A 120,371-nucleotide genomic window follows, 5' to 3' on the forward strand; every position below is an offset into this window, starting at 1 on the left:
CCTCCAGCTCTAATAAGCATCTTGTGTGCACAGACTCAATGTTCATATGGAGATCAAACATATCTGTAACATTCTTGGAGTGTGTGTGTGTGTGTGTGTGTGTGTGTGGGTGTGTGTGTGTGTGTGGGTGTGTGTGTGTGTGTGGGTGTGTGTGTGTGTGTGGGTGTGTGTGTGTGTGTGTGTGTGTGTGCCAACATGAAATTACAACCTGACAAAAAACAAAAGAAGAAAATAATCAACACCCTGCTGCTTATGAGGAACATTTTGCACAATAAGACTTTTTGCTTTGACATGTAGGCCAAAAACATTTAAGATGATTCTCCCAGATAGCTAAAATGCCTTTTGAGGAACACCAAGAAGAGATAATTTGGATAGTTTGAAGCCTTTGTCTTGTTCTACGGGCATATCTCATCTCAGAGAAAACGATCCCTTGAGCCTTATTGTGTGTGTGGATTCATGCAGGGATAACAGCATGTCAGTGAAGGGCCATGCAACAATAGGTCAAGATGAGAGAGGTGTAAAGGTGCGACAGAGGGGCTTACAACACAAGGTTTTGCTTTGGCTATGCCGTGTCTATCTAACAAAGCATCAACACAACACTCCAGTGGTCTCTCTGTGTGGCCTTGGTTTCTTCAAACATCTTTCAAAAGGTACTCTGCTTATTGCAGTGGCCTCGTAGTGGAAAATTGCCTTGAAAAGTACTTTATCACTAAAATAGATAAGAGCTTTGGGGAAAAATGTGTGTTTGCGGGGTTATTTAATGCTGTCATGGAGACAAACTGGGTGAGTGAATTGCTCAGGAAAAAAGTAAACGGACAAATTAAAGTTGAGCAAAGCCAAAATAAGACATTTATTGGAATAGCTCTAAGTGGGAAGTAAAATACTAAACTGCCGTAGCATAAGACACATGCCACTGTTAATCTTTTTATTCAGTCTTAAAAGTAGCAGTAATAGGAATAACAGCAATAAAACAGAAACAATGGGTACAAAGTACAAGCCAAAGTGTATTTTTAGCTGTCTGAGGAGTGAGGAGAATCAAGAAACATAAATAGAATATTAATAAATTGTACCACTGAAGGGCTATTATATACTATATCACAGTTAGTGATTTTCAGAAAGACACAGTACAAATCTCACTTACAAATCAGTATGCAGGGGTTAATACTGATGCATGACTGTCTAATTAGAGTACATCTAATCATGTGTCTAACAAGTCTTCTGGGCCAATTAATCAGAGTCAGATCTTCAAGTCCTTATGGCAACTGACAGACAGTCTGGTCAAAGTGGCCACTGATGCTGCCAATAAATGTGTCACAAGCAGCTGGGTGGTGTGCGTCGTTGAGCTGGCGTACCATATGGGGTGCTAAAATGGAATCAGAAATCCTACTGCCAGCGTGGCATGTGAAAAGCTCATGGTTTTTTTTTACATGGCGCATTATATTTCGTCCAACACTGGGTAATTCATGTGCAAAATAGGAACAGTGGGTGGAAGGCATAAGGCTTAAGAATTTGAAGGTCTTTTGAAAACAATGCAGGCATGCATCAGTAGCCAAGTAGCCTCATGCCAGTCAGTAAGTAAAATAAAGAATCCATGCTGATAACACTGGACATATCAGAGCAGCCACCAGTTTGTTTTATTTCTTATTTACAAAGCAAACAATTTCTTCTTTTTCTTAAAAGAAAGATCCAGTACCTCCCCCAGTTAGCAGAGGACATTAGCTGTTTGAAGCACCAACTGTAATCGTCTCAAAATAAAGTCCTTACACTCGAGAACAGCCAGAAGCTTCATACAACAGTCGATTCTGGGCCTTGATCCATGCATTTCATTTTATTTAAGCTATAACAAACCTTTACATATCCAGACATGAATTTAATCACTTGTAGAACACATCCCTAGTTGAAATTATGGGTTTGGAGGCTTAATTTCTTTTTCATGTCTTGACAGGAAAAACTTGGATCAATTTAGGTGTTGCTTTTCCCCCACTTGTCTCAAACTGTTTCAAATACATAAATTCATCCATCACACAGTTATGTATCTAATTATCCTTTGCAATGTCATGTAGGGGGTGGAAACCTATCCTGGCACACATTAGGTGAGAGGCGGAGTACATCCTGGACAGGTTGCCGATATATTACATGGGTATCACATACTGTACATGGACTGATAACCAGTTGCACTCACTCCTATGGGAGTCCCAAAATCACCTCTCCTGCACGTCTCTGGACTGTGTGAAGAAATCCACACAGAGTCAGTGAGCACATGCAAAATGTATGTAAAATACATGGGTCTCCTGTTCCCTCAAATCCTCTCTTCATAGCTCAAAGTTACAGGCACTGAGTGGGCAAAGATTTACTTTCAAATTAAGAGAAGTACATTTGAATGTAAGTTTATTATCAAGATGGCAAATAGGGACTAGAGAGCTCTGTTAGAGACTATAACGCGGTAAAAGCCTGTCATTGGCTATTGTACTGGCCTACTGAAGTGGCTTTGTGTTTGAGTAGCACTACTACAGACTGGGATGAGTGCCCCTCTTGCCACGCTAATGTGCTAATAGACTATTGGTGTGTGTGTGAGTGAGTAAGACTGAGAGAGAGAGGGGTTGTGGGCATAGTTGTAGAGTGAAGCGCACACACACACACACACAGAATCAAACAGTTTCTCACACAAAGGCATACCCAGACACGCACGCACACGCACACGCACACGCACACGCACACGCACACGCACACACATCACAACACAACACACACACACACACACACACACACACACACACACACACACACACACTCACTGTCTGTAGTCCAGACAGAAAGACATGCTCAACACAAGACAGTGGCTCTTAGACTGGCTCTTAATTAGAGCAGGTAGACAGAGGGGTGGAGATGTTTTTTTTGTTTTTTTGGGGGTGGGGTGGGGGGGGGCATTGTTGGGGTTTGAGGGCCTTTTGAATGATGAATAGCTGGACGATAGTGGGGCTTTCTTGTGGGTTTAATATGATCACAGCTTCATACAAAGAAACAATGATTGATAATCACAACAGAGGTTACGTTCAAAGAGTCCCGCTGATGGAGTGTGCAACCAAATATTTAAGTGTCTTGGAATTTCCCATTTTTTCTTGTCCAGAGATTGTATCTTCCATTGACAGAGAAGGGCCAGTCTACATGTCTCTCGGGTACAAGAAACCAGAACCTATTATTTAGTCAAGCACAGAGGAAAAAGTGGCTTATGAGGGTAGAGGACCTTCAGAGAAGTGATTGATGTGAGTTAACCCTGTCGAATGCAGGGTTATGGATCAGTGCAAAATGGGACATAAATCACTTCCAAATGGTTTTACCTACCACTGTGAGATCACACTGATACACTCTTTGCTCTCTCTGCTATCTCTGTGCACGTCCAGAGTGTCACTCTATTCAAACATTTTGGATATTTTTTTATAATAGCAGTAAAATTACAGGAGTTAGTTCAGTTTACACTTGTTGAGTGCCCCTATTAACTCATATGAAGCAAAGGCAATATGTCCATTTTTCTCTGTGAAAATCCTCCAATCACATCATCTGGGACCAAAAATCCTAATTTGAAGTGTTTACCCTTCTTCCACAAACTAGGCTTGCACATTTGATGACAAAATGTAGAAATTACCATTAACTATTGATATGATTAATAAGGAAACGTTGCATGTTTTATATGATACATACAAGTCCTACATAGTGATGTTACTTCTGTAACAGACCCGAGAGAGGTGTAACCCCCTGTCAGACGTCTTATAAATAAACTGTTAATACACTCCAATAAGGGAATCTGAATAGACTTCTGTTGGATTTAGGAGGGTTAGTACTGTCAACACCAATGACTGATATATAGCATATAAAAATCCACTGTATTTAACCATGTTTTTTTGGGGGTTTTTTTGTCAGCTGTAGCCTTTGATACACCAAACAAAATAAATGCGTCACTTTCTGTGGCAGACTTATGAAACATGTCAACAGTTCAAAATTGTTTTTATAAGCAAATCTCTCTCTAAAAAATTTGACGAAGTTATTAAGTATCAAGGCAATAAAGCAAAGTTAAGTATTGGTTCTGAGCTGTAAAAGACAGCCTGGCGTGTCCAGACCCCTAACAAAATATTAGGGTTTAGGTTTTTTTAAGAGGTGACTTCTCTGTCTTTGGCTGTCTGCATCCCCTCTAGTCTGAAAAAAAAATCTAGTTCTTTTCAGCAGGAAAACAATTGAGTATATGGAAACATGGACATAATCTATTCCAAGCTACCTTGACAAGAATTCCCTCATGACCAGCTAACGTCTTTTTCATAAGCTTTGCAATTTTTTCCACTGACCACATACAACATGTCGCTTCTTGAAACCCCCAAAATGCTGAGGCCACAAGAAAGAAAATGTTGTGCTTTTTTTTTTTTTCAGATTTCAGTTGCTTGTATGCTCTATTGTCTGTGTCATCACATGACAAGGTGCGTGTGTGACTGGCTTGGCTCTACTGTATATACCTCACAGGCCTCTTGTTATTGTGAAATGCAGGAGAACAAAGGGGACATTCTGTTAAGAGGTTTAATGTACCCAGGTGACGTGAGCCACAACAGTGTGTAAAAATCTCCAGAAAGCTCATTTGATTGGAGTGTTAAGCTGTTAAAAATAATAAGCTCCCCCTCCCTCTCCTGTTATCGAGAGTCCTGCTAGTTTCACACACGAAATACCGGCCACAGCTTGCAGCTATAGCCGTGTCTGGCCTTTGCCTCATTCATTCTAACCATGCTGACATGGGGCAACATTTTCCAGGCTGCTTAACAGCCTACAGTTTTACAATGGGAAAGTATTTTCTGCAATGAAAACACTGCCACTGGTCATAATGTGTGTATTTCCTAAATGACTGTCAACAGACTTTTATGACTATTTTCACTTTGAGAACCAAAGCTGTAGCTTTGGTTGTATAACAAGTAGAGTACTTTGAGGCTCAACAATAGCAACAAAATGTGACTCACCAAACAATACCGTGCTGTATTGCATGGAGCCTTAAGAAAGATCCATGAGCAGTTATGAAAATCCTCCAGTGAGTGTGTTCTGTTCTCTGCTCCCCTTAATGTGTGATTCACACCAGAGTCTCACGTTCACAGATCAAACAATGTGAGCCCATTTTTCACCACACAACATGTGCATATAGGCTATTGGCACATACTTGCGGACCCCAGGGGTCCAACACCAACCCCTCACCCCCTTCATACCTCCTCCAGTTGGACCATGCCCATCTCTGACAGCATACCACCCAGCCATATGCAGTGAATAGGTGGTCAGCTTTGGACCTAGGCAGGCTGCAGTCCCCCACACATCGCATGCAGCTGTTACAAAATGGACACTCTAGACATGTAACACAATACCTAAAAATGACCTCATTCAGTCTCAGCCAGTTAAAGTCAAAGCTGACACTGTTTCCTTCAAAAACGCTGGCAGCCAGGCTGACAGTACAGTCTATAATGCCTGTGAGGCAAAGTGCCAACAGCTTCTCTACCCCAAAACTACTGATAGCCCAGTTGGCAGTGGAGATAACTGTGTAATCGTGTGTGGTTTTCATGGATTTTGAAGCAGACATGGTGCATCAAAAGATGAAACTGATACTGTTCAAGCCCAACTGTTCCACTATAGGATATAATGTCTGTGTGAGTGAGGGGTGGGAAGGAGTTATGCGAGCATGTGTGAGGTATACAAGGATTTGATCTCGCTTAAACAACCTCCCCCTGCTGCAACGACTTCCAGTGTGAAAAATCATTTCAAGGACAGCTGAGCTAGGAAACTGGGTGTTCGTGTTCACTGCTGTTTATACAGTAGTCCATTCCCTACACAAAACACGGTGATGCATGGAACATCTTGCAGTACATGGAAAAAAAACAAAACCTCACAAAAACCACAAAATCCATGAATATATGACACATAGTGCACAATATAGACAATATAGAATACATTTGTAGGAAGTACTGATGAAAAATCCTGATAATTAAAAAATCTATGTCTTTGCTCCTTTGCTCACAGTTAAACTTGCATGAGTCTTTATAAACAATATCATGACAGTAGGCAGGGGTTTTCTAATGTTTTACTACCATCTACTGGTCAGAAAAAAAGGTGCAGTATAAGTTTTACATTTGTTATGTTTCCTCACTAGATCAATTCCATTGAAATTAAGTGTTAAATTGGAAAGTATGTATCTTTTTTTTTTTTAAATCACTTCTAGGGCATTTCAACTCAACTCATATTTTAACTCAAAAGTCATTATTCTTCTTCATGCAAACCATTGCTCTCTTTGATAAAAACTCACCCTGTACGCCTTTTCACAGAGGACTCACTGTCACACTGTCATGACTCACATGAGGCACATGAAGCCATCGTTAATGTTATAAGGAACACCTGTGTTATTCTGTCTGCTGTGGAAAAGACTGCAAGGGACAGACACTATACAATACACATGAAAACCACGGTGCCAGTAAACACACGACAAACAGACACTGTTGTCACTCCAACTAGCAAGGATGAAATGCAGCAAATACAGTGGTTTACAGAGGAAAGAGATGGTAATATGTTTGCTGTTTCTTTCAGCTGTTACTGCTCAGTATTCTCTGCAGTAGTTAACACAGAGAAAGCCCAGATTTTAGAGGCGGGCAGGACAAACAGTCTGGTGCTTTTATTATGCTGATGCTGGATATTTTCAACGGTGAGCTGTTGCTGCTACATCTTATCACCACATTTAGATGCAGTTTTGTGCTGACAGCCACTATACTCTCTGTCCAAAGGCTCCAGTTGTCAGCCAGCGAAGAAGATGTTGAGGCTCTTACACTGTACAGTAGTATCTGTCTGCACATACCGTCTCAGAATAAGGTATCTGTCATTATTTACCTTTGCATGTCACCTTACTCTATGTCATTATACTCTATGTTATTTGGACATTTCCCATTGTCTTACAGTTTGTCTTTGCTGTGCCTTTTCGATATATTCATGAATATTTTTTACCATCTGTTTGTTTGGCATTTTAAATAAAAGTTTTATTTAAAGGTATTATTGGCTGAGTATATCAGCGTATCACAATACATTTACACATATCCAACTAGTGCTTGATGCTGCAGCAGCTTCCCACAGAGATCATTACAAACTAATGTAACACAACACCTAGCCTACCCTTACCCTATATACAGTAACATAACATATCATCAAGATCCAAGGACATATCTATTCATAAAGGCTCATGTAGTTGCTTCATGACTACAGTATCTATCAGTAAGGACAGTAGATGTAGAGTCTTGTTTGATCCACTAGGAGTCACTGTTTGCTCATTTTAGGACATGGTGTTTCTTTGGGTCACTAGGTGGATGCTGCTGGCCTTTGAGTGCTTAATTAACCAGAAATACAATGTGTATTTAAAAATATGCTAAATGTTAATCAGTTGATCTTTTATAAATGTATTTTAGAAGCAATATGGCTGCAGTCATATTGCAATGGTTAAATACCAGATACCTATGGCTGTAGATTCTATTGCATAAGTATAATATTGGATTGTGTGAGTATAACTGATTCCATTCAATTCAATTTAATTAAAAAAAACGTATTAAATGTGGTCATTCCATAATATGTAAGCTTGAAGTAAAGATTGCAAATGTACCAAATGTTGAAGAGCCATGGTGGGTTCTGGATAAGTGCTCTTCAGAGCAGGTTGCAGCCGCAGATTGCACTGGAATGTCTGTGCTGTTACCTCAAAGCGCTTCATGGTAAACATCAATCATTAGTGTCTTTTATGAGGATTCTCAGTGCATGTTTGTGTTTTTCAGTTCAGTCATTAAAGACGTCTGGTTTATGCTCACAGCAAGCAGGCCAGGGAAGATTTTCCCTAACTTGTCCACATAGCCTGGAGAGCCTGGAAGGACCTCAGCACAGCTTGATTTCACTGGAAAACTGCTTGTGAGGGGAGTTGTTGTCGTGCTTCAGGACTCTTCCAAATCCTGAGATTAGATTTTAGGGACCAAGGCAGGCTTCTGGCAAGGAATCAAAGCGGCTCTTGAGGGACCACAGTATCTGTTTTCATTTAATGTACAAAGCTATCTCTGTGCAATGAGCCCTGGAAAAGTGGCTTGTACATAAACAGTTTGCCTTTTGCTGAAGTACCTGCACCTTTTATTACAGTCATTCTGGTGAAATAATTCCTCAAAAATGGTACTTTCAAGCTCTTGGTGAACTTTTCAAAGCTCACTTGGAACTTACCTCATTCGTCGATTTGACAGAACAATTTGATGAGTCATCAGGCAGTGGACAGCTTTGGTTGTTTCCAGAACTCAAGAATAAGTGTAGTGCAGTGAGAAATGGATATAAGGGTACTAGCTCTGTTTATGTGTCTCTTGAGTGGAACTGAACTCCAGAAATTCATGTTGTGGAAATGCAACCTGCACCACTAAATGAATCCACATGGAGCCACAATCTGGCAATCACAAGCACCCACCCAGCACTGACCTGCTGCCTTTCTTTATTAACTAAATGGCCTCTCTGTGGCGAAGTTTGTAATGGTGGTAACAAAGACTTCAGTTTTTATCCACAGCATTTTGTTGAAACCCTTTTTATCCCTTTTTATCATCTTTGTATAATATTTAAAGCCCCCCTCCATTCAAAAATGTGTGTTCCTTATTGTTCAGCCAAGGTCCAAGAAACCTGGGTGTCATGTTTGATGACTAGCAATCCTTCTCTAATCATGCTGCATCTGTCTCCCGGTCGTGCTGCTTAGCACTATGCAACATCATAAGAATCGGGCCTATCCTGGCTCTTGGTCCAGGCCACGGTTATCTCTCGCCTCCACTGCTGCAATGCTCTTCTGGGGGCGGGGGGGCTCCCTTCACGCACAGTGAAACCCTTACAGATGGTCCAGAATGCGGCAGCCTGTCTGGTTTTTGCCCAAAAGGGCACGTCAGTCCACTACTCATCGACCTGCACTGGCTACCCATGGCTGCCCGAATCCAATTCAAGTCACTAAGGATTGCTTTCAGAGTAACTTCTGGGTCTGCACATATCTACTTGAATTCAATCATACAGCTTTATTCTCCTTCTTGGCCGCTGCTCCAAGAAATGCTGTTTGGCATTGCCATCCCTGCACACAAGACAATCACAGTCCAGACTGTTCACATCTGTGGTTCAAGCTACTGAATACTATCACAGCAGGGGCGTCCCTCGCCATCTTCAAGAATCTCTCGAAGACTCATCTGTTTCTGAGTGCACCTCCTCTCCTGACACCTTTAACACCCTAATATGCCTAACTACTACTTACCATGCATTTTCAGTGCACATCTTTATTTGATCTCCCTCAAGGACACCAAGGTCTCCTACTGCACTGAAGCTTTAGTCCCTCACTTGTAAGTCGCTTTGCATAAAAGCATCTACCAAATGAGTAAATGTAAATGTAAATTTACTTCATGTATATGATTGACCTTTACTGGGCAGAATGAGACAGAATATGACACTCATCTGCTGAAGGGGGAAATTTTCTCCTTCATTTAATGACATCACTACCAGTTAGGGAGCCAATCATGGTCTAATATGCAACTTATACAAGTGAGATATGGAAACTTGAAACCTCCAATGCACATTCACTGAGAGGAGACATGTGTCTAGTATTAAACTTTTCAAATTACCAATACTTAAATTATTCATTATTATTCTGGCTATTTCAATGAGAGAGAAATATTAGATATAATATTATAGTTTTTTTGTGGAAACATCACACACAAATTATAATTCCAGGTAGAATATTTTAAATATCTTAAACATGTTTAGAGGGGAAGTAAAAATATATATTTAAATGCAGGATGAGCAGTTATTTTGAGAAATGTTTATTATAAATAAAAGAAATATAAATCAAGCTGTGAGTCAGCTGAAAAGCATGTTTTATTAATACTTACTTTTTTGACAGCGTTAGTATAGTAGCATGACATACAGTATTGGTACGATTAGTAACCATAGCACCAGAATCAATCATTCATTTCTTTTATACAGGCTACATACATACTGTAGGTACATATGATTCTTAAAAACATCTTTGGATAAAGCATGGCAAACAAGCACACTGTTTCTCTATTCAGTACCAATGCCCATTCAATATTTAGCACACTGTTTACAATTCAAGTATGAATATTAAAAATACACATATATCATAAGTTACAAATCTTAATGGTTATTATAAAAAAAACAAAACAAAAAAAAACCAAACAGGATTACATTTCTACAAAATTTATGGCACATAGTGCATCAAGTATTCTTTAAATTTCTGATACAGACCTCATAGAACAATTGACCATCATAACAATGAATGATAGCCAAAGGTTTTCTAGCTGCTCATTGACTTATTTTTTCATTTATTTTTCAGCCATTCTTTAAATCAAAAGAAGCTGCATTGTCTGAGAAGAAAAAAAAATACCTGCATCTATCTTCTAACTTTGGTTAAAGCTCAACATCAGAGTACCAGCATGTTAGGTTGCTTGTAGTAGTGGTCATGGTGAAAGTCATATATGATGAGTTAAGTACGACTCCAGGCCAGATTTCCTCATGCAGTCTGATATAATCTGGCAACCTTGCAGCTAGTTTTTCAGCTACATTAATAAGAGGACCATGCCATGCATTTATAGGCAGATGCTACGTCTGCTGAAGAGACGTCAAAGGCAAACTGTCAGAATGAACTGAAGCTCTGCCAAAGCAAAGTATTATTCCCAAAGCCAGTGTTTTCCTTCTCAAGATCAGAGGTAATTCCAGTAGTTCAAAAGCACCGTTCAAAAGATCCTCATTTAAGGTTAGTGGTTATACACTACAAATAGCAGGCTAATATCTTTTTTTTTCTTTTTTTTTTTTAGCAAAGCAGATGTACGACAAAAACATCAGACAATGGCTTCCCTGTTGGTAGTAGTCATTGTACCTTAAAACACAGAATGTATCTACAAGTCAATACAGAATAAATATGGTCAGACATAAATATATTACAACACATATCTCAGTAGAGTATGGGTGTTTGTGAGAGGTAGGGGTTGCAGGTACCTACAGCAGGCCCGATGGAGGGTGTGACATGAGACATCACACCTGATACTGTGTCACGGCGTAACAGATGAGAACTTGTCTGTGTGACGTAATTAAAATAACACTAATAAATTTCTAAAAAAATACAACAATCCTCATGGTTTAAAAAAAGCCATGGAAAACTTTTAAACTGTACTTAAACACTAGGAAATATTGAAAAATTTCAGTTATTTCCTCACAGCACTGGTGTTTACGTTGCCTCTATGTCAGTCAGTGGACTGTCTACACAGGTTTCAGTAGTTTGGTGAAATGACTGACAGGAGAATGACAGCAGACAGGCTACAAACACACAAAAAATGAATACTAAAATTATCTGCTCTTGCTGTAATGGCTCCTAACGTTCTGAGTTCACGTTAACATTAATGTTAACGTTCTCCTAAAGTTTGACCTCTGACATAAGGCAGGTCTGGGAGGACATCAGTAGTTACTAAATTTGCCACATTACTCTTTCTATAAGTCTTGCTCACTAAAGGAATAGTTAGACAGTTTGGGAAATACACTTAAGACTGTTGCCAGTCTTTGTGCTAAGCTAACTAGCTGCTGGCAGTAGCTTCATATTTAGCGAACAGACATGAGAGTGGTATTCAAATTCCCATCTAACCAGAAAGTAAACAAACATAAATGTCAAAATGTTGAACTATTCCTTTAAGGCCAAGATGATCTCAGTAGTCGCAAAAAAAAAAAACTATTAGTTTTTGTATTATATATTTTTATATCAGCCTAAAAGCTGTCATACTGTAAAACAATAACAAAGCCATACCTCACATTCTACTCTGATGCCTGTCTGTAGCACCTCTTCATTACTAGAGGACTGCAGTGATTATTACATACATACAGTATGTTGATTTTTTATACTGTCTCATTGATTGCAAGTCAGTTAGATAAGTGTCAGCTAAACGCTTACAAGAGCTTTAGATAGAAATATCTATTTACCATGGAAGGTCACATATAACAAGTTTAGTTCCAGGTATTTCATGATGGAATTCTTGAATTTTTCTTTTTTTTTTACAAAGTACACTTCATTTCCACAAGTACCACGAGAGAATGCTGTTTTTTTTAAATGAGGATTTGCTTCTTGAAGAGAGAGGATGTGTCTATTAGGGTTTTTCTACCGTTTGTGTGGTTGCTCTCCCAATGTTTTGAGAAACTGTATCCCTTTGCATGATGCGAAAAAACAGTGTCAGAACAAAAAGCATTTTAGGTTTCAAAGCGAAGGTGTGTTCGATAGCCACTGCAACACTGATGGCACGCAAATACACTGTAGCCGGCTCCTCTTCAGAGTTAGCAGTTTGGATGAAGGACCTGACAGCGGCCCTGGAGTACTGCACGGTGGTTAGTGTCATGTATGTTTTAGCTGCCATTTGGGAACTGGGGATGTTACTATAGAATGATTACTGTTAAATGCTCCACCACCACATTCACAGATGACTACAGGCTCAAACAAATCACTGTTATTGCATGTTCCTGGGCTACTGTCTTCAGGGTAGATTTAGGGGTTTGGTCTCTGCATGGCCCTCAGTGGACTTCAAGGAGCAGGCCGTTGTGAGCCTGGGGAATGCACTTCCCACAGAAACCACCGCAGCGACCGTAGATTCTTGTTCCGTCCTACAGACAGAAACAGATGAGGGAGGAGAGCGTGGGCAAAGGGCAGCTTTTCACGCAGAGAATAAGAACTTCATAAATGTCAGCGGGGATTCCTCTTCAGTGAATCAGACAGAAATACAACATGGCAATTCAGATGACATTTCACGGCTACTGCAAGATCCAACATGAAGCGTAATTATCCCAGTAAACATTCATTGGAAAATCCATTATGAAAGAGCCACATAGTGTCATACAAAAGAGCAACATTTTTATAAATCTTTTTTTCAACTTCTTACCTCAGATCTGTGGACTTTGACGGAAACATAGTTGCCCTGAGATGTCCACTTGGTGGTCTCAGCCACTTTGAGGCCAGTGCCAATCATATTGATGCTGAATTGTCCCTGTGAACATAGATACAGTTATGTCAGAGCGACTATTTAACCAGGAAGGTCAAATGTATTCATATTTGCTGAGATGTTCTATGGATATAACTGCATAAGGATGGGCTCACACGCATACTACAGATACACTGTGCTGAGGAGCACTTTAAGCTACTCCAACAGAGTAGCTGGAAGTTATTACCTTGCTCAAGTGCTGGGAAAGCAGGTCCAGCAGGGAATTATAGCAACAAATGTTGAGTAAAAATCTCTCTTCTTTGACTGTCAGGCCACTGACAAACATGGCGCAAAAAAAATAAAATAAAATAACACATTGCTATGAAGCCACAGTGTACAGTAATTCACTAACCTGTGGACATTTGGCTGCACTATAACAATCTCCTGCTGTAGCAAAGGGCACAGGTCGACCAAGAAGAGTCTGGGAAAACTGGAGGTCTGTGACTGGTAAACAGAAAAAAAGATACAGATCTAGAGTCATATAGTGCAACAGCAGAGGTAAACACAGAGTGAAGACAGCTGCTCAGAGGTAAATAACCACACAGATAGCCGCAGAAGATCAGCAACTACAGTTTATGCAATTAAACTTCATTGCAGGATTGATGTCACTTTACTGTCACGTTGCCAGATGTTTTTTTATTCTTTCTATAAAAAAAAAAAAAAAATTAAAACAGCTTTTCGGCTAAAAGGTTGTTAGAGTTTGAATCTTAAAGCAGTAACTAATCCACTTATCAGATCTAAATGATATTAAATCCTTTGTCAAGTTTACTGTTCAATGTTTTTAAGTCACGAAAAGCATCAGTATGTACCTTCAAAGAAGTCAAATTCAAAGTTGCTATGCTATGCTAACTGTTTATTTAATGACTACCTGAATGTTTTGTGCACTGAGGATAAAAGATGTGATAAGAGGTTTATTAAACCCATGGATCCAAGTATTTTACAAACAGGTAAACAGATCCAAACTGAAATTGGCCATCATAGCTCAGCCAGACTTACAACAGCCAAACTATATCCTATCTATGAATGAACTGGTTATGTAAATCAAACCTGCTTTTATCTTCCATGTACCCTGCATTGTCACACATGATAGCCAAGACGAGTACCTCATCCTGCCCTCCCTTCATAGCCCCTGTATAAGATGATGATAAAGTTCATGAGATGCGCAAGGCACACTGAAGTCTCTTCATAATCTTCCCTTCATCTTGAACTCATTACCCCCCCCCCCCCCCCCCCCCCCCCCCCCCCACTCAGCTCTCTTCAAGCCGCCCGAAAGCCAAATGAGTACCATGCAGAGGGAGGGTGGGAACATGTGCTGTCAGGACCTGGACTGGATGAGGAGGATGGGAGGATGACTGTGTAAGTTATAATCCAACTTCCCCTCTAAGCACACACACACACACACACACACACACACACACACACACACACACCCACACACATACACACACACACACACACACACACTGTACACTAATCCACATACTCTAATCAAAGGCATACTTTGACACAACAGGGAAGGTGGAGCTGACTGTTATAATGGGCAAAGGAATATGGCCTGAAGACGTGTGTGTGTGTGTGTGTGTGTGTGTGTGTGTGTCTGAGAAAGTGTGATTGTTCCTCACATGCTAGTATGATTAAGTGTTTGATATTGATGCGACTGCACGCATGGGTGTGTGTGCTTCTTGTGTCTTCATGTCTTTTTCGCGTGCGCTCGTCGAAGAAAAAGATGTGTGGGGAGGCGCAGCGTCGCATATTGTCCGTCTGCGCTCGAGAGCAGGCACGCATGTCTATATGTGCACGCACGCATTCCTTTATTCTCTCGCTCACGTGTTTGTGCCGGGAGGCCCGGTTTCAAGTCCCCGACTTGTGATGTGAACGTGGAGCGATGAAAGGTCATTATTTTGATTTCAGAGGAGAGAGTGTAGGGAAAAGCAACACATACATGCATTTGGACAGGCCAAGACTTTTTTTTTTTTTTTTTTTTTTTTTTTTAAAAAGGAGGCCATATTAGCATTACAGGATGAGTCACATGAGGGTTAAAACAACACTCATGTGTGGTCTCATTACAGTAGACAATGTAAGGCAATCACACAGTAATTACGCACTCATTATCCTCAGAGAGCTCAGGTCCAGACGAACTTTGTGGAAGAGTGTGTATCCCGCTGCTGAGTAGTCATTCCTACAGTCGCAGTCTTGTCTTCGGCTGCCGTTATACGGGCATTCAAAAGGGTTCAGCAACCTTTGTATTAAGGACAATGAGTGTTAGGATTTATTTCAGAGTCCTATAAACGCTACATTTCATTCTAGAGCGGCACAATAATTCATATTCACACATTACACGATCCTGTACAAAGCTACTCTGAGTCACATCAGTCATCACTGCATTATTCTCACCGGTGTCCATACACCTCTGAGAAGTTGTCCGTCTGACCGCTGCGCAAGGTCACGTACTCCTTGGGGAAATCAGTCTGCATCTCGGCACAGTAAATCTGAGGGGCACACACATTTAGAGACAACATATGAGAGCCTGTGGGGAAGCTGCGGGTTGAGTCATGATGTGTGCGAGAGCAGCTCTGACAGAACAGACACACCTGCAGGATCCGGGACTTGACTTTGAGATAGTATTCACCATCGATCCTCACACCCTGTCTCATCTGGACCTCTCGGCAGGAGGCGAACAATTGGCCTGGGAGGAGAAATATGTAGTGGAGAGGGAGGGTGAGGGGGCAGGAAACCTTGACATTGAAGACTGCCACAGCTTTTAAGCCACTTTACTTCTGCGGGCTACTCGAGCTATAAATCTTTTGTCAAGAAATGACAAAAAGATTGCAAAAGCTACTAAACTAAACACTACTATTAAAAAGGATTGTAAGCTTGTTTTCTTAAATGAGAGCTCTTGTAAACGTCTCATTCTTTGTGTGGCCTCCTCTGTTGTCCCAGAGTGCTTTCGAGCTCCTATCATGCTGATTAGCTGATTAGCATTAATACTTTACCGCAGAACTGGCTGTCACTCGAGCATATCATTTTAATTTTGCTAGTGCCTGACTTGGCAGAAGCCAAGTAGAGAATGAACAGTCCAGCGCGCCAGTACTGAAACATCTGAAATGTGGGGGAGAGAACCTGCAAACATTGGCCCGCTGCCGGGCTTCACAGTGCCTGCGATTCCACAATGAAGGCCGCCTCGGCCCCCCAACACTCAGCCCTGAGGCGTTCTGACAGACCGTCCGTATCACGCTTTGTAGAAAACTGCTGACTGTCTATTTATTGTTCCACTAAGTAATCACTCCAACAGGCTTTAACCTGGGGGTCGCTGTTCTGCCTAATGTGTTAAAACCAAGCGAAAAGTTGAGTTTCTATAAACACAATCAGATATGGGGCTGGTTGCCATATACAGCACAGTCAATTTAATACCATTACTCTACACATTCTATGTTTGTTGGCAGCAAACACCGCATGGATCAGAGAGGTTGGACGAGATGGTACAATGATTGAGTTAACGGCTAAACCTAGAAGAGAAAAGAAGAGAAGAGAAGAAAAGAAAAGAGAAGAAGAGAAAAGAAGAGAAGACTCACATTCTCTGTCTTGACATGCAGCTTGAGACTCGGGTCTTTCTGATGGACGGCAGTGTTTGGACGGTTGGCCTTTGGAGGTCACACACTCCACTCTGCGCTCCATCACTCCTGCGCCACAAGTCTGTGAGCACTGGTAACACACGCGCACACACACACACATACACACACACAGACACACACACACACCAGGACACCACACAAACACAACACAACACACAAAAAAATACCCACACACACACACACACACACACACACACACACACACACACACACACACACACACACACACACAAAATAATTCCCACACACAGCAACAAAACAATTAACAAACAAGCTCCAACCAAGTCCAAATCCACAAATGAGCTTTATCAGCAGGAGTGTAAAATGCGCAGGTCATCAAAATGTTTTGTGAAAAAGGCAATTAGCTGGAGAGGATTTCTCGCTGCCTAACAAGTGCTTTCTGTTTCACCTTGCTCCACGGGCCAACTTTCCAGTAGGTTGTGTGCGGGCAGTCCCTGAGAAGGCACGGCTGGGTGCCAGGAGGGTGAGGCTCTGGGCAGTGGGTGCTGGCAGAGGAGGACTGGGCAGCAGTGTATGGGTGCGCAGCCTGGGAGGAGGGAACCACGGAGCAGGAGACGATACGCTGCTGGTAGCCAACACCACAGCTGGCAGAGCACTGAGCCGCCACACAAAGACACACATAGACACACACAGACACACACAGACACACACAGACACACACAGACACACACAGATACACACACACACACACACACACACACACACACACACACACACACACACACACACAGACAATTACTAATAGTGACATGAGTGAATGCTTGCACAGAGCAGTAACATCAAATACAGAAGCGGATTTCTTCATCTGGGCCTCTGTGGCGCTAATGTACAACTAATAAAAACCTACCTATTAGCTGATTAGGTGAATTGTAGTTTGTTATTATATCTATATATATATATATAGCTATATATATACATATATATATATAGTAGATATAAATAGTAATACATTTATTAATGAAAATTTCAGCCAAAAATGCCAAACCTTCATCACTGTCCTGTGAAAACCACGTATCTCCAAAATGCTGTCTTTTCAGAAGAGCCTTTTTAATCTTTGTGACAATGCATGTTTTAGCTGATCCAGTAGGTTTTTAAATAGGCTAAAAAGTAATAGCTATTTCTTCCATTTATCAGAAAAATTCAAATGGATCAAAGGTTGAAGATACACTTATACAAGGGGGGAGGAGTTGTAGCTTCTGAAATGTGAGGACTTGCTACTTTTTTTTGTTTCATATCATTTTAAGTTGAACACTTTTGGGGGTTTGAAGTGTTGGTTGAATAAAACATACAATGTCAAGACGTCACCTTACGCTCGGAAGAATTGGGTGATGATGATTTTGAAGTGGGATCTTCTTCCTACCTGTGACCATTCCCCTGTGATCCATATGTAGTGGCAGGGAGCTGCCTTGCAGTGCTGGTGTGACAGAGGCTGGTTCGATGGCTCACAGTAATCATCCTGGACGGGTGTCATCCCTGGGCCCATACACCCAACCTTCCTGCTCCTCATGCCTTCTCCACAGGTTGCATTACACTACAAGAAAAAATTCATATGTGGGATGAAGTCAGTAAGAGTGGAGAGGAGCTGGCAGAGGGGGGGCAGTGTTGTTCTTTCAGCAACAGCATCACTGACTTCTCAAGACTCCAGCTTGCCTGTTTAGCTACCCAGATGGCCACAAGTGCACACTCCTTATTATATAAAGGTTTGCACAAGTAGATAAAACTGACTATCATGTGACAATGGTAACACAACTACAAACATGTGCTCTGGTTGACAATGTTACCATTAAAGATAAAAGTTAAGATGGTTTCCCTCAGGCCTAGTGATAGTTTATAGGAGTATTTAAAAGTAATGACATGGACCAGCATCTTAAAATGTATTCATGTGAAAAGTCTGCTGTGTGTGGATTTTAATGACATTTCATCTGTATCGCATGAGAACAGAAAAGATTTCAGGGCCCGACTGTGACAGGAAGGAGTCTGTAAGTTCTCGAGGCAACACGGACAGGAATCTGAACACTGCAAACATTCCTGCAGCAGGAGGACACAGTGCTATGTCCCTACATGGTGCCCCTCTTTTTATGCCTCACTTTTGAGGACAAAGCACGGGACATTAAAGGGAGATCCAAGAAAAAAAAAACAGTCTAGCTAGCATGACACAGAACAGTAATATCCAGCAGGACCAAAGGGATGATGGCCGTCACGACTTTGAGGTTTGATACCGTATGATATACCGACTGATGGTTATCACTAAAGCTCTCACGACTGACGCAAGAGAGCAAGGGTACCTGCAGGTCGTCCATTTAATGGTGCAGAGAGAGAGAGGGAGGGAGAGAGAGAAAGCGGAGATCTCAGCCAATAAAAGCCTTAATAAGATGGTTTAACATCTGTAAATCTGTCTCACACTGGGAGTGAGGAAGAGCGCGAGTTATACACAGGAAGAGGAAGAAAGAATAAGAGTCTCTACTTACTTCTTCCCATTCGCCAGCGACCCAAGAGTAATGTGTGCATTCTGCAGTTTGGCATGGTCGGGCGGCAGCGGGCCGCTGGCGAGCATCACAGAGATCTTCCCGGACTAATCCGGTGCCCTTTAGCCTGCAGTAAACATCTCGCTCCTGAACTCCGACTCCACAGGTGACAGAGCACTGGGGAAACAGACACAGAAAAAGACACTAAATGGAAAAGTTGATGTATGACATGTTCTTTTGTGTTTTTCATACAAGAAGGAGGAGCACAACTCAGCTTGTAAAAAAAAGTATGTATAACATCTTCTGTGTTTCTGAAAGAGGCTTTCCAAAGTTTGATAAAATAACCCTAATGACATAGTTCTGGAGATGTGGAGAATTATAATAAAAGGTCTGCAGTATAAACTGAAGGGTGGGGTTTAAAGTAGGTTTAAATGCATTTAGGGGACTCAACTGAGAGTGACTGGAATTCATGGAGGTATTATTTGCTTTAAATTTGTCCCAGTGGCCAACCGTGGTATTGCAACTAAAATATCTTGTGCACCGCAGAATACAATTTTTTCTCATAGACCACCATTAGAAAAGACATTTTATGTCTGTAAAGCTGTTGTCAGGGCACCTCAAACTACAAACAAGATCAAATAGTATTATAAGTCCTTAAACCATAATGGCGTACTTTCTCCCAGAGGCTACAAAAGCTATTTTCAGATGCATGATGTCATCTCAATGTAAAGTCAGGGTCTTAAAGGGCTTGGGGAAAGAGACATGAATCTGTGACAAAGCAAACCAAGAAAGAAAACCTTTTTGGCGTATTCGCCTGGTGAGCAACTTCATGGGCAACATCTTAATACACTTGGTATTTGCTTGACACATTTATGATGGAAAAGAGGCGCAGGCAGAAGACAACAAACAAATCCTCTGGTGAGATACAGTGTGTTTACTTCTTGTTTTACTTTTGTAATAAAATCTCACAAGGGAAGAGCCAGTGAACTGACTCAAGTAATCAATAAAGAAATATCTATCTAAACGTTGCTAACACTAGCTAACTGGTCACCATAAGCTAATGTTCATACCTAATGACTGTAAATAAAGAAGGCCGACATGACAGCTCCACAAAAGTGAAGCCAAAATATCTTGATTGCCCCCTAGTGGCTGGTTGCAGTATAGGTCATAAACCCCACCCCCTCCATGTTAGCAGATGGGACATGGGCCACACTATAAAAAAAGTGAACGTCAAATACATTTTTCCTAAAGATGTTTTCTGTCATTTTAGGTAGTTCTTGCAGCTGATGTATGTTAAAATGTTGTTTCTCATAAGTTTGGTTTTAATTAGTTATTTGATGCTATAAAACAAGGGTGTGACATCATTATTGACAGCTGTGACTGACTCGTGATTGGGTTGGGCGGGTGTATGGGCGGGACCTTGATACTGCGGCGCCACCGGCTAATCACTACTCCGCAGACACTGGCTCCAAATGACATTACCAGCTCAAGCTTACAGCAGAATTTTGGCTTCATTTTTGTTCAGCGGGAGGACGTGGACAGGCGTCATCCATCTTTATATACAGTCACTACGGACCCAGTAAGGCTGTAGCAATAAAACCCCCTGAGTGTATTAAACTGAGCAAGGGTTCATTTTATTGCTTTTGACCTGAAGTGTATGACTTTAAGTTGTCATTTCCCTAAGGAAGACTGTGTTATTTCTTCTTTCAAAAGTCTCACAGACTCACTTTAATGTGACAATATTTTAGGATGTTTGTTTGGTCTGCAGTGTGCAGAGCAGCTGCTTTGATGCTCCTGTACAATGGTACTTAATTAATCCAAAGCCAGTTTGTCACTTCTTTGTAAGCTGTATATATCTGGGGTCACACAAAGGTCTATCTCAAACATCTCTTTGATGTTGCTTTGAGAAGCATACCTGCATACTGAGGCATACTGAGGAAGCACTCTGTCAGGCTTGAGCTGATCAGGCTGATTTCTCCGTAGCCCCCCTCCCATCACCCCCGCCTCTAGACCTCAAAGAACAGATCCAGGCTCCAGCAATTTCACACAGTCAGAAAATCTGCGCATTATACAGCGAGTATCAAATTTCCCGAAAACTTCCAGATGTATTGGTGTTGTTCCGTTTCTCACTGCAATTGCGTGTTATCATTGCAGAGAGTGTGGTTAAATGTGAAGGGTCAAGTCCCTGAGTCTGGAAAGAGAACAAAAAAAGCACCGTAGGAAATCTGACCTTCAAATCAAAGAACGGCTTTCTAAAAAATCTTCCAAAGCATGAAAATAGAACCTGCTGTCAAGGTGATTCTAGTCACTGTTAACTGCTACAGCTACAGAAACCTGAGTCTGTGCTGCTGCGAAAGAGATGGTGGGGACGTCATGAAACCACAGATGAAAAATGAGGAGACTGTTTCATGATTTCATGATAGCGCTGAGTGAGCAGCTCCAGACTTAAAAGGGCCATTTCACCCAAATTACAAAACATATTTTCTCCCTTATCTCTAGGGGTGAAACCATGCAGATAATTTTAGTTTTTGCCCGTGCTGTGAGATATCCACATCTGAGATTTCTACCGTCACCCTAATACAATGGAAGTTAATGGATTTTTATTTATCTGAGAAAAGATAAAAACCAAAACTCAAAGCTATAGAAAAAAAAAATTGAAAATATATTTTATTGTAATTTGTCTGAACCAACTCTTTAACTGCAACTTAGACTGAAAATGTGCATAGCATCACTAATAACAAGTAAAAAGAGGAGAACGATTCTTGTGTCCTTGGAAACGGGTAAAAGGCCTCAAAGGGCAGCTCGTACCCCCCCAGCTCCACTAACATGCTGCCCATTACACCCCCAGTCAGAGGTGACTGAGAGGGCTGGGTAAGCTGTGGAATAACTCAAACAGTGGGCGCTGAGGTTTCAAAGTTGTCACATGCATGGATATTAAGATATAAAACATGTCTTTATGCTCTAGTTGAGGATTTCATGGTTGCTGGTGGTATGTGGAGGAAGATGATTGCTTCCAGACAGGGAGAGAGTGAGAGGGGAGGAGGACACCCTCAAAGAGTGGGGAGTGGCAGGAGTCTTGTGGAGGGAGGCAGACGTGGGTCCTCGTGGACCTTTTGTGATTTTGCACTTAACGTGGAAAGGAGGGAGAAGTTAGAGGAGGAAAGATTTTTAACAATATTTTAGAATATCAGACACATATCCTGTAGCATCCAAAGAGTGTCAGAAAAGATTTGGTAGACGCATATAAACAGCTGACAAATGCCTCAGGAAGAAACAAATGCGATATTTCTGCATGTATTGTGCGTTTCTGAACACACAGCATGCTTGTTCCTCAGGGTAATCTGACCAAGCATGACAAAGAGCACGACAGAGCATTCCTTCTCTCAGTCTGGCCTATGACTTGTGATAAATTTGGGTTTGAGCATTTTCCTCCCGTCTGGAGCTCAGAATGACTTTGAGCCAATACTGTGTCGCGGCGGCTGCTCTTGGTAGCAGATACCACGGCTGTGTGGTCGGCTCCATGATAACTGTGACCTCAACCCCCCACCCCCCCGGTACAGAAACCTGCAGTGCTTCAGAACGTGTGTCAGTTTAAACACGGTGCTTTCATCTGTATGGGAGGCCGAGCTTGGCTGCATCAGCTGCACCTCTGGGTATCCGTGTTTACTGTTTCAGTAAGATAGCTCATTATGCATTTGAGCCACAAACAAATCCTTAATATGATTTAGTGTATGGAATGGGATTTGCATGAACAAGCTTTAGTGTGACATGCAACACTGGTGCAGAAATCGTTTCTGGTCAGTGTGTGGTCTGATGAAGAGCTTCCAAAGAAGAACTCGCTCTGCATAAAGCTGTAGATTACACTACACAACTATTTCAATACTGTGTTTGAATATTTTAACATGACATATAAATGTCCACTGCACTGCGTAAACAGTTTTGCGTATCCAGCCTGTAAGTGTTTAGTCCACACTTACGGGAAATGACACATTACGTTTGAAGAAGAACAAACAGAGTGGTGATTGGACAGGTGCTCTGTGTGTACATGTCCTACATCTGCAACCTCTGGGAAGCCCTCAGCTGTGTTTGTGCTTGTGCCTCAGCTGTTAGCAGCAGTTACTGTTATCATGCTCCCTGAGAGCCTATTTTGTGAGTCAGAGGAGACAGCGAGAAGATCAAACATACCTCCCTCCACCTGTTGGCTTTCCAACTGGGGCATCCCCGCGCCCGGCAGGCCTTCTGTGTTCGCGGCCGAGGCAGATGACTGCAGTGCTCCTCCTCTATCTTGGTTTGGTTCTGAAGAACGCAGGCTATCTCCCGCTTCTTGGTCCCCCGACCACAAGTCACTGAACACTGCAGAGGGAAGGGGTGGAGGTGGGGGTGGAGAACAAGAGAAAAGAAGGGCATATTAGATAAAGTTCATCGTTCTACATCTATACTAACATTGCTCGTGCTCATGGTTACAAAAGTATAAACACTGAAATATTAGACACTGTTAAGTTGTGTTTAATGCTGGATTGAATTTCGAATTTCCATTGTATTAAGTGAACTGAAGAAAAAGGTATTTGGTACAGTATAAAGTAGTGCCACTAACAGGTGTTTGAGCCGGGACACTTTTTTTTTTTTAGTTTTTTTGTATTTTGAGTGAACTAAGAAACACAACACTGACACAGAACCATGGATGTAAACGTTGGCATACAACAAAATGTTCTTCTCAGCGCTGCATACACAGGATTTAGACCTCAACACACAGTGCCCGACAGCTTCCTTGTAGCATTTCATGGCCAACTGAACGCACTGCAAACAAATTTCAGCTCAACAACCCAAATGGATTTCACCGAAGACCTTTTGTCAAACACTCACACACTGATGGAATGCAGCCAGCTATTTAACCTGTAAACAGAGGGATTACTTTTAGAGCTGCTGTGAACGGCAGAGGCCGGGGCAAGAGGAAGACAAGATGCAGAGAGAAACATGGATGCAATGCGCACGGCGAGACTATCATCTGGTACCAATAAGGAACCTGGAAATTCTTCAGGAGAGCTATAGAGACGACATCGAAGAAGTTGGAGGAAAAAAAAAACAAAAAATATAATGAATAAAAACCAGACACCCCGGTGAAAGCCCTGGAAAAGGCCTGAGATAGTAGATGAAAATATTCTACAGTCTTCAGTCCCCATGAGGCCAGACAGCAATTAGGGTGCCCGCTATTTCTGCTTGACGAGTGAGCGCCCCTATACAAAGCCACTCCAAAAATGGGGTGCTGGAATCAAATACACAAGACGAGGAGAGTTACATTTTGTCTTAGCGTATTTTCCAGTCCAGATAATAAACATAATATTGCATTGTCCTCTAATTATGATCTCAGAATGTTGCATAACACAAAATGCATGATTTTTTTTTTGCCTGTGTCCCTCACGGTACTGATCATACTACAGATGATGCACCGTGGAAAGAAGAGACTATATTCATGTGCTGACATGTCTTGAGGATTTTGTCTTTTCTTTCTCCAGTTTCTAGAAGCTGAAAGACTTTTATTTCCTCTATTAGAAATCCAACTGATCAGGATTCGAGTATCCATCTGAACCCTTCAAACAAAGCCACCCCCTGCCTTTTTCTTCCTGAGTGTGGTGCGGGCAGTGGCTGACACTGCACACACATGCATCGTACGCATTGTAATTACCGAGGCATTTTAAACACAGGGCAGGCTCAGCTGACAGAGAACATCAAAGCCAAGGCCGGAGCTGAGTGACTAGTCCTGAGCATGGCAGATCCACATACCCTGCTGCACGCTCACTCAAAAATGATAACAGAACTCCCTCTACCTCAGACAAGAGCAGAGACAGGCAAACATGTTGGAGGGAGGGAAGGGTGAGGGGAGGTGGTGGTGGTGGTGGTGGGGATGGTGGTGGTGGGGGGGCTGGCCCCTCCTTACTGCTGTCAAAGCAGGAGGAGAAAAAAAAAAAAAAAGAGAAGGGAAAGAAAAAAAAAGAGAGGAAGAAAGGAAATCGCAGCCATACGGGCTACGCTCCCCCAGCTGAACTGTATCTGCATTTTAACGGTGAGAGAAAAAGACGCTATACGGCGACGTGCTCCTCCCTCCACCCTGCCAACCTCATCTGTCAGCCATTAGTTAATCAGGGCTGGTAACACAGAGCACAGAGAGCTGGCACAACGCGTGGGACCAGAGGACAGCTTCACCTCTGAGAGCAAGAAGAGGGCAAGGACTCAGGGACCTCGGTCTCACTGATCTACAGCTGGGCTGCCTCACTCACCAGCACCCACTCAGGTAAGACTATTCCACTTATCACTATGTTTCAGCTGCTACAAGTGTGACATGTTACTATCTGGCTGCTGCGCTCTCTTTTACATCAAACAATAGTGGTGCCTACACTTGGAAAAGAATCAGATTTGAATATAGAAGTTTGCTTTTCCTCGGTGCATTAAGATAGTATTAATGTAAGATTAATATTACGTGTACTTTTTTTGCTTTTATGTATGTTATGTTGGATTTAAATAGGTTGGTGCATTGGTGTTATCCTAACGTCTGTCTGAGGTGTATGAGTGCTGTGAATGTAATATAGTTAGAATCTTCCAGGTCTCTTTACCATAAAGGAGAAAAAGAAAAGCTTGAGAAAAACATAAATCAATGGGTCACATGGTAAATGAAACACTCTTGAGACAGACTTGCCCTCCCACGTTGTCCCAGCAATTAATTTCACATGATTAGGTGGGTTAAATCTAGTATAATCCAGTGAGGTTCATCTGGGCATAATGTGGATTACTACAGAATGGAATGAGTCAATCGCTTTATATTTGGCACAAAGCTGAAAACCAGCCAAGTAAAACAGCTTTTGTGAAAAAGAAAAAAAAAAAAGAAGCAGAACAGAACTTCTGTGGAGAAAGACATAATTGATATTTAAAACAATATGTGATGAACAGGCAGCTCTTCATTATTCTAGTTAGCGAGTCACAGCTCTGGAACAAACCACATAATTGAGCGCTAAACCAAAAAACAAATTCATGCCTTTTTGGCAGAGTAAGAAACCATAAAACAGCCAGAGGAGTTTTGAACATAGATGTCTGAGTTTGATTGAATTTACAAATTATGATTTCTTACAGATACATTTCTTACAAATGACTTCTAACAGGATAACCGGGCTGATATTAGATACCCCTTTCTCGGCACCTATGTCTTTGTCTAGGACTGGCAGGCAGCAACCTCGAGATGACCCCACCCACTGCTTTACTGTGAACAGGTAAGCCAAGAGGACACATGGAAACTGTTAGGCATCTGAGAGAAACTCAACCAGAGTTTAAATATCTGTCACTCAGCCAATATGGCAATCACAGCAGCTAATACTGCGCAGTACCTCACAGAGAGAAGGTGAATTCCACAAAACCAACTAACCCCTTTGACTCGGATCAAAACTGCTTTGTGTGTGAATGTGATCAAACACACTGATCACTTAGGCCTCATGCACTATAATTACACTATAAAGGCTTTTTTGTTGGGTGATAAAAGCAGGCTTCAGTGTTTTGAAAACATGTATTTATGTTGGGGCTTAAAAATAAAAAAAAAAGTCCCTCTCGATCATCCTAATGTGAGTTTTGCCAAATGCAAGATCAGATAAAGATAACCTAACTTTATTGTTTTAAATACTGGTTTCAGCTTGTTTTTTTAGCCACGATAATGATGTATTACAATATAATGACTAATATTTGCTCACACGACTACAGGCAAGTTATGAATATACCTTCAAAGTGTACAAGAGTTACAAGTAATGTATTATTGAGTTTGAAGGAAAAACTGCTTGAAGGCAGAAGTTTATTTTCTTGTTATATGTTTAGTGGTTCCAAACAAGACCATATCTTTATATGTATGAGCCAAGGTCGAATTCCAATCACATTGCAGCACACTCGCAATGCAAGAGAATGGTAATACCAAGCATATGGTAAATGTAGTTACATAGACTCTTCAAAGGAGCTCAATGCTGACCTGGAGCAAGAACAAACTTGCAAGTGTAGACTGCGTGAAGGGAGTGTAGAATTATACCCTAGGCTACATGTTGTCAAGGTTGTGAGATACAGTATCGTCAAACAAAGCTGTCTGCTCTGTATGGTCAACTGTGCTTGAGCAGAATTACAAAGCTAACTATCATCTGCACGGCAAATCAAGCAAAGAGCAAGTGATAGTTGGGAACTGAATGTACTTCAAGATAATCATGCCGTGTCTTTTGTTACAGTTTTATCAGTATCACTGTGTTCTCTGGTGCGGAGATTAAACTGCAGATCAGAGAAAGAGGGAGGAAGACAGAGAGTCACGGAACATTCAGGCTGCTTTTCTGTTCATGGTCTTGTTTTGCAGGGAGGTTTCAAAGACAGAAGTCAAAACAACACATGTTGTCAACATGGGAACAGCTGGTAAGAGCGGCGTCATGGGGCAAAGGAATGTCAAAAGTCATAGATCTTTTATCCACCAGGCCAAAATAGCCACCCAGACTTGTTTGAAACTGGGCACAGATGCAGTGTGAAATCCTAGCATTTATGTATGCGACTCATCTCGTGCAATTATTGCCTATAACCAATCCAACAGATGTTTTGACCTATAGAAATCACAGGATGAATTCCAAAAAAACAAGAATATGCAAATACATCTAAATGCAAAATACAGGCGTATTTTGTTTCAGAGTAAAGTTACAACATCTAGTGATGGATTTCAGCTGGGACAAGTTGATTTTGCCATATTATTCATTCCAAGATGCAGTTGATTATATGATGTGGAAATAATTTCCTTCCTGTCTCTGCAGCTCCTGACAGACTGTCAGCTGCAGGAGCTGCAGGGAACGTCTGATTGGCCAAAACTAAACAGCGTATTCTGCACTTCATGCCAAAGTATGACTTTGCCATCTCCAAAGATTTAAATAAACACCCGGTTGAGTAGGCATATACAGTTTCTTCAACACAGTTTCCTTTTTAAGTCAACACCACTCAGAAAAGATACACCATGCAACCATAAGTCAAAACGAAATGACAAAACAGGCGAGTTTTTCCGTTTGTCTAAACATTCCACTGAGAGCTTTTTCCATTGCCGTGTTATACTGAAACATCCAGTAGTGCTCAGATGAACACCACGCTGCTGATGGACAAAAAATGATAAATGACCTTATAGAAAAAAAAAACACAAAAAGCAGAGCAGCCGTAAAGTTATAAAGCAGTGACCTTTGACACAGGACATCCAAGTCTAACTCCCTCTTCCTGCTAAATGTTAAGCAGCTGCTTTTCTAATCTGTCATAGCAACCAGTTTGCCAACAGCTTGCACACGGGGAAGTATGGAAAAGCTCAGGGAAGTGGAGGATCCTGACCTTGCATTTACATTTAAAAAAAAAAAAAGAAAAAAGAAAAAAGAAAGAAAATGCAAAGTAAGTGAACCAAAAAAAACACTATATCAAAGAGAAAATAAATAAACAAGTGTCTACAACATCAATAATAAACATCAGGTTTAGGTTTACCATTTTGTGTAAATGGTGAACACAGGAGAGAGAAAACCGTGGCAAATAACAGGAGACAGATATTGGTAATTGGTAATATTCCACGCTAGGATTTTACCTTCAGTAGACCCAATGCAGAGGTCAGCTGTGCCTCCTTGTCATTTTAACAGCTAAAACAATAAAAAGTAGTTGAACACCATAACCTCTCCAAAGTTAAGGTGCTGAAACGTTGATATGAAGCTAAATTAATATAGGCTACATGAGCCTCTGAGAAACTGGAATGGATATTTTTTTTTTTGGCTATTAGACCAAACGATCAATCAATTAATCGAGAAAATAAATTAGATTGCAGATTAATTAATTATAAAAAATGAAACACACAGTACAGTAGAGTACTACTCAAGGTCGGATTTTTTCCTTTGAATGTTGTTTTTCTAACCCTGACCCTGGAGAAGGCACTGAAAAAATCATTTTGATGACGAGTGCATCAGGCTCTGATGTACACACTGGAATTTCCTCACATCTGTGGACCAGTGGCCCTGCTAGCAGAGACAATGAGCAAGTAGAAACAGACCAGTACAGCCGAATCTCTAACCCTCTACAGTGTAGCTACAACATCACAGTCATGTATGTCGGAGTTTAAATTGAGAACCGCTACCTCCCTGTTACTTCACGTGAGCTACAACACTCAATCTATCACTCTCTCTCTCTCATAAGAGGGAAAAAGCTCGTTGAAGGAGATGTCGAGCGCCACAAACTCCATTTCACTCCATCGACCCGATAGTCCCCCAAACAGGACCAGGCCCTGTCAGGTCTGAGATGGTAGCCTCATGTGAGAAGAATATGTATCAGTAGAGTCGAAGAAGTGTCTCCCTAGCAGCTTAAAACTACTTCATAATTCTTGACAAACACAGTTGAGGGAAAGCAGACGCTCTCTACCTGTGTCAAAGCGAGGCCATGTTCCCTATCATTCGACGGGCTCGGGGAAGACCAGGCTAAATGCTTCCAGACTTTCACGCCCCGTCTCCTCTCATTTCATCTCACTGCATCTCTCCCAGCTCAGATCACCCACAAAATAACATCTGCCCTTCCTAGATGGGCTCCTCTCTTAATGTTTCCCAATGTCCTGAACAAACTCATTGCAGTTCAGAGTCAGCTCTCGTTTTCTTCAGATGGGACTTTGCTCCTGCAGGGACGTCGTCATCTGCCCGCTCTCTGAGCTACAATGAACCACGAGGATGTTTATGCGAGAGCTGGTAAAGAAAATCTATATTACATTGTGCAATATGTTCAACTTTTTCTCCATGTTATCAAACTGCAAAAGCCATGCTGCCATCCAAATATTTCGAATGTTCACATAACATCTCACAGCATCTGGTTTTCTGCCTCCAAAGTCTTAATGGTTTGCTGTAATCTGTAGGCCGCAGCGCTTGACTTTTAACCAGCAAATCATCAATTGAACTATTTTGCTTTCTCTCAAAAGGCTGAAATGAAACATTATCTCCCAACTCAGATTTAGCCACCGCTTCAATTGCTCACCCTCGGCCGACACATGGGCAGGATCAGGAAACGCAAGCTCAATGATGTCATGACCGACTGACCCCAGGGTGACAGGTTTGGAGAATGTTCTTGCCCAGTGCCCTCAGGCCAAAGTCAAGTATGTCAATGTTGCGCATGTGGATTTCATCTGAAGCAGCATGATTAGTTCACAGACGCTCGACCCGCAATCCCCCTCCATGGGAAACCCTCTCTCGACAGGAAACGGTATGTTTTTGTTAGCAACAAACAGGCATAAATTACTAAAAATGGTGCCTTGGTCGCCAATTCATCAGACACAGCCCTATTGTTGTTCCTCGCACACAGTTGACATAGACATTGCTTTTAAGGTAATTACCATTAGTTAATGATATTTACATTCTTGATAGTTTATGTTAAACTATGTGTCTGCTATTCTAACTCTGTACAATAAATGTGATAATTGTTTTGTGTCGTTTCTTTTTTATATATATATATATATATATATATTATATATATATTATATTATATATATATGACAAATGTATTCTGATGACCTGTTTTTAAAAATGAACATATCTTTGATAATCATTTATCTAGAGTTTCAGAAGCTGTAACAGCAACATTAGAAATGGTCAAAAGTTCAGCATGAAAAAACAGGACAATTATTTGGCAGAGATATTGTCAAGAATCTGAAGCAAAGATTGAACTAGTAAATTTGTAAAACTGTCTAAATGTAAGTGAATGCAAAAATAAAAGATTACTCTTCTTGATCACGTTTTTCAGAAAGCTGAGCACATTTATGAATTTTGTCAAGATGGTAGTATACCATCATTAAAAGGCCATTTCCATATTAAAAAGTATTTAGCCTTACATTATTTTATTCATGAACAATGAAATATCTAAAAATTGGCTTGACTGAAATGCCTTTACAGTAACTGTAGTAATGGTTCCTAATAATATATTGGATATGTTTTAAATTTTCATGACATTTATGAGCTACTTCTGGAAATTGATGTGATTGATATTGCTGGTGCAAAGCATAGAAAAACATTGGGGGGGGGGGTACTACCAACAGAAGAGGCCATTACATGAGGTAAGACGCCCTTGGAAGCCATGAGAAATATTTTGACAATGTTGCGTAATAGAAGAACACCCCAGCAGCCTACCACCCAGATCATCTTATTCCATTCTGGCCTCTAAAAGAGCAACAGCTCCTACAAAAATCTGCCATTTTAGCAGGATGATATTTATATTTTTGGTTCTCTGTCATCATTTATGACAGAAGTTATATTCATGAAGGTCATTTTACAATTTATGTTGGCCTCTGATTCATGTTTAACACTGGATGCTCCAGGTAGGCTACAGTAATGCTTTTTAATGAGTACTGAGCTGATATTACTTTAACACAGGTGCTTTTAAGAAGAAATTGCAACGTGTGTTTTCCATCAAAGAGTAACCTCTTCTAAAGAAAGCAGGACAATATTATAATGCAATATTATAATACATAATTCAATCAGCAGTATTCTGTAAATTCTGATTTTTTCAGGGCATGCTTTTGGATCTCCTCAACGAAACAACCCTTGCCAGCGTGAATTAATACAAATTATTGTTGTAGTAAAAGTAATATTCAGTCCGTCTCCTGCCAAATGCATTACAGAGAGCTCCATTAATACAATGGTAAACAGATGTGCCACCCAGTGCCAGAATTTGATTTGGCCTGTGTATGTTTTCTCCAGGGAGATTTCAAAATAAAACATTAAAACACAAAAAAAGGAAAGGGCCTGCAGTGTTTTTTTACACTACATTATACCAAGGTATGTGAAGTACTACAGATACACAATAGAAACAGGTTTTAAGTATGTCCCCAAAGGCTGAATTATTATAAGGATTATTTAGAAAGACTGCTGAACAGAAAGGAGTCAATTGAGGGTCAAACCAAAATACCACATAATGACCTACAAGTCAAGTCTTTTCGATGAACTGTTTACAGCATCTCACCTGCACACTATACACTCCAGTAATATACTGTACATGTATTGCATGCATATGCTTTATCCGAGCACATTAAAGCTAAGATGACTGCTGTATCTCAACAAAAACTGCTTCAATAAACTGTATATTTCAAGTACTACCATGTTGCAGTGTACTCTTTCTGTGTATTTTGTCTTCCCATCCCAATGCTGTTCCCTAGTGAGACAGTTGTAGTAGTTATGTTTTCATCAACATACACTAAATTATGCTTTTTTTCTTGGTACCTAGCAATTACTAAAGTCCAGTCCTGTATTCTGCTTTTCAGTAAAATGTTGCATTGAGAAACAACACAAATTTCACAGTTATGTTTCTTTAATATTCTTTACAGTGGGAAAAAGCTAATTCAACATATTATGTAATTTTGCATGAGAATGAAATAAATAGCAAAAAGAACAATAACAAAACAAAATATGCTAAATAATGTAGAGTTGCCCCCTCCCTTGAGTTCGGCAACTTTGCACCACAGGTTTAAAAAAAAAAAAAAAAAAAAAGTGAAACTGCCACTGCTGAGGAGTCTTGGTTGTGGAAGTCTTGGTTGCGAATGACACAGTGAGAGAAGCAAAGAAACAAAAAGCGGGAGTGCAGACATCCTCACTGAAGAGGATACCGATATAAATACAGACCCATGTGCAATACTTCACCTGAAGTATGTGTCATGATCATTTCAAGTTGCCTTAACCAAGATGTTATTCACATTACCGCTTACATGTCACATTTTAAAGCTGGCCACAAATTGTTTGCAGGAGCCTGAATCTGCGAAGCTGCACAACCACAAGACAGTGTCTAAGTGCCTGACTCAAAAGTCCAACACAGACTCAGACTGAAAAATGGCACAAGTACCGTGGCTCCTGCATCGAGTGAGTTGTCACACAGCTCTAAAAACTTACACACCTTAGAGAGTAACGTCTTCTTTCACAGCCCTCTCTGGTTAAAAGCTTCAAGTCTGTTGCACATCTCCGGGATGGGTGTGGTCAGAAGTGAGCCTAGTTGCACCTGTAGCCCCACCCAACACACTACTGACACACCCTGGAGTACACCTCTACATCTTGGCAACAAGGTGAAGCGTTACTACTGAACTGACGATCGACAAAACCAAGATTTGCAGCTGGCGTTCAGTTGCTCTTTAAGGCCGTAACAAGGCAACATGCTGTTAAGCTCTTCACACTCAACACTGGCTGATGAGCCGAAGAGATGCACATTTATATGATGAAGTGATGCTGTAAACTAGCAAGAAATAATAGTTTTTACCTGATAGCATCCCAAACAAAGCTGGAAATAAATGACTCATTTAGAAATTTCTGTCGATAATGTCTACTGAGTTAAATTCCCCCTAAGTCGCCCTCAGAGCTACAGTGTGGATCCTGCATCACTGGTAAGGTCACATGACTGCATAGAGCCAGAATTGTTCAGGTGACATGTGTGTATCATGACAAATAATTCAAGTAAAGTGTTACATAACTCTAAACTGGAACAAAACATTAAAGCTGCAACAACTAATAATCTATTGTTAACAAATAAATAAGTTTCATTTGAAAAAAAACAAAAAAAAATCCTTCAGAAATACAAAAACTGGCCAAAGGAATAGAGACACAGCAACAAATGACTATAACTTTATAAAGAGGAGGTATCTGCGTTCGTTTTATAGACACTGATGAAAGCTGAAGAAGAACGGCTCAACGTCAGCCTCGATTTACTGCACCGACACTTTTATGTTCAACAAGCCGCACTGTTGCTGCCGGTGATAGATTCACACTAAGCCTGAAGATATGATAAAACTCTATCTTCACGATACCACCAATGCACCAGTATATGATGTAAGATGTAATAGTGCCTTATCATAATGACAGCCTGACTTCCTTTCACAGATAGGACGTTAAGATTGAGTCCAAAGTGCCAACCGTTTCAATCAACACAAGGATGATTCATTTAAACTCACTGTATTTAAAGTAAAAATCTGATGTGTGAATGGTTATTACAGTGTAGTTTATCAGCATTTATGCCTGTTTTCTTATGTGATATAGACAATATTATATAACCCACAATAAACTTTATTCAAACTTAAAATAACAATTAATATTCTATGAAAAATTATTTCCTATAATCTTTATTTTTCAGTCATTCTGCATTTCAAGGCACTTACTTTTTTTTTTTATTTAGTTATTAGATATTATTTTTTAAGATGAATTTGTATCTTTTGTTTCATAGTTTTCTTGGCTGTTGTGACAGTGTAGAGGATTTCAAATATTTTAACCTAACAGAGATGAAGCCATTCTAAATTGCATTTCAACTGTAAGTAAAAAAACAAAAAAAAAACAAACAAAAAAAAAAACACATTATCAAAAATACGAATGAAACATGATTTTTGAAAATATTTTCCTCTGTACAAACTGAATTTACTCATAGAGAGATACGAGAGGTCTGACCAAGAGCACCAGCAAAAATATTAAATATAATATTCAGTAACGAAAACTAGATACTTGAAAAACAAAATCATACTGTACAAAGATACATATACAAAATACACTGACAGTCATCTGTTGCTGTTCAATAAAGGTCATAATATTAACTCTTATACACAAATATACACTTGTGTACTTCAGATACAGGGTGAAGACAGCAATAACAACAAAGAACATTTACTTCACGCCTCATTTATGAAATAAATATTTTCTAGAGTTACGCCTCTACAAATATATGGCAATGTTGGACAACACTGTCCTGATTTATAGGTTTTAATTTGGAGCCTTGGCTCAAAATGGGATCCATGTGTTTTTCATGATCCCCTAAGTGGAGCAGCATTGTGTTTTTGTGTATTTTTCCTTTTTTTTTTTTTTTTTTTTTTTTTTTTTTTGTCTTGATTCTAATCAGCACCATGCCACTGCAGGGCACATCTGGGTGGGCTGGAGCGGGCTAGCCAACAGTAGCGCTCGATACCCAGCACTCACTTCAGAATCTCCTACAGTTTTAGGCAAAATAGTACAGTACATTTTAGCACACACAACGTCTACTCACGGTGACGCGCCGTCAGTGAGGAAGGTAAGTGCTGGACAGAGACAAGTTAGTGCGATCATACCGGCTTCCATGGTCGGCGGTGCCAGGAGGCAGAGCCTGGGCAGGGCTGCTGGTTACACTGCTCCATGTCGAGCGGTTTCTCCAGGATGTCACAGTTGTAGTCGTTGAGCCTCTGACCGTTGGGCCTTTGACACACCACCAGGCGAGTCCTCCTTCCTCCACCGCAGGTCTGGGTGCACTGAGGTTAGCAGACAAAATGATGTTTAATAATCTTTATATAATTATATTACATAGTAATTATATAATAATGAGTCATATTTGTCTTCAGCTGGACATTTCTCAGCACTGACTTCAAACCAATGACCTTTGACATAAGTGACACAACTAATAGTCTTTTCGCACTGAGGCAAATGAGCCAGTGCCTGTTTGTGTACAATAAGTGCTCAGAGAGAGACACAACAGAGACAGAGAAGACATAACAGACGATAAGGATTAAACACAAATGGTGTGTGGGAAATGTAACAGTGTTTACAATGAGTAAGTGGAAGAGTATGACAGAGACTGCAGTTGAACCTCACCTCTCCCCAGACACCGTAGTTCCACAGAGGGCAGGGCCCTGAGTCACAGCTCTTGGACTCGGCAGGTTTGACTCTCTCATCACAGTAGCTGTTGCTGCGTCCGTCAGCGTCCTGACAGACCACCACTCGTCTCTGGAAGCCTCCTGCACAGGTACTGGAACACTGCAGAGCACACGTGGTTTTGTCACTGAGGACATTGAGGACACATGCACACACACATACTGTATACCTAAAAGGCAGAAATTCACTGGAAAACAATCTGCCGCTAATACACAGTATGACCACTCGTTATCACGTGACTAAAGCTCCATGCAGGGCCACGGGATACAGATGAAAGCTCCAGAAAGCACCACTAGATAAGTTTGTAAGATCCTACATACACAATACACAACCTGCGATGCTGAATTTACACTAGTCTAACCAAGACCAACCCCAGCTGCACTCTTCAAACCTGTCTTCCTAAGGTGGAAAACATCAGCCTACGAAGGACGGCCTCAAACACTGAATAACACAGCCTTGAACTGTGCAGCAGGTACACTCTGCATCCAATTAAAATGACACATCTCCACACTGTCAATAGGAGTGAGCACATTCAGAGCTCCCTATGTGTGAGGGAGGACAGCACAGAGTGAGCCTGAACAGCAGTGCTTCCACTCTGGTTCATTATGCGAGAATGAACAGTGTCCTGGGATGAATACCTCTGCTGGGGGCGGGATTTAAAAAAAAAAAATACAGGAGAATGTTCTTCTCATGGCTTTCAGAAAAAGAAGAGAACAACCAGATCTTTTGGACACTTTTGAGCAGCCATCTTGTTAACTGATTTGGGCTCATTAGATGAAAAATGAATAACTGTTGAAAATCTTGGCATTTTATCCAAAACTTTTGTGGGTTATCCTCAAGCAGGGATCAGATTCTCTCTTCTAAACAACACATTGGTGCTCCGTTTTCACGCAGCTGGGCATACACGGAAGTGAAAGCACAAATACTAACTGAACATAAGGACCCTCATGCATCCTGCAAGTGGTCACGAATGACATTACACATAAGAATCTACCATTACTCTAACTCATGTGCCATCTATGAATTGCTACTCAGGTCTGTTTTGCACCTTCACCATGTAACAAAAAAAAAAAAAAATTGTTCTTGCGTTGTGAAAAGGTCAGCCTTGGTACACAAGGGCGATTTCATGGCAAAACTGATTCCACAATAAAACAGCGCAAACAAAACTACATTGCGGACACAACCCCAACTGCACCAATCTTAAACACACAAAAGTCTGCACAGCTCTGATCCATTTGGGTTTGTTCGTGCCCAATCGATTTCAGCCTGAGAATTGAAGCTTTACCTAGAGGGATTGTGTAATATCTGTTGGTTACGTGGCTACAGTATAGAATATACTGGCTACAGTATAGAATACTGATGTCTATATTTACACTGACACACCATTTATGTACGGTATATACACTGTGCAGTCATCAGTATGCATTGCGATCTGTCCCCTTGGTGCTGGTTGTAGAGTCCTTTACCATGTATGGCCCTCCGCCCTGGGAAATGAAAACATCTGCTACCTCACCCTCAAAGTTAATGTGTTCGAAAGGACGTGTTTACAGACAGACAAACGCAGGTCTTCATGGCAGAATGCTATACATACCATGCACCATACAGGCCATACATAAAATCATTTGATTCATGATTGGCTTTTTTAAATTTTTTTATAAAAGTTAAGTTTTGTGTGAGTAAAGAATATTAATCAGGCTCCAAGAGAAGATCTTAATTGTACATGGCAAGAGAATGATGCAAATTCTTACTGGAATTTTTTTAAATCATTCTCAACAGAGCTATTTCTCCAAAGATCACATGCTGAACAAACATACTGCGCCCCAGGGTCCAGTCCTCCACTGGTTGTCTGCTGAGGGCACGTTCCAGCTGCTGTGCCCAGGATGGCGCCCTGGGTCCTGGGGATAGCCGTAGGGCTGGTCGTTGATGCGCTGGCGGTGGTAGATGGAGGAACAAGGTGCAGCGGTACACTCCTGTTCTGTTACGGGTTTTTCATCCGGGTCACAGAAAGACTGGTCCACCGGCTGGTGGTAGTTAGAGCAGACCACCTGTCTGGTGGTTCTTCCCGCGCCACATGTGACTGAACACTGCGGCAGGGGAGAGAGAAGCAAAGTGTTATCCACGGAGGTGAGGGAGGGCGACTGCAAATGTCACAAGCAACCGATAATTCACACAGTTAAACAGTCATTTAAACTTGAAAAAAAATGTAATTCGACTCAATCGACTCAACTACACTGTCTGCGCTGCTGTGAGAATCATGTACTGAACTGACATGATGCCTTAAAGCACAAAATGCATTGATTCTGTACTTTTTAAATGTCATAAAATCTTAACATTTAATAGTTTTTTCCCATATTTCACTTTGTATTCCTGACTGACCTTGCCTGCCCTGTTCCACTGTGACTCCTTTCCAAAGACTTCTTCCATTTGTTTCTCTAATTAGATTTAGCTTTTTTTTTTTCTAAATCAGCCTTGAGAGCTTGGGGAGTGTTGTTTTCATTGATTGGTCCCATGCATTGCTTCATCAAGTGAAGCCCCATGAGTCTGTGGCTGTGAATACAACGGGAGTAGAAATCATGAATTTAATGAACTTAAGACTTTGTCCTCAGAGAAATTTCATGTGGGCTTTTATATTTAAAAGGATTTTCATTTCACATGAACACATGATTAAAAGATCAGTAGAGAATCACTGTAAATCGTCCCTGGCTCCTTCACTGCCAGTGAAACAATCCCACCTCTGGTCTTTTAGTGACATCATCGAGAGTTTTGGCTCTCTCGCACCACGCTGACATTCACAAATCAAGACTTAACTGTCCCAGATCCCAGCTGTACCCCAGGGTGACAAAACTATTGCTGCAATTTACCGCAGTGGAAAACATCTGTATAGACTGGACGCAATGTTGGTGGACTTTCTACTCACGGGAGACCACTCCCCGGCACGCCATTGGCCGCAAGGGCTGAAGCAGGCGGAGGACTCTGGCGGGCGCGACAGGTGGGCGCAGTATGACTCGTCAGCCACCCCTCCCTGGGCATCTCTGCAGCTGACGTAACGCTCTCGCTTCCCCTTGCCACAGGACACAGAGCACTGGAGGACATACAGATAAATATTTGTCTCATGTGGAATTTGAAAAATGTTCAAAAAGTCTATTGTGGTTTTTAAAATGATGCTGTCAGCTGCATTATATTTTTTCTGACTGAAAAGTATCATGAGGTACTGTGCTGTTTAGAGGATGCGCCACAAAATTGACTGGTTTTAATCGATATGTAAGCTGTGCTATACGAGTTATACAAACTGTCAGCACTACTGTATACTGTCTGTATACAGTAGATTTCATGTGGCTCTAGGTCTATAGGTATAATTACCCAGGTTTTATATGGTATAAAGTGACACTGGGAGGCTGCAATTATGTTCAATTTGAATTTGAATCCACTAAATAACCCATTGTTTCTATATAAGGATTTCAAAAAGGATGTAAAAAATTCTGGATTCCCAATGATTTGATTAATTTAATCACAGTCCCTGTGATTTTCAATCACTTCCTGTGTGTTGAAAATATTTCCCACCACAACGCAAAAACACAAATCAAGACAGTTGTAATATTTTGTTTTAGAGTGATTACATCTCATTAATTAATCAGCATTTTCATTAGATTATTAAACTTGTTTCAAAGTAAATGGTCTTTATCTTTCTTGTCTTTTTCTAGTATAGTCTGATAAGTGCATGACACCTGGGTTCAGGTTTGTTTCTTTCATACTGCTGGATTTCTTGTTTGTGTTTTTTACAGTGCAGTATCATGTGCTTATGTGCTCATACAAAACCAGCCCATCTAAACACATTTCTTAGACTTACATTTCTTACACCGTCATAGAACTGGCAGCATTTTTTTCATTTAAATGATCTACAGTGGATTCTTCACCTGGTGCCTTAAGGATTTTCTCTGCTGTCGCTGGTGTCCTTACATGACTCCCTGATCTGCTCTCACCTGCTTGTAGTCTATAGCTACAGCCATGTCATCTCAACAGGACATCATAGTAAACATTTCTGAGGAGGATGAATACCTAATGCAATCAATTGACTCCAGCTCAAATAGGCATGTTAATATCCCTCTCATATCAATGACACTAGAGAGGATGGCAGTTCCGCTGCACAGGGGAATGTGTGCATGTGTATCTATATGTGCATGTGGTTGTGTGTATTATGTTTGTGTGTCCGTTAGACCACACTGGTGCTGGCCTCTTTGACATGTGAGCTCGCAACGACTTTCAGATTGACAGACGGGGTTCAATCTTCGAAACCGTAGACTTGTGTTTAGATGAAATCTGGTTTTCATTTGCAACGAGTAACAATGCAAAGTATCAGAGAGACAGAGGGGCCTCTCAGCCCAGACAGTGGAGCCTGTGTGTGTGTGTGTGTCTCTCTCTATATATGTGTGTGTGTGTGTGTGTGTGTGTGTAGATGCAGCAGGGGGTAAAATAGACAATGCCAGAGAGGATCATGGTCCTGTACAGTATGTACTATCTGAAGGAATGTTTGGATATACAATAAAATTTAATATGTGAGTCTAATATTTGTAAACACACATGCAGGAGACCCATCATTACTAGAGTGTGGTTTCCTTCTATTAAACACACACACACACACACACACACACACACACACACACACAAACAGCTCCATCAATATTCTCCTATTTCATTCTTTGTCAAAGACAGAGGTAAGTCTGATTTTAGAGCCCAGCAGATTACAGAGTAAGAGAGAGAGAGATAGAGACAGAGAGAGAGAGAGAGAGAGAGAGAGAGAGAGAGACTAATGAAACAGTAAAAGAATCTGTTTACCATTTAACAAAAACCACACTGCTTTTGTATATTCTCTGGAGCGTAGAAGGTAAACCTACAGACTGTAATGTGCTCTGATAGATCCAGTAAATCCTGTTTGTTTCCTTACCGCAGTCCAGGAGCCGTATCTCCACTGAGTCAGGAGCTGGGCTGAGTTGTCGGGACGAGGTGTGCTTTGTGCCGGAGAGGCCCAGGGACACGCTGGCATCTCACAGTCCTACAAATGCAAACATGCAAGCGCAGTATAATGAGCTATTAGTCATACATTAGTCATACAGCAACAGACCGAAGCGGTGCCACAGAAAAATCTGTAGAAAATAAAATTCAACATGACTGAAACATGAAGCTATTTACACATCGGTTGAGGATGTTCCCGGCCTCATTTCCACTTCCCTGAGCTCGTAGACCTGCCTAACGCAACGTCCGTCCGTATGGAGGTGACCTCAGTTTCAGCAGCTGAAACCGATCACTTATCTGGAGACTGAGAGGTCACCGGTTCAACACTCTCTGCCTTCAGTGCCCATAAGTGTCTAAGAACCCTTAAGCAACACACTTAAACCACTCAGGCAAAGTGCGCTGCAGCCTCATGGTCTCTGTCCACCTTGACACTGATGTGGACTTTTTTTTTGGGTCAAAGCAATGTAGCGCCGGTAAAGACGTTGGAACGTCGTCAAAGGGTGAAGATTAAGGTCACTTTACACATGAGTGGACCTGCTTTTAATCGATCGACAGATGATTTAACAAGAGGCATCCTGAGCTAAAACATCACCATGACCGAATGAACTGAGATGTCAGATCTGAGTGACCCTGAAAAATAAAAAATATGTCATTTAGTTGCTGGATCATGTTGGATTTTAGATAAACCGTACAAGGAATGGGAGCTGAGAGAAAATCAGTCGGTTCTACGAATCAGTATTTTTATATTAATGTGACCGCAGATGCTTGTAGTGAATCTAAACCTCTTTTCCACCCTTCAACCTTCCTTTCTCCCATCAGTATGAATTGAATCTGTGTGGTGTGCATCAGATGTGGGCATGTTCACAAATAGGTGTGTGTGGTTGCACGGAGGCGGCTGGTTTCCCAGGCACTTGATTTAAGAAGGGAGGATAGCGCCGTGCAGCAAGGGGAAAATCATTTTAAACCAATATTCTCCTTATAAAATATCCGGGCATTTTTTCAGTGAAATTTCCCTAAACCCAATTATAATGAGCTTTAGATAAGGCACTTTATTGATGCTTATTTCCTGGTCTCAGGTGATGCATCAAACATCTGCATTCAATACTGTATGCAGCACTTAATGCTGGTCTTTTATGAGTTGCATTTTATTTATTTACCCCAAGAGCAAACCACCAACTCTGGGACAAATAAGGGTCGACCTTGAATATTAAACTTTCAGTTATCTGAGCAGTTTGGATGGTGTGTGTGAGCAGTTATTATGAGTTTTTTTTTTTTTTTGTACCTGACTGTCTCTGGGCCTCGCCGCAGCATTGCACTCTCTGTCATCTACTGTGTCACCGTAGTCCCCCGACACACACCTCACAGCTCTCATCTGGTAGCCATGACCACAGGTCACCGCACACTGAAAGACAAAAATCACACACGTACATTCACATACACATATAAACACAAAGAGAGAAGCCCAGTCAACCGCAAGCTATCTCAAACTCTATCTAAGTATGTCAAGGTTGATATCTTAGACGGGGCCTCAGTCAAGGTCCAGCTCAGCGGAGCCTGGATAAGACCCTGACATGCATACGCACGCACGCACGCGCACACACACACACACACACACACACACACACACACACACACACACACGGACACATGCATTCACATACACACCCATGGTCTCAACTCGACCCTTTACCCAATTCTTAACTCCTATACGAGGTGATCCAAGCACGTTTAGGTACAACACAAGAGCAGAGGAAGTGCCACAGGATAGGTTTATTTGAGCAGCAAATTATAATTACACAGGCATTAACGAGCCGATTTATTCCAGCTCTGTAAATACCTCTATCTGACTTCATGCAAACACGTGTGGGAGGGCATTAGATCTACCAGTGTAAACCAAAGCATGAATGGCCAAAGACGCCTATTCATACGTGCTTCATTCAGTTTGTGCTTTATCCTAACAGTGACATACAGAAACAGTTGAATGCTTATAAATTTGAATGCATGGGAAGACATGTGTTTGTGTGTGTTTCTGTGTGTGTTTGTGTGTGTGTGTGTGTGTGTGTGTGTGTGTGTGTGTGTGTGTGTGTGTGTGCGTGCATGTGTGCGCGCTGTGGGTCAGGTTTAGTCTGACAGGATATGAGGGCAAAGTGAAAGCACCGAGGAGGAAATGGCAGCTGGAGTCAGAGCACACTCCTCCGTAACTCGCTGGTATATCAGGTTACACACACACACACACACAGACTTGAAATATACACTGTCTGTCCTACACACCACATTCTCTCTCTGTGACCACACACGCGCGCACACCCACACACACACACACACACACACAGAGTGTAAAAGATACGAGTCAAACTCCTAGACAACGACCCACACATGAAATCTATTTCCTCTGTCAAACACTGCACCAAGTCACCTCGCCCCAGTGCGTCTATGTCTTATCAGCGTGCGCGCATGTGTGTGTGTGTGTGTGTGTGTGTGTGTGTGTGTGTGTGTGTGTGTGTGTCTGCAGCACTCACCGCTCCCCAGACGCCGACCTGCCAGGATGCACACTCGGGCAGCTCGCAGTTGCCCACGGCTTGAGGTTTGCTTGACAGGTCGCAGAAGTGCTCGCTCAGCTTTTCCTCCCCGGCCCCCATGCTGCAGGACACTTGCCTGTGTCTCATCCCTTTCCCACAAGTCACCAGGCACTGGGAGTGGGAGAAGAAGGTGGGGAAGTGTGTGGTAGGGTGAGGAGTGAGGGTGAAAAAAAATATCAGACAGCCCACGTTTACAAAGTAGTAGATTTCTACCATAAATATCCTCCAAGATTTGTGTCTGTGGGTTTGGAAGAAATATTAGAAATTTCAATAATATTTCAATATTATGCAACACAATTCAACAGCTTTATTAATGACAGCTTCTGAAATGACATCACTACCTATTAGACACCATCAATAAAATCTGAATAAGAGCTTCATGAAGGTAGGATTTATTGCAGTACTGTTATATTGGTCCAACGCCTGTATTACATTACATCACATATACACCCCTGACTTTACTGATGACCTCTGTCTGCAGTTGGCTGTGGTAAAGGCTGGTTTTGTTGGTGCTGAAGTTCTGGGGAGTCCAGTATTTACACCTTCTTGTTGCATTTGTAAGTGCGTCTGTGTGTGGCCTTATCTGCGTGTCTAGGTGTGTGACAAGGCCCACCTCGCTCCACTCGCTCACGGTCCACTTCGGACACGGCTGGTCGTTGCAGGTTTCAGTCACCACCCTCTGGTACTCATTGCACTCCCTGTCTATCAGCCGTCTGCCCAGGTTGTTCATGCAGTAAGACTCTCTGCTACGGCTCCCGCGTCCACATGTCTTTGAGCACTGTCAGCAAGAATAAAGCAGCCGTGTTTTAGCTCACTCAGTCATGTGTTTTCATCTCTTTTTCGTATCCCTTCAAAAGTTAAATAATTATGGGAATGAAATTATTGTGCAAATCAGAAATAGTGGTATTATAGTTTCTTTTCAAACTACTCTTTTCATGTAAATCTTCCACTGACTGTACCTGTGACCAGGCGCTGTACTGCCAGTTCTTCAGCAGACAGTCCCCATGGCAGGGCTCTCTGGTCTGAGGTTTTGCAACTTCTCCACACATGCCGGCCTCCATCCTCTCACTCTGTCTCTTCACCAGGTTGTACTTCATACACTGAACGTCCAGGCTGCGGTAGCCCTGACCACATTTAGCGGAACATTCGCTCTTTCCAGCAACATGCCACCTGTGTGAGGGGAGATTAGTTAGAAAAAATGTTTGGCTGTTTGTGCTGTGCAGGAGGCGATACTCCGATATTGTGGGCGTGCGCGTGCGTGCGTGTGTGTGTCTTAATACGCACCTGACTTCGCAGTCGGTGTTGCAGGGCTCAGTGACAGCAACGGGACGAGGTAAATGTTCACAGCGCTGGTCGGATACCTCGAGGTGATCGCTCTTACGCACACACACTGACTTCCGCCTCCGCTCACCTACGGAGACGTACGTTCAAATCAGACAACATCCGGCGGACAGTTCGCTTGACAAATATATCACATTTCTTCACCTTCAACTAGACTGACCAGCTTTCTGACATCTCAACTCCTTCATCCTACAGCCTTAGGGGTTCATGCTGGTCTCAGACCCCACAAGCACATCTCTTTACTGGATCCCACTCTGCACTCTGACCCACTGCGAGCCTGACTAGCTTGCTTCTGAAGGAGAAATTTGAGGGGTTAGTCGGGTTAAGGGCCAGGTCAAGGGGAAGGTGTTGGTCGATGTGATTGGCCGGGGTCGCGGTGAGGTTGCCAGGAGGGGGATTTATGGAAGGGAAGGGTGAGTGAGTAAGGTTGTGTGGGTAAGTGATGCAAGAGAAATGGGGATCCTAATGTGCACTGACACAGATCCCATGTTATAAGAGCTGTAAGGTGCAGCATGGGTCTATAATGTCACACTCGTTAGAGATTTATGGTTGTAAATTCTGATGCTTTATATTAAGAGAAGCTGTAAAATTTGACTTGAGTTCCCATACAGCAGTGGTAATATATGACATATACGTCCCTATTTCAAAAGGGATGTTGCCATATGCCACATCCTCTGGATATATGAAGGTACAAGTTTATAACATATATGAAATATCCATAGTAGAATTTGTATATGTACATATATTAAAATATTTATATGATAAATTTTTATATGGTATAACAGATTGTGACCATATATGTTAACAGTATTTATTTAATTTTTATATGCAAGTTCATTAAAACAACATCTAAAAATTGGATATGCTTATATATTGTAGCATGTTGGAGATAAGCGGGTGAAATTAGCTATAAACTTTTCTTCACAAGGTCAAATATCGCAATTTGTGAAAAAACAATGAATCTAAAAGTACAGAAGCCATGTACCTCTGCATGTATCACAGCCCGTCACAAAAGCTCTCCGATGTCTTGTGTGATTGCAAAGCTTTTTCTTAGGATTCACAGAGGCCAAAGAGAAATGATCATGTTCTTTATGTGTGGAGATTTTGAAGCCAAGCTGAGACCTTACCCTGACAGATGCGGTTGCACTCCAGCCAGGAGCCTGAGGGATCCCACACAAACTGCTCCCTGTGTTCCTCGATGGGTATGTTGAAGGAGTAACGGACGTCTGGGTTGTAGAGGTTTCCCACACACAAGACCTGTGGAAAAGTCAGAGGACTTAACAGTGTTTTTTTTTTTTTTACACAGAGATCTAACTCAGTATCTCGGTTGAAGAGAAGGAAAGAGATGCGGAGAACAAGACTAAAACAGCGTGACAAGAGGCAAAGCAGAATAATATGCATTAAAACTGAAGTAGGAATTAAACTGATAAAGTAAATGAACCAGACACTTCCTGTTAATACCTGTAGAACGAGCTCCTCCTCGATGCGGTCGGTGCAGTTGATGCGCTCTACTTTTGTGTCCGAGCCGCTGTACTCAATGACGGTTCCCTTGAAGGTGATTTCCCTTTTGAACATGGCCACCACAAAGTTCCCATTCAGGAGGAAGTTGGACTGGCTGTCAGATAATGCTGCAATAAGAAACGGAGCAGTTAAGAACAACACAATTTTAACCACAAAACACTAAACAACACAAAAACTCCAAATGTGAAAGAATTCAGCTCGAGTGAAGGAATGTTTGGCTCCGAAATTGAGTTCGTCTCTTGTGGAATTGAGGTTTTGAGAATGTTTACGAGATGTGGCATTTATTCATTTCAGGCTACATGTTAAGTAAACAGCCTTCGACCGGCCATCCCATTGTTCTGCAAAGCTATCGTTGCAGGGGGGGGGTATGCTGAAACACTGGTGACACTAAATTGCAGTTATTTGGAGTTAGACTGCGTGACTCTTCTTAATGACTGGCATTGCAATGCAAACAAAACTGAGTAGCTAATACAAACAAGCACATAAACACACACACACATAAAATAACATACGCAGGAACTTATGGATAGACAGTCACACTTGGCAAACTAACACACAAACACAAAATAAACACCCACCACCTTTTTTTGGCAACCTCAAACACCACGGTTCCAAGAAACATGTAGTTAATTACCGTCTGAGGGTGCATGCCCAAACAATGTATTTGATCAAGACTTAAGACGCAACTTTGTTTACACTTCATTCTGCTCATTGTTGGATGCCAGATGTCATCTTTAGCCCAAAGACAACTGTAGGATCTGTGGAGTTTTGACAGTGATCTACAGATCTGCTTGTCATCATTGATGCTTTGCAGGAACGGAGGGAAAAAAATGCCTTAGCAGAATGTGCAGACACACACACACACACACACACACACACACACACTGAGTGTGAACTTCAGCATATATTTATATTAAAGTCCCTCTCTTCTTTTACACCTGGAGATGCTTCTACTGGGAAAAAGTTACACCTTAATGTTTTAACTTGACATGGTAAGAAAGTACAAGTTGGAGTGTATGATCTGGTACACACTCTCTTGTAAATACAGACGGGTCAAAATTAAATGAGAAACCAACATCAAGGGGCTTTAAAAAAAAATTCTTCAGTCCCCCCTCAACTTAGCATAGATTCTCCAAGTGTCTGTAACTCAGCTGGAAGAATGAAACACCTTGTCGTACTGTACTGAACGTGGTATTTGTAGAGTTCCCTCGGGAACTATAATTGTGAACTGCTTTTCTTATGTGACAAAGCACAGGTGTGTTCTGTTTGAGGTCAATATAAGCTCATGGATTCCCCTTGGTGAAGGGAGAGAAGGTGGAGACCGAAAACTTTGCATTGAACTATAAGTGTGCAGAGATCTTTTTCTCCAGATTTTATTTATTTATTTATTTGCCTTTTTGCACCAAAGCATTGTAAGCAGGTAAATAAAATGTATTTGAAGATCGGACTTCGCAAAGTGCTTCCCAATAAAAGACCAAAAAAGGTAGAGAGACGCTTTGAAAGTGATAAATAAAATAGAGATAAAATAAATAAATAAAACTAAGCAGAGGCACGTCTAAACAGGTGGGCCCTGAAGTGTCCAGCGGTCACGAACAGTGGGAAAAGAACTGCAAAATTTAGGACCCATGACTTCAAAAGGACGGTGTCCTTTTTATGTTGAGTGTGGTGATCTTCTCAAAAGAATTTCAACATACTGTACCGGCCCAGAGTGACAACACCGGCAGGGCGTTGCAAATATCAACCATGTTTAATACAGACGGCACTCACTCACAGCAGAACTGTGGCACTCAGCAGCAGCGGGGGTCGACCTTCTCACAGCGGTGCGGCGACGAGGCTTTGCCAGATGTGTTTTCAGACTATTTGACTTAAAACATCTTGAACCTGACATGAACCATCTGAAAATGGGCACCCACCCTTACAACATCGGCAAAACTCTGTTTTCCTGGGGTTTTTTTTTTTTTTTTTCCTCTCTCCTCTCCCTCTCTCTCTGTCTGTGTGTGTCTCTCTCTCTCTCACATTCAAGCACACACACAGACAGAAACACACACACACACACACACACACATATACACTTTGAGCCTGGTGGGTCCATCTAACCCTATACCCCTATATCTACTTTCATGCGGCCTGGGCTCCACATGCCTCTAATTAGCACCTATCGCTGCCTCATTTATCTTTCTCAGGGGCTGACACTCCATTTGCTTTCCCAACCAACCTTATTTGCCATGACCAGATGGACCAACGCCCAAACACATTTCCTCCATAATACACTCAGTACAAATGACAGTTTCCTTTCCGTCATGAAAACGGTTTGACAACAGTTTAGCCCATGTCTCCTCACCCTCCTTCACTAAAAGCCTTTCTCTACAGCTGCGGGTCACCAAGTGGTTTATAGTCATGTTAGGGGATCATGGCATTGACCTCCCAGATTAGAAGTGAAGGGATGTAATAAATACATCTCATTAAGTTGGACTGCTTCCATTTTGGATTTATTCTCCCAAGTAAAAACTGCAATTCGATATGGCGTTGCTTGAAACCGCAACCTTGTACTGACACGTGCGCGGCGCACTCACCGAGGTAGTTGTCATCTTCTGGCTTCCCAGAGTAGCTGACCTGTTTGATATCAATGTTGGTGGCTCCAGCTGGGATCCGGACCACTGTGTTGTAACCTGAGGAAGACGGAGGGACAGACAAAACAAGGGAATGAGACAAGGCGCATGGAAAGTAGAAGTCTCAAAAGGGAACACAGTAGCCACAATAACAGCGGTGAGAAGTCCCACCTTGATTTGCATAATAGTTTCACTATGCTGCACCAAAACCCCAGTCAGGGAAGTCCGGTTCCAGCCACTGGGGATTTAAATGTCACACTTGGAAAAATACAAAAAAGGTCTAGTCCTCTCAAATAACCTGCAGGAGGCCTTGTTTTAGTCTCAGAGGCCCGACCGTGAAATGATATGTAATTATTCCCTGGACCTACCTTTGGCCTGTAATTACTGCACCGGGCCTGTTGTCCCATGATAAACTAACATAGAAAATGAGTGAGCATGAGAGAGAGAATGAGAGCACATGAGAGTCAAAAGGGCAACAACAAAAACATAGGGCTGGAGAATGAAATGAGATAGATATAAATAAAAAGGAAGCATCCAGTTTTGGATTTTGGCTGCTTGTGTTTAGGCAGTTGTGTTCGGTTTCTTTTATTATTAATAAAATTAACAGTTTTATAAAGTACGTTCCAAAAACTGATGTTACTGTTGAAAGAAGTCATGTTTTATTATTGTTTTGAAACACAGTTATTATATCAGTATTAGTATCTACAAATCCCTAACAACACTTATGAGAGTAGTTGCTACAGATTACAGGGTACCCAGTGTAAATAATAAATCTAACCTTGGACAGTTTCAAACAAGGCGAGAGCAGATGAGCCCCAACTCAAAGACAGATGCTTTCTCAGCTCCTACCTATCAGCTGAGTAGGAACATAATCTTGTTCATAGTAACACTGAGAATTACAAGGGGGAAACGTTTCATGCACACTGCACTCACGATGAGCAGCTGTTTGGTGTAGTCACAGTATTATGCTTTAGGTCACAAGGCAAGTCCAGTAAAATCCCTGGAAGTTCAAAGTGATTAGCATTGGCGCAATACTGGCTAATGTCACGTACAGTAGGAGAGTGTTAACATTCACTCTTTCTTCATGGGAGATCAGCTTGAGGATTCGAACCAACAACCATTTCATCAGGTGTCATCTGGCCTTCCAACTACTCAGTGCTGCCTTCAAAATAAAAAGAAAAGCTGAATGGAATGAGAGGAAAGGTGTGAGCTGGTGTCATATGATGGTTAGCCTGACACCTTGAGCCACTCGGGGGCAGCACTTGGTTTACATATCTTCCTCTCATCTCATGTAGTTTTTTTCTCTCTGTCAATCACACACACACACACATGCAAGCACGTACGCACACGCACACACGCATCGAGGGGGATGTCATCACAAGTTGTACAGGAAGCTAGTTTTCATTCATAAATATCACTATGAAACAAAAACCACTTTGCATATTCCTTCACAATAAAACCCAAACCTTTATGAGGCTGCCCTGTTACCAGTTCCCTGTTACTGTTTTATGAGCATTATGTCAAATTCCCTCCCTAACCACTGAGGACAGGATAAGCTCATAAAAATACAGTTTAGAAACCACCAGCACGGTCCCCCTCTGAGGAAACGTGGTATCCACAAGCCACCAGAGGCCTCTGAGATCCCCCAGCTTAGCTACTGACCATACACACAATCCTCTGCCACCACAGAGTGACCCAGAAATACAGTATATACAGTACACCACCCTGGGGAAAAACACACACACACACACACACACACCATGCTACACTTAGGGAATGTTGGAGTTAACTTCAAACATGCTTCTCTCTGCCACTAGCAAGAAAGAAGATGATGCAGTATTAATAGTCTGCAGAGGAAAATTAGAAAGGTGCCACAAGCTCGCCCTGGTGCAAGTTGTCAGAGGATACAGCCGGAGTTGACTGCAAACATTTGTTTGTTTTGTAGTTACAACGATGATTTTATTTTTTCCATTCTGAGAGAATGCATTCAATTATCAAGTTTGTTTTCCTGCAATATGCCATTTTATTCACTCATTACTTTACTTTCAAAGAAAACGTAAGTCCATCGGTACATCTCAGTTACAGTGTTTAGGCATCCACTATGTCCTGTGCAGCTGTTTATGAGACATTAACTGGCTGGCTTTATCCAGAGTTGCAGACGTGACACATCAGACTGAAGTTAAAAAATGAGACATAATTTGGATGACATCAAGCAATATCTCTGTCAAATTAGTGCATCATAGAGCCATGAATTCCTGAAGTCATTTGGCTGAATGGCAGTGGAGACCAACCCTAGCGTGCTGTCATGTAGTCTCAATTGGACATTAATTCAGATGCTTTAACTTATTTGAGACTTGACGATCTAAAGGCATCTGCTCTGAAAGGACTTGGTCCTGGTTGTGTAAAAAAAAACAAAAACAGTTTAAACACCCTTGAAGGAACATATTCAAATAATGTGTAATTTCAGTGGTAAACATTTAGAAACTTGACTTGCTTTCTGCACAAGACAAAAAGAATGGTGTGTTTTTTTCTCAGTATTCACTTTGTCTAGTTTGATGAAAAAAGGAAAGAAAGGTTGATATACAGAGGATTGACACAAAGAAAAAAAAAAAGGAATTAGACTTGGGTAGATACGATAAAATAGAGAAAAAACAAACAAAAAAGCACAAAAGGGTGAAAGACAGAAAGACAGGCCCAGACCCAGGAGCAGAGGGATATCCTGCCTGGGCTGCACTCCCACTTGTGTTCTCTTTCTTAAGGTTAAGCCAGATTTCCAGGGCTGAGGTCGCTGTCTGGTTTAGTTCAATACAATCCTCAAACCCTGTACCCTCAACAGCCAACAGACTGGAGAAAGAAAGCAGATGGATAGAGACGCTGAAGCTCAGCGCCAAACTAATACGGAGTTAACATGACGGAGGCCACACCCAGAGCTTTTATGCTAATGTTTCTGCTGTTTTGCTGCCCAGACTTAAAAAAAAAAAAAAGGGTTGGATGCAATCAGCAGTTGGCGCGCACTGAAGCAGCGCATTAAGCAGGACAGTTCAAAGGGGTGATGTCAGGTTTGTGTTTGCTATCGAAAGACCTGACAGAGTGAGATCGCTGTGTTAATCAGTTTCTAAAGCTTTAGTGAAGATTGGTGTTCTGCATTTTTCCAAATGTGGCTGAGGCACGTATTACTGGCTGAAAAAAAATCAGGCTTAATATGTTTAAACATAAGCAGACATGACATCAGCGCCTAATATGATCCTACAGCCACGTGAAGCTGAAGTCTTTCTTAGCTCCTCTATGTTTACTGCATATCAGATGTGTCATACCTCATCTGCAGAGGCTGCTGACACGCAGAATGTTTAATAGCAACATCTTTTTGTGAACGGTCAGCTATTAGTGTTCTGTGTGTGTAATCTGAGCAGCAGGACTTACCATACTGTGCATCGTTGAAGGTCCCCGCCAGGGTTTTACACGATGAGTTGTCCCCGCCGCACACTCCGCACTTGTCATTCCTGGCCTTGGAGTTGAGGACGTGGTCGCAGCCTGCTTGCTAAAGAGACACAGATGAGGAGAAGGTGGAAATGTATGATTTCGAATGATTTGGTTGGATGTTTTAAAGTGTAGTTGTTGTAAGTAAGTTTCAGGTGGACACCATGGGATGAATGCAGGTGTTTCTGAATGTGACGTACAGACATTTCACTGAAAAATCAAGCTTCATCCTTTCCGATAAACATAAAATGTGAATCGTGTAAAAATATGAGATGGATGAGATTGTTAAGTTTGTATTTCTGTGTCAGCATCGTCGTTGTTTCCCATCAGCTGAGATATAATTTTGACACAGATAAACATATCTGATTACATATCATGATAGCATGAGAAAGAGCTGAAGCTGATGTCAATGTTGAAGCTTGTGTGTATGTGTGTGTGTTTGCATGTGACTGTGTGTGCGCAAGTCCATTAAAGAAGAAGAAACAGATAGATATACCCTGCAGAGGCCTTGAACACAGATGTCGTAAGTGTCTGGCCCACACGGCGTGCCGTCGATGACGCGGTCCTTCAGCTGATAATACGCCATGGTCCCAGCAACACGGCAGAAGAGCTTACAGCGATCCTTCATAAGTACTGGATGGAGAAAGAACCTATTTACATTATATCTTGTTGCTAAAACTGTCTAAGAGTTTCTTGGACAAAATGTCTTGACATTGTATTGGCTCCAGGGTTTGGCCTGTTTGCTTGTACAGCATCAATTAAATGAATGAATCACTTGCAGTAACTTAGACATGGTGGTCTATGCCAGATGGTAATCTCATGTAGCTGGGCAAGCCAGTCTCGGCAAGGAATGAGATACGGCTGCAAGAGGGACAGCTGCCAGGAGGTTCGTATGGAGGGGCTGCATGCGGCTTTCATGTTGCTGTTGTTTTGGTGTCAACTCAAGGTTTACCCACAGGGCAGCGCTTATCATGTATGTAAATTATGACAAAGAAACATACAGATGTGTACTCTACCTTACACACCCACCCATTCGTCAACATACAACGACTTCATAATGTTGTATGTTTTACATACCTCCTACACACAATACAGACTTATTGCAAGAGAAGTTTACACAGGCCTAAGTAACGATAATCATACACACAATGAATAACTGGGTGCAGACAGTCGTGCAGCATTTAAATTCAATGCACCAATCACATTGTTTCATTGGCCTACACTGTATAGTTGGATGCAAATAGTATCCATCTTTGATGATGCAGCTCAAGCTACCGCACGACACTGAAATTAGACGTTTTAGGACGACTTTGTTGTACTCACTGCCACTGTACTTGGGCACCCATCGGACGGTTGGAGGTAGACCGTTGATGTTGAAGTGCTTGCCATCAAACTGCGAGCACTGCTCTTCGCGGAAATCCTTCCGGCCTCGCGGACATGGCTCAGTGTTGCAAGAGCGAAACTTCATCCTGCGACCCACACAGAACTTACCGCCATTTCTGGGCCTAGTGTAAGAGAAGACGGATCACAGAAGCACTGCACTCAGTTTTCAATTTAGAGATCATGTTTGCTCTTGTTTGACTGGGGCTTTATGACTTCAAACCGACAATGTTTACACTGAAATTCACACTAAGGAAACAAGTTTTCTTTGCTTAAAAACAAGTTGCGACTCACTTAACCTGACACAGGCTTGTTTACAACTCTCTGCTCTCTGATTTTGCTACTACTCTTACCAGTCCAGAGTCTTACACATATTTACAGTCTGTAATGGCTTTATTTGTCTTAACTGTGTAATTCCTCCTTACTCAGGCTTGTTGCAGTCTCTGGCGGTGCTTCGGGTTCCTCCACCACAGGACCTGGAGCAAACACTGTAGGGCCCCCAGGGACCCCACTCCCCATGAACTGGCTGCAGGTCCAACTCCTTGTTTACACACATTCCGTGTCTGCAATACTGCATGTGAATACACACAAACACACAAACACACACACAGATCCTGTCAAAAACAATGACTGCAACTCCTGCAGTCCTGAAGACAAACATGGACTGTGTGGAGCTCTACTGCAGATTTACAGCACACACAGCTGGGAGTGGTGTTCGTCTTTGCCTTCTTAATCCCCTGTTTAGATCTACAGCTACATTTTAAAAGAAATCCTAATTCAGCTATTGTTTACCCTCAGGGAATGTGTCCAACTCCTACAGCTGTCAAAAGAGAAATGGGAGCGTGAGGGAGAGACACAGACAGACACAGAGAAAGAGGACGACAAGAAAAGACGTGTCAATGAGAGAAACCTGAAGCTGATATATATACAGGATGTCCTACCATAGTTTTTTTTTAAATCAGCCACTTTTTCAAATGCATATGGAGGCGTGGGGCGGGTTATTTTGAAAGGAGCTAAATCAATAGTTGAGTTTCTGCTCTGTTCATGACACATGTCTCTATCTTTAGTCTCGAACTGATTCAAAACTATCTAGTGATGAAGAGAAGAATGGATTTCATCAACACAATGTGGAAATCTATCAGTGCATTGCAGAAACAATTTAATGAAAACAATGGTAGTCTGACACTCACAGAAGTAGTCAAGTGTATCACTACTTGGCGAAACAACCGTAATAAATAACCGTTTCATAAAATCTCTTTGTTTCCACAGAGTCTTACCATTTTTCACATGGGCTCTCTGTTTTCCCACAAGCCTGGTTCAACAAAATTAGTTTAGCAACAAAGAGAAAGCATATGAAAGTGATATGAAATCTATTTCTCAGGCCAGACACGAGGGAGCAAACCCAGACTAAATGTAATTTAAATCATCTTCTGCTTAGATTGTGAATACAAAATCACATAATACACATCTTTCATACAGCTGATCCAATGTGACATAGAAAATAAGGCGCCTGGTATCAAACAGTTTTTAGCCACTAGCCAACCTTTGCCAAGAAGTGCTAACACTGCTTTCATAAGCAAAGCACGGCAGGCCCATTTCCCTTTGTGTGTAACCAAATCCCCTACCCAGTGACTAAGATATCGGAGGGTCCTGTTCACTGAAAGAATGCAGGACAAGACGGCGTCTGTCTGGGTACGTAACCCGTCGTCCGGGCACACAGGCACGGGGGAGCAGTGGCACCATGATAAGGAAACTCTAGAGTTGTGATAACAAAAGGAACAAAGTTCATTACTGGCTTGACATCTATAACTCCCTTCTCTCCTGTTCAGCGGTGTTTCTGCTGAGGTACACATCTTTAAGCCTGTAACGTGAACAGGAGGATGCTCTCTTGCGGACACCTCAGTTTTTCACTGTGTTTCAGAGTTTTGTTTGTGAGGTTGATGTTCACAATCAGGTCCATCCGGATGAGAAATACAACTGCTATCATTTCAACTGGCCACAAGCCAAGATATTCAATCCCCTACTTCAGATGAAAAAAAAAAAACAACTAAGACTGCATGTTCTGAAGACTCTTGAGAACTGAGAACAGAACCATATGAGATCCGCTTCAGTGGATTTTCATAATTACACTAATAAAAACAGAGAGGATATCAATCAAAGTCATCTCCTGAACAATGGTGAATCTGGCCACTTTATGCTTTAAAACAAATTCACAACTTTCAGCCATTAACCTTAGGGGAACACCTGCAAAAGTGCAAAGTCATACACAGAAACACATGTAAACATACACAGGATTTGGCACCGCTGCCCCTACTATCCTGGCCTAGTTTGCATCTAATGATGGAGTGTAAAGTCTGTGCACAATGACAGACAGGTGTTAACAGCTGCAGGGTATGGACTAAACAGGCCACAAACATTTCCGTAATCCAGACCTGGTTTGAGTAATGGTCTGGGCCTTTCTTCCTGTCTGACTCCACTGTACATGCAAACTGAAGGTACTGATAATTTTGTTGGAGCACCAACAATGGTTCAGAGAACAATTCCAATAAAAAGCACTAAAAAAGAATGTGATAAAACATCCGTGAGTGGAAATGGCTTCCACACCACAAAAAGGCAAACAGGTGTTGGTTGGTTGAGCAACGTCCTCAAGTAAAAACAAAGAGCTGCACAGTTAGAGTTCATGGATTTGGCAAAGAAACGCATTTTAAGAAGTAAATCGAGAGTTTTCCTTTGTCACAACAAAGAGTTTCCCTCCCCTTGTAGCTCTCACATCCCCTTCCCCCACCTCAGCTTATGGATTGACAAGCCGGACCTGGGCATCCCCTCTATACGTCCTCTCTGCTGCCACCCATCCCCCTTATCCCCTTATGGGAAATTGCAAGGGCCACGCAGGGACCACCGCGGTGCAACCAGGAGGCGGGACCCAAGGAGCTGTCAAACACAAGGCGGACTGTCTGTCAGAGAGGACCAAAGCCTGTGTAAGCCTCTGAGGCATTCCACTCCCCCCGCTGGCACTCTGTGTTTACAACCGTTTTGTTTGGCTTGAAAAGGTGATGTGGGTGAAAAGAAGAAAGAAGGAGGGGTGGGGGGGTGGACGGAAAAAAACATCTGTGTGAGATGATGTGTGTGTGTGTGTGTGTGTGTGTGTTAGTGTGTGTGTGTGTGAATGTGAGCATGCTCATGACCGTGTGTGTGTGTGTGTGTTAAGTGGGAGAGTGATTGCTCAGAGTTCTGGAGGCATCTGGGGGCCACGCTCATTTCCAATTAGCCTCTCTTTCCACAGTGCACAAACACACTCTTGGAAAACGCCGAGGTGAAAGGTAGTCTTGGCAAAGCTCAAACAAGCATTAAGGACACCAGGAGACCCCTTCCTAGAAAGATTGTCAAAATTTGCCCTTAATTGGGAATGTGGTGAGACATTTGAAGCTCTTGTGAGAGAAACCTGTCCAGCTGTGACCAGCACGTGTTTCAAATTAGGAATTTCACAAAGACACACGCTGACTCACCAACATATACCAAGACATGTGCATGCACACATATATCACATGCATGCACATACTGTACATATGCACTTGTATGGCACACACAAACACACACAATAGCTTTGCCTCTTTGCTCTGTAGTCACACACGGACAGACTAAATAAAGCCTGACAAACTTCACACAGTCACAGGCAGCAGTCACCAGCAAGCTAACCTGGACAGTGGTTAGCTAAGGACAGCAGCATCTGCTCTGAGCTCTCCGGCTGGCTGGTTTAGAGGTTAGTACCCTGTAATTGCGAGGAAACTGTTGCAGAGAGCACCTCATTTCTGAACCCAAGCCATACATCATCGCAGGAATGAGAAGGCAGAGGACTGATTTAAAAAGCCCTCCGCTCTTTCATTTTAACACAGCCATTTCCAAAAGGCATCACCTTTCATGTGGCGGTGTCTTTCTCATGGCTCTGGGTTCGGAGTTCACTTTGGCCTTGGCCTGTTGGGGGTTTGTGTCTGTGATGCTTTACAGCAAATCCTGTCTTCTCTACGATGCACGTATAAAACAGGCATCAATCCAAAAACACGTCACCTGTCAAAATGGAACAATATGGACCACAGCTGTTGATTTTCTAAATGCCATAATTTCCTGTTACATGTCTAATAACTTGACCTGGAGGTGAGAGCCCATGAAGCTATACGGGAGTAGTGAGGGATTCTGTGCAGTGATCTCTTTGGGCTGACAAAGCACTGGGAATAAGTGAAATGACAGTTGTTATTTTGGACTGGATCTACCTGATCAGCAGAGGCATACCTCTATAACTGGTAGTTCCATGTTTCCTCTTTCCCTTGTGTGCAAAGGGTGTGAAGAGGAGGAGGAAGAGAAATGATGAGAGGGAGGGGAAGGTGAGAAAGAGAGACAACATGATGCAACCTTGACCCAAACCAACCTGTCCTTTTTACTATGACTCCTCACTTTGCTTCCTATCCTCTTTGTCCTCTCTGTGATCCCTCCTTTCCTCACATCTTTCCAAGAAGAGTAAGGGTTGTTATTACAGCGAATGAGTAGTTTGGTCCCATCAGCTGTTCTATTCACCTGCACTTAGACACTTTTACTGCTGGTCTTTCACACTCATGATTATCTCTGTACAACTACTAAGGCACACATAATCTACCCCTTATTATGATTTAAAGCTGCAGTCATTCATTTTTTTAATGAAAATATGTATTTTAGCTCATTATATTGTTATTATTATTATTATCATTATTATTAGCCACCTGGGGGCAGTCCAACAAGCTTTAAAAACAATACTGGCACATGGTCACCATATAAAGTTAATATGACAAACATGTTGGCAAATAGTGGCTTATTCACACATTGAGCAAACACAGGACAAAACTAGCATTCATTTGGAGACTTGTCTGTGTCCACCTGATGAATGTATGTCCAATACACACAGCTCTGTTAAATACTCCGCTATGTTCACCAGCTAATTATTAGCCTTTGCAATCTGCCATTTGCCAGGTGATGTACAGTGGGTTTTTGTCAATGGCAGCAATAAGTGAATCAAAACAGTGAAGCTGTGAGTCCTAAAACTCAAACAATGACTGAGAAACTGAGGACAGAAATTATAGAAATAGAAAGAGATAGAACACAGCGATTGGAAAGGCTGAGTCAGGTGATGACTCTCTGTGGGTTTGACACCATAAGTGAACACTTGCTACTATGTGTAGCACCATAGGCTTCAGTAGTTGCTTCAGCCATTGTTAATATAAAAATATTGATTATATCAGCTTTAAGGACTGGTATGCTATGTAAATGGCAGACAGACAAAGTTAGCAACCACTTGATGATTTTAATGAGTCAGAGGGGCTTAGAATTAGATATTAGGTCTACACGTGTCAAGTGACAGAAACACTACTCCAAATGCTTATGTTGGGGTATAGCCTATGCAATTGTTTGCTCATATGTTAGCCATAACAATTTTACAAGATAGGCCTACTGTATATGTCTGGTGTGGTGTGTTCCGCTTCATGAGAAGTTCCTGTCTTTATGTAATTATTTACACCTTCTGCCAAATTTCCAGTGAATAATTAATGATTTTAAAAATTGAGTATTAGGGCATTAATATTTGCCCAATTTTGAAACCTCACTATAATAATGCATCTTTCTCATCTTTCTCCTTCTACACAGCCAGTGCGCATGGCTCCACTCACTGGGTACCGGACACAGTATCAGCAAACTGAATGCTAAAACAACAATCCTCTTGTTAGCCCAAATCCACAGATATGTCTGTGACGATGGCAAATCAAAGTGGCAACATCCTGCAAATATCCAGAGATTAGCTGAGAGTGACACTGATACCAGTCTCACAATCCCAGGCTCCAGTGCAGACACATGCACACACAAACACACACAGACACACACCCATACACAGAAACACACACCCCGTCCCAGCATCGTACGACAAGTCTGTCAGGCTGCCAGGGAGCTCCAGCCAACACTCACCGCCTCAGCCAGCAGACTCCATTCTGCCCTGGCTTCACTTTTCAAGACCTCACTATCTCACTCTAATTGGCTGAAACCAGAGCAGGTCGTCATTCTTTTCTGAGGAATGTTCTGGAAATCGAAAACAACTTCCCATTTATTCACTTACACTAACCACTCAATTAAGTCCCTATTAAGAGTATCTGGGGGAGTGTTTTGGGTTTTACACGTATTCAAAGAAAAGCTGAGCAAGCAGTCATTGAATTGAAATCGTGTCATTTTGCAACAAAGTCCCTAGAAGACTTCCCTAGATAACACCCAAGTTGACAGTAAAATAAACAAAACTGAGAATAATAAAAAACTTTCACAACAAAACATCACAGTTTATTCAAGCTCTGTCACCACTTTTTTTCCCCCTCTGCCACCCACTGAGCGATGACGTAGTGAGAAGCAACAGTGCAGGGATCTTCAAAGAGTTGGGATGTGCATACAGGGCCAAGCGCTCCCCGGCTGTGGCTTGACAGGCACTTATTGATCAAGCTAGCTGGCCCCTAATCTACACATACATGCACACAGACATACATATCTGTGTGTGTGTGTGTGTGTGTGTGCGCATGTGTGTGTGTGTGTGTGTGCGCTTACATTTAATTATGGGCAATCCTGCAAGCATATAAATACATCACACACAAGAGCATCCACATGCATGTACTTGCACACAAAATCAAAACGCACACGCAAACAGACACACACAGACGCACAGGCAGGGTGCTTTTGAAGAGTGAGAGGAACCGAAAGGGGCGGGAGGGCCGGGGGGGGGGGGGGGGGGGGGCAGGGGGGGGGGGGGGGGGGGGTGTAAGGAGAAAAGAGCAGGAGAAGAGAGGATGGAGGGGGGGTAGTGGGGTGGGGGTGGCAGTATTTATAGACAACAAGTGATGGGATGCCCTCATTAGTGCACGGCCCACTGAGCTAGATGACATACGCCGCCAAGAGGTCATGTGACCACATTACTCACTCTGGCGCCCTGTGAGAGGGCCCGTTGAGCAACAGAGAGGGCGCGAGGGAGGGAAGGGGGAGAACGAGGTGGAGAAGCAGAGCGAGTCAGAGGAGAAGGGAACACAGGGGGAGAAAACTACCCATGAACCCTGCAGTGCCCATTGCCCTATTTCAACTAAGCTGTATACAAACAAACATTTTTTTTCACTCTTTATTTAGGGGACGTGCCTCTCTCCCACTTTCTGAGCACTGACCTCAATTACCCGATGTGGTCAGAGCTTTGTTTCATAACCTAATAGAACAAAAACCTCCTCTGACAGTGCAGGCACAAGAGGTGACAGCCGTTCAGAAAATTTACTTTTTACGAGAGATGATGTTTCCAGTGTAATCGCTGAGAATGACATGGCAGGCTCTGGGCTAATGATAGGACAAGAAAGAGATCTTTAAAGGGGAGCTTTGGTTGCTAAGACAATACCTGCTGCTAGTTTTTCCCCATAGAGGCCATAGCTGTAATCCTCCACATCTGACACTCCCCTTCCCACACACACACACACATATACACACACACGCACACACGCACACACACGCACACACGACACAAAACACACACACACTCCCCCTCAGAGACACCTCCGAGCCAGGAGCTCGACCCAAGAGCCTGTAAAGCCTCAGACCTGAACCTCATGACTTCTTTGTGGAAAGAATGAGGAAGGGGTCAGGGGAAGTGGCGAGAAGGCGTGATAGGTGCAGTGCATTAAGAACATCCAGGAAAAGAGAGAGAGAGAGAGAGAGAGAGTGGAGGAGATACACAGAACAGTACAACACAGTCGCAAGAGAATCAAGAAGAATCATCTGGGTTTACAGATTACCAGACGTTTGAGGCCAGCATAAAAGTGAACACACACACACACACACACACACACACACACAAACACACCACACAGAAGTACCACATAAAAGCGGTCTTGCATGGGCAGGTGAGTATTAGTGCAGGGCCCCCCCTCTCTTTCAACTCACGCTACTTCAAATAGCAGTTGAAGACGAAGCAGAGGTTTCATCACTACAAACAAAGGCGGTGCCACTACCGCACACAAAAAGAAATTTAAGAAATCTGTTTGTGAATTTGTTCAGACAGAAAACATGACAAACATGACAAAACACTGTTTTTTTGCCATGTTAGCAGAGTGGCTTTAGGGGTCGCAGAGTCTGTCGGTCCAGTTGGTCAACTTTGGTCGAGACTGAAATATCCCAATAACTACTGGATGGAAATGAATATTGCAGATGTTTGTAGCAACCAGAGGATGAGTCCTAATGACTTTGGAAATCCCCTGACTTTTCATCTTGTGCCACCATGAGGTTGACATTTGTATTCTTGAGTGAGACAAATCAACTGTCATTAGGTAGATTACCAAGGTATTTGGAGGAGAAATTCATGTCTCCTTCAGAATGAATCAGTAATTATTTTTGCTTAAATCTTCACTTTTCATTAACTCAAAATTTTTGATCGTTCTTAAATTAAAGTTGTGACCAAATACCTGTGCAACAAAATGACATTCCCATCAGCCTCAGCTGTAGTTTGTTTTTAGTGTCAATTAGCAAAAGTGCTATACTAATGCTAACACACTAAACTATGATGGTAAACACAGTAAAAATCAGCATGTATAATGTATCCTCACAGTAAGCAGGTCCCAACTATAAATGGTTACACGTCTAAAAACAGTTTCTCCCTTTCTAACAAATTTAAGCTGGTTTTAATCTAGATGTCTAGGCGTCCTTGGACCTGCAAATTACCAAATGAGTGTTTACAGGGTTCCAATGAAGACCAGACATCCACGGTGATCCAGCTCAGTCAGCCAAACTTGGGTTAAAGGTTTGTAGCTTATTAAAGCAAACCGCTTGCTGTGATTAAACTAAGACCATGTCTCCTTAACTGTTTCTCCCACATACAGGCTGAGAGCAGTATGGGAGCCACAATCCCAGGGCCATTACTGTTTAGTCCGGTTGTTGTGGTTGGATTAAGATGTTAGCTATCCCCTGTTAACCTCTCCTCGCTAGACAGCGCTGATCCAGGACCTAACATGGTGAGGAGGGTGATGGAGCCAGATGAAAGGATATAAGGGATATAAGACTTACATGGGCCCACACTGCAAAAGACTCCTGGAGGGCAGGAGGTTAAGGAGAGAAGAGAACCCTCCCTCTCTTTTTCCCTCTCATGCATGTTCCGAATGTTAAACACCAGCCCACCACATCCTCATCCCCCTGTACCTCCTCCTCGCTCTCCTCCTCCCTCCTCTCCTCCCGCCTCCTGCTCTTCAGAATCACTGATGTGAGGTCTTTTGTGCGAGCGCTGGCTGGCCTCAGCCTGGGCTCTGTTACGGCCTGACCACTGACCCACTCACCCGCCTTTTAAAGAGGTTTTAGGGTCATGGGTTCACAACAAGGTGACTCAACTGTGAACGGCGGGCGGCATCCTCTTTCAAAGGGCCTACGTCTTCACCTTTCCCTCTCAAGACTCTCTCTCCCTCTTTTCTCCCCACTCTGTCTCTCTTTTCTTTCCTCTTTCTCTCTCTCTCTCTTTCTGCCCCCCCCCCCCCCCCCCCCAAGCCCTTCTTTCAGTGTATCCTCAGAGACTGACCCGCCGTCTCAGCCCTAATTAGCATAGCATCCCAGAGCGAGGAGAACATGAAGGCTAATGGGGGTTGGGGCCCCGTAACAACACTGAGGGTAAAGCTTCAAGTTTCTAACTAGGGCCATCACCTGACCACATTTACATGGGTTTCTGCAACCAGAATGCAGGCAGGAGAGTAATGCATGATAAATTATTCCTTTTTCTTGGTAGAGGAAGTGAACTAGAAGGGAAAGGCATCAGGATTCAAAGCAGCGCTGCCTGCATGGAAGGTATTTTGTATTTTGCGGCCGGCTTGAACAACAACGCTGATAAGGGAAGAGGAGGAAACACATTCAGTGTCACAACATGATGATCCAAAAAACAAATACTTCAAATTATTCCATAATTGGGTTGAAAGCTAATTCAGTCTAGTTTCATGGTAGCTGAAATGAATTACACTTAAGTCTTACTCTGCCTCAAATACACGATGGGTGGGCTTTACTGCATAAGGATAATTCATCGTGTCAATCCAATGGCATGCTACCCCATAAAAACAGGATTAGGAGTTTCTTATGTGTGATACATATGAATTTCTAAGGGATTTATTACATATCATTCTCAACAACGACAACTTGATTGCGGCTGTATCGAGATCTACAGCTACACCCCCCAAACCGACATGCCTCCAACATCAACTGGAGCACAACAGGTGTCATTCTACTTATTAAAGCATTTGTGAGTCAATAAAAAAGTGTTTACTGTTTTAGCATAGTGAATCCAATTACTATGATCTGTTCATTAAGCAACACAGACCCACATGTGGACCAGCTTACCATTCCATGTCCACAGTCAGTCCCATCAGCCAGTGGCATGTGCTGTGTGCGGCATCCTTTATGGTCCCCTTCTGCACTCGTACACCACAGCCTCTTGCACTGTTTCTTTGGGGGAGGAAAAAAGGAGTATGCACGAGCAATTAATCATTCTGAATAGGAAAAGAGCTTCTCTATAATGTGAGGACACTCCACTGACAAAACAGTGATTAGATGTTCTTAATAAAATCTTTTTTGAGACTTTTGTTGAGAGCACAGCAGAACTGAACTGCTATTTCCTCACATATTGCCTTCTTTCATGTGGGAGGAGAAGTGTGCAATTGCAGTTCCAAAGTGTGTTTATTGGTTTCTTCGAATAATATTTCAGTCTAACTAGCTGGGAACTGACACTTCCTTTTGTGCTTCATTGCCTCTCAGACATGTGCAAGATGCATTTTAAATGCCTCAGCATCACGTTTTAATTAGTGGCTGTGCATTCAACAATAGGCCGAGTTAATCTGCCCCTTTGTGTCTTGTTAAAATGCATGTTGTACATCAGGCATGGGAATTTACAGATTAAATTACTGCACTTTACATCATAATAAAGAGCCTTGAAGACTACACACAATTAACTGACTTCAGTTTCATGTTTACTGACCTACAGTACATGGATAACTGCTTTGTTCAACTTTCTAATGGTTCATAAAAAACAAGGTTCTCCTTTACATCTGAGTAGAAGACATCTATCGCAGATCTACTTTCACCTGGAATCTTGCTTGCTTTGATAGCAAGCCAACTTACCATGTACGGGCAAATTTGGGATCCAGGTCCAAACATCAGTTCACATTGTCTGTTGGCATTGTAGATTTGACCAGGGAGGAGGGTGGGCAGCTCGTACGTCCTGCCCACAGGCTCATCAAGGAGGCACTCTCCGTATCCAGTGCTAAAAAAAAAAAAGTAAGCATGTGTGTACAGTAAGTGCAAATGAAGTACAAACCCATACAAGTCTGTTTACAAATAGACAAATACACACACATTTCCTCATAGTATGAACATTTTCTTCAGTATTTTCTGACCCTACAAAGTATCAACATGTGTCATCTCTTTCATAAGAGCAAAGTAAACATCTCTGTGATATTGTCTTTGATCATCCTCAGATGTGTTTTCCCCTGTGGGTGGTCTGTAAAGTTACCTAACAGAGAGACTGATACCACTTCCCCTTAATGGCCTGTTAGTAAATGCTGAGCTGTTTCATCCTATGAAACTGGAGTCGTGCGCCACAGACTGAATAAAACAGCATTTTAATACAGACTGAGGAGGATTTACACGCTGACCACATTTTTATCTGAGCTGTATTTCTCTGTGATTCAGGCAAACAAGAGAATTTGGAATTATAAAGCACCTTGATTAAGTTACACGTCGGTGCCAGCGCCAGCACTGCAGTATAATGACGGATTGTGCTGTACATCAGCCACACCCTGACTCACGATACAATGACTGAGACAACAAAAGCACAGCCGGACTGAATGTATGCACCACACACACGCCAACGCTCTGCATGTGAAATCATCTCGCCTCTACGGTCGTGAAAAGGCGCTAGACAAACATTTTAGCAGAGCGTACTGAGCCTCAAAGGGATCTCTTCTTTTTTGTTTAGCAGATGAGGCATGTATGGATGTGTCATTACACAACATGTCTGCACCACACTGACAAATTTCATCCTGGATTGAGTGGCTAAAAACACCTGCTCCATACAGCACCAGCTGATGTGGCAGGCCAATAATTACACAGAATTATCCCAAGTTAGCGTCACTTTGTTTCTTCCCTCTTTCATTTCCAGCCATAATGTAAGAAACTGCAGCAAAGAGTGCAGGGGCAGGGGGCAGGGGAATGATTGCATAACAAGAACATATCTGCAGTGGAGGTATGGAGCAACCTGTCAAAGAACCATACAGACAGTCCCATATTACAGCGTCTTTCAGCAGTTGGTCATCAGTCTAATCATTGTCCTGGAACCTAATGGAAAGATTATTAAGACCAAGACGGACAGAAGAGGGAGAAGGTCATTTTTTTTTTTTAAAAGAAAAGGCTACTTAAAAAAAAAAAAAAAAAAAAAAAAAAAAAAAAAAAAATAGAATATCAGCTGTGTGGATTTGAGACAGCAACGCAGCTCCTCTCTGGCACCACATGAGATTCCACACCTGGCAGCCGTTGAGAGACTTGAAAGTGAGTTTATATTTATACAGTGACTTATAGTTGGCTGTTGTGTGCTTGTCATAAGAGGCTAAACACTAATAGTTTCCATGTACACCACACTGGGCTTCCCTCGGCAGATGCAGTGCAAGCGGTCTTCTCATATGTCAGACTTATGGTTTTTGCAGAGGGTTGAATGACACGGAGCATCACGGTACGGTGTCTGATCAAACAGCACCAGCTGAACTGCAGCAATGCTGAGCTTGTCCCTGACAGCATGTAGCGATTACTGTACACGGAGATACAGAACAAGATAATGACAGAGGTTTAGTTGAATTTGGAGAAACAGGCGGTACATAAAGATCCATCGTGATCCATCTTGATTTTATTAAGAAAAAAACAGATCAAAAAATGATTTCACATGGGAGTTTTCAAGAGTGGTTGCTGTTGGAGTGGTTTGGCTAATTTTTGAGATGTATGATGGAAAATGATAGGGGCTGGCCCACTACTAATGATTACGTGGTTTTAACCCCCCCCCCTCCGGCCCCAGCAAACACAACAATTAGTGGGTGGCAACAGTCAAAAATTAGCATGTTACTTTTATATTAGGATTTTGAGGCTTAAATCAAACGGCACAGAGCCAGGAAAGGAATGAATGGTTGCTTTATGTAGCAGTTGACACATAATAACGCTGCACAACAGCAGGACGCTTTTCATCAGCCTTCAGGTGCGGGAGTTCAGTGCACATTATTACAGCAACAGTGAGATAAAGGGGGAGAGGGAGGGGAATCCTTCGCCTTTGGTTTTTTTAAACTGGTAGGAGAGTGGTGCAGATTGAATTCGCTCTTCAGGGGAAAATAGGCAGTCAAAACACTGACGTACTTGACCAGGTCAGCCCACTGAGCAGGAGTGGTACTGTAGAAGTGCTAGTTTGAATCAATGCTTCTCATTGTTGGCTGGAGATGGACTTCAAAAGCACTTGGACTACAGTCTCAAGGGCCTTTCCCACCGCTGTGGCTCCCACACTTGAACCAAGTGCTGCTTTTACTCTCCCCATACCTGCATTGTTTGTTAAATATCCCGTATGATTGACAAATGTTAAAGTTTATCACAAATGCATTTGATGTTTACATCATACTCCTCCTGGATGTTGTGCAGTAATCAGCCACACACACAGAAACCCAACACAGCTGACATGGACCAGTCCGAATAATGAAGAGATTCATGAAGACTCTGCTCGTCTTCAGCTGAAGTTTCCAACCACTCGGTGCTGAGGTCATCTCTGGCTGGAAACTATGCATAGCACAACCTTAAAACTCCATACGAGGCGTCGCCTAACACTGCGCTCTCGAGATGCATCTGGTCGACAAGGCCGTCCTTTGTGAAGGCCTCCACAATCAACAGAGGAAAGGAGGCAAAGATTAAAGGGTCATGTCCAGGGAAGATCTAATTATAACTGACATTTCCCATCCTAAAGGAAAGCCCTTCACCAGTGATCAGTGACCATGGTGCGAGTTAGGAGCTGGTGAATGAGCTGTTGCCCCGTGTTACAAGTTCTGGTGTGGAAAGCAGGCCAGTGACTAGATTACTATTTGCCCAGCATCTTGAAGGCAGGGCTCTGTCTGGAGCGGAGAGACAGCTGAGGGGCTGCAGAAGATCCATCGCCCAGGTCAGCCGAGGAAGACCCCCGGATTCAAACAGGAAATACTCTTTCAACACCAGCCAATAACAACTCCACATAGTTTACATTGTGCTGACCTGTCTACAGAGCGCTGTGAGAAACGTAGAAGCAGTTTGTTTAGCGGGCCACGTCACAACAAGTAAAAGTTAATGGCACACTTCTGAATGTGATATTATGAGACTGGAAAAGAGATGGAGAGGGAACATGTAATCAGTCATTTGCTTTGATTATGAAAGAGTTGACAATTGGAAAGGAGAGCTGGAGGTACCCACTCTAAGAACTCTGTGATGTACTTGCGACTGCACTTGGACCATGACCAGGGATTGGTGTCGTAGTTGAGGGTGGGAGCCATGACATGATACTGGTGCTTCATGCCTGCCTCACGACACTTTGGGTTATCATCATGAGGCATGTTGAACCTGGAGAAGAGAAGAGATGAGAGAGGGATATAAGGAACACACACACACACAAAGTGATTATCAGCCGCTTAATGGCTCAGCCATAGCAAGAAGGATAAATGTCACAAGATTTTATGTTGAGCCATTTTTAACAGGGCATCTCCCCACACCATCCCACAGAGGCAGCTACAGACGCATCTATCCACTTGTCTGTTTCTGTTTGTGTCTCTTTTTGCGTACAACTCTCGCCCCCAAATATTTACACAGTGAAATCCTCAAAAGGCTTCAATAAACCTCCTACCGGCCAGTAAGTGCCGCGACATTTTCTGTAAAACCTCACTCTCTATCTGTCAGCATCTCTCCTCTCCACCATCACGGCCAACAAGCTAGTGAGAATCATCTCCAGCTCACCACTTGGACGTCAAAGGTCACCGTCTCGCATTCTCAAAGGGCTTAATAGTGAGGGGAAGGTAGGGGCAGTAACACCACACACACCAATACACACACGCGTGTTGCTCCGGTGTTAACACGTAGGAAAACAGATGTCTTTAGAGTTGCAGCTAATGATTATTTTAATTATCATCTGTCAAGGTGACATCTTCATCCTCACATCTTCTTCATCCTCACATTTGAAATGACCAGTTTCGCATTTCTGCTTCATAAATGACTTAAAAGCTTAAAGGATGATCAAAGCTGTTAATAATTAATTTCCTGTTGCTCCACTGACCAATTAATCAACTATTTGTTTCGGCATTAGTCATGATAAACAATGAAGCGAGCCCCTTCAGAGAAGAACAGCTGTGTAAAGTGAAGTACACAGCGTGGCATCTGCAGATTAATGAATTCATCCAGACTGTCTGCAGTTGGCAGTCTCATAAAGCAGTTTTCTTGATCATGTCCAGAATAGCGTGGTCCATTGCGGATGTCCTGTTTTGTGCCGCGGTTTGGCGTATGTTCACAAATACATGTAGTGCATGCTCATATGCGAGCGCGAGTATTTATACACACAGGAACTCATGCAGCTGTATGATGTCTGAGATGTTTACAACAGGATATGACCAAGTGCTGGGGCTCTGGTTCTGTGGCCCAGGGTCAATCCATATCACCGCACACAACAACAAAAAAAAAAACAAACAAAAAAAAAAGACCTAGCATGGCTGGCATGAGGCCCACCCTACAGGGGCCCGAGGGCCTGAAGGAAAACACCCAGGGCAATAATTAAGCTTCTGGCACAGTAATGAGCTCTGCACACACAAACCAAGCTGTCAACTAATGCTGACAACATCTAATCTGGCTCAGATGGTATTTGCAAATTACTCTCTGTCATTTATGATGCAGCATAGGTGCATCAGGGTGATGCGGACTGTGACAGGCAGATTCATACTGTGGTTCTGAGAGCTCAACGCATTGCAGTTTTAAGAAAACACAAATACATTCAGAAAACATCTTCATCAGTTTGACAACAAATGCGCTGCAAATATTCACAACTCAACCAAATACACAAACCCGCTACAAGTAGCACAGATGACAGAGAAAAAGTGTTTCCAGGGGACAGAAAACAGTGACGGACCTGGCTGGGACGCCCTTGTTATTGAATGCTTTGTGATTTTTGAAGTTAAAAGCATTGAACGGCAAGTGTGCATGTATTTTAACACATCCATGCAACTGCGTCCCAGCCGGTTTTCGTCACTTTTTAGTGTGTGAGCAAGTGTTGTGTTGTCAAATGGATGAAGATCTTTTCTGAATTTGTTTGTTGTTTTGTGTTTCTGCATGTGTTTCTTAAGTTGCAGTGCACCGAGCTCTCAGGGCGACCGTAGGTTTAAGATAAAAATGAAAAGCTAATTTCTTTGCTGCGATGATGTAGACTTTCTTATTGTCAGGATATGGATTCATGGCAAGCTCCAAATAATTTGTACTCTTAAAACATTACGCTGATTTAGTTTAATCAGGTTTAAAGACCACTAATGAGGACACTGGCTGAAAATCCTGAGATGAGAGCCTTTTAGTAGAATTAGGTCATAAATCAGGCCGTTTTGTGGCTCTCTGTTTGGAGACAGATCAATAGAGGAGTCGATGCTAGTGGGAGTGTACCACCTGCAGAACTAAATTTTTAGCATCCAGAATGTCATAAATTTAAGAGTTTACTCACTATTAGTTGAAGTTCTTCATCATGCCACCCCTTAATACCATGCTGTCATCCTACTGAGCTGATTTTCAGCAAGACATAAACAGATTTCTGTGCTGAAACGCCCATAAATAACTGAGAGGAAGATGTACTGCTGGAGCGATGACAACCTGAATTCCTGTAGGTTGGCTGTACATAAATAAGAATCACAGCAAACAGAGCAGTCTGCAGCAGCAGCCCTTTGTCAGCGCTTCAACAGAGACAGAGCTCAGTGACAGCGGTGAGCACCAAATACTGCGAAAAAATGGATTTCTGCATTGTCAGTGGCTTACACATCTTATCTCCTCTAGGTGTATTTCCCTACAAAAGAAACCATCTTTGACCATCCCAGTCATCTTATCTACTTAGCCCGCTTGCTTAGGGTGTGTGTGATCAGTGATGCTTTGTGGCGTAGCTCTTCATATTCCTTAAGATGTTTAAAAGTCTGTTGGCAGCTATAGACTCTAACCGAAATATCAGGAAGGTTTATTTGTGATCCATGACATTTGAAACCTTGGCATCTAATGCCAAACTTGATAAATCCTTGTATGTGTCACCTTTGAGCAGCTATCCAGTGACACTGCCTCGCCTGAAAATCCCCATGATGGCTATTAGGAATCACACGTTCTCGCAGTCATCTGAGAAAGGCCTCTTATCCATTAGTCTAAATCTATCTTTAATCTGCAATGCTCTTGAGTGGCTCCCACTACCTGACACTGGCTTTCCCAGAGCGCTAAACACTCTCGAGAGCTCGTGCCTGTGAACGCAGCGATTGACCACGCCAAGAGTCCGAGCCAACTGGGCCTCCAGCTGCTTGAACTTTAGCATAAACAGATCCACACGGGATGCAAGGGGAAGAGAGTGGGGGGGGGGGACCCACAGACTCGTCCATCAGGCTGCCGCTCTGGTCCGATCTCTCCACTGGAAGAATGTGTGAGCGGGACAGAGGAGGCAGAAGAATATCTTTCATTCTTACCCAGTGGCTCACAAGCTCACACTGACACTGGTCCTTTTTACTATCCACACAAACAGACAGGCAGACCGGAAAGAAAATCTCTCACTCACTTACACAATTATATTCTGCGAGGGAGGTGGACACAAAGACAGAACAGAACAAATGACAGAAGCTTTGACTTTCTTAAAAAAAAATTAATAATAAATTGTCCAAAAGTGAGCTGGCAGTGATGGAGAAAGAAGGTGTTCAGAGAAAGAACCAGTGTGTTAGCTACGGCTTATAGTGCTTCTAATATTACACCACACTGAAAACAGCTGGACTAGATTAAAAGAAAGAGGTGGTAATGAGTGATTTACTATAATTTGACCTCAGATAGATGTTTAGAATAAACAGAGCTTCAGAGGAAAGATAGTGTCATGTGTTTTGACTTGGACATTTGGATAGAGATTATGCATACGAGAACTTTTTTTTTCCACTTCTTACATGTGGCAATACTTGCTTGTTGTGAAAACACTCTGTGGCGGACAAGCATGATGTGATAACACTGCTTTACTCACTAAGAGACGAATTAGACATGACAACACCCTGATATGTTCAGGTTCTTTTATCTGTATTTAGAGGGCTGATATTTCAAAGAGCAGGATAGGAGCAAGTCTCTTCAGATATTAAACATCTCCTGAATAATAAACAGCATACTTAGCCTTGGACTCACTGGTGTGCTACTTGCAAGTCATCTTTGAGTGTATTTACTGTATTTAGAGAACAGAGAACCTCCAAAATAGTTTTAACATTATCTTACCATATCCATGCTGAATTTCATCTGAACTTGTTGTCCTCTCTAAGCAAAGCTATTACACATACAGGGTTAACTTCTTTAGCTGTATAATAAAGTATTATAGGCTGGCATCTTATCAAAAGTCAAGTTTTCACTTTATTATGTTTTGCACCTGTGCCTGCTGCGCCCTACGTTTCTTGATAAGAGGGCTTTTGTTGGTCAAGTTTGGCTGTGAGTGGTGTGTGTGTACAGCGTGTGTGTGTGTGTGTGTGTGTGTGTGTGTGTGTGTGTGTGTGTTGGGTTAGGAGTGGGGGTTGGGGGTGGATTGCTACAAGTTCTGTGCTGCAACTTACACATGGCCCAGCTCATGAGCGATGGTGAAGGAGGCACTAATTCCATTTTCCTCGCTGATGGAGCAGCTCCGGTACGGGTCGCACATGGTTCCCAGCTCGGCTAGTCCTACAGGATCACACACACACACACACACACACACACAGATGCATATAAACATATACAGCATAGTGCAATCTGGAAAAAAAATGTAGCTTGAGTGTTAAAGGCGATTAAACCATCAAAACTTCTGTTCTGTAAGAGAGATTAGCACTGCCACCGACCCCCTCCCTCCTCCCCTTTCTACCACTCTGCTCTGTCACTATAATATTATTAGCCGACAGCTTGCCATAAACTCATTACTGCACAGTTTATGAGCTGTTGCTAATGGAGTGGAAAGTTAATTGAAAGGGACCTGAGGTGGAGATGTTTTTGCAAAGCAAAAGTTTACCTAACGTGTCACATTTATCTTTCGCACGGCAGATGTCTTCCCTGAAAGAAAAAAGAAAAACACAAAATATACAACGCTGTTACAACTTTTTTGACAGTTTTCTTGAGCAATTTGGTTTTGCTTTCAAAAGCCACAGGGCGTACCTGGTGATGAGGAGTGCTGTGTCATGGTGAGAGGGATGGCTGTCATCCTGGACGTTTTGGCTTTGCTGCCAAACACAGAAGTTGTGAAGAGTCGTGGCAGCGTTGAAGCTCACTGTGGGCCCTTCCTGTTTGGGGTGAAACACCAACGGGGATTTGACCAAGAAAAAAATATAGCAATGTTTTAAGTAGTTATTGTAGTAACTAGGTTTTAAAAAATCTCTCTTATATTTAAAGGGATATCCTGCATTTGTCCATTATGACTTTGGCAAGAATGACATAGGGGGTAAAGCTTTCCAAACAACCTCAGTTTAACAATTGTCTCTAAGCTAGACCATGATTAAACACAGAAAGTACTGCAGTCCCCTTACAAATTCAAGGGTACAGCATAGCATCCCTCTTGCACTGGGTCCTTCTCCTCTGGGAACGGCTGAACATTTCAGGCAGAGACCTATTTCTATCCGACCCAGTGGGTAGTCATCCATTTTGAAATATTTAAATACAGGATATTCTACCTGATGGTGTCCCTTGATAAAAATCCTTCTGGTAAATTTTAGCTTTTTGGAAAGGTGCAGGAGTCTTTAGCTCTTAACCCTGATCAGCCGTTCTATAACCAAGAAACATTAATGGACAAAAACGTGAACAATATCCAGGTTGGTGAGAAATTAAGTAAATGAAACTATTGAATCAATTCCAGTGACCAAAAAAACTACAGTGAGTCTCTTCAGCCACATTTTGTTTGCAGGTGGCTAGCTGCTTCACTATAGTGCCGTTTGTTTTCTAAGGAGACCTCTCTGGAGACTTCAGACTGACAAGGAAGGCAGTGTCCTTTCACACAGGCCCCACAGAGAAAAGGCCAGGCCAGGGACACCTGCGCTGACGTCAGCCATATTGGAGACCTGGATACAGGGTTAGGGTTAGCCTTCAACGACCCTGCACTCACCTGTTCATTGTGGATGATGACTAGTTTGACAATCATGATGTTGATGAGGTTTCCTACGCTGGGATCCCTGTACACTGCTGCTACCTGTAACAAAGACAAAACACACAGACAAAAAATGCAAACCTCCACTAACCTGAACCAGAGCACAGATAGAGACGGTATAAAAGCTAGTCTACCTCTCTGAACTCAATACTTGGAAAGATACATACAGCTATCGCTTTTTTTAGTTAAGCTCCATGGGGTTTAATCAAAATAGCAACAGTTCATTGAAGTCAAAAGAGAAAAAAAGTCTCCTTGAGGGTAAGTTTAATCAACAGGGTATTAAAACCAATTACAATTCCCCCACAGACCTTAGCAAAGAAAAAATAAACTGAAAGCTGGACCCAGCTACAAATGTGAAACTTCAGCAAAGCTGGAGCTCAGAGCCCCTCTGTGAGGACAGCAAAACATTCCCTCTGTAGTTTTTCCTCTCCGCTTCTCTTGCTTTTCTCGTGCACCCCTGTCACGGTCAGCCAGCGGTCTCCTGAGGCCGTGTGCGGCCTCCTGACAGGAACTCATTAGTCCACTATAAACATTTAGCCTGTTTTAGCCTTGGAGGGAGGCAAACGTGGCCCAGGCCTGTCCAGAGTGGGCATAGGGATCCTGTCTTTGCTTGCTCTTAGCCCAACTGTGACACAGGACCTTGTTCTGTATGCTCTTTCCCCAACGTATGTTATTGCATGATCAGCGCAAGAATCAAGTGAGGGGGGCTACAGCCTACACTGGGCCATCACTACAGGATCTCACACAGCCAGTTAGCCAAACACAAGCTCTGAAGACAGGAAGAAATGTCAGCAGGGCTGTAGCTACCACCACGGACAAGTTCTCAGTGCATGACATCTGGTCTGACATATCACGCATGATGTTTTTTAGGCTATATCAATATCAGAAAATCTCCTGATATAAGACAAAAAACAAAAGAAAAAAGAATTGAAATACAATATATGTATTTTCATTTTAGCAGATTTATTTTTCAGGGACCATCTACAAAAATGATATATTTAGCTATAAGCTGCTTTCCATCTGCTGTCCCAGGGAAGGTAACCACACGTCATCAACATGACCTATACCTAAAAACTTAACTTAATAAACCCAGTGGATTAAACTTGGTACACTTCTCAGTTCTGCTTGAAATTGTCATATTTTTCTCTGGTTTGGTGAAAGTGAGGCTAAAGTAATGTGACTGCAGACTCTGAAACATAGAAGGAAAAAAAAAAAGAGGTTCGCCACCACCGCTGCCCTGCAGACATGAACATGGCAAAACTAATGTTTTGACTTCAAACCTGACAATAAAACTGACCTGGCACATTGCTTTTTAACACTGACTGTACCCTATCAACCTCACTTAAGGATAACACTCCACTGACAATCATTACTCCTTTGTAAGTTAATGAGTGTTCTGAAACATTCAGACTGTCACACTGGTGAGAGACAGCAGGAGGTACACACAGTTCAGGACAACTGATAACCTATCCTGCTTTTGACACAGCGATCCCCAAACACTTTTAGTCTAATACATACAGGGACAGTCATCGCCGGTCAGCTCTCCCTGTCAGATATGGGACTCATAAAGAGACCAATGTGCTGAGCCAGGATTTTACCAATTAACTGGGCAGCGGCATGCTCAGGTCATACCAGGGTTTACAACCAAAATGTCAAAAGGTAAAATGGGGTTGGGGTTTTTTACATTTTAAAGGCTGTGTTCACCAAATTACCAAGAAAAAACCTTTCTTACCCATGGGGATAGTTTTGGATTTTATTTGCTCCAGTTTTTGAGGCGTCATTCTCTGAGATATCTGCCACTACCCCAATACAGTGAAGCTATATGTTCACAGCAATATCCTCACTGTTTTCATAGGGGCTATTTCTTCAGTAGGGCCTGTGGACTATCCAAAGTAATCGCAACTATTTTTATTGTGACAGGCTCATGTTAGCAAATGATGTTAGCCAACTAGCCCTGCCATTAGTCACTGTGTAACTAAGCTTCTAGCACCACCTACTTCATAAAAACACACTGATGAATTTGGAAATCTCAAAACCTGCACATTTAAACCAAAACTATCATGGCTGAATAACAGTAGAAGCAGATAGAAATATGGAAATTCTTGTAATAATTTAACTGACAAAATATCATCTGATGATACTGAACAAAATACTGAACAAAAAAATCTTCAACATTGAGATAAAATAATAATTTTTAGAAACATTATTTTACTTACTACTGACATGATTGTTAGGATGTAGTGCTCTAGGTTGCGTCCATGGTGACGCACCATTTTGGCATCCGCCGTCACCATCAGCTCAACGTAGCGAGGGTAAGACAGGAAACGCTTGCGTCGGCGTGGGGATCTGGAGTCTGTGTTGGTGGAGTTGTTCTCATAAATGTGTTGATCATCTATTGTGGTTCTAAGATAGTCCAGCTCCTCTCCCAGGTTTCCTCTGCTCTCAAAAGACAACGGCCTCTTGGAGTCCTCTGTTTAAAAAAACAAAACAAAACAAAAAAAACAGACGTTAAGTTTGGAGGTGGATTGATAAATATGTTATCAACTAATTCATCATCATTTAAGTCTTAGGACCATGCCTGAAACGCTCACATTCATCCACACTGGATACCACTTTATATTCTATAGGCATTTCATGAGAGAGCATGGTACATCTACAGTTAAGAGCCAAGGGTTTTAGCTTAGCTGAATTCCAATGACATAACAGAAACACGCTGGACTTCTTTTGCAAAAACCTGCCATAAATTATTGTGTCATTCCAGTTCTCAGGAAGAAAAAAAAAGTTGTACCAAGAGACACAGGTCACTGGTGAGCTTTGAGACTAAGAGTTTTCAGGTCAGGTAATCTGCACTCCCTCCTGCCTGAGCGCAAGTCACACAAACAGAGAAAATCCCATGATGGCATTTTGAAGACTCGCAGAGAGACTAGCCTGAGTATAAACTCTACAAGGGGATATAAAAATTCTCAAATTATCCAACTTTTGTGACCCTGGCAAGTATATCATCTGAAAGACAACAAATCAAATATGTTTAATACCAGGTTGAAATGACTCCATTTATAGACTCAAGGTGAATGCCTTCAGCAGCAGCTCAAATGGAAAAAAAAAAAAAAAAAAAAGAAACGACAGCCATATACCATGCATACTCAACCGGCGTTCTCGCAGCTGAACTGCACGTGTTGAGCTGGCTATGAGTTAAAGATTCCTTCACCATGACCCAGTGAAGTTAAAAGAGGGAGACAGAGGCAGAGACTAGGAAAGCGTGAAGAGCTTGTTTCATTGTAGGAAGGGAAAAGATGGGATCTGCAAAGGTTAAGGATGATGTGAACTAAATTACACATACGTAACGTTCGTCCACAGGGGTGTTTCATTAGACTGAAGCTTGACAGGGTTTGGTGAAAGAGGTACAGGCAGAGCAGGGGAACAAGTGGATGAACACACAGGTAGGCTTGGCCAGTATTTCTCACTATATTTTTGATAATATCGGATCCATTTTTGCAGTTTTGCCTTGCTGCAGAGTCCGACCTCATTTCACTTCTTTGCTAACTGTACATTGTAGCTACGTGACAAATAAAACTTTGAACTACTGTTTAGTGGCAGCATCACTTATACCTGAAACATAAAATACAATAACATCATTATGTATTATAAAAAAAACCTGAAACAGTAATATAACAATAATATAATTATGTATTATTAAAAAAGAAGAAACATAAAATATTATATTATAACCCCACCCCCACATGTGCACGATAATATCGTATATTGTGAAATTACTGCAGGACATTTTGGATATGCCCCAAGCTTACACACAGGCAAGCTCTAAACAAAACGCTGCAGCGTATTCCTGTTACTGAACACCAAGCCACTCCATACTGAAAGCTAAGTGACGGATCTTCGTTCAAGAAAAATCTCTTCAACATCATCAATCAAGCTAATGACAAACACATCAAAAATCTTCTGCGTGGTCTGAATGTCAAATTGTTTCAGCCAAGATGAATCATTTATCAGCACTGGATGGATTTCCATAGCTTTTTTGTGTCAAAACAGGCCATTTACGGACTTAGTACAGCATACAGGTCACTGTGCTGTATAGATTTGCAGTGATGCATAGCTGCATGTGAAACTGTGTAAGAAAGGTTGCAGCAGTTTCTGCCATCACCCCGCTGGGGGAAGATGGTTTTAAGCAGCCACCAGACAAAGTGCCAGATAAATGTAGGAGGAGTGAATGGTGAGACACAGACACAGCAGCACAATCTCAAATTCCTTTGACAATGTCCTTTTCCATCATTACTAAAATGCATTGTTGCAATTTTTGCAAAAAACAAAAAATGGAGGCAAATTTTTCAAATATAACCTTCTACTGTGGTTTCTGTTGCTCTTAAGGAAAGTTGCAGACTTAAAAGAATGAACAATTTAGAGAAAATAGCAAAATAAATGAAGCATCAAATGACATTCAGCGAATAAATGACTTTCAGTGATTATATGACTGACAGCGTTCACAAGCCAAGCATAGTTTGGAGTCCCTCATCCTAAACAACCTCCTCAACTTTGGATAACCCGATTATGGTGAAGAGTTCCTTTGTCTTCTAAACACTCAATCTTTCCAGACTGCCAGACAGAGAGAGATTGTGTGTAAGTGTTAGGTCAGAGAAAAGCAAAAAAAAAAAAAAAAAAAGAGGAAGGAAAACTCGCAGAGCGCGCCGAGATTATTCAAGCGATGCCCCCAGCGGGGACACGAGGCGGAGCGTGACTCCCTGGCACAATGGCACACAACTCTTGACGCCATGAGGCCCTGCCCCATGCCAGCGCCAGCATCCAAGTCAGCGCCAAGCCCGTCTGTGCCCGTGCACACAGCCCAGGCAGCTGGGCCAGAACAGAGCTTTGTATTTTCCAGGAAAAATCTCTCCGAGGCCAAACCCACTACACTAAACCCCTTAAACAGACTCATCACTGCAGACAGTCTGACATCAAAGGGATTAGCAAAGCACAGAAGAGTATGTACTGTACGTACATCCACAGAAAGTGGTGTTAAGACTCAAGCAAGTGTGAGATGAAAAAAGAAAAGAAGAGGAGGAGGAGGAGGAGGAGGAGGAGGAGGAGGAGGTGAAAATATGGTCTCTGTTATAATAGCCTTTGAATCAGTGCAGATTAGCCACACACAACCTTTCCCAAATCGCCTTAGGTTCAAATCCCCCTCTCACTAGGTAGTGAGCTGCTACTTACACCATGAGAAGACAGGGGTGACTGGCCTGACCCGCCGGACACACAGAGACATGACATCACTCTTGGCACTGGGTACCATATCAGCATCACCTACACAACCACATCTCTGGAACTGATTACCAAACACAGAAATGTGACATATTGATTTTTTTTTTTTTTTTTTACGCTAACAAAAATTTAATCAGCACGAGTCTATAAAACTGAACTCCAGCCGTTCTTCATAACAGAGAAAGAATAAAGTGAGCCCTGCACAGCACGAGTGTAAGCGTTTATAAATGGTGTAATTTTGTTGGCTCCAGAATGGACCTAGTTCAAAAACAGACCCACACCACATTCACTTTTCTGCTCCAACGCCTACTTGACTTGTCAACTCGCCAGAGGATAATCAAACACAAAGAGTAGTTTAAACAATGTTAATCTATTCTTTCAATAACATGTTTAATTGCACATCAAGTACCTCACACAGCTAATAGTTTCAAAATTTCAGTTTGTTTGAATGCATACATCTGTTTACGCTTAAGCATTCATTCGTAAACATTAAAGTATGGAAGCGTTTTGATGTTTGATGCTTGTGTATGGACATGATGTTGGAGCCCAATTCATGTAAATGAAGACTGTTCAGCCTAGATCAAAAAGCTGCTCTTTAACTCTCCTTCAGTTCTCTGTCAAAAGTATCAATGCCAAGAGCCCAACAATAGGGAACACATATTTCATTGTTGAACTAATTAACATTCTTTTACAATGGCCTGCTGAGAGTTAAAGCGCCCCCTTTTCCCCAGGTTCCAGTTAAATAGATAGTATGCCTTACATTGTGTATAGGTAGTACCTTGCCTGAATTTGAGGTCACACACTGGTTAACCAACAGTACGACTCGAGTGGGGAAAAATGTTGAAACTCCTGCAGACAGAAGCACAATTAAGTGCAATTCTGTGGCTAGACGGAGAGAAGCAAAAGGCAGCTAATTGTTGCTGCTGAAGAAGGCTTTTAAAAGTGAAGTGGCATGGCTTTTGACCTCACTGGAAGACGGAGGGGGGTTTGTGCACTTACAGTGCTCTCAGAGTTCAGTTGTTATTTTCAGTTCAGAGACATGCAAAAGACAGCATGGTGGTCAGCTGAAGAATGTGTTTGGAGTAGCAGACCTCCTTTTAGGAGACAAAGCAGTACTAATGGATCCGGACTCCTAATGATGGTCAGGGGCCTGGAGTGTTTTCCTTTGTCAGGATCAAACTCTGACATTCAGTTTTAAAGAGAGTCGTCCTCCAACAAGCTCCTTCAAGGCTGCACAAACCTTTCAGTTTGCTGTTCAAATAATGACAATTGTTTCAAAATCTGCACCTGGATCTGGATCTGCATCAAAGCACACATGATATTCGACAGTCATTCAGAGTGGCTGGTGGCTGCCAAGAGCCACTGAAATTTGGTTGCAGCAGCACAACTCATTCTAGAGCTATAGTTTAGTTTATGTCAAAGGGGCCATGTCTGCAAGAATGTGGCAACCAGTTAAAGACATTCAGTATGGAATATCAAAAAGCAAACAGGCAGTTTTTGGAAGCTCATCTGAATATGCCATGTGCCAAATTTGGTGAAGACTGGATGACATTTGTGGAGCAGTAATTAAATAAATGGCCTATACCGGTGCCATTAGCTCCACACAAAAATCAGATTTCAGTGATTGCTTTAGTGAGTAAATGTAAATCACAACTGAAATGATGGCTGCGCAACAAGAATAAACCAGAATTACCCTTTAGTTAAGAGCATGCAGTAAATACAATGATATAGCTTGTAAACAAAGAAAAAAAGGAAACCAAGTGCGACTATAACAATATAATTGGAGTATTAAGTAACGCTCCTCCATCTCCCATATTTTCAAAAGTATTAAAAACCTATTTGAGACCCTGTAACAAAGTATCAAATAACAGTTTTGCCTTGACAAAGCCAAGGCTGATCTGCAGTTTTGAGTGATTATCTGGCCTCTCAGATGATAAACAGCCCGAGCCGCAGGCGATGACACTGATGTTTCACCGGCCGCTGTCTCTCCCCAGTCCACCTCAGTGGGAAACTGTCGCTCACCTGTCACCCCCTCTCACCTCTGACTGCCACCCATGCCACCATGCAGTCAGTCACTGTCACTCAACTTGCTCTAACCATTCCAATCAGCCGCCATCTGCTAAGAATGCCCAGACAGTAGACAGTGGCAGAAAATAGCCCCAGCTGGAATCTGTCATGGGAACTCCCGAGACAACACAACACATTGGGTTCAATGGGGCTAAGGCCTCAGGGCAGGCAGACACATGGCAGCTATTAAAGTTATAGACTGTCTATAGCTGCCCAGCCCTGTTCGGCCCTGTCCAGAGTATCTGTTATCTTAAAATCAGACAGTGACACTGAGTGCAATGGACCATATTATTAGCTGCTTGCACTGCATCTGTCATGCAGTGTTATGAAATGTGAGGCAATGACAGGACAGAGCATCACGCCTGAGGGGGAAAACTTGCACATTACGCAAAACTAATGCACATGTTGGCTCAAGACTTGGAGTCGGTGCATGACAAAAACCCATCTTTCAACTCATTTGACAATTAAGATTAATATTATCATCTTGTTTTTACAAAGAAAATGCTGCGTCCTTTCAAAAGGACAATCACGAGACAAGAAGAAATTCTGCTTCTCTTTCTATCAACGCCAATAGCAAGGCAATGGGTGAGAAAGCTACTTTAGAGAAGCAGGTGTAAAAGCAGAAAGACGGGCAGTGGGAGCTTGAGAAAAAGCTGGGGCCTCTGCCAAGCTCTGGAGCAAGACCGACAGGCACATGCAGCGCAGGCCAGGACTGCTCAAACACATGAAGAAAGAAACGCCTTTCTCCATTCCTCTGCACTGCTCAGTCAGCAATTCCCAATACTCAGTGGGATACATGGTCCACTGACTGGCCAGAGAGATGACATGCTCTTCTGATGGATGCAGACACACACATTCACAAGCAAACCACATCTATACAAGCACACAAAAGCCCAAAACAAACTTTTTTGCCAAGTAACAATAGGTACTTCCTGGAATGGGGGCGGCTCAGTCAGTCCAGGGGGCATGAGGGCACAGAGGAAGCCTAAGCCTTTTGGAGCCTTCTGACATTCATAAGATCCACACCATCTAAAGCCAGACCCTAAAGGTGAGAGGTGCTGTCTGAGTGATCAGCGCCCGCCCATCACACCCCGGCTCGCCACCTTTCCTGACCCCTGTCAAGAGCCGGAGTTAAGAGTCAAAAACAAAGAGCTTAATGCATACATAGTCCCAACTGAGTCCCCGCAAACAAGCCAGCGAGCCCAGTAACCACGCACCTCCAGGAGGGGAAAAATCTCAAGGTCACATCCACCCATCCAGTGAGTGACTCCAAACAAAGAGGGAAGTGAGGTCACAATCAACAAGTGCTTCCATTCACATACATGAAAGCGCAAAAGGGAGAGCGGGCAGCGATTCAAGTCGGCTAGTTCAAACCGCAGGCGGGGGAGGGCATTTTTCCATGTAAATGAACCCATTGACCAAAAACCTGATGCTAGCATTTAACTACCATGTATACACAGTGGGCACCAAGGGGGGAATCCTATACAATGATTGTGTTGAGGGTCAGGGGGCAGAGATGCCATGTGTGCCAAGTATTGCCGCATCAAAGGAAGTCACTTCGCTGTCCCAGCTGCCCTCAGTTTGCCGTCGAGAAATCAGGTGAAACGCTCGGGACCCGACACTGTTGGAACACTGGTGTTTGGATTTTCAGCTGGTAACGTTCGCTGTCAAGCTGTCTGTGTTCAATAAAGTGTTTCTAATTCAGACAAAATACGACTCCCCACAGTTTAAGACTAGCAGCCAACGACTGTGAGAAAGAGATACTGTGCGGCTCCCTCTCCCTCCGTCTCTTGCTTGTCTTCACATGGGTTTCAGAAAGCAAAGGGAAGAGAGCGAGGGAAGAATCTGCCCCTATCTGTAGCCGCCCTCATCCTTGTGGCTATCTCCATGCAAGGACGATACAGGGATTCACATGCAAGCTCGGAGACAGATTCCCCCCCGTAGAATGTGTCATTAAAGGTCGGAGCTGTGTTGTGATTTGAGCCCGCTAAGCTTCTTCCCCAAAGGCTTTTAAAAGCCAGAACCCGGCACAACAAGCCACTCTGTGACTTTAAAACATTAATCACCCACTCAACAACTATCTACTCCAGAGGTATTCTAAACAGCAGGGAAGCCACCCAGGTTGGCTGACAGAGACAAGAAGACTGATACAGTTGCTTGCAATGTCAGTCAATGAGGGCTGATTTCAGGATGTTCAGGTCTCATTGACTCGTATATTTCTGATTTGCAGCTTTAGTCTGACACTTTGCATTTAAAAAAAACATATTTAAGAACTCACATCCACTCAACAGCTAATCGAGCGACGCAGAGGCGCTTTATCAACAGCACATGAACACACACAGTGAGAAGAAGCAGCTGAAGACAGGTATATAGCCATGTCATGACTGCTGAAATAACAAAACATCATTTTCCATCAAGGTTACACTTTAAAAGCCCTCATCGTCGCACTTCTGCTTCTGACACTTCACAGGTAGTGACGGCACATGTGCGAAAAACTCAAGTATCTGTACATGTCAGGGAAGACAAGCGCAAAACTTCATCTTTGTTAAATAAATCTTTGTGGAAACATGGCCTTCCTCTCCTTTCAACACATTTTTTTTTTTTTTTGCAAAGGTGAGCAGAGACTGTACAAACTTTGGAAACTCTTACTGCCTTCAGATACAGAAGTCCCAGTTGTTTTTTTGGTGTCTGTAGTGCACGGGCGCAATACTGTCATATTCGAGGGAAAAGCTTATCTCACCAGTGGTATCTTTCTGCCGATACACATTTTGTTTCCTCGAGATCCGTTTGATAAAACGCAGCTTGTTTCATCTTTTGTCATTTTCAAAAAGATGGTTTCTTTCAGAGCACAGCAGAGAGAAAGGCGGGTAAAAAATAATCATCACAAACAAAGTCTTTACATATGGGAGGGGCGGCCTGGCGAGCAGATTGGCTGAACTGTTGGCCAGTCTGCATTTTCATGTGTTTGAACCCACAAGGCCCCTAAACCTGCACAACCTCTTCAAAGTCCCAAAACTGCCAAACCCCTCCGCACTCAAACTCAGCCAATTTTGATTTAAGACAAGAGTCCTCTTCACGGGAACATAAAGTGGAGAAAGAAAGAGAGAAAGAAAGAGAGAAAGAGAGAGGACCATAAGATGACTGACCCTGACAAAGAGTGCTTTTATAGCTCCTCAAAAAAAAAAGGAGATACTGGGAAAGGAATCTGCCCCCCTCCCGCTAACAATACAGGTTCTTGGGTCTATCATCTACGCGGTGAGATAAATCACAAACTTTTGTTTCTTCACTTGCTATGAATCAGTTTCTGTGGGAGCCATACTGAAAACCGAAATGAACTAAACTCAAATAAAATGCATCTTTTCTGTTTATTAGCAGCCGCACAATAAATTGTTCCCTTATGAATGTTTTGTTTTTATAAAGATATTTTATAATTTGTGGTGCTATGTAATTGCATTGAATTATAATGATTTCTAATATTTTAGAGCTTGACCAAATGTAAGAAACACCCGGGTGGGTGGATGGGTGGGTAGGTAGATACTTTATTTATCCCATAGGGGAAATTCAGGTAATATAGTGTTGCTGATTTACTGGCACCAGTAAAGAAAAGTTGAACAGCTTTGGATAGCCAGTTAAGAATTGCAATCCAGTAATAACAAAGTCAAACTTCTCACACATTTTGTTTTCATAAAATGCTCCATCACCTTCGTTGCAACATTCAAAAAGCTACAAAGTTCAATGCTTTAAGGGTACAGTCAAAAAATACTGGTCCTAAGAGATCCAGGTCTTCATTCCTCCACTAACAAGGATTCTACTTGGTGGTCCTGTATTTGACACTTTTTCTTCGCTCCTCTCTCTCTCTCTCTCTCTCAGCAATTAGGCTGTGGTTAGGAGCCCCATATTTACAGGCTGATTTAGTCTGATGAGGAACATAAAGAAAGAGAAAGAGCCTGTAGAGACAGGCGTAGAGTAAAGAGAAAGGGATAAGACCAGAGTACACAGAGGAAGTTAACCCATACATCCAAAAACCAAGAGGCTAATATCTAAATTCATAACCAGGAGCAGCAACTATAAGCTGAACGACACGCGCCAAGCCAGTGTTTATATCTAACCTGCCAGTAGCAGCGTGTAGTGCACTCCCATAAAAAGACACGACAGGCCTGTTAGTCTTGGCTCGGTGAGGCCTTCAAAGAGCCCATTTATCGCTGCATCTGGAGAGGGGCCTATCTGATAAAGCTGAGGAGCCGCAGCCTGGGACACCTCATAGTCCTAACCCAACCCCACTAGGTTCTTTTAATCCTCCTGCTCATTGTTTACCTGCTGGCCTTTGATGGGGCCCTACAGGTGTCACTGCCATATGCACATCTTCCTCCCACTGAACATAGTTTCTACAAGGAGTATGATGGTTTATAGTTAATGTTATGAGATGAAAAAATCAGGATGTATCGCATTAAATAGCTATTAAAAGGATAACCGGCCAAGACGTAAACATAACTGAATGGTAATGCATATTCCTGGGAGAATCAGAAGTCAGGGATCATTCACCAAGCCTACACTCACCCAGCTCTTAAGGGAGAGTATATTTAAAAGTGCCTCGGAGTGGGGGCTGAGAGACCCTCCAGATTTCTCAGTCTCTGTTTACCACACACAGACTGAGTGAGTGAAAGGGCAAAGCATATTAAGGAGGTACTGGCCTGGCCCATCAGGTCAGTTCCAAGTTCTTTAAACTGCCGCCCCACACAATGGCCACCACCAGGCGACAATGGCCGGGTTCAGACAACAAGCAAATCAAGCGGTCTGTACATAAAAGATTTATTGCACCTCCCAACAAAGGCCGCCCACGGAGCTCCCCGCAAGGACAACCCTCAAGGCCTTCCATCGTGGTGAACTCCACTCGGTCACCCTGCTTTCTCTTGAGGCCCTCTCCACCACCCAAAGGCCTCTACCATAAAAATTCAAATGAAACTGGGGGAACTTTAAAGCAATCTCCCAAGCGGAAAAACCTCTCCACTTCTTTTCATGGCAACCGAAGACTAAAAAGTAATTACTCCGTCTTGGGATTGAATGCTGCAGCATAACACAAGTAAAAACACCAGGCAGTGCGGGAGCTTAATTAAGCTGAGGAGTTTTCAGTAACACCCCTTAATCAAGGCTGAAATCTTTTGGGTATCCTGCAAGCCAAAGATCGTGACTGAGTATAATTTTACATTCAGAAAGTGAATGCAGGTCATCAGGAGGTAAGTGTTTGGTGGGTGAAAGTCAGACAGACAGTGGTTACAGGCAGTGTAGTTAGGCAGTCTGTTACCTGAGGCAGCACAGGGCTCCGTGTTGTTGTCGGTTTTCGAGATGTTCCTCTTCCTCTCATGTCGGTAGACTAGATGAGGTTTATTGTGCTCTTCGTCATATTCCTCCCCCGCAGCATTTAAAAGAGGCTCCAAGAAATATTCACCATGTTGTGTCGTAAAAGTTCCAATCTACAGCGAAAAAAAAAAAAGAAAAAAAAAAAAAAAGATGTCATTGATGGCTTTGGTATGAAGCATGTGCTTGCATGTGTGCATACTGTACTGTGTGTATGTAAGTGTAGTTTACTGATAGGGGCATAGTTTCATTTAAAGAGGTTGTGATCTAATTGTAGTCATTCTGTTTTGCCCTTGAGCACCGCTGTGCGCATTATTTCCATGCTTTTGAAAAGGCTCTGTTTTTTTGGCAGGTGCACATGGAAAAAAAAAAACATGCTGAATCAGAAAGGTCAGAGAACATCTCTAACCATGAGAATCAAGAACATTTTAAAGGCATTTATACATTTATCGATGCACAAGTAAATCATCACAATGCAGACAACCATTTTACACCTTCAAGCACTGGGTGTTAATGTGGAGGGCTTGTTATATCTGTAAAACCGCATTTCCCCCTCACAAGCTGACACTGGGAGGAGTGACATCATCATACATGGACAGAGCTGCTGACAGAGGAATGCTAATATTGATTTGGCAGCTCAGTCCATCACAAAGCTTCTTAGCTCACTTGGCCATGAGGCACAATGGTGTTTGTATGGTAATTTCATTCGCACACTTAAACAGGATATTGGACTCTGGAATGTTATCTTTGAGGCAGCATTATCCCATAACCATCCCCACAAGTGACGGACGTTTGACAATGGAAAACATACAAATCGGATATGGAAAACATGTACAAACTGTATGTGTACCTTTCCTCTCCGTCTTTCAAAGAGTGAAGGATTAGTTGGCTCGCACGTTTATGTACCGTACTTCCTCAAAAGTGCTGCAAGCCCTAAGCGCTGCATGTGTTCATCGCTGCAGTGTAATGAGCTTGTGAAAACACGACACAGGATAGAAACAACCTGCACCGCAAGAAATAGAAGCCAGCGCTTCAAAGTGGCACGCTGTCCTCTGCCTCTGATGCTCTGCAATCTTACCATGTCTTCGGTTCTGTCAAGCAGGAGTTAATCAAACTATTGGCAGAATCCAATTACATTGTAGAAATAATTGTCTTCTGCCAAAGACAAATGGAATAGACGTGCAGGGGCTGCGCTGAGCTTCCCTCGATCAGATGCTGTGACATATGCTTTACCTGGAGAGGAAGCTGAAGCTGAAGTATTGCTCACCCGGGAAGTCTTTTCATTTTAGAGTAAGATGTGCCAATGTATTGCAGGTTCAATGTAGCTAAATAGTTAAATAAAATTCATGATTTCACTCACAACTTTATTATTGTACTGAGCTAATTCAGGGAAACAGTTCCCAGAGATGACCTTTCCATCACAGTTACAAACTGCAACTGACACTCTCCCTTTAAATTCATTTCATATCTATAAAAAACAGAATATATTTAATTTGATGGGTCAAAATTTACACATTTCCCAGTTGACTTTGGACTGCAAAAAATTATGTTATACACACAATCAACATTAAAAATTATCCAATGTTAGAGATCATTTACCTGTGTGCTTTAATTATCAATCACTGACAATGACAAATCTAGTCATATGAACCATCCTATATGTCAAACCGACATCCTGTTTTGAGCTTTTTTAATTCTGGGCTTTTTTTCGTGCACTTTAAGGACTTCTTGTGTATGTAAGTTTAAAAAGACGACTCAAAACATCTTGTTTTGCCTCATATGATTGTGAGACTTCAAAGTTTTGTCTAAGATTTAATTAAACATGAGAATGTTGCTGCCGTACTACAACTACTATTGTTGTGATCTAGACGTAATGAATGATTTATACAGCGTAACAACTGGTAGATGTTTACCTGTAGCTTGTAAATCACTATCCATGGCGAGTTAACTTTAATTAGATGGTTATGGTTGAGCCTTTCTAAAGTTCTCATGTGGTGTTAACGAAAGGCTGAACAGACAAATGCTCTGTTGAGTCAATGGAGGGGGCAGAGTTTCAGGGTTTCCCAGCATTAGCTCAGCAGCAAATCTGGCAAAAGTTCGAACGGACACAATTGTTGCTGTTCAATAGTGAGTGCTGAACTGGACCTTACAAGTGAGGGACTCCTATTTGAAGCAAGGTCAGACCCATGACATGGATGGAATGACTGTTGGCACACATCTGTTTGATTGAATCCAACAAAGACACTCTCAAATCCCCGGGGGTGCTGAGTCACGCAAAAGTAACGTACGGTTGCAGTCAATCTCTGAAGTTAAATAGGACATAAAGGTGTCATGAGCCTGATCTTTGCACAGAGGTACACCGCTTGGTGCTGGGATCAAGATAGCCTCATTTCTCAGGACAGAGTGACTCACCACACACTTCTATTATGTGAGTGAACTGAGAGAGTGAGCTAACGTTTCCCACAGTGTGAGCAATCCTTAAGTTCCCCCACAACCTTCACTGGCCGTTGTCTCCTCTTCACAGCGATTCTCCTCTTTTCTACCCGACACAGCTCACTTTGAAAAGGCCAAAAGCTCCTCAACACCCCCCCCTCCTCCAAATCCCCCCTGGGGACGGCTTTGAGCAACTATGGACGAAAGGGGAACCTGCTTTTTCTAGAATGACCCCTTTGTTTTAGGGCTTAATTATTCCTTAATGACCTCATCCCAACAAAATGTGCCTGGCCATTAAGCCCCAGTGATCAGATACGGACACATTTATGACCCAATAGCCTCTGGTGCTGTCTCCATTGTCCTGTCATTCTCAATGAGTGATGATGCGGATAAGCAACAAAGATTGCTTGAAAAAGGATGCAAACATGTTTGGATAAGCGAGTCATACATCAAAGTTGGGCAGAGGGGCAATTAAAAGTTTATTACCCTGATAATTCCAGCATACCTCGTGTCTTAAACTGCAATACAAACATGACAAAACACTTTATGTGGTGGTCTCTTTTCTCAAAAGCCACACTGAAGGCAGTTAATCCCCAGTAAGAGATAATTTCACAATCATTATGCCAGGCTGCAACTGGAGTACAATCATGCATTGTGAATGCACAAGTTCAAAAAGCCTGAAAGTGCAGCTGACACCTATTCTGTGACATGCTATCCTGGTACTGTACACAGTGCACCTACCTAAAATAAGGATTATGTCACTGAAAGGGGTTATGACAGGGAGGGAGACTCCAAGGCTATGTTCCTCCTGTCTGTGTTGCAGTGGCCAGCCAAACACCCCCCACCACACAGAGTCTACACCACACCACAATCCGGATGGCGCGACTAAGGTCAACCCCCTGCCCCTGGACCAGTAACCTTATGTGACCCATGAAGTCATCCCCTTTAGCACTTATCAGATTCTCTCACACAGGAGTCAGCAAATTAAATGACTCAGGCATCAGGATCCTCATGTGGTACAATGGGGCTGTAAACTCATTATTACCCAATAACTCCATTACAGCCCCATAAGATCTAAAAGATATGATAAGGAGCCATCAAAAAGCAAACAGCTGCTTCAGACTGAATGGTAATGTCTGTTTGAGGCTGGAGCTGATGATGACTTTCATTAACGACTGATCTGATGTTTTTTTTTTTTCCTTAGTGAAAAACTATGAAAAAATGCAAAGATATTAAATGCACAATGATGTGAAACAGAAAGAAACAACAAGTCATCCCATCTGAGGAGCTTGGACCAGGCATTTGTGATTGATAAATTACTTAAAATAACTGATCTACCATCAAAATCAGTCTTTCTTTTTTCTTTTTTTTTCTTGCCTTCTCACAGCCACAGGGGTCAGCCACAGAGCAGCAACCCTTGTTGGAGCTGATCGGGGCTTTTGGTGTCCTTTGCTCAAGAGCACTTCAGCAAGAGTGGATGCCCCATTCACTAACACTTACATCACCCTGATGCCCAGACTGCTCTGTGCAACAGCAGCATCACCACACACACAGGCAGTAAGATGCAGGGCCGTGCGCCTCCCCTCCCCTGTGACATTAGTCCAGCAACACTTGCTCTTGTTACACTCCTGCACACTTCACTTAAGCTGTCGGGTTATGAGGGGAAATGAATGGGTGAAACTGATTGAAACGGGACGAAGCGTGGAGGCCTGTCAGCATCTTCTCAAATAAAAATCTTTAAAGGCGATTAAAAGTCAATACTCACAAGGCCAGTGCACAGGCTGAAGACGGCGGGGTACTCGCTCTTGGCGTTGACGTGTCCGCGGAAAAAGCAGTGGCGCATATCGGCCGGGTCCTGGAAGTAGGAGTCCGTGCCGTTGCTCTGTTCCGCTCCCAAGTGTGTCACTGTGTAAGAGGGGGCGATGAAGCCGGAGTCCGCGGTCAGATTGAGATGAAAGCGTTCCCCGAATGCATCAATCCTGTAGTGAACCCGTAAACCCGACAGGTCGTCATTTAAACTTCTCCGTCTCCTTCTGTAGTGCAATGTGTGGGGGAATGATTCTCCGAAGTCATTCACACGGAGCGGGGTGATGATTTCATACGATGACAGCTGCTTGATGAAGCTTTCTGCATCAAAAAAAAAAAGAGAAGTCAGAGAAAGTTGTGATTCAGAGACAAAGTAGCGGCAATAACAGCAAAGCAAAGTCAGCTGCAGACTGACAGCCCCACTGTACACCAGGCATCACTCTCCCACACCACAAACTACTGTTTAAACACCTCCAACCGTATCACTCCACCGTACTCATAAATCAAAACAAAACACTACCTTGTTTTGGATGCAATCGGTATTGCAAAGTGTCCCGGACAAGTGCTGACAGATGACACATTAGTCCAACCAGCCAGATTGCAAACTGCATGATTTGCTCCGCTGAAGTAACCCAGGCTGTCGTCTCCAAGGCAAGTACCCTCTGTCTCTCCCGAGCGGCTCCCCTGCTCCCTCTCCCTTCCCCCGGCTTGTCAGCAGCAACAGGTCGTGGGATCCGCGGAGGCTCTCTGCAGCGCAAGTCTTGCAAAGTGCACTGGCCTCATCGCATTGCTAAACATGCATCCACTACCCTCTATAAACGCGAACTATTTATGACACATTCATCCCCCTGACAAGAAAAATTTAAAAAAAAAATGCTGCCTAATGTAAACTGTAGTCTATACTGAAAGGAGGGATCAGTGCCAAGTACGCTTTCCCTTAGCCATCCCTAGAACACCCCTTGCACCCTAAGCACTCACCAACTGCGAAGCAACGCCCCCATAGGCTCCCGAGCCAATGGTGAGTGCGCCTCGACCACCACACATGGGGCAGGATCGAGAGCTGCAGTGTTAGAAAGCCGAGAAATCAACTCCAGTGTCAGTCACTATGTGAGAATCAACCACAGCAACAAAAACATCTGGAATTCAGGGTTTTAGCTTTTTCATCAGCAGTGATTATTGCTAATGGAAAACGTGAATGACACTATTGAAACTATGGAAGACACTGACATTCTGCCAATGTGAGACTTAACTGAGCTTATTTCTTCTTTTATTTCAAAGTCTTTTGCTTTGAACATTAATAAAATTGCTCAGGCTATTATTCCAGAGACTTGTGATGCATTTGAGGTGATAAATAATGAGTTCATATGAAAGCTTTAGACTGTAGAGTTAGACTTATATATTGGCTGGGTCTAAATCGGCTGCATGGATCAATCTATCAGCCAATACTTATCATTGATAATATCTATATGGGCTAAATGGCAGCCCATAAGTAACTCCAGCTCAGAAATAACAAAGATATAAGGTCATTAAAAACAGTGTCCCCATTAAATAGTTTGTCCACCAGAGAGCACTGACACGTGGTGCTGGGTATTCAGTAATGTGTTAGCACTATAGAGAGCCAGAGTGGAACCAGAACTTCTGGGTTCTGTCACAGTGGTGAGAAAACCTCATTCAAAATCCAATTGACATCATTTCCCATAAGCCTCAGATGTTCACAGGCTACAAACATCACAGCTCAACAGGAGAGGCGAGTTCGTGGGCAAGTCAAGGGGTCGTGATTATCTTAGATTAGAGATTACAAATGAAGCGTTTCAAATACAACAATGGAAGAGAGCATTGGTGAGTTTTATGCATGAAACATAGTTACACTGACGTATAGTGGAGGCAGGTTTGGAAAATAAACCCCATGCAAATGCTTCACTTTGTCATGAGGACCTGTAAAAAAAATGTTAAAAGGAAATATCGCATTGAGTTATATAAACTGGTGGAGCAGGGGCTTGCCCTGATGTGTCGTCATGACGTCTGCTCTATGCATGTGATGACTTTTTTCAGTTACAAGTAGTGTAGTGCAAGGGATTACAATTTGAAATTCAGGAATTACATCACATTTACTAATCCCAGTAACACTCCATTTGGAGGTTGTTTTTTTCCACTGTCTTGCCAGGAGTTTGACAGGGAAATGGTTTTGGTCAGAGTTGAAGGGTGTGAACCCTGTGGCTTCACTCTGAAGATGGGAAATGTCGGTTTGTTATATGTTTATGTTAAAAAAAAAAAAAAAAAAAAAAAAAAGAATATCAAATATTTTTAACCCTCAGTATTGACGTCAAAACTCTAGCATCAGTTGGGCTATAACTGAAAACCTTTTTCCCTAACACTCCATCATTATGAGCCTTTGTTGAAACTGTCAGAGAGGTATTGGGTCAAGTCTCTGTGTCATTGTTATTTCTGTTTGTATGGTAAATAAATCAAGAGGAGTTGCTCTATAATTAGTTTCAAAAAGGAAGGACTTATTTGAGGATTGACGTATTGAACTGCACTCATGCATTTACTGTGCATAGGTGTAGCTGGTAAACAGAGAACTCTTACACCTCTTGCGCATGATAGTCTCAATGGCTATATAAGGACTATGATATGAGTGTGTGATTGTAGGCCTGAATTTAATGCTGTTTAAGAAATTTAGAACACTAGAGTTTTATATCTATCTTAATCTTTAGGCCTATGTTTGGCCCGTATTATAGATTTCATGTATTATTTTAAGATATTTTTTTTTTAAATACAACCACAGTGGTATGTAATTATAACTCATGGGAAAATATTAGGCACTCAAAGCACAAAATAATTAGCACAGAGGGCATTATGAGCCATTCTTCACTGTCATCTATTGGAGGAAGTAGACTTCCTTGGCCATGATGTGGTCAGGTTCTCGTTAATCATTTGGGCACATAAAGTCTTACACAAAGTTGATGGACGTGTGAAAGGAGTCTTGTTTTTCATGTCCTTTGAAGACTAATGTCACAGCATTGTGAGTAATTAGACTCGGTGGGCTCACCGGAAACACTTTTGGCTCCTGTAAGCTCTTTCTTTGACACAAAACATCTAGTCTCCAAGTCATGGCTATTACTTTTTAAAAGTCTCCCTCTCTCTCTCTTTCTCTCTGTGAACTTAGTGGTTTCATGGACACATTTCAGCTAAAATCACAGTGTGGTCAGTGGTAGACCAAATGCTGGTTTACCACATCAATTTTTATCCTGGTTTTGCTGGATATCAGATATGGTCCTGGCATCACTGCGAATATGCTGGAGTTTTTCTTCACTTATGATTTGTTTCTTTTAATATTTAATACACCAGTTTATCTCATTGACTAATTCTTATGCAGAGAGATCAATCGATCCCAGAGTTTTCTACACAATGCTCGATTTAGGTTTCCAATGCAGGAAATGTGTAAACATCTGCTATGAAGTGAAGCTGCACTGAAGCAAGAAAGAGAAAAAATTAAAAGCACATCTGGAAGCAGTTCAAACTAATAAAACAACAAGATTCACACATTCCATTTTGTTATAGTTGACAACATGTATAAAAGGATGGACAGAACCACTCTGAATGCACTATAGACTCAGTGTTCGAGTCAGCCTAGCTAAGCTGCATCTGAATTTCAGAGCTCCTGAGATGAAGTTATTGTTATTTTGGGCAAAATCTCTCCACTGTAAGTCGTCTGATGCCTCCCCGATGTGTTATTCATCCAGTCTCTGAGCCTCCTGTGAGGCTATTCATTCCACTAAAACCACTGTCACTCTTCTTTCATCATTAAGATCCAAGAGTGACAATGTTCAAAAAGAGATGAATTTGACAAACAGAAGCAAAGTTGTGAGAAAAAGGCACATTTACATAGAGCTTACAGAAAGTAGTGTCAGTGATAAAGGTTCAGTGCAAAAAAGAAAGACAGAAACACTTCCATAGTGATAGCTATTAAATATGAATAATTCTAGGGCTGCAAAAATGTTATTAAAAAACTATTTGTAAGTTTTGCTATTGTTACCGTTAGTATTAATACCTGTTTGCTAACCTGTCTAGAAGGAACGTTGCAAGTTCAGTATCAACTTCATTCCTTTACTCACCAAGAGCTGTGGAAAGCAGACCTCTTGTTTTGCTTCTATTTCTATCACTTCTTTTCTCATACTGATGTTAGCATGCTAAACAGCCAGCCCTAGCCCAGGCAGCCTTTCTCAATACTTTCCGATACGAGACACTGTAGCCTCCAGGCTGCCCTGAAGGAGTACCGCTGCTCAGAGGACGTATTATAACCTCTTGTATTGTAAACGCAGCTCTCGGCAAGACCGGCAAGTAAACAGCTGTTAATGCTAATGTTGCTTATGTAGCAATAGTAAATCTTACAAATAGTTCCTTTTAAGATAGGGTTTTCTGTTTTCTGAAAGAGGAAGTTGGGGCAAAAGGATTCTGAAAAGTTTAAGGTAAACTTTTTGTGTGAAAATAATGATGAGCCCCAGATGTGCAGCTTTCTCAGGCTGCAGGGAGGTGACCTACTGGGTCACGTGCTGCTTGGCACACAGGTGCTAAGGCCTCTAGCTATCACTTTAACTTCATTTCACCCAGCTAGCCACTAACTAGCTTTTATCACCTACAGCACATTTTAAAGTTAGCAAAATGACTGCACTGGGTAGCTTATTTAGGAGTGAGTGTAGCTTCCCACATACTCATTAATGCGCCGCAGATGCCATGGTTAATGAATGAAACATCCCCAATTTCTGCCAGATGTACAGAATCAGGTCTCTGCACATGAGTCAGTGTCTGCCTTAGGCCTTTATACATCATGGAATCCTCAAATTTGGAGCATGCTCCCACTGCTGAAGGCCCCATCCATCTTGTTCATGTGGACTAATGGTTATAAAGAGCACTGATATTCACTAGTCCCCATTAAGCCAGTGACACTTCAATTTCTTATCCGTCTCAAACAAAATGCAGCAGGAAGTTATGCCCTCAGTAGCCCCTAATTGTGCACATAATGAGGCCATTGCTTCACAGATCAAATAGCAATGTCTTAATAATAAAGTGCTGGTCAGGGGTTTGTTGGTTTCCACATGTTAACTGTCTCGTTGTCTTAAATAGGCAATAATATATCCTGGACGGGCCCTCGTCCATGCTTGGCCCTTGGCCACAGTTGACCCTGTTGGGTCAGAGGAAAGGAGAGGTTGAGGTTTGGTGAGAGGAGGACTAATGACTGAGGACCTGGCTCTTTCCCACTGTTAAACAAGATAAGATCTAAGAAATGAACATACTGTATAAAGACAATGAGAAAGCTGTCTCGTGGCATTGATACAAGCACTTTTTTTTATCCTGCTTCATCTTTGGTTAGTATCCAAACTTTGTAGTTTGCATTATATTCATTTGGTCCCTAATCATTCGAGATCAGAGTATCAGTTGTGTGTCTGTTTTACTTGCTTGCAGATGTTTTCAGATTAACAACTGGCTAAAGCAAAGAGTTGAACTTAGAGAATGCTCCAGTGGTGTGTGCATGTGAAAAATGTGGCCAAGGGTTTGTGCCCTTATGGGAGCAATCAATTGTGGTGAACCAGACATCAGTGGAAATCACGCATGGTACATTTGATTTTATGGTTTTTGATGGTTTGTAGTTCTGACCATGAAAGGTATAATCACATTTCTAGCCTTAGTCTCCTTATTAATTTTTTTTTTATTACACACAAAGTGGCTAATTTTTCTCAGTTCTTTCTCAGTGTTTGTACATAAAACATTTGTTTTATCCGTCATTTCCCTTCAAGGTCCCCTTGTTTGATCTTTCTGCACTTGGTCAATCATTTATTCAATGCTGTGTTTTGACACTGATTTATGCCAGTGTAGTGCCGTTACTCTGTTTTTGCTTAAAATGATCTTACTTTGCTATTTTAATTCATTCAGGGAGATACATGTATATACAACATGACTTGACAGAGGAATTAAAGAAGGTGACTGACCCATTTGAATTCAGCTGAAATGAAAATATTATGTCATTACATGAATATATCATATTATACTGAATCAACATTAGGAAAATCAATACTGGAGATTCCTGAAAGATGCGTTTGGAGCTGTCCAAGAATTTATGTGCAAAGTGCCATTCACCCTTTCCTACTGTACACTAACTAAAGGCAGCAGTGGAAGCTCTTCCCCTGACATGTCAGGTGATTTATTATCCAGGGTTCGAATCCTCCCTTTACCCCCTCCACCCCCTGTTATACCCCAAACCTGAGCAAAGCACAGGCCTGAGAGCTCAAACAGCTCCAGAGCCACTCTCCCTCTCACGGTTCAATGGGTTTGAACTCCCCAGTCATAACAGTGATCTATTCCTCCTGATATACATCAGGGCCTTGTCTTTACCAGCCACTCCTTGCAGTGTCGCAACCTCTGCTTTCCTCAACGCATATTTGCACATGTAAGAGGTATCCAGTGCGCAGATTGTAATGTGACCACGGAGAATGGTTTCTCACAGGAGGGTTCACCAAAAACTGCAACACATCACAGTGTATTATTGTAGTTGTGTTTGACAACAAGTTCATCATGACAATCCACAGATCTTGGGAAACAGGGATATACTTCATAGCATTAAACAGCAGATATTGTGTTGCAACAAGATAAATACTTTGTATTGACCTCTTCATGTTGTACTATAATATCCACGGTGCAATGACTTTGAATCCTCTCTGAGGAGAAATGAAAAAGTCACTGGGGTGAAGTTAGCAGGTTACTGTGTCACTGAAGGAGTTACCATAACATACTGGCCATACCCCCCCCCACACCCCCCACCGGCCAATCTCTGCTCCCACCCTCTCACTGCTCTGACCGTTCAGGTGGTTCTCATGGTGCAGTGATCAAGGAGCTCGGCCACCTGAGACTTGTGTTGGCTTGCACTGCAGATTAACCCCCCCCCCTCCGAAAAGAGGCTTCCGCCCCCCCATTGCCACAGCGAAGCTTCATAAGCTGCTGAATTCCAAGTGCCCTTTAAACACAGTGGTCTGTCAACCTCTTTCCTGCTCCCATTGAGTGAGGCATTGTCTGTCTTAGCCCTGCAGGCAGCTGTAAAACAATGTCAATGCAGCGCTCTCTCACCACTCAGCTGAGTACTGTCTCATTGATGAATCATCATGTTATGGCAAAATAACAAAATAAGATTGACAGAAAACAAAAAGATTCCTGTTTGCTGAAAGAGATGAAACAGCCAGGCGATGGCTGTGGTAAAGACTGTTGATTAAATAAAGGATGAGATCTTGCTGCTTTCAAAAATACAGATCCTATATTTTGACATCCTCTTTTCATGGTAGGGTCAGTGTCTATTTTCATATTGATGAGGTCATTACACTACAGGAAAAAGCAGGGAAGCTTTGTACAAGCCAATTATCAATTACTATTTACAATATAGAATACAGAACACAGAATCCTGAGTAATTACCAAGGAACACGTGAGGAACAAATTGGAAACTAAATGATAAGTAAAGCATCACTAGGTTCCTAAAGGACTCTATAGTAGATAATATTACATAAGACAGTCTTTGAAACAGTATGTTAATGAAACAGAATGTGACAGAAATCTGTGAATCTACACTTTCTTGCTATTTTGAAATCATCCTGTTGCTGGTTTTACACTAAAGGTGTGGGCCAGAAAAATCAAAAAAACAAAACAAAACTGAAATACGCTGCAAAGCTCCATAGAGGCGACAGAAACTGCAGAGTGAGGTGATAATTCTCTGTGGGTTTATCACTACAAGCGGCCCCTTAGTAATGGTAAATAAACACAAAGTAAAGAAGGGTGTAATTGCTCAAAATGACTATGACACACTGTATTCATGGGGGGACACTAACATGCAAGTCATTTGGAAATAGTTCAGGTTTAACTTTTATCGCCATTACAAGTTGTTGTCAGGAATTGGCTTTAGTGTGCTACAACAGGACAGACACAACAACACTCCAGTAATAAAACCACATACACAAACATTTTAAAATACACTACCAGAGATGTAAAAAAAAAAAAAAAAAAAAGCTAAAACAATATTCCTTGAGCCTAAACACACTGAAACTATGTAAACCATACATAATTACAAAGACAACCAATTAAAAGATTTAAAACAGAGTTGTCAGAGGGCATTTCCTCAAAGAGTGGAGCTGCTGGTTGAGAATAACCTCTTACAACATTCAAGCTGAACTTTATAAATTCAAGAGAGTGATGTGAGAGAGTGGCCAGTAATTTTAGATGCAATCATAACGATTTTCTCTAAAGCATTTTTTACAGCCGTAGTAGGTCTACCAAATCGAACTCTGATGGAGAAATTTGGCACACTTTCTATAACACGTGTAAAACTACACCGTAGCTTTACTTGAAGTGCAAAACAATCTGATCTCTCATGAACCAACTTTACAATTATTAAATGTATGATTGTATTAGTAGTTTCTCAGGAGCTCTTTCAGAGTTCATCAGGGACAACTCATTAAAAACATGCTCTGTATGTAGATTCAGATATCAACAAATGAATTATACACTCTTTTAGTTCGTGCCCCTAGTTAGTCTTGAAGTAAATGATCATGTATAGATCTATGTAGTCCCTAATTCAGAGTTACTCAGAAACTAATGATTCATCAAATATCAGTCAGATCCTGGTAATGACTCAATATTTCATGTACCATATTGTAAAGTGTTACCCAGAGAGTGTTTTCTACCATTTGAAAATAGCGTCTCACGACCACAGAGGTGTTAAATGGCCTCATTTCTGCTCCCTGCTCTGTGTCTTTTTGCAGCCCAGATTTTTACCATATGTGAGCTCAGTCAGTCAGTAAACAGCCTGATTCCAAATATGCAGAACGTTACAAACTCCCTCATCTGTAGTTTGTGACCCCTCAGCTGATCCCCTCCAGGGACAAACACTTACTTGGCTCTGTAACTGTATACATTTCCACTGTTAATAAGGACCACAGGGATACTGAGGCGAGAGGAAAAACAGGGCTGCATGTGTGTGTTTTTGGGATAGGTGAAGGGTGTGAAAGGGAAAAGACTGGTGTCATAAAGACCAAATTTAATGCATGACATGATGGTATCAATTACTCTAAAATGGGGAGACAAATCATACAGTCAAGGGAAGTGAGATCATGTTTAATGCTGAAATTGACTTTAAAAAGACCAGTCACCATGAGGGGGGTTGGGGGTCATAAACTGTATTAAGACATCACACTTATAAACGTTACACATAGAGGATGATGATCTAAACAGAAGGTATGCAAACGTTTCACACCCCGGAACGTATCCGCCGGGACTCCACTCACAACATGATGCCTGCTACGCAAGTCATGTGAATGTGTGTGAGTGATAAGGTTTCACTGAGAAGTGTATTCCCTTTCTGTAGTTGTCTGCAGGTAATCATGCATCCATCCCAGGGACAGAATTAGTGGGTGCTGATTTCTACTGACGTTTTTCTCACATTCCTCACAAGTAAGAGCTCTTTTTTTTCTCCCCTGAAAGTGCTTTTGTCTTCTCCAGCAAGTGAAAATAGGTTTCAAAAAATTTCAGCATGATCCCTCACTTAATACACATCATGAAGGCACTCTTACAAGTCAGCTTTTCAGTTTGCTTAGCCCTTAACATCAGTCCATTTGACAAGAGGAAACATTATGACATGAAATGCCAGCACTTACTGCGAGACAGACATCAATCTGCCACCTGATATGTCTCCATACCATAACTGGCTGCTATACACAACTCACCGGCACTCATTATGTTTAACTCAAAGTATGACCAGAAGGCAAAACGCTGACTATTTCAGTTTGCAGGGCTTTGCATTTTCTCGTGTCGCATAGTGGACTGATCCAGTAGTGAAGTAGAGAAGTGGCACAGGCCATGCCAGAGACAGCTGCCCACTGTTTGGGATATGAACAGCTGTGAACTTTAAGCGAGCAGTGACTCATGAGATTTGATGACAGTCCAGTAGGGGGTCCAGTCCTTGGATCTTTCTTCTGCTCTACTTATAATATACACACAACATCCTGGAGACAGAGCCATGTGTGAGGTCATGGGTAAAGACGGCTCTGGTCCAAAACTCTTTACTGTTATTACTGACCAGTGTTGGGCATTGGAACAGTACTTAAAAGCCTATTATGTGATTTCTCTTTTTAGAAACAAGTAGTTTAAGGGGTTAGAATTTACAAATCCCAGTATCGCTCGGGTACTTCAACATTTAGGGGATTAAATTGTTTGCTCAGGAGTTTCATGGAGGTTGGATATAAATTGTGTCCCTCTGTGCTCAGTGGACAGAGTGGTTGAGATCTGTTAGCTTGGTGCAGGGGCTGCAGGTGTGGATGAACTTCTACGAAAGGAAAAAAGATGGAAACACCTACATTTAGGAATCACCTAGTTTTTTTCAGAGCTGGAGAGTGTGTGAACCCAACAGCTTCACTGTGAGAACAGGACCTCTGGAGTACTGCTCAAAGTGAGCATGACTAGACTAGCTGTTGGTGGTCAGTATACCTCCAAATTGTTGGCTGGCTCTCTGCAAAACCACCATTGTCCCCTTTTTTATTCCTACACATGTTGATTACAAAAGATGTATCGTGTGGGTGTTGAGAATTTAGAGTTGCTATGCTACAATGTTGCTAGCAGCTAGTTCAGGGGCTTAAACTGGTATCATCTCCAAAAAGCTAATGTGCACTATATAATAACCATTTAAACAGAGGTGCTGATAGCCTGTAAAGCTTACTAATTAACTTGCTGTATCTCATTTGCTAGCCTTAACCTCTACCTTAGGGTAAGGCTAACTGTTTCCCCTGCTTTCAGTAGCTAGCTAATCACCTCCCAGTTCTATCTCTGTACTTAACACACAGAAATGAGATCGGTATTTACCTTCTCATCTTCATCTTGAAAAGACAGTAAATACAGTGAGTGTGTTTTTTATTATGTACAACACCCTTGCCTTGCCCTTCCCTTTCTCTCTTGTCTCTAAAGACTAAATACAGATATGTTCAAACATGCTAGTTCCTTCTGTGACTCCACCAACCTCTCATTTCACTTTCCACAGGTCAGGGTTAACAGGTGATGTTTGGATATCTTAGAGCTCAGGGGGAAATTACTTTACTTCATTTGCTGCCTACTTGATGGCTTCATGCCTTGCAATGACATCCGTTCTGTTTATATACACAAAACACACACACACACACACACACACGCACACACGCACACGCACACACACACACACACACACACACTTAAATTTCCTGTTCCCCTGTCTCATTAGCACTCTCATGTGGTTTGGCACCGATAAGCCTGTGGCGAGAGTCAGTTTTCACACCAGCACTTCAGTACCAAATTAAGTTTCCATACACAATATGCCCACACTTTTTAATATAACCGACCTTTGTATTTGTCCATAAATGTTCGGACACGTTATGTAACTTCATAATTAGACGGTGATTTCCATGGTTTTGAAAAGAAGGGGAGAAATTAAAGGATAAAGTCATAAATCCCCATGGACCACAGGCAGGACAACTGCTGCACTATTTGTGACCAGTAACCAAAATAACAGTGAGGTCACATGGGGTGGAAATAGATAACACCGCCCAATGAGAGTTTGGCATGAGGGGTTTCTTCTTCCATCACAGAGACACAGAAGAAGGTTAGCTTCACTGGACATTGACCACTTTTTAGTGATATGTTTCAGTATTGTAGTGAATTTCTTAGTATGGTGGGAAATAAGTAAAACATCAGTATTACTTGCTCAAGTGACCACAGACTAAAGCTCTTACATTGAAATAGATCACTCTTCATCTTCTCACTTTGGCATCTTGTGTAAACTACATAAAGGTACGGCTGTACATACTAGGAATAAAAACAGGTCACCAAAGTAGGTTAGCAATTGTGTACTCAAGTGTGCAAAGAGAGTTTGCGGGGCTCAGGACAGAATTAGTGCTGCTGTTAAATAAACTGCTTTAATTCACTACTGCTGTTTAACTGGGCATGTCCCTGAAGACACATCATCCCACCCCAAATCCTCAACCCCATGAAGTATTAGTTCCTCACTTTGGGAGATAGTCGTAGTATAAGGTACAGCACCATTACAATATGTAAACAGATTCAAGAAATAAGTTATGATGTGTTAATTAGTCATCTGTGTTCATCTTTTTGAACTTTCAATGGAGTCAGGGAAGGGGAATCTGGAGAATCCTCTGCCACCGGTCACGTGACCTTCAGCCGACGACCTCTGTCCATACTATCACACCTGAAAACGCACACATAAATGAGCAATCACGTACACAGGGCATGCACGAGCCAGTGTAAACAGGAAGCAGATTGTCTTCTTTGCAGTCGATTAGTTGCAAAAAATACTACAAACGAGGAACAGCAAAGACAGCTGCAGTGTTAAAATACAGAACTTAACTGAACAACAGCTGCTAGCAAAGGCAACAAGGTCAGTAACACTTGTATTTCATTATCCATGTTGCTTTCACCCCTTTAGTTGAGGCTGATAAGACCCAATCAGGGAGCGACCATGGGTGTCTATGTCATTGTTTCCAATCCAGACTACAATGCAACCCCATAGTTACTAAACTGGACTCGTAACTAAATTGGGGGCCAGCAGCATTTCTGAAAGTCTCCGTTTTCTGTGTTCAAGAACTCCGGAGTGGTGTGGATGGGAGGTGAAAACGTAGTAAAACTAAAACATAGTAGTCTGGACATAGCCAAAGACTGCTCACTGAGCAGCTCTAGTAGCATCCTAACCAGCAACATCACCCAGCCTGTTGCTGTCTCCTACATCAGCCCTGTCAAATGCATCTTTGAAATATTGGAAAAATGTTTCAACCTGTAATAAATTCCGATAGACTGGTTGAATTGGAGGCGCCGTTTGACACAGCTCTTCCCTGGATAACAGCTGTGTCTTATAGTCTGAACATGATCCTCCTCACCAGCCTGATCATCTGCACTAACAAATGGTAAAAATGTAAATGTATCCCGAATGCAAACCCTAATAACCAAACAAGCAAATGCATCAAATTGTCAGAACGAGTTTGTAATCTAAAAAAGGCAAAAAAAAGTCTTCATTTAATGTTGCCTCTCAAAACTCATCTGAGCATTATGGTAAAATTAAGTTCTTTTTAATTCTAAATTTGTTATGTATTTGTTATATATTCAAATACTAAAGTTTGAATTATAAAATATTTAAGTTGTATATTGATTTCCTTTAAATGTCAAATTCCATTTTATACACTGATTGTACTTTCGGTGTTTACTTCATCCTTGGTACTGTAAAATCTCATTGGTTTTCACACACACCTTTTGATGCAACTTGAACAAAACATCAGTGATGTTTCCTGGGGTCATCGGGTCATTCTGGTCTAGTCGAATGATTACTTGGTTTGTGTCCAAGTAGCTTGTGATGTCCACCGATCACCCTACTTGATCCACAGCCACCTTGAGAATTGGGCTCTCCCCTGATTCCCAGCAGCTTCAGTGCCCTGTAGAGAGAATTACCTGCAAAGCCTCTGCACCCGACCTCGATGGGGTTGCATCAGGTCCTCCATCCCCTGCTCTGGCATTCACTCACTACCTCCTCATACTTGGCCCTTTTCCACTCAAAAGCCTCCTCGCTCGATTCTTCCCAGACGACAGTCAACTCCAGCAGGACCACTTGTCTTGTTCTTTCCAACATCAGGACCATGTCTGGACTGAGTGTGGTCACTGCAACCTTCAACTGCCAATCCTGTGCTGTTGCCAGGAGCCTCCCATCTGAACTTGGGTGCTGTTGTATCCTCCCTCCAGCCTTGACAAAGGCAATGGACTGTCTCACTGGTTGTTGTTCCGTTGATCCTTGTGCTCATGACATCTGCTATGATCTTCAGTACCTGGTCATGGCGGCAGCGGAGGCGTTCCTCTCCCAAGGCTTGAGGGCAACAACTCAGGACATGCTCCAGTGATCCTCTTCTCTGGCACAGTTGGCATGCTGGAGTTTCTGCCAAACCCCAGAGGAAGAGACTGGATGGGCTGGAGAGGACACTGTAAACTGACAGTACCAGGAACTTAATCCGGTTCAGCCTTCCAGAGTTCAGACCAGAGATCATCTGCTCCATTGCCTGCTCCCATCGATTCCAAGAACCCTACTGATGCAGGCTTCCTCCACCCCAGCTTGGACTTCTTCCTGAACCAGCTGGCATCTCTCTTTCCCCTGGGACTTATTGTAATTTATTTTGAGGCTGTTATGTGTCTTCTGATACATGATGTGTGTCAGAGGAGTCAGATTTGCTCTGATCAAAATTAAAACAATGCAAACCATGATGAAGAGAGGTATGAACTAAGTTAACAGAACTAAAGATTCTAAGTAGTGATAATATACAGCATAACATGTTGGCTAGCTGGCTAGCTGGTTAGCGTGTTAACATCAGTAGAAGAAAATACATGTTAGAGACAAGAGTTAACATTGCCGTTGCTTTACTTAAGTTTGTTGCCTTGAAATTTTGAATTTTCTCAACTTTGTGGTTTTTTTTACAGTGTTATTGGTCAGAGTCATCTGGTGTGAACTACATAAAGAAATATTACCTGCACATTACATTGACAGTAACCAGATACTGGGCAGTCACATCAGCAGTGTGGGATTAATGCTCAATTTTAGAGATAAATAAAAGGTATAAAAAATAAGGTGTTAAACAGTTTTTAAGCTGTGAGAATTGTTTCATGCTAAATAACTTCCAGTCAGATGTGCACAAAAAAATCTGAGGGGCAGTGGTTCAACTTAACAAACAGCTGCACAGTCACTACAGCCAAACTAAAACTGAGGTGAATTGAGTCACATGTTTTACTGTAAGTTAAACACCAGTTGAAGGAACTTTCATTTTCGAACGCAAAATCACTTATGGCTGAATTACAAGAAGAAACGTCTCCTCCAGTGACAGAAGATTACTTGCATGAGAAAGGAAAGAGAAATATAACTTTTCAAAAGCTGACCCTATATTACGATCAAGATTATTGGAGGTCACCCCTGTACATGAGGCATGGCAGATCATTTGTAAGCTTTAACAGTGTCAGTCTGTCTAAAGCAGGGCTCATCCTTTTACACACCCACTGAGCTCACTGGTATTCTACAATCTCACAAAGGATCCCTGTGCTTTTCGCCTCATTTCATTCCCTTACATCAGGATTAGGGCCTTGTAGCACAAAGGTGTTGTGCACACACACACACACACACACACACATGCACACACACTTTTTGTTATTTATTTTAGTCATACAGTTTCTTTAACCTGAAGCTTTGAAGCATTAACATTCTACCAGCATGTCTAAAGCTCACTAATTAACATGTTTTTTTATTCACTATTCCTTTAATATTAAGCCTAATATTACCTTCACTTCTGACCAGACTACTCTTTTGTTGTGATTTGGTCCGTACAAAGACAAGTGCACACACACACACACACACACACACACACACACACAAAACCACACTGTGTCCACTCTCTGCTCGAGCTGACTTTGTCAAAGGAGGGTTTCAATGTGCCAAGGTGTCCCTTGATGAAGACCTGGTACCCTATAGTGAAAGATGGCAGCTCTCAGAGGGCCCAGGGAACTTTCAGCCACAGATAACCTGACTTCAGAGATACTGGGATGTCTAAAATTAGTGTTGTCAGAATGCTCCTTGATAACAAAGCTTGAGATTTCACACTGCACACTGGTAGTCACTTTGCTGTAGTAGTCCCATTCCTGCTCTGCTGAGTACAGCGTATGTGTCTGTGAGTGAGCAACACAGAAGCTAGGTATTTTAAGCAGTGTATAACTTGTAACTCAAGACTTGTCCTAATGCCAGACCATCCAGTCATCCATTTATTTATTTTTTAAATGTAGAAAAAAAAAATCTGTTACAAAACCACATCATTTCAAGGAAGCAGTATCAACATCACATTTTTGTTTCAACACCAAACCGTCACCATATGATCTATGTGTCTGTGGTGTAACTACAGCGACAGCTAGACTCTGAAGTGCAGAAGTGGATCCATAGAGTGTATGAATCCATCGATACCTCGTGTGCTGAAACTGGATTTCACTGTTTAATAGCACCAACCACAACACTTAGAGGTTTGCACTCACCGGGATGTAAAGCATCAGAATCTCACAGCACAATCACTGACCAATAGCAAAGCCGCCGTTGACAGCAATGACCTTTTTGGAGAATCTAGAATAGATGTAGCTATACTTATTAGCTGTGTGGTTTGCAGACAGTTATGAGTCAATAGTACGACACTGTACAATGTTTGTTTAATGACCATGACCACAAGCTTATTAACTTGGAGAGCTTTATTTTTCCCTCTTCAATAACTTTCTATTTAAAAAAATGGCATGCAATGGTGAACAAAATGTCGGGGGAAAGAAACAGAACAGTGGAGAGAAAACATAGACAAGCTCCAGGTGCTATCGTGACTGAATGTGATGGCCGGGCTAATGAGTTAACAATTAGTTCAGCAGTTACCGCAGTTCACAAACTACTCCTGCGAATAGTCACCACGTCGCCAAGCTTCCGGCCCCCCACCATTGCTAGATGCTGTTGTGTTAGCTACTAGAGAACATTAAGGCTTTTCTTTTGCCAAAACCTGTGACACAACGGTAACACTCAGTTCTCTACAAGCTTTGACTCAGAGGTTCACTTTAACACCAAGACTACCTGCAGCCAAGAGGAAATGCGTCCAACATTTGGTAATCGGCTGTCCACTTTCACCTTATCTTGAGACATATGTAGACGACCAGTCTCCTGAGCTTATTTAATCGTGTTATCTGTGTACGTGTGTATGTGCATGTGTCTATGTGTGTGTCTATGTGTGTGTGTGTGTGTGTGTGTGTGTGTGTGCCGCCTCTGTGCAGTACAGATGTATGTGATTTAAGTTTGGTGCAACAAAGTCAAATCTGACGCCAGATTATTGTTTGCGGCTACTATCTCATACACAACTTCAAAAGATCCAGTATTCACAAATCTAATCTTGATTAAATACCACCGCAATGAAGACCTCAACTCTCTGCGCATTCAAGTAGTCCCGTGATTTGATAACAGGTATGATTTGGCAAGAACCAAACAGATATGAAACGTTGTGCGAATGTGCAAGAGAAAATACAGTTTGGTAATAAGAACCATTTTTCACTGTTATTGAACAAGCTTACCAAATTACAAATATCTAATCCAAAACAGACACTGGGGATTGAAAGTTTGAAAATGAAAATATTTTATGATGACTTGTAGATCACTCATAACAGCATGTGATAGGACACACAGTCCTGCAGTCTGCATGAGCTATGACCTTCGGCAGCTCATGACATCAGAGTCTGATCCGGGGGGGGGGGGGACGACTCATGGGTCCTGTTTCAAATCCAAAACTGTGTAAATCCTGTGGCATAAGTCCATGAAGCAGTCCAGGGAGGAGGATAGTGTTTGGAGGATTAGCCCCAGTCCAGGTGGTCTTCATTTAGCCCCCTACCCCCATCAGGGCCCTGTGAGCTGCTGCAAGAGCTCAGCACGTGGTCATCACGGCTTCCAGCCGGTTCCGATTGCCCATCCATCCACCTTGGCTCTGTTTTTTTTTTTTTTAATATAAATATACACACATACACTAGAGTAGTATCCACCTCAGCACTGCAGCTCATAAAACACTGTTGAATCTCTATTAAGCATGATAACGTCCATGATGGATTGCACCTCACATCATGCTGCCTCTGTTTTGCAGCTGTGGTATCAGGTTATTACTGCAGAATTAGACTGATGTATAAAAGCAAAAACAGACGTGGAGGTGTAGATAGTACAGCATGGAAACTTACATGCTTGTATCTTTTGTATCTTTTCGGGGCGTCAACTAGTTAGAAGGTCGGTGGTTCGACCCCCGGCTCCTCCTGGCCGCAGGATACTGAACCCCACATTGTCACAGTGTGTGACTGTATGTATGAATGTGAGTGAATGGGTGAATGTGGAAAGTATTGTAAAGCGCTTTGAGTGGTCAGTAAGACTAGAAAAGTGCTATATAAGTGCAAGTCCATTTACCATTTTGTTGGAGGTCAACAAAGAACAAGTGAAAGACGAAGAAGAAGAATAGGAATTTGACAACAATCATGATGACAGATATGATAATGATGAACAGAAAGCCAAACAACAGGACAAACTCCGGTTAAACTTATTCAAATATGTCCTACACTCTACAACTCCCCCAGCTCCTCGAATGGGTGTTTCAGGTATTGTCCCTGTGTTGGTTAGAGTTTGAAGTTGTGTAAACAGGTCTAAATGGCAGGGAAGCTGCTGAAGATCTGAGAGAAACTCTGATCAAAGGCGCCTTTACATGCAGCCGCGGTGTCAGTGCCATGCATGTGCGTGTATGTGTGTGTGTGTGTGCGTGCGTCCCACAATGAGATGACAGACATAGATCTGTCTGGTGTGGTTCCTTCAGAGAGGCCCTGTTGCATTTCCACAGCCTCTGTTTGCACAACACAAGCTATGGAAAGCGTGCTCACCTGCACTCGGGCTCACACTACAACTCACGTGGACTCCTCCTGCTGGACTCAAATGAGTTTTTAAAAAGCCAATCTGATGCTGACATTTTAAAGAAACACCGGAAACAAATCAATAGGGGCGTTGAAGGTACAAATTACTCGGCCCCCGCTAAATGGACGAGTGGCATGTGAGTGACAGACAAATTCTCAGGTAAAAGCTTTGTGAGTTAAAGACACCTTTATCCTTGACACCTCTTGAGCAAACAAAGAAAGGGAGAGAAAAGAAAGAGGAAGGGTGAAAGAGAGAAAAGCCGAGGGGGGCTGAGTCCAAGACAGCTTCCCTGCTCAGCAAGAGCTGCCTTTGAAAATCCCTTTAACAAAAAGAAATGGGGCAAAGTAAATGTCTTTCCAGGAAGTCCAAACTCTGGAGCGTTTTTGCTGATTATTGTTCGAGGTGACATTGCATGAGAGCTCTTTTGGCCGGGTTGCTTCCATGCAGTCCAATCCCGAGGTAAAGGGACCACCCATTAGCCTTGTCTGAAGAAATGCCCATTCAGTCTCGGCGCCTATTCACAGACCTGCCTGTCTCTCTAGGCTTGCTCCTGGCCAGGGATTGTGGCTGGGGAGTGGAGGGGGGGGAGTGGCAAGGTTCCTAAGAGCAGAGACTTCGGGAATGAAGTCTGGTTGCCGTGGGCTGCCGAAGGGGCAAGAGCAAGCCGGAGTCGAGGGGGTCTCCTGCTGAGGGAGAGCAGGGCTTTGATTCACCACTCAGCTCTACGGCCGTGTCCCAGAACAATCGACAGCTAAAACCCCAGGGGCCAGGCTTGGTGAGAGGAAAGGTTAGCAGTAGGGTGGGCGCATGTTGTGCATGGTGGTGACAGTGACATTGACAATGACGGGGGGACAATGTGGCGGCAAGCAGCTGTGTGGGAGGTGACAGTGGGGTGAGGAGAGAGGTTGAGTTTCGAGTGAAAGCAGCAGGCTTCATTTGTGTGTAACCATAGAAAGAGTGTGTTGAAATTCTGGTGCATTTGTTGGCTTTAAGTTCTGTTTGTGTTTGTCGGCTTTGCTGCAACTACAGGAATCACAAAGCCAGACTCAAGGTTTTGAGGCAATACATATATACGTCCACTTGAACATTAGTCAGTTCGAAGAGAAAGTTTATGTCCAATTTTGTCATTGTCTGTCATATAAATGCTGTGGGGCTGAAAGGCAGACTTCAGAGCCCTCATGTCTCCAACGGATGGGACCAGGCCCACCTGAGCTCAACCTCACGTGTCTGCTTCACATTACTGTTCCCAGCATCTGACAATGTGGCTCACATTATGGGAAGCTGCACAGCACTGCGGTGAGGTCGGAAATTGATTCAGATAGTGTGCATTGAAGGGAATGACCTAATTACTTGGCAGTTGATCAGATGCAGCAACCTCCCCGAGAGCTACTCACAAATAGACCCCCCCCCAACTGTTTGAGTATATTTTATTTGGTGTCCCCAAAAATTGAATTTCCTTTGACAGATTAGAGAGCTTTGGGAGGTTTCCTTCCCTTCAATACCTCGCATGGAGCCGAATTACCCTGTAGGTTTGTGTTGTAGCCAGTACAGCTGACAGAACAGCGGCCCAAACCCTCTGTCAGTCTGAAGTGATGATCACTACACCAGACACAGGTCCCCCGGTAAGAGAGCAATTTTCATCTTAAAAAGACATGTAGTAGTTGAGTATGGATTTATACTGACTTCCACCTGCAACACCGACTGTCTTGTTCCACCAAAATCTTGGAAGCACATAGTACACATACATTTGAAGCGCTTCAATATGAGCCACGACAGATATAATTTAGGTTGATTGAGACTGTGTCAGGACTGACCAAAAAGAAGGAACCATCAGATTAAATACATGTAATAATGGACCTACAGTAGGTACACACCAATACACATACAGCCCATACAATACTTCAGTCATAAGGTTGGGTAGGAAAACAATGTACAGAAGTTGCATTAGAAAAGATGCTGTGCAGCAAGTCAGAGATTTGAGAATGACGTCACTGAGCTGCAGGGTCAGCAAGTGCGTGTGAAATTAGGTTTTGTGCGGCGTCTTGAACGCTACATAACAACACAGCATAAATACTGTGTTTTAAAATAGCCGGTCTCATCCCAAAACAGACTCCCAACTCAGAGCACCTCCCTTCTCCTTGAGCTCGATGGGGCCCGGAGAAGGAGCCCTCAGAATGCTGATAACTCCCCCCACCATTCACCAGCACTCTGGTTCATATTTTTGTGGAGGTCCATTGACTTTCTCCTTTTCAGTCTCCCTTTAATCCCTGGGTCTGTGTCCTCAGTGGCTCTCTACAGAGGGGCTATTATTCAGAGCCTTATTACTGCGCCCCTCGCGGCTTATCTCCTTCCTGGTGACAGTCTTTTCAAGCCTCTCCCTAATGACCTGGGGAAGCTCACATGCTCAACTTCCCAGGGCTGCGGGGCCCCGCTGATGTCAGAGGGGGTGGCCCCCACGCAGGGGCTCCTGGTCCTGCCAAAGAAAAAGAGAGAGGCACGGAAAGGTCCCGCCACAGCCACCGACTTTCCACATGTCCCCTACCTCCTTCCTCCCCTCGTGCAGGTGACAACCCCAAGCCCAGCATGCAGGAGGACTCCTCCAAGGGACCAGGACTCAGAGGAACTTGGCCCATTCTGATTAAAATGAGCTCATAAGCTGTGCTCCTCAAAGATGGTGTCAGAGTCTATTTGGACTCTGACACCATGATGTGGCACCTTTGTGATTTGGCTTTCTGTGATGATAGAATGAAATCAGAGCTTACTGTGCCACATCAGGGCGACAGCAGCAAACTTCAAGTAAAATGAAAAAAAAAAAAAAAAAATCACTTGATGCAATTTCATCAGTTAAATGATCCGAACCTCATGTTGATATTCAAAAGTGGTCTGCTGGCTGTGTTACAGTCTTTATTCCTCCGCCTTGATTAAAAGTCTCCTATGGCCAACCATTCATCTTTGTCAAGACAAGTGAGGGGTTTGAATTGCATTTGTAAGAGTGAAAGCTTTTCATCCTACTAACATGGAATTTCTTGTCCCAGTAAATCAAAAGAATGGATCCCCAGATGGGACCTCTGTTTCCAATTCAATTATACTAAATTGCCTCCAACTCCCTTCAACGTGTACAAAACATTGCATTACAATGTACAGCAATATGATGCATAGAGGCTATTGAAGCATAGAAACCTCCAGCTGTTTGCAGCCCAGCTTGCTCATTCACATGCAATTTCAAATCACATGAATGCTATAGGAATCAGTGAGGAGGAATGAATTCTCTTTTAGGTGATTGTGAGTGAACATGGTGTCCTACTGGTGCACCTTCCAATTATCAACTCCATCTCCCTGCTCAACCCTGTGGTGTCTTTGGAGAGGTTAGAAAGGGACATGGCTGTCCATTATGCTTTCATCAGCTGAGCCTGGACCCCCAGGAAACAATGAGCTTACTACAGTTTGGTCATCAGAGCAGGAGCGCTGTTGTCCGCTGCATACAGAGATCACGGGAAATGTGACACAGGTGTCTTCCTGCTTCCTCACATGGTATGCAGGCCTGTCGCCCTGAGGCCCCGGAGGAAACGACAGACCTTAGTGTTTGTGTTTGTGTCTCTGAATCATAAACTACTTAAGACTTTGGGAAAACATGTTGAACTGGTCCAATTAAGCAGGTAATGACTTTAGTGAAGCTATTTACAGAACAAAAGGCTGGAGACATGCAGGGTAAGCCCTGGAGGAGATAATATAGCTTGGTGTCCCTCTCCTTTTCCTCTTCCTTCCTACATCCCCATCTGGTCCATCTTTAGAGCTGTTAAAAAGTGCACTGCAGTACTGTACTATAGGGTTGAGGCCAAGAACTTGGTAATTAGTTAGCATTTTAGCACCTTGGTTCCCTCGTCCCAAAGTCTATGGGTTTTTTGAATGGGTTGTTGGTTAGATGCCTGAAATAAGGTCTGTGGTTAACATAGGTTCAAGTCATTTTCAGTTTTATTCTATGACATAAAACACATCGGCAAATACCCCAGTTGTGATTTTTTTAAGCTTTTACATGATTTAAGGTGGTTGCTAACAAGTGGCTAAATGAGACTACAGAGGTCATCTGTGACATTAGCTGTCATCACGCTGAACACGAAAATCAGTCTACTCACCAGCATGCTTTGACAGCCTCGTTGTGTTTATACTCATGGTTTTTTAAACTTAGAGGAAGAGCTTTTGTAGAAGAGGTAAGCACTAAATCAAACGACATGTTGGAAATTCAGAAGTGGTGACGCTGAAGTCACGTCACTGTGGTGTAGTGTGTTTATAGCCTAACATAAGCATTTTTTCCTCTGGCGATTGTATTTAGGCTTCCAAAATCATAAAAGCTGTGTTCATTTGTGAAGATTATCTTGCTGAACAAAACATGTGAGTATCATAAACTTTTGTTTGCCACAGAGCTTATTTTCTGCAATAATTCAAAAGTCAATGTAAAATTGCCATTGGCTTTTTGTTGAAGGAACCAGGGAGATCATCCCTGATCTACTCTGTTCAGTGAGTGGAGTAGGCCTATTAGACCTTTGAATGAGAAGGAATTAAGGGGAAAAACTGGTTCCATAAACTTAGCTGTCTGACAATTATTCTGCAAAATTAAGGCAAACAAACAAATTGTCCATTATAAACATCCATCACAGTTTACGGTCTAACTTCCTGCCTCAATTTTATCGTAGCCTACTTATAATACTTGTACCATATTTACAGTAGTTGGGGATTATTATTGACATTTTGGGTTCCCTAACTTCCAGCAAATAAAGTAGTTTAGATCTGACTAACTAAACTGTTGCCTTGTTAACAACCCTATCCTCTGACTGCTCCTGTTTCCTGCCCCACTGGACCTCATTTTAGTGATGGCGCCAGATTCCCAGATACTTTGGAGAGTATAACAACATTAAACAATAGAAATGATGGTCAAAACTATAAAAATAAGCTGCAGTTAATAATTCATCATTATCTCTAATACCATGGATAATAAAGTTTCCCACTGAGACCAATAAAAGAGGTTTATACAGCACTTAATATTCAGTATGTATAGAAGATTTATAAGCATATAAGACCGTGTAATTTGTGTTTGCTCCAAAATCCAAAACGCCCATCTTCCTTCAAATTAAGCTGTCCTTTAACCCACTGAAAGGTTCCTGTCAGCAGAACTTGTGGAATCTGCAAAGCCTTTTGGAGCAGAGCCACTGATGCCCTTTGACCCTTTGCTTTGAGTATTCATTGGTGCTTTTAGCCACACCTAAACCCACTTTTAATTACCCCCAAACACTGATTCCCCCCCCCATGCCTCCATCAGCAGTGTTACTGAGGGGACAGAAGAATGCGCAGGCACAGTGGTGAACTAACACAGAAAATACACCGAGATCTGTTCAGTGAAAGGAAACAGCCAACAGGTTGAAACATAATCAGCAGCCGCTCAAACCAACCACACACCCAAAACTTCAACAAAGCATCCCTGCACTGGTGAAAAGAGAAGGATTATAGTCAGAGCACCATAAGGGCCGTCAAATTTGGTAGAAATCCATTTACCGATGGAGTCATTGTACGTCCCTTTTCAAGTGTGTGAGTATCCCATTTGTAAATGACATTACTTCAGCCCTATGCATCAGAGACTGCATTTGAGACACTCAAGTATGTACAAAGTCAGTGACTTATTTTCCTGTCCCAGTTTCCAGCATTTACAATTACACTTTACAACAGTGACATTAATACCCCACAAATAATACTGTTTTACAGAGAAAATGTTCAAAGCAATGTTCTACTTTATTTAAGCAAAAACAAATGGTGTGTGTCTTTTACTTGTATACTTTTTATGATGCATGATACTTCCACTTTATATTTAATCATAGTCCTCAGTAAGAAAACATCTTCAGCATCTTGTTTTTACTTTATTTATAACTTGTCTTGCTAATACGAAAAGCCTGGTTCTGTGAGCCGGCACATCTTAAAACTGGTCATAAAAGAGAGTTAGATATAGTACGGTGCCATCTTCATCCTGACAAGTCAGCAGTATCCCCTCAGATCAGACAGTCGTTCTGTCCCCTGGGACAGACTTAACTATTGTGGTTATGCATCCTGACAACTAAGTTGAGCTAAAAAAGACCCAGGGACTGTGTTCCTTCACAGTAACAACCGGCATCAAAGGAAAAGGGGGAAAAGGGGTTCTGATAATAATGGAAAGTGTTTTGACATCCAGGTTTAAGTAATTATTGGATTTAGATAAGAGGGGAATTCCATCCGATGTGAGGTAAAACAAACAAAACAGGAGATTGCAAACTATTCCACCAACAGCAGAAGTCCCTCTATAGCCTCGGGGTGGGTGCAGCTCACTCACATTACATCATGGATGTAATAACACATGGAACAATGGAAAAATGCATGTTGGTGCAGTGCTGTAGAACCTTGAAGCCTCCCTGCAGGGTCAGCATCAGGGCACATGGATTTTACTGCACAGAAGACAAGTATAATTCTGTAATTAATTTGTTTATCACTTTGTTCCAAAGTCAAAACGTTAAAAAATAAAACAAATTTATTACAAGTGAATGAATTTGTAGCCATGAAAATGCTCTGTTCCTGACACCAAACGAACTGTGACTCAACTTGTTCCACATCCTCTGCGTCTGTGTGTTCTCTAATTAGAAATGTTACAGCTAAATGTAACATGTAATCATTGCTTGGAAGGCACTGGTCTTTTTCCCAGATGCAGGTGGAGACAAATACAAATTCTGTTAAAGCAAACTCTGGGTTTGAACATTGCAGATGCACAGACTGCAGACATGCAAGTTAGCAAAAACAAATACTGCAGATTGTGTGAGTTACTCTGCTGGCTCTGCATTGCTTGGCTCTGCCTTTAACCCTCTCATCATTTCACCTGTCCTCGGTTTTAAAATGAGCAGAGTGAAGTAGAACTTTTCCCTAAGACAAACCATCCTATAGAATTACCTGAATTTTGGACGATTCTGCAGTGCACAATCTATGTCCAATACCAATGTAAGTAGCGAGTCTTATAGGCAGAGAAAAGAGTGACAGACCAAATCTTTCCTGATCTTAAACCTTTATGAATTGATTTTGAGCCACTTGTGGGCTCTTAAAAGCTGTAAACCTATTATCACCTTATAAAGTAGAGCTAACAGTTGCTTATCTACAAATCCAGCAGACACAGAGCAACATAAGCAGTCATGTTTCTGGCCATGTGGCAAATGTAAGTCCAATATTCACTCTGCTTTTAGCTCTGTTTTGTTCTCCACTAACTCCTGCCTATTTAGCAGCTAAATGCCCCACTCTGCTCACCAGCTAATCAATAACTTTGTTTGCCATATCCGAACTTTCGTGGTGAATACACTTGCCTACTACTACAGCTAGAAGTGGGAAGAATGGAAGAAAACAGCAAAGGTGTGAGCTGTTAAAACGAAACATTGGGCTGACAGATGCTCAAAAGCTCCATAGAGCTAAGAAGAACTGCTACAGTGGTTTGTCACTAACCCTGTTATTTGATAGCTTGTTAATTAAAATATTGATTGATCAACTATTTTCCTCTAACCTTAACCAATGCATAACAGTACAGTGGTCAACCTACTGTGCACAGATAAAGTAGAGATGAGTCATTTTTAAAAACTCTGACACTGAATGATCAATAAGTAATGTATATTTGAAGCTGATCACAAACAACAAGTCATTCCTTCCACTTTCTTTTTCTTTATAACATCATTTTCTATCATTTTCTGCTTATACACAGTTTGTCTTTTCCCCAGTCTTTCTTCTCCTCCAGCAATAGATCAGCATTTACCCCCAGTCTGGCACAGAGGGAGACAAAGTGCACTTCCTGACCTTTGACCCGGTGCTTACCGTCTGAAAGGATTTTAGAGGTAATGACACCTCTTCAGACATCACAAGAAATCACTGCTCTGTTACTCACAGACATTATTCCTTTCATACCAAGCAGCCCTCAAACTCATTCCCCTCATCCCACCTCCTGAAACACGCTCTAAGCAAACGTGCTAACCCCCTCCTGCCATCACACTTAAAATATATGAACCATAAAGTGCCCGGTGAGTGTCTCTCTCTCCATCAGTTAACTTTGGCATCTGTCTGAAACACCTCAATTTGTCTTCCTTATCCCTAAGGACTTGTGTTGTGGTTTGTCTTTATGGAGAGAATACAGCTTTATAACTGCCAGTAAGCATTCCCAGGTTTAGTGATACACATCAATTAGGTTTATGGTGCGAGGCTGTTGCTGCATCCTGACAGATCCTGAGGAGATATACACCCTGCGACAGCATTACATTCTTATCTAATTGCACATTTGATAAGCCAGTCCCCTTAAAAGCATTGTCCAGTCATAGCTTAGCAACCGTAGCAGTGTGCATGGGAAGTTTATTTATTTAATGGGTGGTGGTGGTGATACTTAATGAATTTGGACAAAACAAGCAGCGGTGCAGTTGTATGGTCCTCACTGCTTTTGCCTGTTCTAATGTAACCTGCAAAAGTTAGCAGTGTCTAGCTAATTGGCTAGCTTAGCTTACTACCTACAGTAGTAATGCTAATGTAATGTTGCCTCCAAGGCTGAGGAGCAAATCGTTAGCTAATATGATATTATTTGCGGGGTTTTAAGTTTTGCTAGAAAAAGCACTGTTCAGGGCTGGAATAGTCACTGTATGGGAGTCAGTCCTGAATGATACTGCTACTGTATAAAATAAGGTAATGTTAGCGGCTCTGCCCTGCTCTTTATTGCATTTTGGAAAATTACACTACAGCAGCTCCAGCCAAACTTGTTATCAGAAATAGTGTTAGGCTGGCCAAGCTCTCCTCCCTCTCAAAGTCTTTTCTCTTTGAAAGTGAAAACACAAATAATAAAGCATAAATCTACTGCTGCTTGTCAAAGTACAAACATCCGAACAGAGAATATGCTAGAACAAAGTCTGATCATAAGTTTTCTTTTTTATGCTGTACTACACTACTACTAGTGCAAACTAACTCTACACTGCAATACCAGAACAATGCTGTTTCTTTATCGCCATTCTTCTACATCAATCACCATCACCTGCTATGGATGCTGACTTCTTTTCCTCAGACATTCTGCGTATCTTTCATCTCAGTCCTTTAACATAACATCATGTAGGTAGCTTTGAGTTGCATATTTTTTACACTGATCTCAATTTAAAACGATACAGGTAGAGACAACTCACTGAGTTAGTGTTATTTTCCTAGCTAGCTACAGCTGAGGAAATCTGCTAGTTGCAATGACCAGCAAAACTGACAGTCATTAGCTTCAAATGAGAAGCCTATTTGTCCTCCTCTGCATGAAATCAGAGGCCCCTTATTTAAAAGATTACCAAAAAATTCAAGTGATAAATCTGCCACATGATCACTGTAAACTGCTCTGTGCAATGCCATATTGGAAAGCCTGATATGTGGGACAGAGTTTAGCAAAAATAATTTGTCCTGGTGGTCCAAGATGTCTGCTTGAAACATAGACTTATCTGGAGCCCGATCTCACTCAATCTCCCTGGCTCCTTCCCTCCCTCCCTCTCTTGCTCCTCTTCTGGCTGTAAGAGATGAGGTGCAGAAAAAAGTAGGTGACCAGTGCATTACAGAGAGCAAACAGTGTTATCCAGCCTCCTTCAGACATGGCGGCATGCATCTCTGATAGCATCGGTGCTCTATCAATGACAGACGGGGTGTGGCATGGTTAATTCAAGCAAGGCTTTGGGATCTATGTGAGTGTGTGTCTACATGTGTGTCTGTTTTGATGGGTGTGGGGCAGCTGGTGGTGGGATGTAGGGGGATCTGCTGCACAAACACTCAAGGTGATCTGTCAGGAATGGAATGGAAATGACCGGCCATAACCTTAGTTTACCTATACTTAGGAATTTTTGTGAATGGAACCAGAGAGTTACTGTTGAAACAGTGTCTGCAAACAACTGCAAAACCCCACACTATAACACTGTTTTAAAGAATATCAGTGTATTATAAAGATTTATGATACATTTACAGACATTGCTATTTGCAGGAATGCACAGAAAACATTTTGAAGGGAATTAAAACACAAGATCTAATTTAAATTTATGACAGTAATTCTTAGATTATGAACAACAAAAGATTGATTGAAACTACTTTCAGCTTTAATGTAAATGTCTTTGCTACATTATTATCAATATATCCCACAGAAACAAGGCTACTGTGTAAGGCATTGTCGAGTCTGCGTATATTGTTAAAATCGTTTGCCGATCAATCGACTCCGGACACGATTTGTTTCTCACCCGTCACCCCTGTCATAATGATAATCTCAGGCCTGTAATCTGTGGGACTCAGTTTCCCAACAGTGCCACAGTCTGTACACGGAGCTCTCCCCATGGACTCGGCTTGACACTCGTCCTCAGCGAGCACTTCTGCCTCGGCTTTTGATCTACTCTTCAATTACACCGAGTAGAAATCATCTCCACATCCCAAAGATGGTGATTGAAGTTAAAAGGATTCACACTGATAATTTACTCTTACGCTCTGCTATGTTAGGCAGCCACAATTCAGAAAGCTGAGTTTTAAGGGAGTTTGTTATTTTTGATCCTTTAATCTATAATTGTAGATGTATTTATTTTCCGGTTAATTTCCATGCCCTACAGTAGTAACTGCAC

The 120,371-nt window shown here is 42.3% G+C and overlaps 1 protein-coding gene across 1 annotated transcript; it reads right to left on the reverse strand.

Moving 5' to 3' along the window:
- Positions 1 to 12,612: 12,612 nt before the first annotated feature.
- Positions 12,613 to 91,788, reverse strand: LOC111229676 (A disintegrin and metalloproteinase with thrombospondin motifs 20-like). The gene is made up of 40 exons (XM_022756099.1): positions 91,698 to 91,788; positions 91,137 to 91,498; positions 86,886 to 87,054; positions 76,462 to 76,715; positions 74,204 to 74,287; positions 73,264 to 73,388; positions 73,121 to 73,161; positions 72,693 to 72,798; positions 68,320 to 68,466; positions 64,975 to 65,116; positions 64,198 to 64,302; positions 54,228 to 54,373; positions 53,746 to 53,927; positions 52,919 to 53,055; positions 52,366 to 52,483; positions 48,910 to 49,005; positions 46,277 to 46,443; positions 45,943 to 46,072; positions 44,759 to 44,885; positions 44,434 to 44,644; positions 44,088 to 44,252; positions 43,415 to 43,585; positions 42,178 to 42,297; positions 40,828 to 40,935; positions 38,803 to 38,967; positions 37,700 to 37,969; positions 35,826 to 35,987; positions 35,309 to 35,485; positions 23,380 to 23,547; positions 19,198 to 19,371; positions 18,090 to 18,260; positions 17,118 to 17,324; positions 16,649 to 16,778; positions 15,668 to 15,762; positions 15,471 to 15,565; positions 15,182 to 15,315; positions 14,124 to 14,126; positions 13,429 to 13,520; positions 12,978 to 13,082; positions 12,613 to 12,702 (listed from the first exon to the last, which is right to left on the reverse strand). Exons 1-40 carry the CDS (start codon positions 91,786 to 91,788, stop codon positions 12,613 to 12,615), a joined length of 5,742 nt encoding a protein of 1,913 aa, XP_022611820.1.
- Positions 91,789 to 120,371: the final 28,583 nt, after the last annotated feature.

This window comes from Seriola dumerili, unplaced genomic scaffold, assembly GCF_002260705.1.
Source record: "Seriola dumerili isolate Sdu_G_001 unplaced genomic scaffold, Sdu_1.0 BDQW01000242.1, whole genome shotgun sequence".
NCBI lineage: Eukaryota > Metazoa > Chordata > Actinopteri > Carangiformes > Carangidae > Seriola > Seriola dumerili.

Coding starts and splice junctions, on each gene's coding strand:
- LOC111229676 (XM_022756099.1), bottom strand. CDS start 91,788: ATGCAGTTTGCAATCTGGCTGGTTGGACTAATGTGTCATCTGTCAGCA. Junction 68,467..72,692: donor GCTCATGAGCTGGGCCATGT/GTAAGTTGCAGC, acceptor TCTCTTCTCCAG/GTTCAACATGCCTCATGATG. Junction 44,253..44,433: donor AGTACAGCGCCTGGTCACAG/GTACAGTCAGTG, acceptor TCTTGCTGACAG/TGCTCAAAGACATGTGGACG.